This window comes from Gavia stellata, chromosome 11, assembly GCF_030936135.1.
Source record: "Gavia stellata isolate bGavSte3 chromosome 11, bGavSte3.hap2, whole genome shotgun sequence".
Taxonomy (NCBI): Eukaryota; Metazoa; Chordata; class Aves; order Gaviiformes; family Gaviidae; genus Gavia; species Gavia stellata.
The window spans coordinates 23,897,437-24,041,615 of record NC_082604.1 but is presented as its reverse complement, the minus strand read 5'-3'; the positions used below and the strand labels follow the sequence as shown (position 1 = coordinate 24,041,615).

Below are 144,179 nucleotides of genomic sequence, written 5' to 3'. Positions count from 1 at the left end.
CCTGCTAGCTCATAAGGTAGCTGGAGGTATCTTATCTTGCCTCCGGCCACCTCCCAGCAGGGCAGCTTGATCACGCTCCTGGGTGGTTCCTCGGGAGGGAAATGGGCAACATGGGAAGCCTTTAATGTCGTCTCCTTGCTTTAAAATATATATATATATTTTAGCGTGTAAATCTTTTGTGACCTTCAGGCTTTCCACAAGCTATTGGGAGGTCATTTGTAAGTGTAGTGCTGTAAGGGCATTCAGGTCTGCCTGAATCCTGTAGTGATGGTGTTCTGCCTTTTGCTCCTCTTTTATGTGAGGGAAAACTGTTACGTTCCTATCTTCTGCATGCTGTTTGTTCTCTTCTGTATCTTGGCACTCTCAGTGTGTAAGTCTAGTATTATGTTATTAATTAATGTGACCATTAAAACAGGGGGTATTTTTTTTAAATACACCTAGAATGGAACCTCATAAACGATTACATTGGAAAATCCATAAAGAAAATCAATGCCCAGCCCAAAGTATGGGCTTCTCCCAACTATACTATGAAGTTCTTCATAAGTGTGTGTTCATATACATGTTACAGAACAACAACAGTGGCATGACAGGAATCATATCGATGTCTCAGACTTTTAAAAGATAATCTGTAGGATTTAAATTTAATGGTACCCTTAACTGGAGGGTTTTTTTTTTTGGTCTCATTTTACATATCACTGTGTGGTAATCATTGTTAACAATATGGTTTGAATCTTCCAAGATTATGTTTCCCTCCACCCTCATTGCCAAAGAAGAGGTAATTGTATAACAGTTACTGGTGGTATCTTTATAACCTTCTGGACAGGTGAACCCTAAAGACTCTTTCTGGTTAAAGTTACTTTCTCCTCTTGCTAGGTCTGAAGCTATTCTGAGATAAACTAGCTGGGTGACTGGGACTTACTGCTAGGAAACTTAATTCTGTGGAGCCTGCACAACTGTGTGTGACATTAAAATTGCAACTAAGGTGGCAATTTGGATAACTGAATATGCCTAGAATTATGATAAGTTTGTAGTGTTGACTTTTTGCTCATCACTATATTAGGAACTTACCTGATGTATTATGAAGACATGAATCCTGTCCAAGAGTCTGAAACATGATGTCCTAAACTCTAGAAGATAAACTCTTTTCTATATTGCCGTTATGCCAAAACACCTGTTGGTTTTTGTCTTCTGATTTTTACTTTGCTGTGTAATTGGACAGGCATTGCACAACTTGAAAAATAGTATGTGCTATTCTCTCTGAGGGTTTTACTACCTCATGAGTCCTCTTTCAGACAATGCTTTAATGTAGTATTTGGGGGGCTACTCTTTTAAAGGGGTATTTACAGTCATGAGGAGAACAACTTCAGTTAAAGTGATACAGAAGTTTATTATACTACAGCAGTTCAGATACAGTGGCTGGTCTAGATAACTTCTGATATCACTGTACAAATATTTAAATTTGCTGAAAGATGAATCACAGGAAATGCACACTTCTTGCTTCACACACAAAAGAAAGTGTGCTGCATGTTGGGCAGCTATCTTAGAAAAAATTTTCTGGTACAAGATTGAGGTAGGTACCCATACAAAATATAAGAACAATATGAATTCTGCCTTTCCAGTATGTGACAAGTTTGTTTGGGCAGGGAGAGCACAGATGTATTCTACCTTAGAGAAGACAGAAGCCCTCTTTATCTGATGATGAATGGATACTTCTACTATATTGTAGTTAATGTAGGACAATAAACTAGATAGTACAGATAGACATATATATGCTTATTAACTTTGTACAGACTCTCATGTGTTTTGAGAAACCTAATTTTTTGTTGAGTAAATACTGCTGGTTCTGCTCCCTGGGTGGTCATTTTTATGCAACCACAGTAACTCCAGCCAGGTCACCTGAAAAATAAAATTTTAGCAAGATGCTTTTTGTACCCTAGTTCTGCTAATGTTTCACTTCAACAATGCTAACCTTGGTCTCAAATCTAGCTTGTAATAGTTTATCACTGAAGCCAACAAGTGCTTTTAGGTTGTTGGTGTTTTGTGGTGAAACTTTTTAAAATGAACACTAGAGTTAGTGCTTTGCTGCTGCTCAGAGTTGAAGTACCCTCTCCACAGCTTTCTGTGCAAATGAATTATTTCTGTGATAGGCAGCCTGCTCAGAACCATTTCTGTGATAGGTTTGCTGTCAGTCCTTTCTACCAGTTGTGTGACTCCTAATACTCTTTCAGTGTGAGTGGGATTTTAATAAGAGTCTAAATGTTTTGTTTTCAGAAGCCTGAAGCTACTTCTGATTGCCTTAGTCATAGAACTGTTATTAATGAGCTTTTTGCAATTGTAACTTAGTTTAGCACATCTATCTTCTAGCTGTTGAAGAAAGAAACAAGACATAATCATGGCTGACAACAGTACACTGGTGTCTGAAACCGGGAGGAGCCTCTTGGCTGATTCTTCTGTTCTTGATTCAAAAATTATAGAAAACTCCAAGCAGAATGTATTTTCTGGATCTGTTTTGGATGTTGAAGGTAATGGGAGAAGCTTATTTTAAGACTACTATGTTTTTATAGTGACTGATTACTTACTTTGTAGGTATTTGGTAGTTTTGAAAAACCAGAAGTGCTTTGCTGAACTACAGAATTGTATGTAGGGTAGCCAAAAGGGTGTTGGTTTGGTATCCTTTCACCAACAAAAGGACTGTCTTAATTTTTAACTCACCTTGTTATAAAAAAATTGGGGTTACAGCCATGACATCAAATGACTCTTCTGGCTGATATATAGAAAGCTGTTAGTTCCATTTGATGCCTCTTCTGTGGAATAAATCATTCCAGGTGGTATTTTGACACCAGCATTTGGAAACTATAGCTGCTCTGTTGTGTAGGGTTACGGGTCGTCCTTAGAGACATGAATAGTCTTGAGCTTGAAATTAATTTCAAGATTTGTTCTTGAATTAAAAAAAAACAATGAAAAAGGTATTTTTGTTTTTCTGCAATGCAGTAGCCAAAATCCAGTGGCGGTCTTCCGGTGCAAATGACATGGAGACAACACTTGTCCCTTCCTCCTAATAATTTGAAAGCTTATTAATACATGGATAAAAAGAACAAGATATCTAACTTCAGTTTTGGTATTCCTTGGTGGAACTGAGCAGTTACGAGGAAGTAATGAACCCTGTCAGCCAGGAACAGAGAAACATAGAAAAGATAGCAGCTGTCTTATTTACCATCAAGTCTTCATATCTAATTCTGCTAGAAGCATTAAATCAATAATTTTGTTGTTTTTCTTTCTCCCACCCCCCCTCTTGTTGACTCTTCTTCGTGTTCTTGCTTTGACTTACTGGTCATGAATTGCAGGATCTTGTTTCACCATATACTAGAAAGTTTAGGCTCTATGGTCAGTTGGGTATGCCTTAATTAAAGGACAGGCTTCTTGAGGTAACGTTTATTTTCAGGCTTGCTCCTGATAAACAAGGTATCTTGAAAGGATGAGGTCTACCTGTATTCTTCTATACGTTATTGATTTTTTTTTTTGATGTAACATGGATTTTTCTATTAAAATACAAATATTATCCTTGTTTCTCTATAAACAGAAGAAATGCCTCAGATAGAAACAAGAGTGGTTTTGGTTCAGGAAGCAGGGAAACATGAGGAGCTCCTGAAAGCCTTGGAGGTATGTGGGTCTAAGACAAAACAGTCACTGGATTAGACTTCTAGTAACCAATTTGGTTCTGTACTAAAGTTCTCCTCTTCCACAGACCATTAAGATAATGGAAGTACCAGTTATAAAGATAAAGGAAACTAGTCCTGGTGAATCAGAAGAAAAACTAATAAAAAGTATTATTCATATGGTATGTCATGCAATTAAGCACCTGTGATTGCATGCAGCATGTTGTACTTCACTGGGACTGAAATGTGCACACGCTTTAATTTATATTAATTGGGCATAATGGTCACAGTATATGCTAATGTTTCTAATGGCGTCACTTAAAGTTCGTCAAAATTGGCACTTTTTTTACAAACACTTTCTCAAATATGGAAGTAATGTCTGAGCTCTTAATTAGTGATATTTTCTAATGGGGATAGAACTATCAATGGAGACATTCAACTGCATGCTTATATTCAGTCAAAACATAAGTTTTTGCTATGAACTGACTTCATAATTGGTTAATTGACTTCTCTTTCAATTGAAAGCTACATTTAAGTTTAAACGTAAGAAGTGATTCTCCATTTCTTGATGCGAAAAACCTAGAAAATAAAATTTGGAACTAATGATTGAAATTGGAACAGACCAAATTGTTAGAGCCCTTAAAAATATCGAGCAATGAACAAAATTGACTTCTGTTCTTTGGATCTTATGCAGCAAGGAGCTTGCTGTTGCAATCTGGACACTACTTTTTAGTAGCATCCAGAAGTACCTTAAAGCTGTTCTGACAGTCTGAAATTTCATTTCTCTTTTGTGCTTAGTTTGGGGTTTTTTCCTATCTGTACGTATTTCCAATACTATATTATCAGTGTGAACTGATAAGTAAACTACTAAAGTAACTAGAATTCTTATTCTTCAGAAACAGGAATTACTTCAAGACATTTTTTTAGGTGCAGTTCATAGCTATTCTTATGCTAGAAAACAGTGCATCTCATTCAGCTTTCACAAATCCTAAGAGTCTGTCTCTGTTGAAATCTGAATCATACATTTTTCTAATGGTCCAGAACAAAAATCAGTTCAATTTTGACACCAGTGTACGTATGTTGCCTGAATGCTTTCCCCTTCATCCCCATAAATCAAGGAAATTAAAGTGCCCTACATCAAGACAGACACGATAGAAGAGCTTGGAGATTCTGATTCCCCAGAATTTGAGACTATCTTCGTTGTGTCAGACTTCCAAGATTCTATCTTTAACAACCTCTGCAAAGCAGATTGCCGTGTCATTGGACCTCCAGTAGTACTGCACTGTGCACAGAAAGGAGAGGTATGTGCTTTCTGTTGTAATCAGCTGAGTAGTTCTCTGGTGCAGTGAGTTCTAAATATTAAGTATTCAAAATAAAATCTATTTTGCTTTGCCAATCAATCATAAATGTTCTTAGCAAGAGAATTTTAAGAAAAGCAAGTTTCTAGTATCGTGTTAGAACATTGCATGTAGTGAGAAAGCACAGGCAGACAGTAGTAATGCTACAACTACTGCAGTAGTCATGGGAGTTGTTGACCAACTAGTTGGGATTGTGCCATTAGGAAAGGCAGCATACGAATGATGCTCCAGCAGTCACTTTATATTCCCAAAGGTTGTCCCATAGAAGGGGTGGATTGGGGAGTAAAAAAAGGATGGAGCACTACCTATCAAATCTGGGGATGCTTTAGTTACTATATCAGAATGCTGGCAGGTCCGGAGCTGAGGTATAACTGAATACACAGACATGGACTAGTGCGTGATGCATTTTAATACTAGGAACAATAGTACTGTATTAAAATAATGTTAAAATTTTAATGGAAGCAGTATGCTTTTGACTAATAAGCTTACTTCTTACTTTCAGCCTTTACCTTTCTCCTGTCGTCCACTGTACTGTGCAAGTATGTTGAACTTGGTACTGTGCTTTACAGGATTCAGGAAGAAAGATGAATTAGTAAGACTTTTATTTTCAAAATACTCTTTTGTTCTATCACCCATAGGGTGTAACCATGACTAGAGCTCATATTGGGGGGATGAATTGTTTGTTCTCCTGTTTAGTTGCACGTCCAGAGGTAGTGATATTTGAGGATGGGAACAAAACTGTTTCCTTCTCCAAGTCATTTTGTCATGCCAGATTTGGTCACTTTTTGTTGAATGACATTAAACAGCTCTAATTCAGTAGGGTTTAAAGATTTGTAGATTTAGGCTTCAGATGAGATGATGTTTACCCAATAGTGTCCTCTTATTTGTACAGGTGGTAGTGTGGTCAAGTAAAGCATTGTAGTCCTGTTAGAGCATTTGCAGACATGTTATCTTGCTGCCATGCTGTCTTGCTATTATGCTATCGGGACTTTAGTCTTGATTTATCTAGGTATGAAGTGGTTTGATACTCCAGCAGTTTGCTTTTCCATTTTGGTGATGCAGTTGGCAGCTAATTTTCCTATTGGACACCTGGGAATCAACAATATCGCTCCACATCTTCATCTAGGAAAAAAACAAAACAAAACCAAAGCAAAAGTCTTTGCCCAGAGTTAGGGATAGTTGGGTTTGATCTGCTAGATTCAAATTGGACAAATTGCAATCTTATGTAAATTCTGGCAATAGCCCCTTCAGGTAGAATTGATTAAATCAATGAGGATAACATACTTCAAATCTGTTGTGCGTGAAAAGGTGAAGGCATTATGTATGATGATCACGAGAGTCCTGGTGGCTTGGGTAGTCCTCCTCAAACTACACAGCAAGGCTGTATTAAATGTTAAAAAAAAGTTAATAGTTCTTCTGATGTATCAACTATATCCTGTAGATGTGAACAAGTTGTTTGAAGAACAAATCGTAGCATTTATATTCCTAGACATCTAATGTAACTTTCTGTAGCTTGCTTTGTAAACTATTTTTGTACTGCTCTCACTCTGCACCGTACTCTTCAAAAGATACACTGAAAGCTTATATAATCTTTATTTTTCAGGTTAAGCTAGTGACCTTGGTTCATCATATGGGTGGAATTATTCGAAGGGACTTCAGCTCAAAAGTTACACATCTGGTGGCTAACTCAACACATGGAGACAAATTCAGAGTATGTAAGCTTGAGTTGGTACTTCATGGAAACTTAGAATTCGGCTCTTGTAGACTAGGTCTGTAAATTATACTTCAGCTCATAAGTTGCTGGGTTTTTACAATGACTTGTAATTGTGAGTTCATCTCTGTCTGGTGTTGAGCTTTGACATGTTTTTGTCTCTGTCAGAGATCTAAATAACATAAATTGCTTAAATGCGGAGATTTTGAAACAGACTAGTAAATAACAAGAACAAAAACGTTTGTTAAGCACTTACATTATCAGCACTTAAGACATTGATTAGCATTTGTTCATCAATGAATAAGTGTTTATATATCAACATGCCTGCTTTTTTTTTCTGTCCAAACAAACTTTGAGGTAACTTGCAAAAAACTTCAGTACTCAATTTATGTGCATCTTCTTTTTAAAATTAACTTGTTACGTGTAAGCATTCAAATCTTCCTTTATGTGTAAACATATGTGGGTGTTTCTTTTTTTCCTGACAACACCAAAAGGGAATTCTTCAGGACATGTACGTCCAGCTGACAAGTAAATAAAAGTTTATGGGTGTTTTGTACCATGGAATATGACATAGCAATGCCTATGTCCCTTGACTCTCCCTTGTTTGAATTCTTAGAAGGCTGTTGCTTTTTTCCTAGTCTGTCTTTCTAATCTTCCAGTTGGAAGAGAAGACCTACTTTCTAACTCTGTTCAAACACTCCTTTCTGCCAACTCAACGGGAGAAAGTAGGAAAACTTCACAATCTCTCTTAAGCGCTTATGGAAGTTACCTTTAGAATAGTTGCTTTCTCTTTGGTAAAAGCAGGTTGGGAAGTTTGTCTTCATACACAGTATCAAAAGCAGAAGAAAGATCCCATATTCCACTGCAACAGAGACTTGGTTTTGTGTTTTTGTGAGTGATGAAGGATATCAGACTAACAAAATGGTGTGCTTTTGAGTAAGTGTCAAAATAGCTATTGATCTGGTCTCCTAGTCACTGAAGAATTAATACATTCTAACTCTTGTGAGTTACAGTTGGACATGATTCTTGAAGGAATATGTTCACTTTTTTGCAGTATCTGTCTTGAAAAGTGAGAGTATCTGTCTTGAAAAAAGTAACCAGCAAGGTTACAAACTTTTCTTGACATGGGAAAGACTTAAACGGAAATACTTACTTGGTACAACTTGTGCTTTTCCTGTTTTGTAGATTGCTGTAAGTCTCGGTACTCCTATCGTGAAAGCTGAGTGGATTTATAAGGCTTGGGAGAAAAGGAATGAAATGTAGGTGTTTATTTTCCTTCAACCTTAACCTTGCATCCTGTTCCCCTGCAGTGTTGTGATCTTCTGTTTAAATAGTGATGTAGCACTGATTTAGTGACCTTTTTGTGCATCCTTTTTTCTTTTTTTTTTTCCCAGTGATTTCTGTGCAGCTGATGATGACTTTAGAAATCAGTTCAAGGTTCCTCCCTTCCAGGATTGCATGTTAAGTTTCCTTGGATTCTCTGATGATGAGAAAGCTAACATGGAAGAAATGACAGAAATGCAAGGTTATTGTTTATGAAAGTTGACGTGTGGAAAGAATGGGGTTTATAGGTGATAAATACTTCACTGAAGCTGAAATGCTGGATTGTGAAATCCTGAAGCATTAATGAAGACTATTCAACTTGGAGAGCTATAAATTGGTTTTTCGATGTTGGTGTATGCATAAGTTCTGGTAGCTGTTGAAGACTTGAAACTTCCTAGGATGATTGAAACTAGACAATTTAAAAAGAAGTAATTATAGGATGCTTGAAGGTGTCGTGGAAAACTTGCTACCTAATATGTATATTCTGCTTCAGTTTTCGTAATCAGTTTTGTGGTATGCATCTTTACATAATTCACAGAAAGCATCTACAATGTTTACAACTTTGATATGAATCATCACCAGTAAAACACTTGATTGGAAATGTTCCATTTTTTCGGTAGTGTAGTACAGTATTAATCACATTGACAGTAATGATGTATCAGATAACTTACATGCAACTCCAGCAATACAAGGTTGGAAACTTGTCACAGAACTATAGACATGAGAATGGAGCAAGCTTGTAACAGCAAGGCTTTCTCAACAGAGATGAGAGTTGGCTGGGTTTGCCTCCCCCCCACCAACCTGTTTACCTAAAGCTGCTTGTAAGATTGTGACATGCACAGGTTCTAGCTTGTGGATGTCTTTAGAGTGAGTATTCCTGGCTTGCTCTTCCAAGAAACAAGAAAAGCTTTCCAGAAGATAATTGCATTTATTGCCACACAGGTTTAAATGCTCTCTGAACTCCATGTACTCTTGACTTTTCAACGTGTACTTTATTACTGCATCCTACATGCTACTTCCTAAAAGTTGTCCACTGCTGATAATATCTGGAGTGTTGTGTAAGCCCAACAACTGATTGGCTCACTGAAGAGTTCATCTCTCTCTGGCTCTTCCCTCACTAATGATAGGTGCCACAGAACTACCAAAAGAGATAGAAATTTCTAACAATAATATCCTTCGGTCTTGCTAATTTGCCTTTTTTTATCTAGGAGGACACTATTTGCCAGTTGGTGATGAAAGGTGTACGCATTTAGTGGTTGAAGAAAGTACAGTAAAAGATCTTCCATTTGAACCTTTAAAAAACCTTTATGTTGTCAAGCAAGAGGTTAGTGCGAACAAATTCTTGAAACAATATTGCTATATAATACTTGGTATGTGAGATTTTTTTTTTCAGACTAAGCCAGATGTTTGCATTTAGTATGCAAACTGCCTTACTATTATAGATACTATTTTAAATATTTTTAACTTTGGGTGAAGCTGGGTAATGTGTTCTTAACGTGTGTTTTCTTTTTTTCCTTTAGTGGTTCTGGGGAAGCATTCAAATGGATGCCAGAGCTGGAGAGTCCATGTATTTATTTGAGAAGGTATGTTGAACTGTCATATAATGGGCAGCATAGCATGTATTTGGTGGTAAAATTAGCATGCGCAGTAGTATGTGAGGGGCCACAGATGAAAGCAGCATTTAAGTTCCAGATAATACATTATAAATTTTATACATAGAATACTAATTTGGAAAAAACTTTTTTCTGCTTCTCAAAGGTTGAACTTATTTTTAGTCAAACAAAATACTACTGTGGTTTCCAGCTTAAAAGAAAAAAAAGGGGGGGCTTTGCCCATTTTCCCTCGGCTTCCCTAAGAAGAGTTATGTTGTGTGCTGACTTCTACAATTAACTTACCTTTGCACTGACTTGAGCTGGACACAGCAGGTAAAAACACTAAACTTTCTTTTACTACAGTCAGAGAGTCCTGGCCTCAAGAAGTCTGTGTCGCTACTTTCTCTGAATACTCCAAACAGCAATCGTAAAAGACGCCGTTTGAAAGAGACCCTTGCACAACTGACGAGAGAAACAGACATGTCGCCATTCCCTCCTCGGAAACGCCCATCAGCTGAACATTCGCTTTCTATTGGGTCCTTGTTGGATATTTCTAACACTCCAGAGTCGAGCGCTACCAATGGAGGTAGAGCTAAAAACTTTCAATCAGACACACTTGCAGTGTTTAAGAGCTTTCTGCATACAACTGGTAACAGGCGTGGCAGGGAAGTCTTACAGGTTTGCTACAGATTTGCTAATTCCAGGCTTTCTCCTTTTCGAAGCGTGTGGAAAGCAGAATTGGAGTGAAGAGTTCAGACACAGACAGGCTGTCTCTTGTCATAGCAGTAAGCATATTCATACCTGAAGGAAAACAAGGAAAAGATATGGAGTTGATAAATATGGAGTACAATACAGTGTTACTCCAAAATGCTTCAAACACTCTGCTGAAAATCTGCAGCAAATAAGCAACATAGTTAACAGTAAATCATCTAAAATCCTCTCCAGTAGGATACTTGGTGAAAGGAGGACAAATATTCTTTTCTAAAGGAATTAAAGGGAAAATTCCTGCAAAGCCCACTCCTCCTAGGTCTCTGAAAAGTTCTGTTGAGGTAACACTATTTGTGCCAGCAAACTGTCACATCTAAAACTTCACAAGAATTTAAATTGCCAACCAGTTTTGATTGGTTAATTGGCAAAGAGATTTAATGTCTCTGCATATGGTTCTTGTGGAAGAGAGGAAACTGCAAAATTGTGGATTAGTCAAGAGCTAATGTCTGAGTTTTTTAAAAAAAAAAAAAAAAAGCCCCAGTTCCATTATATAGAGGAGGTATCTGTAGTTACTACTGCTTTTAAAAAGCCCCTGTATACAAGTCAAATAAGTAATCTCAGTGAGGCACAACCTGGAAGTGATAATTTTGAAGGAATACAGGAAAGATCAGCTTACACTCAAAAGACCAGCTTTCTTAGATCATGCTATCACTTTCATAACCCCTGGTACGGAAGTTTTTCTTCTAATCCAACATCAGCAGACAGTTTCAGAAAAAGTGCTATTTTGAAAACAACACGTAAGGTACTTATGTCATAGTAACTGTGACAGTAATGAACTTTGACATCAGAATGAGTGAGTACAAGTCTCCTGAGGTCCAATACATGAGCAAATATTTAAAAATAATGGACTGTTCCAGGTCCACCTTGGCTTTAGCTTTAAGAGAAATGTGTTTCTTGTGTCTTCTTGCCCCACCCCCCCCCCCCCCCCAGGATGAAATGTAGGTGTTGCATGCAAGGACTGATTTTAATAAATGTTTTTGAGCTACGTAACTAATGCAAGGATGGTAGGCAGCTGAAAGATAATTGTTTACATGGCAAAGTGAAAGTAGAAAAGTACTTTTGTACATAGTGTATGTATAAAAAATGTTCAGCACCTAATCCTCACTTCCTACTAAATATTATAGGGTTAAGTCACTGACCTGTCTATAAATGGCTTACTAGTTTCTGACTAATTTTGAGGAATAATATATTACTGTTGTTCTATAATTAGACTGTAATAAAAAAGCCATTTTCTAGAAAGAGCTCTGATAACTATAGAATAACCTACAGAATAGCCTTTAAAAGAAAAAGCTACCTTCCCTTAAAAGTTTTAAAGGTTTTCTCCTCTCTTTGAGGGTAAGCTTTTTTTTGGGGGGACTCTATTGTATTAAAGCTCTAATTTCTTTTGGTAATATCTCTTCATCAGAAACACCAAAACCCTGTGCAAAGCCTTCCAAAAACTCAACTCCTCTTCCACTAAAGCAGTCTGCAAGATGGCAGGTTGCAAAGGAATTGTATCAGACAGAAAGTAACTATGTTGATATTCTAACAACAATCATTCAGGTAAGCTGGTTTTAAAGCAAGTACAGGTCAATTGTAATAAGACATCTAGTGTTTGCATCAATGATTATTTTCAACCTGTGATCTGCAGGCTTTTGAGGGCTTGGGTGCGTCAAAGGTTCATAAAAAGATGACAGTGTAAACAATCTCATGTAATTTTACTGACATATAAAAACATTTAGTATCTGTTAATAATCAAGGCTGGAAAATACAATTTCTAATTTGGGTTCTGCAACGGAATTGCAGTTTGTGTGGAAGTTCCAAGCTTCAGGAAAATAGGATCTTCATGACTCAGATTTTTAAGGTATTGGTGAATAGAGAGAGGTGGCAGGGGAAAAAACCTTTTTTTAATTATTCCAAGAAGAGCAGAATAGCAAACAGCTTACAGGAAGAGCTTAATTTCTAGAAAGTTTGTTTCCATTGCAGCTGATTACTTACTTAGAGAATGAGCTAAGATGTGTGTGAGTAGAAAAGTAGGTGAAAGAGGGTTATGCTGTAGCGACATATTGAACTCAAGTGTTTGTGTCTCAAAAGCACTCCTCCATAACCCACTCTTGCTAAATGGGAGTATCTCAAGGTTGTGACTGCAGGCAAGTATGATCTGGAAGGAAAACACTGTTGCTTTCATAACTATTTCTAACACAATGTGTGGTGGTTGGGAGGGCATTAACTTTTTTATCTAATTCATTAGTTATTTCAAGTTCCGTTGGAGAAGGAAGGACAACTTGGAGGACCAATCCTTGCACAGGAAGAGATTAAGACCATATTTGGCAGCATTCCAGATATTCTTGATGTGCATACTAAAATCAAGGCAAGCTGCAACTTTTCCCCTGCAGGGGAAGCTTTGATACAGACTTTGAATCTTTTCTGCATGCTTTAAGTTATATCTGCTGGATAGGTGTAAGTTCATCCTGGTGCTGTTACATACTGTTCAACCTATGGAATTATGTGCAAATCCAAAGTATGCTTTAAGACTCACTTATAAATATCTGAAGTCTGAGTATTGTGCATGTAACTAATATTGCCATTCATGAGCTGGCTTCTCCTTTTCCCATTTTAATACCTCTTCCTGTAGGAGGTTTTCTGTAACTGATACAAAACTGGTCAAAAGGGCCAATGGTATCAAATAGTAGTCTAACTCTCACAAGTCCTATGGAATTAAAAAGAAACACAAAAAAAACCCCACAAAACAAAATCCCCCCAAAATCGGTGTTTTCCTGGGCTTTAGACATGCTCATATAAAGAGACTTCTATCATTCAGTAGGGTAAAACTAATCCCTTCTTAAATGGCTTTGAACCACTTGTCAGAAACCACCGGCTCATAAAACTGGCTTTGCACTTCAGCCTCTGAAGCAGCTGACCTGGTACTGAGGCCTAATAAGAGGTGATTAGAATTCCCTGTGAGATTGTTTTCTTGAGGCTTTATTTTATATTTTCATCTGGATTGCAAGTGTTCTCTGAAGCCATCAGTGGGTCTCATAATAGACTACAATGCAAGTCTTCCTCAAATATGAAGTCATAAAATCTCCTTCAGATAATGGCATATGTCTGTTCCCATCTGCATTTCACAGTAGGCTTTTAAGAGAGGGACTTGCAGACTGCCTGTAACTCAGTGCTTTGGGATTGTTTTGGGTTTTTTTTCCAACCACTGGGATCCCGTCTAGTTAATCACAATAGGTATTGGTATGTGTCCACTGAGATGACACATGGACACACATGCTCTACTCTCAAGTAGGATTCACCTGCAGCATGCAGTGTAGACGAAGTTTCTTAGATGCAGTGGTTGTGTTTTCCTTCATCTTTGGTGTAATAAAGATAGCAGAAGTGGCAGCAACAAACCAGCATTAATGGTGAATCCTGAACCTTCAGCTGTGCCCTCCTGTCCCTGTTATTAGCTGACAGTGAATAAGCTTGATCCTTATCAAGCTGATATAGGCTTAACAGCTTGGTCTCGCTTTCCTTGACACCCTGGTGCAGCAAGTGAGGGAAATCTATGCTAGTTCTATTTCAATCCTATCTTATGGACTTAAGAGCCTATATTAGTTGTGCACTCTTAATTAGAATTGGTTCTGTCTTCTGTGTATACTGTTTTAATAGTAATTTGGGATATGTTCTGTAGTGTGTTGGACACAGCAGTGTCATCTTGTTGCAGAGCTGGCTAGTGCTGATACGCTGCTAGGCTCTGCTTCCATTGATTCAAAACTATATATTCAGTAAGCCAGAGCTCTCTTGCTTTCAGCTCTCGGTAGACTGAAGGGGCTTAATGTGAAATTGTACAGCTTTTAGGATTGCCTGTTTTGTCAGCATGGAAACACACTAATTATATGTGTTTGGCAGAACACTGATCCCGTCTTGCAGCTTTATGGATTTCATTCTTATCTTACTTTCTTCCCCCCCATCCCTGTATGTATTCTAGGAAGACCTGGAAGATCTTATGATGAATTGGACTGAAAGCAAAAGTATTGGTGATATCATTCTCAAATATGTAAGTTTCTTTTTTTTATGTATTAGGGCTATTATGAGCTATTGTCTTGCCTTACAAACAATCCATTTGCAGGAGCCAGCAAACACAAGCAAAGCACTACTGAATGAGAAAGAACACTGACTTGTTGTATTTTCTGTTTAGACTTTTCAGTTGAGTTAGATGATATACTTTATATAGGTAATCTGTGTCAGGTTTAAGTGTGTCTGTCCACTTGTATGAAAGGGTAAAACTCCAAATAGATACCACTTGAGAACTGTAATTTGCAATACTACAGACATGCATTTTACTTAAAGGTTAAAAGGGGCTCTTCCTGTAACCTTAGCTATCTGCTGCCTCTGATCAATAGTAAATAACTAGGAAAATAACTTTTCACGGAAACTTCTTGCGTTCTTCATTCAAGACTTCAAAAGTTTTCAGTCTAAGGTATTGCTTCTGGTGGCTTGGTGTCTTTTAAAGGTGATTGCAGTAACTGGAGAAAAACACCTGTCTGAAACTTCCAAAATTCTCACCAAAAGCATGTGGCTAGGAGAATCTGCCTTCTACTTAGCTGCTCAAGTAGCTTTTAAGGTTGTCACATGCATGCTTGACGTTTCTGAGAGCAGTCTGCATCTAATCAGCAGCATTGAATCTTGGGCATCTGGCACGCAAAAATGTCTTAACTTGTTCTGTGAACACGCATGGGTTTACAACACATTTTTTATTATTCTGTATTGAAATGTGCCTTTGAGCAGCTTTGTATGGCTCAGGGCATACGAACATATGTACAATGCTCCGTAATGTGTAAAGCAGAGCCATAACTTTCAGTTATGTTTCTTTCAGTCAAAAGACTTGTTGAAAACATACCCTCCTTTTGTGAATTTCTTCGAAATGAGCAAGGAGACTATTACTAGATGTGAAAAACAGAAGCCAAGGTTTCATGCCTTCCTAAAGGTAAGTGTCTGCAGAACTAAGTCTTTGAGTAGAACATGGAGACCATTACCAAGTAAATAACGTAATGCAGTAGGTGGAAGAATGTGGAATTTTGGAAGCTTGGAGGAATGTGAACATCTCTTGGCGAGACAGAAATAGGAAGGATTTGAACTTCAATCCCTCAAGCTCCTTGTAAGACGCTTTCATAAGAGGTCCAAGTTCCTCCTCTGTTACATAGCTTTGAAGGTAGTTTGATTAGATGCATTTGTACCTGGAAAAAGTGCATTCTGATTACTTCTCCCAAATAAATGTCGTCTTTTTTCTGTAAAGATAACTAGAGCTGCCGCTTTTTATTGGTCCCCCTTCCTGTGTTTAAAAGACTTGTATTTCTGAAATAGCTTTTAACTTGCTTTTGGCAGCTGTGAAGTTCCAGGGAGGTAGAATCTTTCAACATTCTTGTGACTAATGAATAGGAGCAAAACAGTGGAGATCTAACAGGAAGGTGATCTTCAAAGAGTTATCTGAAGATGAGTCTTAAGACTCTTGAGCCCTTCAGATAAAGATATATGGTTGATTAATAGTGCAGCGTAGCTTTAACTCCTCTTCTATATCCAAGAAATGTCTCTCAAATAGTGGAGTAATCAAACTGACAGATTTCAGCTCGTGTTTTCTGAGGTACCAGGAATTATAGCCAAGTATTGATATCTAAGAGATGGGGAAATGAGTAAGAGAACAGGCCGTCCCCTGTCCCACTCCACATTAGTATTAGCATCTGAAACAAGGACTGAGGGGTTGATAATATCGACAGTTTAAAACTAGACATTCTGAGAACATAAATCATGTGATAAATACTGTGCAGATTTGGATATAATGTGTTTTTTAACATGATCTGTTAATGACTGAGTATCTGCAGTAAATGATTCTCAAACTTTTACTGTAATGCTGGTTTCACGGAAGACAATTTTTCTCCTAGCTTGTGATTTTTGGGGTTTTTCGTGTGTGTGGAAAAATAAGAACTACTTCCTTTCTCCCCTTTCTTTTCCCCAGATAAACCAGGCTAAACCTGAATGTGGCCGCCAAAGCCTAGCTGAACTCCTTATCCGTCCTGTTCAAAGGCTGCCTAGTGTTGCTCTACTACTAAATGGTAATCTAGTGATGGCTTTTTTTTATTAGTTTGTCTGTGAAGGTGTTAAAACCCAAGATAATGTCTGCTTTTTGTCATAATTAGCAACAGCTCTTCTTATATAAACAAGCCTGATTCTGGGAGTTAATCATGCTTAATGGCAGTCAGCAAGACCAATTACTGAAGAAAGCATGCTTTTGGCTAAATTTCACTTGGTCATATATTTATCTGCAGGATACAGGTAGAGGAAGAGTGTGCTCTGACAACAGTTTTGTCTCTTCAAATACAAATATAATGGAGATTCAAATGCAGCTAGCATAAGCTAGAGAGCAATATGTATTGACAAGGCTTACAGCTTCATGTGTTCCACGTAGTATCAACCACTTGCTGTAATAATGATTATGTTAATAAAAATAAACAAAAAACCCCACACCACCACCCTTTTTGCTTCAGTTAGAAACAGACTTCTATGCTTGTCGCTGCACTTCAACCAAAACAGCAGGTGGTCTTGTTGATTTTTTTTTTTTAATAGTTTGAGGGTTTGCTTTTGTATTGTAGGTGGGTTTTTTCTTAATGAGATGCATGGACAATTGCTGTTCAGCCTACTTCCCCACTTAATCAAGGCTATTTGGACTCCAGGATAGCTGTGATTTCTTCAGTCATCTGACTCACAGTTCAAACCTGAATTTTTCATATTTCTTTTCAGGCACTTGTAATGTGTGAGTGTATTTATTTATTTTTTTAATTGTAGATATTAAGAAGCATACAGCAGAAGAGAACCCAGATAAAATAACTCTAGAGAGAGCTATCGAATCATTAAAGGAAGTGATGACGTAAGTGATGCTCACTATATGAAACATGCTGTTATACATTTAGATCTCTCTGTTCCTTCTAAATTGCTCTTCGTGTGTTGTTGCCATAACTTTAGTCTCCATGTAAGTATATGTAATTGTATATATTCTTCAGTCTCCCTTTGGCCACTGTTGTCACTTTGGTATTCTGTGCCAGAGCTCTTGAAGGAGTCTGTGGTGTTGTTACCCAGCACTTCTCCCTGAACCTCTGCTGACTTCCTGCCTCAGCATGAAGCTGAACCTCCTGAGTCTTCTGGTCTGTTCCAACTCATTTCTATTCACTCCAGAATGCAAGAGATGTGTTTTTGTCTTTAAATCTTACTTCTATACATATACCCACTGAAAGAACGTGCTATTGGTGGAAGATTAGTTTCTCTCCTGGTCCTGTATTAGCTATTTGTGGCACCATTCCATGAGTTAATTAGCTTAAAGCTGAAGCTGTTTAGATTGTAAGCCTCACCTCTTCTTGAAGTGTAGCGTATGTCTCCAGCAATGAGACTTCTTATATTAATTGGGTAAGCGTTTGTCCAATTTTTAACAACAACAACAACTTTTAAATTGTATTTGTTCTTGCATTTGCTTCTTGGTGAGCTGCAGTCCTGACTTGGGGGGATAAAATGCAGGCTGTAAAGAACTGCATTGGGTTAGTCTCTAGTTCAAAATCTAGTTCAAGGGCAGGTGAGGGGAATTAATATATTAACTGAATGGTGTGTCAACTACTGATAACATGACAAGAATATTGTTCTAGGTCTGAAGTTTCCTATGTGCTTAGTATATGGTATTTGGATACTTCAATGAGCAAGTGTGGTTGGCTTTTGTATTTTCCAATGCTGTTGTGTAAACTATATTCTTGGTATGTCTTAAATGCGGTGCATTCATTTACTGTTGCTTGATATTGAAGATAAATATATTGTGCTTCCCTCAGACATATTAATGAAGACAAAAGAAAAACAGAGGCACAAAGGCAGTTCTTTGACGTTGTCTATGAAGTTGATGGATGTCCAGTAAGTAATTTCTCTGAAGCTGGAGACCTGTAAAATGACTGTGCACTAGTTTGGTCCCTTTGCAAAAGTATGTGAAGTTAAAATGCAATGGTGCTGTTTTTAAACAGATTTCCAGTGTTAAGTTGTAAGTAAGCAGTAATCCAGCTCTTGAACTAAATGCTTAATGAGCTTTTTGCTTCTCTCACTTAGGCCAATCTCTTGTCCTCTCACCGAAGCTTAGTTCAGCGTTTGGAAACCGTAGCACTTGGTGATGACCTCTGTGACAGGGGAGAACAGGTCACACTCTTTCTGTTCAATGATTGCCTAGAGGTAAGATGACTATATAAGTACATCTCATGAACTGAACTATGAAAGGCTTGACACTATGTATATAAGTGCTCAACATATGCTGATGTTATTTTTCTATTAGCTATTGTATAAGCCAACACAAGTAGCTAGTCGTTTCTGGATGGTTGAGAGGTGTTAATGTAGCCTTTAATGTCTTGCAGCCAGATGAAAAATTTAAAAGCAGCTTAATATGTTAAGAAATAAATGTTTACCTGAGTAGTACCAATGGTTGAAAAAGTGCTGGAGTCCTTGGCTCAGCAGGATGTTTGTCCTTTTAAAGTTTAGTCATATTTAATGTGAGAAGTAAGTAAGTAGTGGGCCTCTGGGGTAGATTGGTCTGTGCTTAGGCTACAAAAAAATTAAAATTTTGCCTATTAAATGCCTTAGACTAACAGTATGTTAGGAAGAACTAGGAGGGAAAAGTAATCTAACTGGGTTTTGGAGACTTATGTGGAGAAACTGAGGTTGTAAAGGACACTTTACAAAAGTACTTATTACTTTCTACAGCAATAAAGAACATTGTCTTCGCAGAGGACCAACTCTAAAATAATCCAAAATTATTGCTGTCTTAAACAGCACTTAGACAAATGCCTATTGTTGTGACTAGTGATGAACTCTTCCTGGGAGTCAAGTTGACTCAGCTTCATCACTTCTTGTAAAGGAAGGAAAGGAAAATGAAAACCCTTTTAATAAAGCTTCTTGGCTTATCTTATGTACAAGATACAAGCAACTGAAGATACCTTACTTAAAAAACGTGTAAGATACCTATGTGTTAATGTAAAGTGAAAACTGACTGACCAACCTCCACTGCAAAACCCCCTTGATGGCTGCATGCGCAAGCAACAGCAAGTGATATTTCTAGGACATAACATACCACAGCCTAAGCTGGTTCATGCATATAGATGTTGTCTTTTCTGTTTAAATCTAGACTACCTTGTGGTAGATTTCAAAGGGCCCTTGCTTGTTATGCAGGGTAAAATTGAGATCTGTAATGCAAAATTACGTCCACTCTTGATATGTTTTTTTAAATTTATTTTATTTTTGATGTGAGTGTGTTGATGCTAACTAACAAGTATTGCTGGGCCACTTGAACTGTAGATAGTGAATAGTGAGATAAGTAAGTTTCTTAAAGATTTATGTGGTAAAGCAAATACAGTAAAATATTCTTTAGAGTATTTTTCTGTAGCAAGGCTTTCTGTGCCTTCCTGTATACTAGAAGGCAAAAGAATAAAAGAGAAACAAAACGATGGTGATAGACCTTCTAACTTTAACCTCTTTGTCTTCTATTAACTGCAGATTGCAAGGAAACGGCATAAAGTTATTGGTGCTTTCAAGAGTCCGCATGGCCACGCAAGGCCTCCTGCATCTCTCAAGCACGTTGTTCTCATGCCGCTGTCCCAGATCAAAAAAGTCCTAGACATCAGGGAAACAGAAGGTCTGTATGTTTTGAAGTGTTGTAATAGCTGATGAAAATTGTGGTTTAGAGTGTAAAAGATAAAGGTCTGCTGTCATGGGATAGAATGCTAAGGTATATTGGTTGTATGGTATGTTAGGTATGTGATTTTAGTACAAGCTTCTGTTTGAAGCTTTGTGTGAGCTTGAGAATTTCTTGCATTGATACCTTTTGGCTTTTCAAGAATTGCTGCAGGATGCTGAATTTGGCAGAACTACTAGATGGTATTGCATAAGCCAACCAAATGGCAGTGTGAGTTAAACAGAGCAGTACGCTTGGCAGCTCTGGATTTACAAAACAAAAAAACCAAACTTCAGTCCAGAGCATTAGACTGACCAGAGACAAGTGCTGTTGCTGTGAAACCAAATCTTCATTTAACTGGTGATAATGATGCTCAGGAGCAGCTGTGCTTAGCATCTTAAAAGAAAGGTTTAACTGACTTAATTTCTGTGGCTACTTTGCCATACTGAGACTGTAGGGGTTTCGCTGAAGTAATAACGCATTGCTACAGCAGCAGAACTCATGCTACAGTACTGTCCCAGCCTTGGTAGTGACTTCCAAAGAAGTCTAGTTAGACTAGTTTCTAGATCTATACCCTAGACAGATAAATTTGATATTTCACTGTAGTTGATGGTATGCACATCATACTTGTTCTGCTTTATGTTCTCTGAAGCACCTGAATGTAGAAACCCAACATAAAATAGAAATGACAGAAAGGGTACGTAGTAAATGTGATGCCTACCTGCATTTTTAAAAGGTACTTTAGGGTTTCTCTTCTAAGAGTTCTCTTCAAATTACTGTGCAACACTTAAGTTTACTTTGGGACTTGGGCGATGGGAGCCATTTGTTAGCATACCATTTAATATTTGCTAAGAAATCTTGGGAGAGGTCAGCTACTCTCTTATATACGCCCTCTTATAGGACTGCTTTTCCAGTGCTGCTTTTCTGAATTGGCGATGGGTTGTTTTTCTTTCTTTCTCTCTCAACTGTGTTTAGCATGCTTCAGCTGTGTCTGCTATAAAGGAGTATCAGCAATGGCTTAATTTTCTGCTATCAAGTGAGCAATCTTTTGTCAAGTTTAAATGGTAAAACTGTTGTAACTTGACTATTTTAATGTGTCATATATAGTACTGATGTCTTTGCGCTTTACAAAATAGGGTAAATGTTGTTTTCCTTGTTCTCTGATAAATAAATGATCTGTCCAACATTTCATGAGTTAGAGAATGAAATTGATATTTACTGCTATATCCAGTAAAGACTGGCTAGTCTGCAGACTATAGTATGCAGATTATTTGGTGAATAAACAACTGTTGCATGAACAGTTGATTGCAGCCTCTTGGTGAAGGATGTAGACAGAACTCAGTGCTCTTGCAAGTGATACAACAGCTACTGTGTAAATAAAGGCAAAATCCTTGTACCAAATGGTATTGTCCCTAACTCCAGCTCCTGGCAGATGGAGGGCTATCTCTTCTGAAGGTTCCCCCCTGAATTATATGAAAAATTATGGAGAGGCTCATCTTGAGGGCACTTGCAGGGCATGTGCAGGACAAGCAAGGGATTATGCCCAGCCAGCACGGGTTCATGAAAGGCAGGTCCTGCTTGACCAGCCTGATCTTCTATGACCAGGTGACCCGCCTAGTGGATGAGGGAAAAGCTGTCAATGTTGTCTACCTGGACTTTAGTAAAGCCTTCAACACTGTCTCCCACAGTATTCTCCTGGAGAAGCTGGCGGCTCGTGGCTTAGGCAGGTGCACTCTTCGCTGGGTTAAAAACTGGCTGGACGGCTGAGCCCAGAGAGTTGTGGTGAATGGAGTGAAATCCAGTTGGCGGCCGGTCACAAGTGGAATCCCCCAGGGCTCAGTTTTGGGGCCGGTCTTGTTTAATATATTTATCGATGGTCTGGATGAGGGGATTGAGTGCTGCCTCAGTAAGTTTGCAGATGACACCAAGTTGGGTAGTTGTGTTGATCTGCTCGAGGGTAGGAAGGCTCTGCAGAGGGATCTGGACAGGCTGGATCGATGGGCCGAGGCCAACTGTATGAGGTTCAACAAGGCCAAGTGCCAGGTCCTGCACTTGAGTCACAACAACCCCATGCAACGCTACAGGCTTAGGGACGAGTGGCTGGAAAACTGCCCTGCAGAAAAGGACCTGGGGGTGTTGACTGACAGCCGGCTGAATATGAGCCAGCAGTGTGCCCAGGTGGCCAAGAAGGCCAACGGCGTCCTGGCCTGTATCAGAAACAGTGTGGGCAGCAGGAGTAGGGAGGTGATCGTGCCCCTGTACTCGGTGCTGGTGAGGCCGCACCTCGAATCCTGTGTTCAGTTTTGGGCCCCTCACTAGAGGAAGGATATTGAGGTGCTGGAGCGTGTCCAGAGAAGGGCGACGAAGCTGGTGAGGGGTCTGGAGCACAAGTCTGATGAGGAGCGGCTGAGGGAACTGGGGTTGTTCAGTCTGGAGAAGAGGAGGCTGAGGGGAGACCTTGTCGCTCTCTACAGTTACCTGAAAGGGGGTTGCAGAGAGGTGGGTGCTGGTCTCTTCTCCCAAGTGACTAGCAACAGTACAAGAGGAAATGGCCTCAAGTTGCACCAGGGGAGGTTCAGGCTGGATATTAGGAAAAATGTCTTTCCTGAGAGAGTGGTGAAGCACTGGAAGAGGCTGCCCAGGGAGGTGGTGGAGTCACCATCACTGGAGGTGTTCAAGGAACGTGTGGACGAGGCATTGTGGGACATGGTTTAATGGGCATGGTGGGGTTGGGTTGATGGTTGGACTTGATGATCTTGCAGGTCTTTTTCCAACTGTAGTGATTCTGTGAAATTATTATTCTTTGTCTTAACTCCTTGTCTCTCTTTTTATAAACTGTAGATTGCCATAAAGCTTTTGCCTTAGTTGTGCGGCCACCTACAGAACTCAACAACAAGCTACTCAGTTTCCAGATGACAACTGAAGAACCTCCTAAAGAAGACTGGTTGAAGACGTTGTGTCGGCATGTGGCTAACACTATTTGTAAAGCAGATGCAGTAAGTACTCTGGAACCATGTTGCTGATTGGAAATATTTCTTTCTTTTTGGCTTGAAGCACATGAAGTTAAAGAACTTGTTAAGAGTGGACATGCTTGAGGTGAAGTAGAGCAGAAAACATTTGTGCTAGCACGTCTGTGAGTGGTTAAAAGGTGGAAAAGGAAACAGCCTGGAAGTTAGCTTCTACAGAAGCTAATAAGTACTTAAATCAAGAATCATGCCCTTCCCCCATCACAAATTATTTATTTATAATTTAAACTCTGCACTGCAGAGCTAAACAGAATTGTCTTCAGCTAGCTTCTTTCACAGCTATGTTTCAGTTTACAAACCCAGCATTAGCAATCAATGTTTTGAGTTAACTCTGTGTTAGGTTGAATTTTTTGTTCTACATCTTATCTGCATGGGCACCATAATGTAAGAGACATGAAGCATATTCCTCCTATAGACAGAAGCCTACAACCTTAAAACAAGGAAATAAAGAAAACAAGGAAATAAAGCAGGCATTGGTCTCCTCCCATTTTTAGAAGTTCAATGTGTGGGCTTTCCGCAGCCAGAAAACTACTAACTTGAAGAGTAGTTCCTCTCCAATTAGAGCAAGAGACTTTCAGCTAACATTTTAATTATGTAAGAGTGCATGCATATCAGTCATCCAATTTGCTGAAAATGTGCAGTACATCTAGCCTAAACCCAAGTTGTTTCAGCTATAAATGTTTTCTGTTCTGCATTGTACTCTTACTGTACAATATTTGGTTCTGTGATTTTTTAAGACATGCTTGTTTCAGGAGAGGTAGTTAAGTAATCAAAATAGCATCTTAGTTTTGTTTTGTTTGGCTTGTCATCTAGAGACTTAATAAGAAACTTAGCTTTGTGCTTTTCCTTGCTTTTTAGGTACTGAGTAGGAAAGTACTGATTCAGAAGTGTTAGTTTACCTTAATCTGTCTGTTGCTTATCTTCAGTCTCTTGTGTTACGTAGAACACAACGGGATGGAAAAATGTTGGGGTTTTTTAATAGAAATTAAATCTTTATGTAATAAATGTAACATTCTCTCTTGTGCCAGGACATTCAGAATCATATGCTGACAAATTGTAACCTACTACGCTGAATCCCATTAGTTATAATTTCTGTAACTACTGCTTTGTACCAATTATATAGTACCTTTTTCCTGCTGATTTAAATGTCAAATTGAGCTTCAATTTAAGCACGCTTCCCCTTTTCCCTGGTTTTCAAGAGCTCCGAGGCATTATGTGAGAATGAGTTAGTGTTGGCTGTGCCGCACGGTGGCAGTAAAGGCTTTAACTATGTTTTGTGAGGCCCTGGGAACAGCCATACAGCTTGCTGCCTACTGTCGTGACAATTTTTTTTTCAAACCTTTTTTTAGGTAAATTGTCTTTTCTCAAAATAAAAACCCAAAACAACAACAAAAAAATCCCAGCAACGTGTGGCACCCCCCCGCCCACTCCCTCCCGCAGGTTTTGTAAGTAGCTAGCCAGAGAGTGCTTTGCACATGCTAGAGTTTAAGCATGAGGCATGGAAAAAAAAACCCGAAAAAAACCAAACGAACTCGTGGCTATTCTGAAACATCTATTGGGCTTAAGCTGAAAGGTTTAGTCTTTAATGTATTACAGCTGGAGCTGTCAAGATTTCACTTCATAAGAGTGCTGATATGTCAGTAAAACAAAGGGGTGAAACTCCCTAGATACACTTCAGAACTACTGCTTTTTACCTTGGTCAGCCCTGAACTTGAAACTGAAGCAAACAAACCAAATATGAAAGTACTGATGAAATGGCTTCATAAACAGGTTGCACCAGCAGTTAATCTCCTGAAATGGCATGAAAGCAAATAGCTGCTTAACTGTATATTAAGAGTTAAATATGGCGGAATATGGAAATTAAAACCTCTAAATACGACCTAGTGAACTAGAGAATGATATTTTGACAAGTGCTGATGTTTTTTGACCATTATTAAGACTATTTTTTGTCTATAGGAAAATCTCATTTATACTGCTGATCCTGATTCAGTTGAAGTAAATACTAAAGATATGGACAGCACTTTAAGCAGAGCATCCAGGGCAATAAAGAAAACGTCAAAAAAGGTAAGGTACTACAAAGATAGTGTTTTACAGTAAACCCCACTTCAGTCAGGGAATTGTGCTCGAACCCCTGTTTCAGGTGTTTTGTAGTACTTACAGTAGTGACAGGAAAAACTTAATCTGAACTAAAACTGTTAAGTATAAGCTCCTTAAAGAAAGAAGGTGGGGAGTGTTTTAGGTTTTGACTGAGTCGTTTTGGAGTATCTGTGTATAGTCTTAAGTATTACAGTCATAGGTATTATGTAGTCATTTTTGAGTCTCTTACAGAACTTTATTCTTAGTTTAGTATTTTGAATCTTTTAAACATATTACAAAAAAACCCTCCAACCCTCAGCTGTAACTGTTTTTAGCATATTGAGTGGAGTTTTAAAGCTGCATGCAATTATCTAAATTCAAGTACCTTCAAAAGTAAGATGGGTGTGGAGTATGCATGTCCTGGTAATAAAATAGAGTTTGAAATAGCAAGGAAGTAAGTGCTGAATGCTGGTGTCTGCCTGTGTACGCTTCCCTTTGTGTATGGCTTAGCTGCTCTCAACTAATGGAGTGAGGAACTGTGCCATATCCTGCTAAGAGGGCCTGACTGGGAGGCAGGAGGAAGGCTGCCTGTCTCTGTCGTGTTGGCTGTGCACTGGGTTTGGTTCTGCTAAAGTTTGTGGCGTGTGAGAAGGGGTGACAGAGGATGATGCAGCGAGGAGGAATCTGTTCCCCATTCTTAGCAGCCTTGCGCAGGCTTACGATGTTCACGGTGATAATACTGTTTCCTAGAGAAAACTGTAGAGGCTGCTGTAGTTTGGAAGCTGCTGAAGACTAAATTGAGAGCAACTTAAAGGACGGGGGGGCCTGACTCCACAGAACCCAAGGGATGTGGGGAAGCCTAGCTGTCTTTGTATTTGGACAGAGTGAGAAGAGCAGAGGTGATGGGGAACCTTAAAAGTCAGATCACCTTGTGGGTGTGTTTGCTTGGCTAGTTTTGATACAGTCATATTAACATTTCATACATGTCATACAGATGTTCAAAATTTGAATGGTAGGCTATATTGTAGTAGTTATTACAGCCTGATTTTTGTCAGTGTATAACTGCTTGTCAAACTCCTCAGGTTACGAGAGCATTTTCTTTCTCAAAAACACCAAAGAGAGCTCTTCGAAGGGCTTTAATGTCACATAGTGCAACAGAAGGAAGAAGTCCCAGTTCAGCTAATGAGAGTTATATAGGCAGCCGACTGACTAGTACGTCGTCATTAGCGGTAAGTGATTCGACTGTGCAGGCCAAATAAGTAATATTTTAAGATCACAGTTATTTTAATGTCTGGTGCTGATCTTACTTTAACAATTTCAAGATCCACGGTGGAAAAATTTATTTTTAACTACATTCCTAGATGTGTTATTTTCTGAGCAAGAGTTGTTTAATGAGAAGGCTTATTTGCTGAAAAAGCAGAAAAATCTGCTGTATGTACTAGAAACTGGGCGTTGCCTTGTATAATTAAGTAGGAAAAACCCCACACCCTCTTTTGCCAGAGGCGGAGTATGTATCCTCGTCTGAGTGAGTGAGAAACTTCTAACACAGTCTTATGTTGGTTCATGTTTTTGATTTTTGGACAATATATAGAAATGTGGTGTACAACCCTGAGTACTATGGTGAAGGTATCAGTGAAAGTAGTGAGATGATAGACATCCTGTGAAACAAACTGGGAAGGAAAGGTAAAGAAATACAGATGCTGCAGCCTGAGAGTTCTTAAAAAAGGCAAGGGAATTATCTCCTTATACATATTTAAGAAAACTTAGTAAAACAATATATTGTTCTACATACTGCAAGTCCTCTGCTATGCCTGGCTACCTATTGCAGCTTTCTTCTGCTACATTAGGTCAAACTCAATTTCCTAGTACAGTCTAGTAAAGCAGACTAATTTGGAGGAATATTTTCATCATCTCTGCTTTTATTCTAGTGTTTGAGTAAATTTATACACTGAGTAAACATGTGCTTTAAAGTCTGTAGTTTGTAGGACAGAAGGCCAAGAACAGGATTTCCTGTGTGTCTTTCTACTACTGCCTGATATGTCAGTACCTTAATAAAGAGTTAATTCAGTATGTTTGAGTGGCCATTAAATTGTACAACGTGAAGATATTGCTCTGCTCTCAGACGTGAGATAGGCATGAAAAAATATGAATTAATAAGGGAGGAAGTATCACAGTAGACTCCCTTGCTTTAGAGGAAATAAAAAAAAAATACATCTACAAATGTGGCTATACCCCAGTTCTCTGTAGCGATTTTTCTTCCTTCCATTGTGATTGCTCCAACAATTGTTTTCTAATTCTAATATTCTCTCTTCATTTTGATACAGCACTGTATCTCATTTCTCATGAAAATGCAAGTCATGCAATTTTCTCTTTGTGTGTGTCTACCCCATACAAAAATACTTTTTTTTCACAAAATGATAAGAACTTACAGTAGTAAAAACTATTTTCTGATTTCAAATTCTTCCCAGAGTTCTTGGACCTCTGAGGTAGTAAGCTGCAGCTTGGTAGCAGATCATATGTTGTGTGTGATGCCATGTGTGGTTTTTTTTTAACCAATCCCACACACTACTGAACTTGCATAAAGCCTTTTTGGTTGAATCATAAGGTTGAGGGGAAAAGAGGTTTGGATTCCAGCCGCTCAAGTTGGAACACCAGTGCAGTTCTTGAGTATGAAACTAAAGCTGCAGGAAACCTGTCTGAGTCCACTGAGAGAGTCAAAGCTGTTACTTTAATAAAACAATATATCTGAGTAAAATCCTGGCCCGTGCTTATGTGGGGATTTTTTTGATGTAGAAAGACTATAGAGTAAAAATATCAGTAAAGCTTGGATGCTTGGGTTTTTTCTTGTTTGGACTAACTCTTGAACCCCTTCCTAATTGTAGATTGCTCGTTCATCTTCTACGTGCAGCCTAAATGGACCTGTCAAATGTGTTGTTCATGTTCATCGCTCCAATTCTGTTGATTGGAGTTCTCAAAATTCCAGGCCTAGACCTGTGCTGTGTCCTGGCTCTACGAATACTCGTCTTTCAAATGTTGTAGAAGAAAAAAACCCTTCCAACTTGGAAAGCTTAAATGGTCATGCCTTGGACAGATCATGTCCTGTCCCTATTATTACCACCAGTTGTGGTGATGCTGGAGATAATAACCAGTGTGGTGCTGAAAAATTCTGTACATCAGATCCGGACTGTTAATGCCCATCTTGCATGAAGTGAGCAAAAAATCTTGACTCCTAAACTAAGACAGCACGGTACAGCTACATAAAAACCTAGAATCCACAAAGTGTTTTAAATGGTGTTGGATTTTTCTTTGACCTGTTCTAATGCACAGGGTTGGAGTCAATACTCACATGTGGTCTAGTTCTATTTCTGGTTCTGGGTGCAAAGTTAATTCTTTCACAAATTCTTTTAACTTTAATTTTTCTGTGGTTTTTTTCTTAATTCTATTGATACACAATTGAATTACTTATTGTTTCAGTTCAGTTGTCCATGTGGCAGTGTAGTTCACTGCCCAGAGTTCTGAGGAGTTTAATAACTTGGTTGCAGGGAAGTCTTGAGCAGCTCATTTTACCTATGGTTTTAAGTTTTTGTTCCCCTATCTGTAAATAGAAAAAATATCCTGTATAAAGTACTTGAGAGTCTAATAAGAGCTGCTATATAAAGAGGAGTTTAGAATTTAATTTTCAAATATTGCCTATTGGCTGCAAATAGAAGATGTGTCATAAACAGGCATTAGACTTCATAGTGAAGTGGTATATCCTTACCTGCTCAAAATATCCCTATTTAAAAGATTCCCGAAGCATGAAGGTGTGCAGCAAGCTGCCTAAGTACCATGACCTGTTTATATGCTGAAAAGCTTGGCTGTGCTATAACGAGCAACAGAAGATTGCTTGTGAAAGTATCTTGAGGTCTAATGTAAAAAGAATATAAAAATCTCAGCTGATCCAAAGAGGTTAACTTTTAGTGCTACATATTGATATGTTGGTTTCACTGTAATTTTAAATCCCAGAAGCAGCCTTTGCTCCTAGCACCAGAAAAGTCAGCTTTTTGCCTAGTTTGTGCCCATCCAGGTGCAGCTAAAGCAAGCTTTGACAAATGATTGTGATGTCTATTGCCTTCTGTAGCCAAGAAGGCATGTGTTCAGCATCTCATTTGGGGCTCAAGCTGGTGAGAATACAGAAAGCTGTAGGATCTGAGGGAAGCTCCATTTCTCTAAGACATTGTGATAATGTTATCTTGCCTTCAATTTGGAGGGAGGTTATTACTGCAAAAAGTGTGATACAAGATGTACACTAATGCTTGGTTAACAGCTACTCTTCAAAAATACGTTCTTATATTCTGAATCTCACAAGGCTGGTAACAAGGAAAATCTTTCTTCTGCATTTTTTTTTTTTAAATATATGCATTCTACTCGTTTTGGTGCTGTTTAACTTTTCTGTTCAAAATCTAGGAATGCTGAATCATTAATTTCAAAAGCTGCCAATCTTAAATATCTTCTGTACTGTTACGTTCCTTGTACTATGTATCAAGGTTGAGAAACGACTACTGCACTACTGACATTAGCTAACAAATCATCAAATAACTTTTTTTTTCTTCCCTAACAGGGTATTCCTTCTCCTTCTTTGGTCAGTCTTCCCTCAATCTTTGAAAAAAGGAGTCATACATTAAGTCGATCAACAACCCACTTGATATGAAGCAGGTTTGAAATACAATGCTGTATTGTAGTGACTGACAAGCAGCTGGCTGTTCGGATGACCTGTTACTGACATTAATGGTACCTTAGTTATTAGCACTTAGCAATGATTAGCAAAATGTTAGATAACACTAAGTTAATCACAAGGGATTTTTGGTTGTATTGAAGCAGATCAGCTAATCAGTGGAATAAGTAACTTGGTCTTCATTTAAGACATGGTATTCCCTTGCACAAATTTACCTTCTCACCAACGTGACAGAGGCGTTTTCTTCTATGGAAATTGTCCCCTCGAGGCAATAAACTAGTTTGTCAGATTTTGAAATGAAGATGATGGTCACATAACATACCGCTAGTTTGGATGACTCTTCTGGTTGCCTAACTTCATCAATTGGCAGAGCACTCTAATGTTTGAATTGTTGATTTCTTAAATGGAGATGCATTATGAAGTACCTGACCTTTCAAGTATGGAAGTTCATCTGTTGTACAGCTGCTTATTCCAGATATTTTATAAATGTAGTTCTTTATAAAGAAATAGAATTGAGTTTCTGTGATTATGGTCTTCTGCAGCCTCGCTGTAACACAGTGGTATGTTACGTGGGTTTATTTGAATAGTAAGTTTAAAGACTATGACTAGCTTTGACCACCAAAAATGATCAATTGAATTCTTTGAAGTGGAGGTCTGAGGAAAACAATTACACGCCCTTCTGGTAGGGCTGTTAAACAAACAAACGCCCAAACCCCAACACCTTCCACATACTTGGTTATTGAATCATTATTTAATGCATGAGATTATTGGTGTGACCTCATAATTTGAGGTCCCAATTTTGGTGTGTCAAATTTCAGGTGTAGTACTCCTAAGGCTTTTACATGGCTTTCTCCTATATTTGTGTCTTCCTTCAAAAATACATGTTCACTTCTTTCATCTCTGAACAGTTAGTATGATGCAATGCTATCTCAGGAACTATCTAAATATGTATATTTCTGCATTTCATTAACGGTTTAACTGTCTGTATTAGCCAGAGTTCTCAACTTCTGGTTTCTTTTTAACTACCAGTGTCTTGTCTTATGTCTATATGTAACTAGTGATGCTTCTGAATGTGTCTGACTTAACTGTTTTTTATATCTCTTTGCCAATCTAAGCAATGTAAATAAACTGTTTAAAATAACACTGTTTATGGCTTTGCTAAACAGGCTTTTATGAGTCTACTTTGTCTTTTCACATAAAAAGGGTTGTGTTGGGCTCTAGCCTACAGATGTACTCTCATTAGCTATATAGCTATTCCTAATAAAGTGTACGACTTGGTAGGCCTGAATCTGCCAGAACCAAACCTTTTTTTCCTTAATATATTCACCATTCTCCCCTTTTCCCCTGGATATGTGTATCTGTGGGGTTTTTTTGTCCTCATTTGTTCAAAATAAATGCCTGAGCTAAATATGCACTGACACTTACATAATAAAGTGGCTCTAGGAAATAAACTATTCAATAAATACTATGGTTTTTGGTTTCTTTTTTGTTATTTTTGGAAGGGCATCTTCAACCTGGTAAACTCCATGCAAACGTATGATAATATCAGCCTTTCATTATTCCTCTGGTCATCTTAAATTAAAAAATATTTGTATTTAGCTTCTATACCAAGTTCACTTGCACTCAAAACCAATTGAACCTCTAGTGCTTATTGTAGTGCCTAAATCTTGTTATGACCACTAATGCACAGCTCTGTTGTTGCTAACTGAATGCAAAATGATTGTTTGGAGTGCTAAGTCCTACTGCTCTTCATTTGTTGCGTGTAACTTCCTAATGGAGGAACTAGTTTTGCTTGGTCTTGCTAATAACTCTTGAAGAAGGAGAAGAATGAGGGAAGACTTGGCCTGCCTCTAGCATGGCTTTACCCCCTCCTGCATTCTGGATGCATTATTATCTTAACCTGTTATGTCAAATTTCAGCATGAGATGCCCTTATTTTTATTAAAAAATAGCTGTACTGTTAAAAAAAAAGAAAACCTTGTTAGGACTAAGAGAAAAATGGCAGCTCAGTCTCCTTCTAATTAAGTGAGATGATTTAAAATGGATAATGTATTCATTACTTTGTCTACTGCTCTTTGACTACACTCCAAGGTGGCATACTCTAGCAGCAGTTAATTGAGGGCATGCTTGGTCCCAAACTGGTGAGAGGATACACTACTACTGTGTATCTTCGGATTACACTGACGCCCTTAACTGCTTTTTGGATATTGACTGTTAGAGGACCAGAAGTTTTCCGGAGAGATAGAAGTGAAAGCAGTGAGATTTTGGTTTAAAATAACAAGCTGATAGGTAATAATTAAGACTGATTTGCAGATTTGACAACTTGTTCTCAGTCTGATTATCTAGAGCAGTATAACGAGTCTTTTGGATACTGGAGAAAAAAGTAGGAATCATCTGACCCAATTTTAGGAAGGCATTGTCTTCCATGACAGTAGAAGTTTGCTAGCAGAAGGGAAACTACTAGTGAGCAAATACAAAGCTGGCAGATCTCTACCCATGGGAGAGCAAATCTTATTAGTATCCACTGTGGTCAAATTGAGTGGGGCTCCTCAGGGGTCTGGTCAGTATTTCTCTTGACTGAGTGGATAATGGAGTGGGAGAATGGGCTTACTAGTTTTACAGCTGTCACACAGCAGCAAGAAACTTGAGTACATGCCAGAACAGGATTAGAAGTGGAAGTGAGCTTTCTAAGTTGGAGAGATGCTCCAGAGTAACAGAAACAAGCAAAAATAAGAAATTTTTACAAATGAGAGGTTTGCCCCCACCTTCTCCATTTCCAATACTACATGCACGTGTTGTAGTATTAGAATAAGTATGTTATTTTGGGGGGTATTTTGGTTGGTGTTCTTTTAAATTTTAGGTGAGACTGCTTCTCAAAACCAGAATTTTAAACCATAATACTTTTACCATCTAGCCGCTGTGGGATGTGCCTTGTTGAATAACAGTAGTCACCTAGTTTTGTACAATACTTAGCTTCAATCATGATACAGACAACTCAAATCTCCTGAATATTTTTTTAAACTTCAATTCAGAGAGTTTAGTTGAATGAAGTATAATTTCTTAAGTCTTTATGCTGAGATTTTTGTATCAGTAAAACTATATGATCTGTTCTGCAGCTCTTTAAGGAACAAACTTGGGGATAAAAAGGACATTTCTTTCTAATCTAGCTCTCATTCACTTACCACTGTGCTAAAGCGTTAGCCAGTCCACATTCAGCACCCAGAAGAATTGTTTTCATTCGGAAAGACTGGAACTCTCTGAAGAGGAGGTCAAAAGATGATCTCTGTTTAAAAAACAACCTTCTCTTCTTGTAGGCTCTACAAAATCAAACAGTTCAATGAGCTTGTGCTCATTGCTACCAGAATCCTTACTCTCGACCGTCGTTCTAAATTGGTGCCTCTTAAAATTGAAGAACAGCTATCAAAGGAAGGGGTCTTCTGTTGGGTGGGTGTTAGGGGGATGTCTGATCCAAACTTTCAAGGAGAATGCGGTTTTCTAACAGCGTGCTTGCTCGCTTCCCTTGTTAGTATGCGTTTCTTGAAGTTCTGGGTAGTAGTGCTCCAAGAAGAAAATTCCTTTGGGTAGGTGTGCTGTATGTACATTGCCATGGAGTTTATTTAAGTATCCCTTTCAACATTTTGAGAAAATTATGTATTGTGTTACCAACCTGTCTTTATTACTAGCTGAAATATGGAATAGTGCTCAGAACTTTATACTATAAAGGGTGTTTAAGGGGCCGGTATAGCTATCGGGTGGTAGTTTGGAGGGAGTACGTAGCTTGTAGTAGTAAAGCTTGTACTGAGGCAGGGTGATGTATAAGGAAGCAATAGTTTGTTTGCTTGCTTAAAATAGTGAGGAAAAACCCTGCTGAGATATTAAAGAAGCCAGCAGTTGGCCAAGAGACCAGAGGAAGTCTGGGACACAGGTTGGAGTGGAACTCTTCTCCTTTTGTTGATATTTGAATCATGTGAACTTCCTCACATAGCTTAGTCTGAGCTTGAGCGTTCCAGCCATTCATGAACCTATACCCAGAATTCATAAACATCCACTCAGGGCAAGCTATTAAAGCCTTTATGGACTAAGATGATTAATCTTTTATAGGTTTTTGTTCAAAGAGAAAAGGTGGAGAAATTACAACTGCTTGAGAGCACCTGTTTGTGAATCTGTTGTAGATTCAACAGCATGGCTTGACCTGTATTTTGCAGAAAAATAGTTGCTGTTTCAAAAATAGGAACTGAAAACTCCACTGTGAGATGGATGTTTACAACTTCTGAAAGCCAGCCATCAGAGACAAAACAGGGGCTAGCTACAATGTGCTTTAAAAACACAAAAGCTGTTGAGAGCTTAAAATGTTGGCTGAGTGCTTTATGTGCTGACATTGGAAGGGTGAAGGCAAACTGGTGCCACGTTCTTTGCCTTGGGACCGGTTTTAAGCGCAGAGCCAGAAACCTGCTCCCTCCCATCAGTAACAAAAGCTAAAATGGAAATGAGAACACCATGAAAACAAACTAATTAAACATCTAGTGAAATAGATATAACACTGTCAGATGTTAAGGCAAACAAACATCATTTTTAGATAAGAACATTACCACTATTTAGGGCTGAATTTTCAGCTGGCACAGAGTATTCTGTCAGCCTCTATACAAATGCAACCATGCATTTGTATGCCTAATTTAGGCAGTTAGAAGTGCAATTACCACCCTACCTGCAAATTGTAATTAGTTTAAGCTGTCTTGGTGCCTTTATCAACTGATCCATACACTGACACTGACTTTTAAGGAGAGTCTGACTATAGTGGGAGCTACCCTTTGTTGTTGAAACAAGTTATATATATATATAAATACATGTATCTATGAAGTAGTGAAAAAAAGATACTTATAAAGAGATGTGAAACATCCTTTTATTTTTGCCCTATATAGGGAGGCCTAGTGTGGGTACTTTATATTGGTGAAATTAAGCAACTAATTTCTGATATTTATATGAATATGGGAAAAAGAGGAGAAGCTTTATACCTCTTATTCCCCCTCTCCCTCCAGCACCTCAATTTCTTCGAGGGCTGAGGAAGAAGGAAGTGGCTTTTGGCCTAATGCTGGAGAGCCCAGCTTTGCTGCTCAGCTTACCAGCAGCTAGAGGCCATCCTATTTTGAGGGAGGTAAAATCTTGCCCCTACCAAAGCCCAGAAGCAGGCTGCGTTCTGCCTCGCCAGCTCAGGTTTCCCTGGCACCTGTGAAGATCCGGTAAAGGACGACTTTTTGCACTTCTCTTCCACCACCTCCAGCGATGGAGGAAAGCGCAACAGCCTGGTAAGCACGCCATCAATTTATTAATGGATTCTTTAAAATGGGCTTGACTGGAATATAAATTGTATTACCTGAGCTCTTGGAGATTTTGTTTTGTGTTCAGTTGAAAATGGTAATGTTTATTTGTCAGTGTTTGGAGATACTAACTACCTCTCCTAAATATTCAACATCCGTCTTTACCCAAACGGTCAGTAATTCATTGGCTGTGTTGGATTGTAAGCTCCTACATGCTTTCTGCTGCTCTGTGATGGCGAAGATGATATTTCAGTAGTTTCTCCAGTGTTTCAGCCTGGAGGGAATGTAAATATAAGCATAAATGATTTTGAAAATGTGCCTTTTTTCTGTGTTTCAATGGCTCGTGCATTAGAGTTGGTATGGCTGACAAATCATCACTGATTGCTAATTAAAAAGCTGAATATATTAAGGAGTTTCACACTTCCATTTCTTCCTCAGATTGAAACTCTAGCTGTACGAGTGAGTACCAGTGGGGCTCTAATGGATACAGTCTAATTACTTGCCATTTTTGCTTTGACTTAACAGTTCATGAATTACAGTAACTCTGACTGACAGATCGCTGCTGATTACTAATTAAATGGCAGAATTCGGTTTTATGCACCTCCAGCTTTTACCCCCACAAAAAGTGACACTCCATATCTTAACGAAAAAAGCTTTCTCTCTGCTTGTTTGTTGATATGTAAAAGCTGATGGTCTCATCAGCTTTGGAAAACAAAAATTCTTAGGGCACATTTAACAATAGTGGTGGATAAATATATTTCAAAAATAAAGTTACTGCTGTGTTGCTTATAAAGGAGGCTTTGGAGAGAAACTGTTCAAGGCAGTATAACAACTCAGCATGTTTCCTGGTACTCTCATTCTCTTACGGATTGCCTCAGCCCTCATTTAGTGAGCACAAAGAGCAATAAGATTTTTAGTCCTTTATCTGCGGGAGGGGACAATTCGTTCACTGCCATAGGTACTCCCTAGGTCACCCAGACACTAGAACAATTGCAGGAATGGAGTGTCTTTCTTTTTCTTTCTCTTCATTTGCCTTTCCTATTCAACATACACAGAGTTTAATCTGGTTCTTGACAGGATTACTACTCTCCTAATCTGTGATATGTTTTGATTTGTGGTAGTCATCTGTAGAAATGAGCTGTTGAGGTTGGGAGGTTTTGTGATGATGGTGTCCCTGTAGTCCTAAATGGCAGTGGGTAGAGTTACGGAGAGCTGGTAAACATAATTTGTAAAAATCCGTCAAAGATAATGCTCAAGAGCAAGGGTCAAAAGAAATGCTATGTTACTTGAGATCCCATATATCAAAAAGCACAGCGTAAAAATCCTTGGCATATAGGTGATCTTAACAGTCTCTTCTGGACTTAAAATGTGTTACAGAGAGAAACCACAAAGTCTTTTTTATAATTTAAATCTTTATCTTTTCTTTGTTTGTAATTCTGCCTGTCTGAATATCACTGTTCACCTTAAACAAAATAGAGATTATATTATTACTGTGAGATAATAAAAAGACTCTGCGTTATTGTGGTCAATACCTGTAATAAATGTAAAATTTGGAGTTCTAATGGGTAGCGGAAAGATCCCTTTCTCTTTGCCCCTGCTTCTTCCATCTAAAGTAAGTATTTCATATAATTGCTATTAATAGCAACTCAGAGTAACACGTTGGTGCAAAGACAAGAATATGGCAGCATCTGAAAAACAAACTCTCCCAGGTCATCGTAACTGAACCACCGGAGTAATGTTTAGAAAATCTTTACGAGCGAAGAAGCTCATGTGAAGTCTTGAAAATAGGTCTTTTGACTACAAAGCTTCAGAAAACACTTTCTGATGCTTGCCTCTATAAGTCTGTCATTCATGATGGTGTGATCTTTCAAAAAGAAAAAGAAGGAAGATGTTTACAAAGATGTATGGAAACGCAGGGGAAATGGGGCAGCTGCTTTCAGCAGACACTTCTGAAACTCCACCAAGATGTACTGTGCCTCATTTTCTACATGTGCCTGAGACGTATGAGATCCGCCTGCCCTGATTGTCTTGGTGAATACCGAGATAAAGCTTTCTGCAGCTGACAGCCCACAGGATGCAAAAATTCCACCATTTCGTCTCTTTGACTAGGAGATGACTGGAATGACTCAGCTCGCGTAGTTAGCGTAGCAAGTGTGACCTTTTTAAAGAAGGCTGCCGTATGGAGCTTTTTCGCCTCTGCTTTCTCCAATTTTCCTTTGCTCAAGAATGACCAGCTTCAAAGAAAAAGTTCACCGCTCTAATTGAATATTCTCCATATTGAGAGGGGTAAAAATAAACATTCTTCTCGGTTTATTCACGCATAAACTAGAATCATCCAAGTGTGACATCTGAAAGGAGCTACATGATTATAATCTGAAAGGAGAACAAAGTTCATCTTGTGCGATTTCTTATTTTTTCCCTGCAGACTTTGAAAGAGGGAAGAGATTTCAGAATCTTAATACCCATTAAAGCTCAAGAAAGCCAGGGCTGTGTGCTCCTGTGTTAACCTTTTTAGTATTCTGCTGGCTAATTGTCTGTCCGTTCCACCTTCTCCTCCCAGGTTAATGGGGTGGTTAACAGGGGAGGACAGGAATGCTTGGCCAATCACACTACAAAGCAAACTCAAAAGGTCAAAGTAATGCGCTGTATTATTCATGGACTATGCCTTGCCGAGGTATCTCAGATCTCATGTCTTCTCGTGATGAATTGCAACAAGAACAAGAAACAGCCCAACGTGAAATTGGCTCTTGTGACAATGATTGTAGTTCAAATGGAAAAATGTAAAACCGTGGCCTGCTGTTGTCCTGGTTTTTGAGATTAAAGATGTGTGATCACATCTAGCCACTGAATAAGCAGCAGGTTACATCTGTATGACTTCTCAGCTGGGTTGTAAGTATAATACAGTGTATTTGTATATAGATTCTTCTAATTTTAGCATGGACTTTGTTTTGGAAGTACTGCGTGGTGCCTAATATCCCTCCTATGTCTTCTGTATTGATAAACTCACTATTAGTTTATAGATTTCTTGATAGGACACTTCTTTTTAAGTGGCGTTTTGTTTAGAGGTATTGGGCTAATTCCTAAGAGGCCACCTAGAGTGGGCTGCAAGACAGTCCTTGTTCTCAGGAGCTTGCAGTCTCTGTAGTCAAATTTGAAGGCAAATGATGTAACCGTTCTTTTCTCCTTCACCTTTGGTGTGAAACGGAGGTGGAGGGAGATACTGGCAGAGGCAGGGGCGTGACTGAGGTGCTCCAAATTATTTTCTAGCGCTGTCCGTCCCATTGACTACAGAGGGAGATTAGCAACAGCAGACTACTGATTTAATCCCTAGCAGTGGATGCCATTAGTGCATCTCCTCATTTAATCCCTACCACTGGATGTCATGAGTGCATCTCATCTTCTTCCTCCGGTGAAGTGTTTAATTTAATACTTTAGCTGTAGACTTATTCTCCATCACTTTGAATCACAGCCTTGTATTTTTCTAGTGTTTTTATCATACCCTTTTGACAGAAGAGACTTCACAAATAGTGAAAGTGAAAAATGTTTTTTAAGACCAAACACTGTCTGGTCCACCTTCTCTTGAGTCGTAGCTAGTGTTGTAACTCGACATTAAACATGTACCTAACACCTGACTCTGCTTGTGCTCATTGTCCCTTCCAGGGCTTAGTACAGAAGTTCTGGCATTTACAAGGAAGCAAGGTTTGCAACAGCAAGCAGAAGAGTTACGAGGCAGTCTTAGGGGAGAGGGTATTTATAACTCCCCCCCCCCCCCCCCCCCCCCCCTTTCTTTAAATTGGTAAAGTGTTCTTTGCTTTTCATTGAGTGGTTTCTACTGACATCAGTTGCCTGAGGGCAGTGAACCTAGCTGTCAACAGATAAATCATTTTTGTGACCAAAAAAAAATCTGTGATGGAGGGAAACAAACCCCCATCATTCATTTGGAAACTAGTCTTTGAAAGAGAAGTGACCTGAAAGTGGAACTCTTGGGGAGTGGTCTCAGACGTGTCCTTGCGTATGTGACTAAAATAGCCAGAGCAACCATGGGCCAGACTTTTTAATGTGCCCTTTACAAAAAGGAGGATGAGGAATGAAGTCCTACTTGTAATAATTCGTGAATGAGAGGAGCCATGGTATATATCATCACCCTATAGAAATCACCAGTTATAATACAGCCTGCAATTTCTACAAAAGAAAAGTTAATTGTTATTACGTGGTTTCATTTTTGTAGGTGATCCTAGTGAATCTCAAGCTTTAGAAACTATACTGCATGCAGCAAGCATCAGAAATCCACCCCCCTGCCTTCTTCCCAATTGTCCAGTCAAAAGGTAGTATGTTCATGGAGTAAAGCTGACTCTCAGCAAGTCCTGAATAAAATACCATGCAGATTTGGGCCTGGGAATCTGTGCAGTACAGATGGTTATTTTTGGAAAACAGCAATGCCCTTCTCCATGACAGAGGCTCCTTTCATGTTTGCTTTGTGTTGTTTCACAGCTGACTTCATCTCCTGACAACTTCTTAGTCTGTGGCTTTCTGGAGGCTAAAGGGCACTGTAGCCAGGTGTTGGCCTAGATGTTTCCGACACCTTACAGATTGATTTGGGCTATGGCCTCTCTCTCTCTCGGTGATGTATTGATCTGCAGCATAAGACAGGTTTTCCGCCCTACCTGATATCTGAAAAGTGAAATGTCACATCTTGTCTCGGATCTGGGTCTCTCACAAAGCTCTGCAGTGAGACTGGTACTTCCTTCTCAGTGCGCTCAGATCAACTTGTTCATGTTGCACAGACAACTGTTTTTCACTGGCAGTGTTGCTTTTTTGTTCCCAAAGATCACCTGTTTTCGGTGTACTTTATTCTTTTTCATCATTCTAGGCGAAAAGACCTGATTTTGCATTAAATATGGCAGAACTGTAAACCAGCTTGCGTCAAATTAAGAGTATTTGCTTAAAGGCCTCATGATTTACCAAACCGTGTGTTGACTGTGACTTGATGGTCCGTGGGGAGCAGTCTTTCTGATTTAGTATGTGTCTGCTCATCAAAGATGGATGATTGCCACTATTTGTCATAAAACTTCATCTGACAAAACCAACCCCATAGCAAAATAATGCCATCTCTGAAGGGCAATAATTCTTCGTTTCTCTGTCCCACGTGTTTAAGGAGCTCAGGCTAGCTCAGATTTTCTCAAGATTTCTTTATACTTATTCTGTTAACAATGAACAAAGGACCATCAAAGCTTTTGCCAGTTCTTTCTTAGTTTTCAAAAATCTTTTATGAGAGCCTAGGAAGATGGTCTCTAGCAGCTAAAAATCTGTAGGATTTAGACTCCTATCTGTGATAAATAGATAATGGGAATTAAGTGACCTTTGAGGTCCTGGATTTTTAATTAAATCTTAGGGCTGGGGGGTGGATTTTTCCTTTCTTTCTATCTTTTTGTTTTAAAGTCACCCTTGAATGAGAAAATGTAATGAACTGAATACTGTTTTTATAGGGTGAGGTTATTTTCTCACAAAGTAAACACAGCGAACAAAAAGGAAATGCCAGCCTTTGAAGAGGCTGCGCACATCAGCTGGGGATGCCTGTCAAACATCATCTGATAAGGTGATCTCTGTTGAAAAGTAGGTGCGGTGCTTTGCTCACCGATGACAGGTCTCAGGGGATTTGGGAACCTGTGCTCCCTCGAAGACCAAAGCGGTGTAAGATGTGCCTACACGACAGACTGCTGCCGTGGGAGTGCAAGATGCATCGCTGATCCTTAACCAAGAGATTTGCACTGGAGAAGGCGGGTGCAGTTATTCTCTTCCCTGGAGTGTTTGTGCATTTTTAAAAAGCAATTACCATCTAATGGGGAAAGAAAATCATCTTTAGGGCACAGACGAGAGTGAAGGGCTTCACATTCTTAACCGTGGGGCAACAGCTGGCTCCTTTTATTTTTTTCTTTCTCTTTTTGTAGTGTTGTGTTTCTTGCACTTGTAGTTGCCGCAGCTGTAAGGTCCAGGATGCCACTTTTCACCTATAGATTGTACCAATATCTGTGGTGTAAGGCAGTAACCTGGAAAGAAGGCAATGTGAGGCTGAATTCTTCTTAGCTGAGGACGGAGGGATCTCTGTTTTCAGTGCTTCTTGGGCGATAGTCAAGCCAGCAGGATTTTATGGAGTTTGGATGCAGAATATTCTCGGAGCAGAAAATACAGGCCCCTTTTTGTCTGGGTGTTACTATTTAAATAAACAAGACAATTTAAAATAAGACTTTCACAGACATTTATTCCAGCCAGTTAAGACTAATGAAGTGCAGGAGTGTCTCGCTAAAGACACCCCACAGTGAGGGGAAGGCTCATTAAGTGGAAAGGTGGCTTTTGTTGACCTATCTATCAAATATCTACAGTGTTAATTTTCTTGTTCGCTGTGTGGCCATGTCCTTAGGGCTGGTAAGGGACAGCTTTGTATTTCCTAGGCTCTAATGTTGCTGTGTACTTTGAGTCCTCTTCATTTTCTTTTTTTCCGTCCTAGCCATTCTCTGCCTTTTGTTCTTTAAGTAATTGTCTTCTACTTGGTATAAGTAGTCTTCAATTAGTCCAATCTGCAATTACAAAGAAGTGGTGTCAGAAACATTTCTCTTCCCCTCTACAAAAACTTCAAAAACTTTTGCAATTAGTTTGTTTCAAAACTAATTGTCATTAGAAAGAAAAATACACGAAGGCACCTCATACAATTGGCTGGAGTAGTGGTACCTGATTTCATAATTTTTTTTTTTTTTTTTTTGTCCCTTTCCATTTGGATTGAATTACTTTACTGCTGTGGAATAGCCTCTTTCAATGAAACCTCTACATTGAAAACAGGGATTTATCACAACTCTGTCTTTAAATGGCATTGAAAAACAGCCACTTGAAAAGGAAGGGATGATGAGGAAATTAATCTCAGGCAAGTTTTTCTTGATAAGGAAAGAGAACAGAGGCTTCTGGCATTTATATGCCAAAAATCAACACATGGAGAAAAATGAGTATTCCACATTGCTGTGGCAAGAACCACTTTTCTATTAAATCAAAATGAAGTTCTGAATAAATGTGTTTTCCCATGAATATAATACACTAGAGAATACAGTAAAAGAATAGATGACCTCAGTGTCCCCCCAAAATAAAAACGTAATTATTCTAATAAAGAATACATTCAGATAGACACATCTTCCTTGCAGGGTGATTTCAAAACAACCGAAAATATAGATTAATAGTACTGTGTACAGGTATTCTGTAAATACCAGGCATTCATAATATTATGGCGCTCTCTCCCCATACCTTACCTTTATTCATACCCTTTGTCAGCTTTTGCGATATGCAGCATTTCTGTAAGGTGAAGATGAGAATCATCTCCCTTCACACTGAATTATACTCAAGACCTGGACCCCATATAATGTGAGGATCTAAAGAATCAATCTTCCAATTGGATTTTAAGCTGAATGCTTTTTTTTTTTAAAAAAAAAAAAAGTCCTGATCTATCATCCTGACATGCATTCAGTGGAGCGTTGCTTCTTTAGGCACAACACAGAACAGCTGACTGTGAATTAATCTAAGCGTGGCTTCCTATTGTATTTATTCATATATTGAGCTGTTACTGAAGTGCTCCTCAGCCCTGAACTTGAAGCTGTGCTGTGCGCTCTGGCCATGGTGTGTGTGGTAGAGAGAAAACAGACAAGCAGAAAAGTTCATGGACCATTACTTCTGCCTCCCTGGGGTGCCGAGGGCACAAGGAACGTGTCTGGGAGAGGAGCTCTGCCTCCTCCTCCCCAAGAAGCTTTCGGGGTGACGTTTTCAGTGGATCGGCTTTGTGTAACACCGTGCATGATGCCATGGAAAACAGTTTTCTACCGCGATAGCGAACGTTGATGGGCACTTGCTCGTGGGCTTTTGCTCCTCTGTTGCCAAGAGATCCATTGCAACAGGAGCACGGGGAGGTTGGGGCTCTCTGAAGACAGCCTCGCGGGCTGGCTCTGCTGTGACGTGCTCACCATATAAACATGCGGAGGATTAGAGAAAGGAATCATTATGCTAGCCTCATTTTTAAGACGCTGAAATAAAAGCTTAGGAAATCATTGATCTGGCCAAAAGCACATGGGAAATCTCAGAAAGACTAATCACTTAGTGCCAAGCTCCAGTCCAGGGGCTTAGCCACATTACAAACAACCACCAAACCCCCAAGGCTCTTCTGCAACAGACCAAATTAAAATGTCTACCTAACTTTCTTCTGTGGTTAAAAGTAATCTTTTCCATTTTGGGGGTAGTGCTTGTGTTTGGGGAGCACAAAGTGTGATAAGAGGAAGAGAAATGGGTCCCGGATGATGCGTAGGGTGAGGGGTGAGGGTAAAGAGAGCAGCAAAAAAGCAACCATTTTTACAGCAGCTCCTTCAGGACTGTTCAGTGGTGCCTGCACTGCTGGTGATGCCACCAGAAAGCCCCGGTGGAATGATGTGCCTACCTCGAACCACGGCTCGGCTGCTGTTGTGTGCTTTTCATATTTATAGAGTACCTGTCAGCTCCAGCCCCCAAAATAAGTTCTAATATGGCATATCAGGGGTGGAAATAATAGTTGCATACATAATTGCAATGTTACTGACACAGCTGATGAGCTGATGATGTTATTTGCACAGCAGTGATGGCATTCAAACCCTCACCGACTTACAATTACACTGTATGCTCGGAGCCCTAGCATGATTTAAATTACCATATGAACACAATGAAAATACAGTCTCTTGACAAGATAAAGGGGGGGGGGGAATGGCTTAAAAATCTTTTTTCGGTGGCTGCAGTGTTCAGTAGTGCTTATTCATGGCTTTTTAGCTTGCACATTTCATTTTAAGAAAGTAAATTGGAAGCATTATGTTCTGCCGTTTTGCCGTGATTTAAAACCTCCCTGTGCCCGCTCTTCTGCTGTCTGTCTGTCGTGAGCCACCTTCAGGGCTCTCATCGGGAAATGCAAATTTTTTAAATCAATACCTTCACTTCTTACCCCCCCCCAACTGTTTAAATAGGAATCCGTGTGGATGGGAGCAGGTAGAAGGACACAGTTTGTAACCGACCCAAACGTGATTAGTGTTAGAGCCACAGCTGTCGTAGGAAAGCGGATTTTGGAAAAGACTTGTAACTGATTCCCAAACTGGCCACAGGCTGATGCTGAGACCACATCCCAGGGTTACATCGCTGAACCCTGCAGCCACTATATAGGCTAAAGCAGCGCTGAAGCCCAAGTGAGGAGCTCGGTAGGACTTGGTTCACAGGGGAGCGTTCATTACTGGGGTTGCCAGTGATTCACACGAGGCTCATTTTGGGTCTCATCCCAACCTGCGCAGAGGTCAACATCGCTGGGTCAGTCCTTTGCACTATTTGTACTTGGATTACGTTTCCCCACCTCTAATCCCCTGATCTGCATAGTGTCCCTGTGTACCACAGTCTGTGCTTGGGAGCTGGTCAGCAGCATCACATCGCATCCCATTTGCAGGGCCTGTGCTCAGCTCTCAGTAGCTGAACTTGCTGCTTGACATCCTTGAAGTCCCTTAAATACTCTCCTGAACACATGAAACCACACTTCTCCCATCTACCCAGGGTCTTTATGGTCTTTTGCTCAAGTGCCTGGTGACCTGAGAACTTATGAAGACAAACTAGGCTTCAACCTATTTTTAATCTTCCACTGCTATGACATCTTACTTTCAAGATGTCCTGAGTGTTTGCCTGCCCAGTTACTCCCAGCAGTGCAATGGCAGCATTTCTACTTTGGATCAAGGTCTCCAGCCCTGGCCCAGCTAGAGGCTCCTCGGTGCACAACTGCCCCTCCGTTCCAGTTCCTCCCGCTTCTTCCTCATTAGCTCCTGATTTCAGGCAGCTCCTGACCCTATTTCTTTCACTGGATTTTTCTCTCTGTCTTTAGTCTGGCCCCTGTGATCAGCTGGAGGGAGCAGGAAAAAAAAGGGGAATGGACGTAATCAAGATCAAATGGAAGGAGGGAAGAAATAGAAACAAAAGATACCTTTACATCCTTAGTCCACAGCACATCTGTGTGGTACCTATAGGTGCTTTGGGATCAGGCTAAGCAGAGAAGTGTAGGGGTCTGGGGACAGAAATTTGAAAATGAACCAGGTACTCAGTAGAGTTTATTTTGTGCTCTTTACATTAATATTGCATTTATTTTACATTTCCCCAAAATTCTCCTTCGTGCTTCACACTCTTGCATTGATAATATGTTGTGGAAGATATCAATGGTGGAAATTGTTGATTTGGGGAGGGGCGGAAGAAAAAGCAAGGGAATTAACACTGAGAAAACACCTGGGCTTCTGCAGGAGTACAGCTAGATAGTGTTGGCGTTTCAACTGCCTGCCTTCAGTTTTATACCCCTGAGACCATGAAGGTACCTGGGGAACCAAAGCAATGGGCTAATGCTGGGTCTGCATGCCTGACACTTAGGGGCATTAAGTTAGGATAGAGATATCTCTAGGCTGGTGGCTGAATGAAAATGAGAAACAGGACAAGAAAATGCAAATTTGTTTGGCCCACCTGAAGGAAATGACACTATTTTTTTAAGCCATAGGAATGACTGGGAAGGACAAAACCTCCGTGTGTGCCCTCAGACCAAGAAGCTGCTGGCCTCGATGGCACAGCCTTTGCTGTGCTGCTGAGGCACCAGCACAGAGCTGCAGCACCGACATGCCATGTCTTGAAAGAATTTCTGTTCTTTTATTCTCAGGGAAAATCAGGTGAATGGGCGAGGTTGTGTCTGCCTTTCCTCGGTGCCACACATCAAGGCATTTTTATTCTGACACGGAGTGAGAAAGTGAAAAGTATAATTAGTGCACCAGAAGTACCTGGATGGACTATAAGTCAATTAGTCTGCTCTGAATTCGTGTTCTGAGTTTGCTGGGAGAAGAAAATGATCTGTGGTCTATGCGAATACTGAGGTGATCAGCTCATTCTTAACTGAAATGGTTTTACATCATTCTCAGGTTGAGCAGAATCTGTAAATACTTATGTTTTTGGTACAATGCAGTTTATGCAATGAAAACACAGAGCTTTTTGGGTAGCAGGCAATGCAACAGGATTAGCTGGAGGGATGAACTGCAGAGGGTCTAATCAGGTGAGGCAATATATGGTGTCCCTTTGGCTTAGGATTTGATTCAGACCTACAGGAGTTTTTGAAAATGACATTATATAGATCCACACAAAGATAAGGAACAATACAGGCCTTGGTTGGAGCATATAAAAATATTTCTAATCTTGCCCTTTTGTACATGTTGTCCAGTGATGGATGGGAGAGACTCGCTGCTGTGAGTGTTCAGCCCTGCTCTCTGGATGCCATCCTGATTGATTTGCTTGTGGCGTGGAGGGATATGTAAGCAGCACTTGCTGGCTGCAGCTGAATTACAATCATCGAAAGATTTCAGTGTAAGGGACCTGTGGAGGTCATCTAGACCAACCTCCTCCTCAAAGTAGGGCTTTATGGGAAGTTCACATCTCCTTTTCTGAAAAACTTACTGCATTTCTGGTAATGCCCTATCAGTCACTTCTGAATTTGCCTGGATACATCTGGTTTTGCCCTGAAATACCACAATGCAGGTATATCCTTTGCCCTTCCTATGTACTCATCGGGATAAGACATCCCACATATGGTTCCTAATTACGTGATATGTACCAGCTACGATGAGGGAACACTGCAACACTATTCATCATTCAGCGTGGTTTTGTCCAAGTCCTGATGGGCCACAGATGTCATGACATTTGTCAACCTTTGCTGCAAGGGGGCTGTTCCAAGGAACAGATGTCCATGTTCGATGGCTTACCAATGGTCCAAAGGAAGCTTCATGGCTTATCCAAAAATGGGGGAGCTATTCTAGTCACAAGCTAACTTGAAAGAACACGTGTCTTTTAAAAGATTGGCATGAAATTGAGTACAAATACAAAATATCAGTTATAGTACCTGCTAAAGACTTTAGAATGAAATGAGAAGGAGCCAGGATCCCACAAGGACAAACTCCTATAGGAAAATAACTTCCTTTAGAAAAAAATGTAGATGGATAGCAAGCAGACTCTGTAAACTGTAAAATTGTAAAAGTATGTCTCACACGGATGCATGTGTATGCATTCTCTACAATGCCTAAACATCCAAACTTCCTAAATCCCAATATAAATCGGGGGAGTCACTCTCAAATAAGAAACAGCTGCTTTTGAAAATATATGCAGGAGCTATAAATAACATGTAATAGCAAAAATGATCTTCTGGCATACAAAATCTATTTTTATTACTTGGGAGCTATCAGTAATAGAAGGCAAATGAGCTGCCTTTAAACATAAAGCACCTCTCAACATTTTCCTTTGTCTCCCAGAGCTACTTGCTAAAGCGCTCTTTGGAGTGAATATAACCAAAGGAACAGTACTTGAAGGGCCTATGAGTACGTAGGGATGGCTGTCTAGAGTAAGGAGGAAAAGCTGAGCACACGCTTGAGAAAAGCTACTGATATTTTAATGAAAATGAAACCCTAATCTGTACCTTCCATTAAGGTCAGTTAGAACAAAGGTTGCTCAATATCTGGGATAAAAATCATGATTTTTCTGTTTGCGTGTTACGTGAAGCACATTTAAGCTGCTATGGTTGCTTTTGGAAGGGAGTGGGTTTACACCGTAGTGCATGATTTGAAGTGCCGCGGGCAGGCCAAAGTCATTTCCCTACATTTGTTTGGCGATGTAACCCAACTGACTGCATAAGTCTTGCCTTGGACCTGCTTCTAGAAATGTTGACAGCTTCAGATGCCGATGCCAAAGGTAAATATGTTGTCCCTCATGCTCCTTTTCAGTATTTTCACATGCCTCATTCGTATGCACTGCCTTTCTTTAGAGAAAGAAGTCTGACAGACAGCTCCATTGTGCATTTCCATCATAAAGAAATGAGTTCAGTGAAATACTGAAAACCAGTGTTTGCCGGTAGGTTCTTAGCACACTAGCAAAGCTCCAGTGCTACAAGCAGATGGAGGAAAGAGTGTTTGCTGATGAGGAACTGAGTAAAAATAATATTGATGCTGGTAATGAATTACATTTATTAACTACCTCACAACTCAGAGGGTGCTTTTGTACTTTATAAGCTCTCCTGAAATCACTGTCCAGTGCGGGGTGTACTATGAGCAGTCTTGACTCACGCTGTTTTTCACAGCGGTAACAATACCTGGTAGCAAGTGTTTATAGGGCTGGAGACCTTCTCTGGTAGAGGGCAGCAGGTAAGCAGACTGCTCATTTATAACTGACAGCATGATTAGCAAGGGCTGAGGAAATGTTTATCTGAATTCTTACGTGGAGATTGTTAATGCCCAGAATTGCCTGTGATTTAACTGCCAGGCAGCTACAACCAGCTACATTATTCCAATGTTTAGGACATTTACTGCTCAGTTGCTAGATTTGCTGCTATTTAAAACTATTCCAGTGACTTATCGCACCTTATAGCTTGGTGGAATAGACCAAAGCCTTTCTCATAACAAAACACTCTTTCCCAATAGCATTAGCAGTGTTTTGTTGTGGCTGTGATGGTCTAAGAATGATGGGTATAGATGATATCCATTATTAGACCAACTGATTTAGCTGGAAAAAAAACATGCTTTTATGTACAGGAACTTTCCTTCTGGTGTGGAACAGCAAACTTGAAACTTCCTGCATCTGCTTCAGACTTGAATAAAACCTTGTATGCCCGAAAGCTTACTGTTTCTTAGAGTCACAGCCTCTGTTCTTTATATTGCAACGCTGCTCTCGCTGCGATCAGGAGGTATAGCTGTTTAGTGTGTGGTCACTAAATAGCTCAGCTTTATATTAGATACTGGTGTCTGGAGGGTGGGAATTGGGGAGGATGCAATTGTTTCTTCCAGTGTAGCTGAGGGCCATGTAGGCATCTTGCTGGGCATCTCCTCTCCTCTTGTGTGCGCGACACAATGAACCAGAGACTCACAAGGGCAGGAATTGATTTTAGGGACCAGGACTATTGATAACTCTTGAAATCCCATTGTCACCTCTCTCTTACACAAAAAGCTCTGCGAATGCTGTCATGCTTTTATTGTCCCTGCAGTGGGGCTGAATTTATTAATGGGACTCTTTGGTTGCCTACATTTCTTTTGTGTCACCTCAGATTCAGTGGGGCAGATCTCATTTTCCGCTCATGCACTCTCCTAACTTCCTCCGCCTATTCTGAAAACTTCACTCAGTGCCAGGTTAAAAACCTCTGCCATAGTTTCTCCTTGTCCCTCTCAAGGCTGTTGCTGATTCTGAATTAATCCTTTCCAGAATGTCTTAATATGTTTTCTCTAATCTTAGCATGAAGCCCATCTTTGGTCAAGTCTAACAAAAATTTTTGCATTTCTACCTGGTCGCTCTGCTCTTCGTTTCCTTCACTCTCGGTCTACCTGAATCAGTGCCACTAACATTATTTTCCTTTTGCATTTGCACTTTTCCGACTTCATTACACATCAGATACTACATGTTAGACTTCCACTCCTGTTCCAGAAAATGTGCGTTTCCTATCCTTTCCCATCCTTTGCTTTCCCTCTCCCTTCACACAGTGGGCCCATGCCTTCATAAAACACGCGGCTGCATCACGAGAGAACAAACCAGGAACCACTTTCCTTCTATTAGTTCAGGAATAGCCAAGTTGACTCAAGAGAGCGCCCCAAAACGCAACAACTTTTGAAGCCTGCATGCTCTGAGAACAAGCGCAGTTCCCTGTGGCTGTGGCATGGGCTTGGATGACTTTACAAGGCGTTACAAAGTCATATACATCAAATAACCGTCTTAGAAGCCAGCATAATACTATTCAGCAACACGTCCACTTTCCGTCAATGTACTATGAATCTCCCTCCTTGCTTCTCTGGCTGACCGAAAGCACAGCAAGTCTATGGCCCTTTTCCATGGCTTGGTTTTCAATTAAGAGATAATGTCAGTGGAAGAGCACAGTTCATCAGATAGCGTTCCCCTGCTGTTGCAGAAGGCAGACGTGTAGTAAGCAGAGGTCAACTACTGAAAATCTCTGTGCCTGGCTAAAAGATTATATAATATGTTAGGCTAATTTTACTTCATTTCATATTCACATATATTAGTGCAGCTTTTGTCATATACTTATCCTTATGTAAGTTACATCTGTTCTTTTATTCACTCATCCATGTTTGCTCTGCTTTCAGATTTATGAAACAAGCATTCCACTGAGCTCAGCAAATGATGGGCATAATAACTTATCTAAATTGCAAAGTATGTGATGCCCTTGAGGTAAACTCAGATGTGAAGGTTTTATGAAGTGTCTCACATGTGGAAGTGTAGGAAAGTGTTTATTTGCCAACTCCCGTCTATCCTTTGGCTGTTCAAATGATGGTAAGAGGATCCTATGAAACTGCTATGAAAGCCTAGGGGCTAAATGGAGAAGTAGAACTACATTATTATCTTCATAGGGGAAGCAGAGCCATACTGGCACTTGCACTTACTTGGCTCTCTCTTTGGATATCAAAAGTTTCTGCTTGATAGGCTCTAAAGTATCTATTTAATGAAATGCCTCTCACTGTAACAATATTGTGAGGCTTTATTAATGAATTTATTCTTATGAGATAGGAAAGTAATCTCTTTTTATTTCTTTATTTTTTTCTCTTACAAGACTGCAGAGAAACAAAGGCTCTGTAGAGGAAAGGAGGAGCCTTCCTGCTGGTTTATGTATCTGAGATACTCTAAACCCTTCTGCCTGTCTGTAGAGTCTTGCAGTGACCATGTAGTGACCATGCAGAGACCTGGTTCCTTGAGTTACTAAGGGCCAAGCTTTACCGCTAGTCCCAGCATTCATGTTCACAGCAGACTTCACTTACATCATATGTAACTCTGTCAGCAAAGAAACTAGTCAATAATGGCCAGACCTGGCTATTACGGTAGTGCCTCCACCTGCTTAAGACCCAGTGGCTGGACTGAGTTTTGTGGGACTGAGACAAATCATCAGGTTAGAGCCCCTTAATTTCTCTTGGAAGTGTCCTGTTCATTGCTGCTGAGCCTTATGCATCAGAGGTCATTGCTCAAACTGCTGGGCTAAGTCAGTCTTGTTAAAATAACAATTTGAATTAAGAAGTGAATTTACATCTTAAAGTCCAGTAAGCAAAAATACATTTCTACCTCTGTTCGCTGGTGAAAAATTAAGCCTCTTTAAAAGAGGAGGTTTGATGCTCTTTCCCATAGCGTTTCCTACTGACTGCTTTAGGAGGGCTTCCCATTCATCAAGGTGGCATTCTCATGAAATGCTGATGGTGTGATATTTTAGTACCTTCGTGACTCAACCTATAACACAGTTTGGACAGAGCCAGTAACTAAAAAAAATTGCTAAGCCCTAGCATGTTGCCTTGAGTCCTCTGTAAGCCCAGCAGTCTGGCCACCAGCAAGTTCAGTTTGGGAATTTCTGACAAATATAAAAAGAAGGGAGGCAGTAAAAAATTTTTTAGGAGAATGTTCCTGAGGTAGACTGGGACTCAGTCCCTCTGTTAATTGCTTGAAAGGTCTTTTAGACCCAGGTGTCTGTTTCCCCAAATTACTAATACAAAGCTCAGATTTTATCCAGGGGACTGCAAGGAAAAGTGTCAGTAAAATCCTGGAGAATAGGGATTTCAGGAGACTGACCTAGCCTGTTTTTTCTGCCTCCGAGGCCTTCTTCAGGGATTTCTAGTATGTGGGTAAAGCCTCTGTAGGAGGATGTTTCTTAATCTCCCAAGGTAATCTAGGCTCTCCTGGGTCAGCTCTGCTTGTGGCTGGAGAGCCTGTAGCCTGGTAATACCGAGAAAGGCATCTTCTGTGCAGTGATGTTCTCTTTTCTCCAGCTAATTATGAGGTCATTTTTAATTTCTTTGTATTTAAAGCTTCCAAAAATAATCAGCCCATTTGACAAATTATTTCGCTTAAAAACATACATTTGTCAGTGAATTGGATGAGCAGCGCAGCACCCACAACACTTAAAGCTGCACGTATATTATTACCTTGTCAGTCCTGTAAATTCAAAATTGCCCAGATTAATTTGAAACTAACTTGATAAGCCCTCCACTGTGACAAAAGGAAAAGTGTCTGGGTGTCAGGCTTCGTGCCCTTCTATGTCAGATTTCAGCCTGAATGATTTTTTTATGGCTGACTCTAGAATATAAAACTTCGAAAACTGTGGTTTGTAATGGCAATTCTGACAGACCCTTTAACCATTTGGAAAATAGGCGCTACTATAATTCTGCTGCATTAGAGAAAAATTTTGAGTGCTTTCATTAGGTGCAACAGCTGTTTCTATTGCAAAAGCCAAACTTCATCGGTGGTAGTGTAGCTGTCAGCTTTCCAGAGTTTTGCATTTATAGCTGATTGTATAAACTCCTTTATGTTCTTTTTCACTTTCCAATATATGTAAATTAATTCAATAGCAAAAATACAAATAACTACCTTGTAACTAGATCTGTGTGACGGTTCTTTGTAGGCTCCTACAATCAGCGTCATGTGATAAGCGAACTGCGAAATACTGAACTTTTCGCAATGGTTCTAGCACAACTGACATGCAGTAATCCACACCACATCAATTTTTAATCATCACATTTAATCCTCCTTCTTAGTAATGTGTTAGAGTTCTTTAACCTAGCGTAACATTCTTAATTAGAGCTGATTTAAAAAAAACCCCACAAACCAACAAAAAATCTAACTAAAAAATCCCTAAGCTCCCTGAGTGTTTTCCTGTCTCCTCTATTTAAAGAGATTTTTTTCCTAAGAATGCGCTGAATATGCTGAAATTAAATTTTGGAAAAAAAGTAAAGTAGAAAAGAAATATTTGATGATGCTTTTCATTTCTGTGTTCTGGTATAATATAGAAAAATATTTTTGTATTATGAAACAAACAGCGAGTTCTGCTTGGAGCAAGATGCCTCAAGTCAAATAGTTATCTGAGTTGTCAAAAATGAAACGCAAAACTATATTCAGAGTGCAAACAAATTTTGAAGCACCAAATTTTAAAATGGCAGAGAGCAGATTTTCACGGATTCAGTAAATTTTGTTCCCAAATATTGAATTATGCACAGTTTCATGTGTCATAATATGGGATACCAGTCCATCTTTAAATGTTAGCTTGATTTCCATTAAGATAATACTGAAAGTAAAAGTATCCAGAGAAATATAAAGGATGTGCGTACATACATAGGAATACACCGAAAGAAAACACTTTGTTTTACTGAATTTACAGTGAAATATTAGCCAGCACCTGTTGAAATATGTGGGAATCTTTTTTGGTAGCACCAACAAGCTTTTAATGAGCCTTTAATAAATATTTAGATATTTGTGCACTTGGTCTAACTTTCAGCCGCAATCCTTTCTCAGCTGCCTCTGAACAGTGGTTGTTCAGAGGTGTGAGAATCAGGCTGGTTAGTCAAACACCCAACTGCGGATTAAAATCCTGACGTTTGGAAAACTGCCTTTGACATTTAAGTCTGTTGTCTGAAAATGGGAAGGATAAGTGCTACAGAAGTACAGGGAATAGGCTATTTGTAAATATATCATTGACTTTTTGCATTCATCTTGTTATCAATATTTATTATATATGGCAGGAAATATATATGTAATTGTATAAATATAGATAACTGCATATCATACGTGGCATTTGTGTTGCAAAAGATTCTCATACGATCTGTAGGCAGGTGTGAGAGATTTAGAGGCTATTCTGGCACAATGTAAAAGTGGTATGAATACTTATCCTTTGTTTTGCCTCATGAGCTTTTGAAAGAGATGAAACCCAGACCGTCTATAATTTTTGGCATTTAGGTTTTGGCTACTTTCTGAAAGCATTCTGTACTTGGAAAACTTTATTAAGAGCCACTGATCTGACAGCTAACCGAGACACTACACCTACTCAGACTTTCTCTCAGAGGACATGCCTTCTAAAATTTTAATTCAAATCACTTGGAAATACCTTGTCCCTCCACCCCTGTGATTTCTTTCAGACATCTCTGTCTTATTTGCTTATCCTGGTTATGCTGACTCAGTGCAGCCAGGGTTTGGGTTTTCAGTATCTTCCCTGAGATCTGTCTGTGAACCCTAAATCCCAAAGAGGGACAATTTCAAGCCCCACCAGTGCCGAAATTCAAACCCTCTGTTCTCCAGTCTCCCACCACAGCTGCAACCCAGAGTGAGCGTGCGTCCGTCTGGGATCTGACGGAGCCGTAAGACATAGGGTAAGACCAATGCTTTGAACCACAAGCAAAGTTTTCCCTTCCTGGTGATGCATCGCTCTCCTTTTCCTCAGAAGTGGCTGGATGTTGATGGTGTTGAATGCCCAAAGCTGTGATTTGCTCTGGTTTGAAAGACTTTGTAAAAATGTAAGATACCCCTATTACATCCCAGCCTGACCTATTATTCATTATGTCGGGTCAGATTCATCAGAGAACCAACACAAGACTCCATGCATTTCACAAATCCTTTAAGAATTAAATTGACCGGTTGCTGTGCAGAGACTCCAGAAAGGCATTTACATATCTTTTACCTCTCACATCACCAAAGCCTCATTTGAGCTCCACTAAGGGACCTAATTTGTTGGGCTGAATTTTGTTCCCTAACAACTCTCCCCACACCCAATTAGCACAGTACCCCATATGAAAAAGATAGAAGAGAAGTGTAATTACCAGCCAAAAATAAGCTATACAGGGTTGGGTTTTTTTGCATTAGACAACCACATGGGACTATTAACATGGACAAAGATCAACCATAGGGGCTAAAGCAAATAATAAATATGTATTTGTGGTTAGTGCCTGAGCACTAACAGAGTTCAAGGCATGCAGTCAGGTTTCAAATGGCACCTACTTTCTCTTCTATCTTTTGAACAGATACCGCTCAGGTGGACATTTACTCCCCAAGGAGCAATATACACTCCTGCCCTTTGCTGCGGGTTTTTACCTCCTGAATTTCATTCCACACACGTCTTTTATCACTTCTTCCTTCAAGGGTGTCCATGGCATCTGCCATTAGTGACTGCAGCTGTGGCACCAAGATAAAAATTATCAGTGTGGAATTCACACAGAAATAACTTCTCTAAATACACAGATTAAAACCTAATTAAAAAATCATTTGTACGCTGATGATTTTATTACTCATCTTTCACACAATGAGCACTGCCACCTCATCTTTGCTTCAGCCATTACACTGTATTATTGTGGATATAGAATACTTAACGGGAAAAAATCCTCTGGAAAATTTGTATTTAAGCCTATACGTTTTAATGCAGTAAATGTTTATACTTAGTAAAGGAAGAGTTGGGTTGTAAAGAATAAAGGCTCCATATTTCATTCTTTAGCTGTCTGGGTTATTCTGTGTCGTACATGAATGCTTTTTAGTATTTTCTCCCAAGGCTAATGTATCATAATTTAAAGCAGCGTGTAAAACCTCACAAGGGGACAACGCTAAAGCTGAGATGCTTTTACTGTAGCTGGAAGTATCTAGCTCATTTTCCCTGCTTTTACTACTCTTTTTCTTTGGCAAACCCTCCCTTCTCCCCATCATTCAGCATAACAGAGCATAAAACCAAGGCTGACAATTTCTAGAGTAAACTATAAAAAGAAGCTGTAGGAAAATACTTGTTAATCAGTCCTTAGTGTTAGAGGGAAGGCTAAAAGTCAGGTTAGTCGTAGTATTGCCTCACTCCAGTACTCTTCCAGGTTAGTCATAGCATTGCCTCACCCTGCACCCTTCCCAAACACTTGAGAATGTTTCAGTTGCTCTTCAGTAACAGAGAGCCAAGGGTTGGATCCAGGGTGTCCTCCCGTGAGCAGCCATTAGCATCAGTGTTTAGGAACGAACTGGGAGAAACTTGTATTTACCACCTGTGATATTGCTGTGCTCTATTAGATGTATTCCAAAATGTTTAATTGGTTAAAGTGAACCCAAACAATAGTTTTTGGTGTCTCTTCCCAAATTTGTTACTCATTACAAGTAATTGGACAGTATAAGCATAAGCATTCATAGAGAAATTGTCTCTTCTTTCTGTACCCAGACAGGCAGCAGTCTAATATGAGTTCATAAGGTGTTGAAACTTAAAACATCGGTGTTTAGGCTCATAGGTGCAAGATACAAAAATGCTGCCTTGGGATTCAAGGAGCAGCTCTGTATTTCCTCAAGTTTACCTTTGCATTCAGGTTTTTGAAGTTAAAATTCTTTGTGTACCAAAACTGGACAAAGGAGGCAGGAATCTTTTTTTGAATTTCTAAATGAATTTGCTACGGTCAGTTCCAGCCTGCTTTCTCTGGGCTTGTGCAGCCATTAAGTTGAATCTTATTGGTCCAAATATTTGATGTTTTAAGAAGTCATGCATTAGTATTCATGAAAAACAAAACTGCAAATTTCTGCCTCTGACTTTGATGCAAACAGAGTCAAGAACCTGTCAGAAATTTTCCATCACAATACTTTTATGACAGATAATCTCCTTCTATGAATCCCGAATGGACACAGCCCAGAGATTAAGGGTATTAAGGGCAGAATGGGCAAAGCACAGATCCTGCATCAAACCAGGCAGAGGAGGGACCCATTAGGGGAAGAGGAGGATTTCTCCATTGTTTTTCTTGGAGTGATTCTCTCTGAAGAACTGGTCAAACAGCAGCTGCCGGGGCAGGGACCAGGACATCGGTCTGTCACCCGCAAGGGACTGCTCTGACAGCCCAACTGAGCTGGGGACCTCGCTGCTTTGGGCAAGAAGTTGAAATAAGAAACCTTTCCAATTAAAGTTTCACTGATATTGATAGATGCCAGGGAAAAGTTCCCATCGTCTGCTCTGGTTTTAATTTTTATCACCCAAAGTTTTTCACCAGCTCTACTGGCAGAGAAAATGTGCGTGCAACAAGAGCGGGCAGTTGGTAAACCACAGTAATTCTCCCAAAGCTGGTCTTTTTGGAAAATCCCCTCCAAGGAAAAATGCTGCATTTTAAAAAATATCTTGTCCTCATTTGATTTTAAATTGAAATAGATTTTTGCTTTTTTAACAAGCTTTCATCTTGATTTATGATGTACAAATACGGTGACATGGAAATAATAAACCTTCAAAAGGTTTTCTTCAGGGTTTTTCCCCACTTACATTCAGCTATTCAAGCTAAGTGAAATTTTTATTTTCCCAGGGTCTATGAATAAATACTGGTCTAAAAAGGCCTCAGTTGAGATTCTCTGTGCCATAGATTAGGACTCTATTTATTTAGTTGCAGGAAGACATTTACGCAGAAGAGTTTATAATTGAAATGCCTTTGGGATCCTTGCTGTATCAGTGCAAATTGCACTATCATAAATTGAGTGTGCTTTAAACTTTATACAACTTATACTGTATGTGATAATAAACATTTGGCATCTTTAGCATTTTCTAACTTGCACAATTTAAGTGCCTTGCTTGGTCATAACGTCTTATCTCAGTTTTACCAATGTAAAGTCAGAATGACCTCAGAGGAATTACTTTACATTTTTATTAGTACAAGTGAGATTAGAATTTGGCCAGCTCAATTTTCTTCATGGAAAAATTTAGAGATCTCTTAGAAATGTTGCTGAAGAGTGAAAAGCACGTGGAGTCAGCATGCCTGCTGTGATTCTGAGCCCGTGGATGCGGGGGGGCTGCCTCTGTAGCATCCATTGAGGGCTGCTGAATCACACCAGTACAGCCCAGTCCTGCAAAATGTTTCATCCTGCCTGGACCCCAGTGAAATGAGGAGGATGACAGGTAGGCCGAGCAAATGACGATCTTGTGATCGGTCCCTGGACGGTTTGGGCAGACCCAATGATGGGCAGCAATGTTCCGTGCTTGATGCGGTTGTGATGTCGCAGGGAAACGGTCCCTACTGGCATAAGAGGGGCCTGTGCCATGCGGGCTGATGCCACCAGGAAAGATAAAGCCCATTAATCACTCCCTGGTGAAGCCACTCTGCAAGTTCTTGCTTGCAGTCTTCTGCCTTAACTCTGTGGTGCCTGAAGTTCACTAAAATATTCTGGCTGCAAAGCACCCGAGCCTCCATTTGCACACAAATATATTTTACAGCAGGATGACAGGACAAAGAGAAAAAAATGAATGCTGCATTAATACATTTTAATGCTCTGGACAGGATAGCTGCTAGAAATTTTCTGCGTTTATTCTTTATTCTTTCATTTTTACCTTGGGCTCAGTAAACAAAGTGTATGTGTTTCGTTGAAAGTTTTACACTCTGTCACTTAAATCTCCCAGCACGGACCCTTGTTCTGCCCAGTCCAACCCCTAAGAGACAGAAGACCTTTGCTTGGGTGACCTAGAGCCTCCCCCAAAAAGCTTTCCGGGGAGGTCAGGCTTATGATTACTACATGACAAGATACAGGCAACGGCGTAATAGCCTATGCCTAACGTGTGATGTACTGAAAATATTGTACCCTGGAGAAAAACCTATCACTGAAATATGTACCAATAACTCAAGACCCTTTAGTCAGCCTTGAAATGTGGGCCTGCTGAAGTTTAATACTAGAAAACTTGCATCAAAAGGAGAATGTCTTTTAATAACACAGTTTCTTCGCAATGTTGTTTCCCCTTATCTCGAGCCCAGACTTCAAAGTCTGGCATCCACCTCCTGCAGTTGCAGGCCACTGCTCGTCTTCCCTAAAGCAAGCTGCTGTGAAGCTTTAATTCTACAGAGCTTAGGAGCTTTACAGGACTGCAAACAAATGTCAAGGGACCAGCTTTGGGAAAACCAAGAGGTTTTAGTGAACCGAAGTTGGATCATCAAAATTGGACTGCATTTAAAATGCAGGGACTGTGGAGGGACTGGTGGTTTTGGTTTTGTTTTTTTTTTTTTTTCCCCTAAAATGAAATGCTTAAAATTTGCATGATTGTGAGCTCCCTCCCTCCCCCATCAGAAAACCCACCAGCCTCGTGGAGGAATAACCATACAGTACTTTTTGATTGCAGGTTATCAATATACTATCAAGCTATTAATGACTCTAGTCTTGGAACAGCCCTGCTACCATCGCTGCCCTCATTTTACCAAGGGAAAACAAAAGCATAGCGGGTAGACAGGTTTATTCAGAGACAGGGAGCAAGTTGTAGATGGAGCCAGGAAAGAAAATCTTTTCTCTCCTTCTCCCCTCTCCTCAGCTTTAACTAGATTCGTCCTGTTTTGCTGCAGGTGGCTTCTGATGTTAGCTATCTTAAAGTAGCACGATCTGAATAATTGCAATCATTTTCCCAGACTGATTTGGGGAGGTTTGGGGGAAAAGAAGAGGTTTTAAAAATATGCCTACAGATGAGTCATGCTGCTTCTATAAAAGTCATCCTTGCAGGTGATTAGCACCTCCTCTGACAAGGCACTGCAGTTGGATTTTAAAACTACTTCAGGTCTGCGCATTCGAAAAATGACTTCCAGAGCAAATTGCAGTGCAGTGCTCTGCCCCAACCCTTCCCTCCCTGCCTCTAAAGGCCAAAACAAGTATTAGAAATAAATACTTACCAGTTTGGCATCCTGCCCACCGGTGTCCTGCAGGTAGGGAACGGTTGCTAGCTCAGCCATCGCTTGATTAATCACTTGGGTCTCTTCCTCGACTCTCTGCAAATGGCCGAGGAGGCTGGCGTAATGCAACTTCTCTATCCCACGTGAACACGCACAGAGATTGTCCTGTTTTCTCAGCAAAAGCAAGTGGGTTAGAGGAGAGTCGCGGAAAACACACTTATCCTTTGAGTCCTATGCCTTGAGGCTTATCATCATATATATTTGTGCCGGTAATACTATAAGCAATATGGCATCCAGCACCTTTAAGATAATGCTGCTGACAACCTTTATAGAGGAAAAAAAAATACTTTCTCTCCACAATCTCCCTAGTAGTACTAGAAAAATAAATATGTAGACATAATATATGTGAAGGGAAGACAGAAGATAACAAACATGAATGCAATTTTCTCATTTGGAAATGGCTTTTCCATAATCCCCTCTGTTAAATATTATCTGACTTTTATGGATTGCTTTTAAAGTTTCAGTGAAGAGGTGGAGGAAACCGTGTAGTGTGTCAGCTTATGGTTTGTTTGCAGACTAGGCAAATCCATAGTTTTCAAATATATAACCTTGAGGGACTAAAACCTGCAGAGGTGGTCTCTGATCCTCCAGGCAGCTAGGCACATGGTAAATTTTAAGCATGTGAATACAGAAACTCGGCCAAGTGCTTGCATAAAATCTCAGCACCTGCTGAAGTGTTTGATGGATGGCAGCCTTACCACCATATTTTCAAAAATATTCTGATGCCAAAAATGCAAATAAGTGCCCTACTGAGATTTTCAAAAGCAATTTGGCCTAGATTCCCGACGAGACGTAGCCATTGCATATCTGAATGCTCAGCCCTTCCGAGTGAAATTTCCATTCATCTAATCAGGGTTTTGAACATATTTAAGTGCCTGAAATTCCAAGAATTGGCATCAATTTTCAAAACCACTTCCACTATTTTTAGCAGACCTTTGTTTTGGCAGTTGCACACTGATGCTGCCATTTACATACACTTTGAGGTAGGTGATTTTAAGTCCAATCGTATGTTGAACAGGGTGAATGGAAAGTTTTGAACGACATCTATTTTTCAATAAATGGTGTCCTGTTTTTAAAATTAACTTCTCTTGGCAAAGAATCTTGATCTTTTGGTTTGATCTTGATCTTGGTTTTGCAGAAATTTGCATTAGGCAAGCATCAGGTGTTATCAAAATGACTATCAACATAGTTCTTGTATCAAGTCTAAGAATTTAATAACAATGCTGTTCTTGCTTTCTATGCACCTTAGAAGAATAATAATGGAAAAAAGCTTAGTTTTCTTTTAATTCTAGAAAAATCCAAATAATCCTGGTATAGTTAATTTTACCCCTTTTAATATAATACCTAATATACTTGTAAAATAGTATGAACTAAAAGACCATGCACTGGAGACCAATGGCAGGAATGCAACTACAATCTGAAAGCAACTGAAAAAGAAAGAGCTGAGCCAATGAACTGGTATTTCCATTAGCTGAAGGAGAGAATCAGGCACTGCACAGGGAAGAGGAGCTCTGGTCAGCAGTTCTCCAGAGTATTGCAGATAGCTCCAGTCAGCTGTGTTTGGAGAGGTTAATTTAAACCCAAGCATCATGGAGCAGAGAAGCCAGCACGGTAGGAGATACCTCTTTTGAGAGAAGTGTGGTTTGATTAGTCTATTAATGAAAATGCCAAGAGCTTATTATTCTTCTCAATAAACATAATGCAGGGCTAAATGCCAAAGAGAGCAAACAACTGAAAAGGCAAGGAGAGAGATAAAAGACAATGATAACAGAAGGGCCATTGTGTATAAATAGGTACAAATAAGACTGGGGTGGCAATTAAGCTTCTTATAATTCAGGTTGAAGGTCTGCAGTGTGTTTCAGCAAGAGTAGAAGAGGCAGAAATCCTAACTAGCTCTAGGATGGGTTTTACTCAATTTATGAATAGGATATTATGTGATGCAAGGGTATATAACACCAGGTGATTTGACTTGAGGAGCCAGGAGAGGCCCTCCAGGCCTACCTTCTTATGAACTTCTGTTGACCCACCTCTAAGAAGGGAGACCAGGAGAAGCTTCTTACAAACTGTTTTTATCACTTGAAGAGTCCTTTCCTGAGGACCTGATTTAGCATTAGTAGGAGACATCAGCAAGAAAAAAAAGATTTCTGTGATCTCTGATGTGTAAAATTTTAAGTCTGACACAGTCTAGTTAGCATGGCAGTAAAGCAAGGAACAAAATGGACCCCTGTCTCCACCTGATCGTCGGTGTTTGAAAGCCAGATAGCTGTGTCCCCAGGCAGAGCTGCGTGGATTAAAATAAGGAGAAGCTCTCAGTTAATGAAAGAGAAAGAGAGCTCTTATCAACATGAAATAGTCACAACATTTTAGATGCAGCAAAAGGTTTTTCCCTGCTTTTCTTGAAATCTGCCCAAAACGTTTTTGTGTAAGCACTAAAAAATGAGTATATTGAGTCATCAGCTAAGAAAGCAGGTAAAAATCCTCTCTCATCATGCTGTGTCTGTTGGGGGCTTCTCCAATGATTAAGAAAGTAAAGGCAAAAAGAAAACAATTTTTCCTCTGCTTGACTCTCCAGAAAAATATGAGAGCATGCCACGTAGCTATGGGAAACAAATTGGGCATCTGTGCCAACATGCACTCTGTGGACATAGCAATGCTATTTAAGTTTATAGTAGGTTGGAAGTAAATAAATAAATAACCGCAGCGGGGTTTTTTTTTGAAGGGATTAGAGGAGGTTGAACATTGTCAGAGGTGGCGTTTCAGTGACAATGAAAAATGCAGAAAGAGAAAGTAAATAACCGCTGCTGGCAGGAGAAAAAATTCCACAGGGAGCTGAACCACATGATGAGAATTACATGAACTATAGCAGAATTCAAGGGGCTACTAAGCTGCAGTAAAAAATAAAGTGGCCAAGCAATCAGATGAAGATGAAACCAGCTCAGGTAGGCACAGTGAAGGTTAAATAAAGAGCAAACTTAAATGGAGACTTCAGTGGAAAAGAGTTGGCTCCTTTAACAAAGAGAAGAGATACACATTTGAGGAATCAGGTAGCAAAGGAACCAACAAATGCAGTATATGGAGTCTCAGGTGCATCCTGTTTAGAAATGCAGTAACATATTAAGACAATAAATGATTAAATTGTGATGCTGCTACTTTCTGGATGGGCCTCACCCCTATTGTCCAGTATTCCAAGGAGAATTTAAAGAAAAAAGTAAGTATGAGCAATTGATGGACATTATCTTGAGGACTTTTTATTCATAATGGGCAGTCTTGCCTGAGGCGGGGGTCCTCCCAAGAGAGAGCTTTCCCCAGAAAACTTTTTGCTGCATGAACTCCCTTTAAATTGAAAAAAAAGGTTGTTTATCCCCAGAGGCATCTTTGAAGACCTTCCTTCTAGGAGAGAAATAAGGTCCTGATGCCTGAGGATCAGCCCTGTGACATCCTCATTCCTCTGACTTTGGGATGGAAAAGCATCTACAAAAAGCAGATCAGCCTGTTCTGGATGGAGCTTACCTGCTATTGCTAAATAGCCAGCACTAACAACCAGAGCAAAGACAGGACAGGCTTTCATTGCAAAAAGGAGCTGGAGAGCGTGTGAGAGGAGTGAATCATGTGTCCTTTCATGTATTGAGAATTTTGGGATGATACCCCCACTTTTTGCTTTTCTCTATACTCAGGAAAGGAGTCATCCCTTATGCCACTTCTAATTATAAAGTTTAATTGCTGAGTGCTAAAAAAAAAGAAAAGCAAAGCGGCTGGTCAACCTGGATTTAAAGCAGGATCTGTCATATCCAGTATGTGTGGCATGTTTAGCTATCAGCTTTAAGAGCACCATTTCACAAAAGTCTGGAATGCCCCCCAGTAGTTCTCTTCTATTGTGGAGTCTTTACCACTATTTTTCAGCTCAAATCTGAATGAAGTTATGCCTTACAAGCAGCTCTGTAGTGTATTGCAATAACAAGCAGAAAAAATCCATCATAATGTTTCTTTAATGCCCTTGGTATCCTCCAGAAAACATGTATGCTGAAATCTGTGTGTAGTAAACACTTTCCCTCCACTTGAAAAATAGACAACAAAACAGTGAGATCTGTAAATGTACGCATCATGCTGTGAATCATATGGTAGGTTTTGTTCACCTTTATAATATCAGCAGTCTAATAAGCCCCTCTGGCCACTGGTTCTCCTGTTAAGTAGCATCATGTGCCGTCGACATGGGACTACAGCAGGAGAAAGGCAAACTTGGCGTGTACAAAGCAGCGGAAATTACCCCGGTGAAATCACTTGATAGAATAACCACTTGTCAGTGCTGGTAATCTTGATTGGAGTATGAGCAGCTGAAGGTCTGACTGATATATATTTTTACGGCACATACAATAACCTTTGTGTCATGGTATGTATTTCTGGGTAGATGAAGTTTATGGCATTTCCCCACCAGCAGCCGACAATGCTGCGTGGGGACCAGACTGTGACATCTCCTCTCACACACTGCTTGCTTTACAAAACACAAATGTCCCCTTGATTTAAATGTGACTGGCTGTTCTTTATGAAGAAGGGGGGCCAATAGAAAATGCTTTGCTTTTTTAACCTTTAACTTCACATCTTACCAAGAGTGGTGTGTACATAAATCATATAATTAGCTCTAGGTTGTGTAGCTCAAAACTGAGGTGGAAGAATTGACTTATATTAAGTGTTGCCATCATTTAATAAGCTCTGCTTTAGCACCAAGATATTTTTGTCAAAAAAAAATTGATTAGGACAAGCATTTTGGATAGTACGTTTGCGTCTGCAAATGAAGAAGAGGGCAAAAAGGAACGTTTGTTCTATTAAAAACAAATATATTCTTTTATCTTCTTAAAGTAGGTTGTAAAGCTGGAGTCTGTATCTGAAGGTTGTTTTCCAGAAGTTTTTGGGTTGTGTGACGGAAATATGATGGAATCATATTTCTAGCTTGAAGAATATTTTGGAATACTTTCAAGGAAGCAAAAGTGGCCAAATCTCTGCCAGGTCCATAAAGAGATTTTAATCACCAGGAGCAGAGCAGTTCTGGCTCTGTGCCTATCTGTATTATCAGGTATAATTGGCTTTGTCATTTGCTCTTTGGGTGAGAGGTTCTGTCTTGCCCAGATCATTCAAGGCTATGAAAACCGAAGGGAAAGTGAATATGGTTCCACCGATAATGGCTGTGGAATTTGCAGCTGTTTGTTCTAACTCAGTGATATTTTCTAATGTCTTGGGGCTTTCCTCCTCTCCATTAAAGCTCCCATACTGAGCCCCCGGTGGCTGGTTATAAATCTGTGGGACTATGGTTCAGACCTGTTATCCCGTTCTGGCTGCTGCTGGAGGCGGCACTTGGGTAGACCTTGCCTGAACCACGTGGATGCTATGCTGTCCTCCTTGGAAAAAAGGCGAGTTTGCTGCTGACGTCAGCAGTGCTGGGATTTCACCCTGTATTTTTGGGAGCCCTCTTCTGTTTCAGCAAAAATACTGAAAAGTGTGAGGTGAGGTCTAGAGGTGGTAGAAAATATTACTGTGTAGGAGCGGTGTAAATTCATACAGCTAGTGGGGACTGGCTTGAGCAATTCTAACACACCACTCCGCTCTCATCTTATGTGATCGGTTTGTTTTCTTTTCCGATACCCTGGACTCCAGATGCTATCCTATACCTGGATACCACTGCTTGAACCATGTGGTCCTGTTCCTCCAAATGCATTTACAGAATAGGGTGGTTATGGGGAATCCAAAAGATATCCAATTTCAAAGTTTTTTCTCTTCCTGGTACTCTTTAGAAACTGCATAAATGTAATAGAGGAATCTCACCTCTGAGAACTCTCTGTTATACCCAAAGAGAGAACTGTGGGTCTGAGAATAATTTAGAAAATTAGAGTTTTACTGAGGCTTTCAGAAAGACCAGGGGTTTATTCTGTATCCAGTACCCAACCCACTGTCTATTTATTCTGTATCCAGTACCCAACCCACTGTCTATTTATACTTCTAGCTTCTTAAATGTTTGAAGTGCAATGCACACAGCAATAAGAGACATTTCACTTTCCCAAAGATGCCACTTCTATTAGCCTGCACATCAATAACTTGGGCTTTTGGTCATCTGAAGCCAATATTACATGGCTTCAGGAAAGAACTGGAAAGAAGCAGCTGTGTGTTTCCTTGGGGATGTCTGCCCTCAGCCTGCTCCGCCTGCCTCACACCGATGCAGAAGCTTTATGAGGGCCCATTTTGACGGAGCACTAAGCACCTTTACCTCCCACTAAGCATGTGAGTTCAAGCACTTACTGTTGTTTCATCAGCTGCTCTCTGAGAGTAAAGGAGATATGGCTTCCCCAAATATCTAGCTAATGTTTCTTCCTTGCTAGGGGTTGCTAAGTAGCAGTTTTTGTCAACCTCCTATCTGGTATCAAAACCTAAGAATATAAATCCTGTGATTTGCTAAGACACCCCTGACGAGGAAACGGCTCTGATTCCTTCAACATACAGAAAACTAAAAAACTGTTATTGCTAGGGAAAAAGCGTTAACATTAGCATTTACAATCTGGGGAGGAGAGGCTTCTTCCACTTATTTTCAGGAGAATAATTTAAGAATTGCATTAAAACAGTCTAGTCTACATGCAAATTTGATTTTTGACCTTTTGTGCTAATCAAAAGCCATGGTGCTAAAAAGCTGTGTACATTATTGAAGAAAGTATGGAGTAGAATTAACTAATATACCTTCAATATGGTTGTAACAGATTTGAAGGTTATTTCACATACTTCACTACATAGGGATCAGGATCTAAATCACTAGAAATGCTTCAAGTAGCAATTATTAACTCTTGATGGAGATCCTGGTGATATGTGTAGTGTACTACGGGTATTGAACATAGTAGTTTTGGCGGTTATGTGAAGTAGGGATATAATATAATAGGCCATAAACATTTGAGAAAATTGCATGCAAAGTGATTTTTAAATAGACTGGGTACACTGTTAAATAATTAGGGCTACTTTTTAAAAGTATCTAAAACCCAGTTGAACTCTGTTCCTAATGCCATTCACTGAGCATTTCTGGACACAGGAGGAGCATGTGCAGAATGAATTACCCACCAAAAAGCACATGTCATTCACACACGCACAGGCTTCTGCTGCCACACAAACTACACGCCAGAAAGTGAATTTTATACTCACAGTTAATTTGGTGCTTCTTATAAAATCCATTACTGACACAACCTTTTTCCCAGTGTTATCCCAATATCTTTTTGTTTCTTCTTTTGTGAGAGGACTGAAGGGTGCTTTCCGGTCTAGGAAATGAAATCACAAAACCATATACTGTGTTTATTCATATACGTTTTCCACAGAGGATCTAGCAAGACGATGGGTAAACTGGAGGAGGAGAGAGGAGGATGGGGAGAGCTGTCCGGACGGCTGCTGACACAGAGAAATGGGTCCCGAGAAACCCCCCGACCCCCCTCATATAGCAAGGATCGTGGAGGTCACCCCTGAGCTATCTCAGCTATTAAGCAAGTTGGCGTACCTGAAAAGATTGGCAGTTTTCTACTTGAACACCTTTCCATGATTTTTCCAATATGTTTGTTTCTGAAACCCAGAGTCAGTAAGTACTGCTGGGGAGGCAGGGAGGGCCACTCAGCTGTCTGGGGCAAGATGTGAAGTCCATGAGGATCTGAAATAGGGACACAAAAATAATTTCCGCTGTCACATTGCTTCTCAGTTGCAAGAGAAGTTACTTTTTTGGAGGAAAAAATAGTAAGTTTAAGGAGGAGTGAAATGTAATCCAGAAAGCTTGCCAAAACAAAGGTGACCAAACCAACCCATCCAGCTATAACTGGGTTTTGAAATTCCAGACTTTGCAACCTTTCTCACCAACAGCTTAAATTTTGCTGATGCGTAAGATAAAACAAGTTCTTCCTATTTATGCACTTTTCAATGCTGATCATCCAAAGCATTAATAACTCAACACTTGAGTAACATAACATCCTGATCTTTTAACTGCAAAAAAAGCCCTTTTGTTGTTCCCTGAATTTATGAGGTTTGATTTCCTACGGATTTGTGCTTTTACCATCACCACCACCATAATCCCAGGCTTCCTGCATGTCCTTGCTGATCCACCCAGCTGGCATGTGACAGCCTGTGCTGTGGCTTGTCCGGAGTTTGTGACTGCTACTGCCAAAAAACCTGTGTGTCAGCTGAGTCGGTCTGCCCTGACCTCAGCGAGGACAGATGCTCGAGCAATTGTATAAACCACTTTTCCTTGGGGAACCAGACCAGTCCTTTCCTCCCTCCTCTTCCCCTGCAAAAAATAAACCTAGATTGAATGTCAGTGTCACTTTTCACAAAGGAGTGCTCTGTTTTCAGTGAGTTCTGCTTTTAAGATGCCAGGCTGTGCGGTCACAGTGACAAATGGAGAAACCCACTCAGAGCTCTCCGGACTTACCCCTATATAAATCAAAGCGAGTGGACCTGATATTTCCCTTGCAGCATGTTCTGCTTCTGATGGTTTCTCAATTTTGCAACAAACTGCATTGTGTACTTGGATTTAAATGTGTATCTGCTCCTTTTCCTTGGAAATAAGGAAAACTTTGAAATCAGTTCAGTCCTTACACTCTAGCAGAACGTAGACTAAAATTGGATGGATGATTGTTATGGAATAGGAAGGTTATTTAAAATATGTTCATGAGACATCTGGTATTTCACACCCACTGTTAAAATGGGGCTTAGCTCATGTGAAATACAGACTTGCAGGTCGAAGGCTCAGTGGTACCACACTGACAGGGAGCTAAACTTGTTGCTTGCGATGGTTTTTTTGGCGGGCACTGTGATTTTAGGTCAGATCTGAATAGATAAGTCGAGAAACCCCTACTAGGTTGACTTCACCTAACACTGGTGTGAGTTATCTCAGCATCGAGTCCAGGGAAAGGAGCCGCGTCCGCTCTGTCTGGGAGGGTTTCCAGGACAGAAAGGAGGGAGGCTGGGAGAGGTCCCACCTGTGTGAGACCACTCACACCACTGCACTCTCAAACCCCTGATACCCATACTGTTTTTTCTTGGCTATCTATCCCATTTAATTCCTAGAAACTTCAGTGATCCCAGAACCTGCACTCAGAGAAATTTGTGTAAGATTAAAGCAAGTCTTTTAACCAATAGATTTTTGCAAAGAAACATATCTGAGGGCAGAACTGGCTCTATTCAATCTGTTTTATGATTGACTAAAGTACTATAGGACTGGGATATTTTACATTTTTTTTCCCCCCCCTTTCTTCCTTTTCCTTATTGGGAGGAGTGAGAAAATGACTGGTGACACTTTCAGAGTCATTCAGTGATTTATGAACACAAACTGAGTTTCAGTGCAACACTTGCACACTTTTGCTGCTTATGTGCTCCTGGAAGCCTCACCCTTGCTGTAAATTGAGGGGATTATGTGGAATACGAATTTATCTTTTTTAAAATCAGATTCAGGGAGTTTTATTTTACGCTCTTTTTAATGCCAACAGTTTTGTCCCTGGAAATTCTCCACAAAGTCACATCAGCGAATAAACAGTAGACAGGGATTTTACAACCTCCATGATAGATATGTCCTCATTTTCCCTCTTCAAACAACCCCAAAGCTACTGCCAGAAACCAAATACATGGGTGATCTGCAACTTGCAAAACACGGTCTTGTTTTATACTGGTTTCCTAAAGCAAAACAAAAATGATCAAAACAAGTTTACCAGTGTTAAGTATTTGTACAGTTTTGTGGTGAACAGTTGGTTTCCTAATTCCTATTTGTGTTTTTCAAAGAGATTTTCTTTTCCTCCCCAAAGACACAGTGTGTATCCTTTTGGAAGCCTTATTTATCTGCTGAGTGCTGGGGCTCAGCAGTGCTACACGGACTAAGCCATCGTCTCTGACCTGGGTGTAACTCTTGCAGGGAGCGGGCAGCATCTCAGCCTTTCAGACCACCCCGATGGAAGCGGCAGTGAGGGATGAGCTAGACATCTACTTTGTGTGACGAAGATAGAGGCTTTCTAGAATTTGACCTGAGAAATGTACTTTTCCCTTTACATTTCTCAATCACCAACCTAAAGCCAAACGTTATCAGGGTCAACTGTGTTCCAGGTCACCAGGTTAACGATAGTAAGAAATGCCTTTTATATCCCCCTGCCTCTCCTTTGCCAAAATGTCATGCCCATTCCTTTTGAAATAAGGCTGTGGTCACCAGAATTTAAGTGTCTGTTTACTCCAGGAGATGCTATTTGAGTTCCCTCTGCCAGGAGATGACAACGGGCTCTGCAAAGCCCTTGTTCACTCTGGATCCTACTTGTCTTCAAGAGGCTAAAGGAAACCTGGCTGTCTATTCCCACCCCTGCAGCTGAGATGCTCTCAAAGGTGGCAGTCAGTCCATCAGTGCTTGCAGAAGGGAGGATATTTTTGGAAAGCGAAGGCCCTGCTGCAGGGATGACCGTCGGTGACTGACGGAAAACCACGGTGATGGGAATGATCCTGGGTCTCACTGTTACCCCAATACACTCACTGCAAATGCACCTTTGAAAAAAAGATTAGTTGCAATAATGAAATTCAACAACTGAAACATGAGGTTTTATGGATAAAAATCATCTTTATGGGGATTTGCAGTGTAAAGTCTGTGCTTTGCCTAAGTGCTGATTTGATTACCTAAATCATGTACAATCATACAGCAAATCTCAGAAGTTAATTTCCCCCGCAGAAGTGTAGAAAAGTAAAGGCTTATGCTCCAGGCTCTCTCAAACTCTTTTTGTCAGCCACACACACAAACAGTATACAGTGCTCAAGAGCACGTGAAATCTGCTGTTACCTGTATATATGTGCTCTGTGTAATCAGGGTGCTTTTTAGCAAACATGTCCTTTATCTTGTTTATTTTGTCAGCCTTGACTTCTGCAACGAATGGTGTGTACATAACTGAAAAAGATACCTCTCCAGTGATGGCTTCTTCAATCATAGCCTAAAAAAGGCAAAGAAATGATACATTTCATGTCGGTTAATGGCTAGTTAAAAAAAAAAAAAAGGAAAATAATTACTTTCAGAGATGATATTTTCCCTTTAATAATTGCACAGTCATGCAAAGATAACGTATTTTGTTCTTGAATATTAATTAGAGGGGAATTTAAATTAGTGCCAGAAAACACTGCCTATCTATACTCAGAAAATCAATTTAATGGAGAAAGAACATTTGTAAACAGTTTTCTGTGCAGCAAGTCTATGTCTTCAATGAGGAGAAAAGTATTAGCTAAATTATCTTTTAGATGACAAGAAAAAGTGATTCCATGCTCTCTGAAGGTCACATCTTTCATCTGAGGGTTTTATTCAGTCCTTGGGAGCTGGTTAAACAATACTAAGCATTCATATTACCCCTTGGGTTGGCATGAATCAGACACTGTGCCTATATGGAATATTAGTCTTAAAATATGGCATTTAAACACCATTTGCATTAAGAGTAAAATCTACTCCTGTGCAGAGGGCAACACGAAGCTTATGAACCTTGTCATCCCTTAAAAATGACTCAAATGATGCATTGTGCTGGTCTTATGCGGAGAGGTGGATTTCACACTCCGTGGACTCCAATGAACTAGTGCTGGAACTGCCAGGAGGAGCTACCAGCCTGGAAACAGCCTTGCTTGGTTCTCTTATCGATCCGTGCAAGGGAGGTTGAGCGGCATTCCTCCTGGGTTGGGTTTGCGTAAGACCATGTTCAGTGCTGCTTTGGCTGCATCTGTTGCTAACAAAGATTTTGTCTTCTTGACATGGGCAGTCCTTTCTGGAAACTGGGGGAACTGCAAGGCTTCATTAGTGTATCTTGGCAAAAGTGTAAACATGGTTAACAGTGACAATATTAACATAAGGTTAATAGAGGTGGCCAGAAAAGTACGAGAGGAAAAGATACATACTTTTTAACAGGGGGTATCAATCTTCCAGATCACCTTATACACTGAAGTGATTCACAGAAAGTATCATTATGGGACCAGCTTGGTGTTTTATTGACAAATCCTCACTTTTGTTCTCAAGTCTATCCTCCACCTATGTAAAATTATCCAAGACATAGTGTGCCTCTGTGAGTCATTTGTTTAGCTGACGACTGCTCCCATCAATGCAGAATGGAAGCCTGAGAGTGCTAATTAGTTAAGTATCTGTGTCCTTCTCTTTAATGGCTTTAGACAACAGGTCCTCTGATATGGTCTTATGTCTGTTTATTTCCATCGTGTTTATTGCTATGGGGTACGCAGAAATACCATAGAAATACTATAAATGTTTTGAGCAGATATTGGGATAGGCTGCCATACATGCAGCCTGAGTGCTGTTACACTGAGTACGCTGCCTGGATGTCGAGGGTATCACTGGGGATTTGGTTATATTTTCGATTACTATATTTAGCCATGCCATAATCCTGCATTTACTGGAATGGAAGCAGTCTGGAGTGGGCACTATTTAGCCCTGGAAAATTAACAAGCTTCAAATGTGTGTAATAGTATCATGACCACCCGGGGCAGTAATAACGTGTCGTCGTCCCCCCGCACCCCGTGAGAAGGAGTTCCAGCTTTCCACAGGCACAGCCGTGCTATCCATGGTTAATGCCACAGATCTGGAAGTATCAGACCAGAAAATAGCAAGTGTGTCCTCCTGCCAAGAGCTCGGGGGCCCATGAATGGATCCGTGCCCGTTCCTCCCTGCGGGAATACTTACCAGTCTGCACTGATTTATAGAAAAGTGATTTTAGGATTTCATATTTCTATGGACTTTAATTATCTTGTCGTTCAGGGCCCTTAGAGGATCAGTAGCAAAACAATGGTACTGATCTAGCTTTCCAAGGTACATTTTTAAAAAAGCAGAGGCCTACTTGTTCAAGTTTTACTGAATTTCATGTGTAAATATAGCCACAGAATTAGGTCAGCCTTATTTTGTGTGAGAAGTTGGGTATTCTGCTGATTTTCTAGAGCTTGGCAGCCATTTCCTCATCTGGATTTATCATAGAATCATAGAATCGTTTAGGTTGGAAAAGACCTTTAAGATCATCAAGTCCAACCGTTAACCTAACCCTGCCAAGCCCACCACTAAGCCATGTCCCAAGTGCCTCATCCACACGTTTTTTAAAAACCTCTAGGGATGGTGACTAATATGAGCAGGTGAATGTGTTTTCAGGTGTATCCATACACTTCAGATTTCAAATATATGTGGAGTGAGGCAGCAAAATGAAAATGTGAGTGGTTGGACCAGACAAGCTCTGTATTCTGCCTGCAGAGTTCACTTTTGGCTTTATCATCCTCAAGAGCAGTTCAAAGTCATGCCTATAATATCCTTGCATTGCCATGTACCCATGGTTACTCTGCACAGCGTGCAAATAGTGACTAGCTCAGAGGGCAATAACGGTAAAATGTAAGCCAACGGGGAAAAGAATAGATCCGTAGTTTCTGGTCAATACTGCTACTGAAGGTATTATTATTACCCAAGAGAATTTTTTTTCCCCAAGCTGCTGACCCTGGACTTAGATGCTATTTGGTTTATTATCCTCTTGGATTTTTATGGGGTAAAGTCTTTAAGGATATAAAACTTCAGCCTATAAAAACTTTGGAGGAGAAAACTTTATACGATGAAATCCCTAAGGATTTTTCTGCTTAAACCTTTACGCACTGAAGTTCATACCTGTGAATGAATATCTGGCAACGTGTTCAGGAAACAGGGATGCCTACAGAACATCATCTGTTGTGCTGTACACCATGCAGCTACACAAGATACAGTCACGCTGTGGAGAGGATTGCAAGGGCTCCAAGGGACTCTCAGGAGAGTCCTTGCAGAGAGGACAGGATGACTGTTTTTTCCCATTTCCATGTGTTTTGGTGTCTTTCCATCTGAAGGGTCCTTTCTGCAATGTCCTCTCAGATACATCAGGGAGGACGTTGCTGTTCTGGCCTCAGAGTGGAAGAAGTGTCAGGCTCTTGCATGAGTATGGGGGTAGCAGCCAAACTGATAAAGATGATAAAGAAATACGATTTTTTTGCATATCTTGCAAGGGAGCTCTGCAGTGATATCACATGGTGTTACACTCCAGCCTTCAATTCCAGCAGAGTTAGTTAGAAAATGTGAAGTCCTTGAGATGACCTTAACCATAAGAAAGAGCTCCTCTAGCCATGAACAATAATGTAAGGACCATGATTGACACGAGTCCACTGAATTCGGTGGTTCACCTCAGCAGTGAAAAAAATCTATTGCTTCAGCGAAGATGCAAGAACTCGCTCAAGAAGAGGCTGCAGAATAATCTGATGATAGGGAAAAGTTCTTTTTGTAGTTGTGGGACTGACTCATGCTCTGCTATGTCAGGAGGTTTATAGCCCTGTTTTGGAAGTGTGGGGAATCAGAGAAAGTCTGCAGAGAAACCATCTGGAGACAAAGTGTCTCAAAGAGTATTTATATTGTCAGCACTTCTATTAAAATACTGATTAATTCTTTCATGAAACACAAGTGTTCACAAGGTTTGAGGGATGTACATCGCTATTGTGACAATTAAAAATCCAAAAGGCATTCCTAAACAACAAACTTTGTTTTGATAAAGGGTTTAAACATATATTTGAGCCAACACCACATACTCCTCTTCTTTGAGCACCTTGGATCTGCAATATCCTTACATTTTACCATATCTAGTAATGTTACATTTCACAGACCTTATATTAAAACTTAAACTTTAGTCTAAACAATCTTATATTGTCCTTTCAACACCCACTAAAATTCTGTTAAGAGCTCATAAAATGATAGGTAGATGCACAAGAAACAAAGCTTTCCTACGCCAACTTTTGATGGCAAATGATATAACTACTTCAATATTTTCATGAAGCTCTTGCCATTTTGCCTGCTTAGAGCAGACATAGAAGAAGAAAAATGGCACTGTAGCAGCAAATTCTTCATAACAGTGACAGTAGCTTTCCCAGCTACAGTCCCTAACCTTAATCCTCTTTAACTACAGAAAGGTTTAATTTGGAAAATCCAATTATCTTGACATCTAGAATTAGCCAAAAATTTAGATATCTTTCTAATGCCTTATCTTGCAGCTGCAGTGCACACTCAGCCACTGTCTCATTTACAGTACAGCAGGAATTGATGCTTTTATTGATGATTTTTATTAATGCAATCATATCAGTCAGGGTAAAGCCATTAGCCTCTTCTATGAACTGCTTCCACTCTTAGGCTGGTAGTTAGAATTATGGGTGCGCTGCGGTGCAACCTATGTGCTTTTCTCTATATCTTTCCAACCATAAAGAAGTATCTGGCAGCCCTGCCACTAAGTCTGTTGCTGTTGTGATTTGAATATCTTCTCACCAGCATGATCTTCTTACATAATTTTTTTTTTCTATGGGAAAAATAAGTAGACAGAATGCCAGAGCATATCCTTTTCTCAATATGTTTATGGTATGAATAAATCATGTATTATACAATAGATGAGAACTTCCTGCTTATCTGCCATGTAATGCCTCCCCACTAATGTAGGTCACATCAAATATCAGCTTATTTAGGTTCTTAAGTTATTAACGTATTTAAGTCTCTGTGAGTTATTTTATATGCAGTATATTTTGAAAGCGGATTTGCAGAGCACCACAGCGATAGATCCGTCTATTCTGCTGACTTCTGAAAGGCAGAGGCAGAGGTATTGCAGATGGGTTACCTTAGGCTTCAAGATCTGTTTGATACTCTAATAAGTATCTCTTTATGTTTTGGGAGAAAAGAAATCCATGCTTTATACTCTTCTGAAGAGATTACTATTCATTAAAGAAAAACCCCGGAATATATAGAGTATGGAAAAGGCTGGAGGCTGCTCTTGAAAATCCCTGTCCGTGATGCCGGCGGGTGGGAAAGCAGGGACTGAGCAAAAATGTGGAAATGCAATTCCAGTTCAGGGAAGCTCACTGCCCACAAGCCCCTCCTCCAGTCTCACAAACTCACGTGCATGGAGAGTGCCGCAGGAGTCCTCAGCTCTTGTTTCACTTGCTACCAACTGAGGATCTTTTACCCTTTCATCTCGGCACAGGGGTAAATGTGAAGGATTCCAGTGTTTCTTTGGAGAGACTCTGAGACCAAAGAAACAGAGGCTATATTTGCTTTGCAAGGCTGATCCAGAGCATTGGCAAGGTGAGCCCCTGTTCCTGCTGGAATTATGGTTTGTTGCCATCGGTATCTACCACGTGGATCTGTACCAGGCGGGAGCTCTAGCTCCAAGCCTCCCTGCAGAGGTGGCTCCTGGCCTGGGCCACCTACCCCTGCCCCAGCCGGGGCCTCACAACTCCCTGGGATGCTGCGATGTGAGCAGAGACGGTCCAGCGGAGCGAGCTGAGCTCCCGTGGATGGTCAGCGTGACTGACGTGCCGTGCCGTGCTGGCGGCTCTCAGCCACCCAGCTAGCTGCGGTGCAGACACGCTTCCTTGGCGTGGTAACAAAGGCAGACATAACTCTGCAACGGGGCAGTCAGGTAGTGGATGCAAACATCAAAGAACTGCCCCCGTGAACAGGCCAATTATCCTCCATGTGAAGCTATTGGCCAAAAACATAGCTTTTAACCAGTTTTTTTAATATTGCCCCTTTCATAAGGATAAGAGAGTTTTCACGGTGAGAAATACCCTAATTCCAATAAGGCAATTCACTGTGACTGCTCTGAGCAGCAGGACTGCCCTTCCAATGCTGGGAGAAGCCTTTCGCCATCACAAGCCCTCGGCGGGTGTTGGGTCAGCTCCGCACGGCTCCCACTATGTCAGGAACGGGTCACAGTTTAAACAGCAGGGTTTTTATTGTGAAAGGGGATTACAAACTGTGCTCAGTTGAACTGCTTTGGTATCCTGGGCTCAGAGAGACGTCTTAACTCAGACAGGCAGAGCTAAAGGTTGAGCATTGCTGAGTGCTTTACATGAATGTAGTCAGAGCCACTGGCCAACACCTGGATGCTGCCTCCATCCGTTGATTCAGGCAAGTGCCGGGGAGACCGGGAGTGACCCTGGCTAGGAAATACTCCTGGGAGAAACGTGGGATACTTGCTGTAGGGGCTTTTCAGGGCTTTTAGCCCAAAAAGAGGAAAAAAAAAAAGAAAAGAAAAGGAAACTAAAATGCAGAAACTAACTGAAGGAGCCGTCAGTCCTTCCTAGCACTGAGCTCAACTCATTTTGAGAACTTGACTTAAATGTGAAGAGATGAATCAGACAGCCAGAGATGGTGACTGATGTGGTTAGCCTGTAAAATGGACAGCACTGTTCAAAGGGGCAGCGAAAAATCATGCCTGAGTCATTGCAATAGCAAACTACTTTATGTGGCTGAATGGCTGCTAATTTAGTAGAAGACAAGTTGACTGTATATATAGAGATGTTTCTGAAAAGTGACTTTATCTCTTTTTGTCTGATGTCCTCTGTAGTTCTTCAAGAGCAGATGTGCAGATGGAAAGCCACATAACCAGTAATGATCCTGGGAACAGCACAAACTCCTGCCTGTAGCTTCATCTCCCCAAAGAAAGGAGGTGGTATACAAAAAAAGGGAAGAGGATAATGAATGTGTAACTTCTTAAGGACCTTTGCAACTCGAGGGAACAATAAGGGCCTGAGAACAGCACAAAATGGCTGGTTTTCTATGGCAATTTCTCAGGTTTCTTTTGTAAATCTTAAAGCTCTGCTTTGCAACCCAGTAAAAGCCAGAATGAATTGAAAATTCGACTTGTGAAATATGCACATTACTTTTGAGCTGCCCTGTAAGGTTTTTTAAATGGCCTGGAGATTTGCTGGCCAGGTTGTTCCTGTTGAACATCTTTGAGACATGATTTATGGGGCTCTGTTAACAGTTAAAACCCTAATTGGGTTGGTATTTTGTTTCATATTGGGATTTCAATAGCTAACAACTATAGCAAGGTATGTGTTGCCTATTACATTCAGCTGATATTAAATAAATCCATCTTTCCTGAAATTAGAGACAATTAATCCATCTGTATTAATAATTGTGACATTTAAACTAATAACTTCTCTTATCATGTAAATATAAGTATGATTCAAACAAAAATTATTCTACCACGAATGATCTGGTACCAGAAAAATAGAAGTAAGTAGAAAATATGTGGAGGTAGATATTATTAAAGAAGAAAGAATACAAGAAAAATGTTAAATTCCTTGGTTTTGTACATGTAGAATTGTTTCTGGAATGGAAATATCAGCAATAACAGCAGCAATAAAAAGCTCCCAAATCAGTATCAACATGATAGAAGCTCTCTGTTATGTTATTTTATTTGCCTTCTCAATCCAGTTTTCAATTACTCCATATTTTTACTAGTGTACCTGAGAGCAGAATGAAGCTGACTTTTGCAGCTGGGAGTTTTGTCTTACAAATAGTGTATTCCAAAGCCAGACTGGTCTGAATCCCTGAAATGGCATACACAGGAAAAGGCCTATTCTACCCTGAAAAAATATTAATAATTTTAATTTTAACAAGTTGCTTCAGCCATGATGCAATGACATAGGAAACACAGGAAACCCATGAACTTTTCAGGAGCTGCACTGAGATCATCTGGATACCAGTGCAGTGTCTTAATGAACTGATCTTCCTGCTTATGGGCCAAAATCTTTTTGTTCTTCTAATGTGCAGAATAAGGAAAATCATTACATCCCAGTTTCCACCAGAAAATGAAAAGCTCAGTACTTCAGGGCAAGTGTTGTCCGTCAAAATGGCCATCGGTATAGAATAGAGAGGATTACCTATCGGTTTTTATGAAGAGGGATAAGAGAAATGTTATCTTTTTTCTGACATGAGAAAATTAAAAATTAATTCTTAAAGTAGCAACAAGCTCCACAGACCTCTGAGACAATATGGACTTATGCATATTAGACACTTACTTCTGTCTGCCTGTACACACAACAGTCATTGACCTCAATGGGATTTTCCTCCCGATTTGATTAAAGAAAGGACTTTTCTGCAGTGAAGTGTGGCACAGCATGATCTGCTAAAATAGCCTCAAGAATTAATGAGAAATATATTTTCTCAGTGATATGATGGCCAGGCTGCCCAGAGAGGCTGCCTGTCAGCTCCTATCAGTCATTCCATTAGGAGGATTGCAAAACATCCCTGCCGTTGCCAGCTTGGAAACCTTACGCTCCATAGCAGGACACGGGTCAAGCATGAGCACTCAGGACTGCTGACGGGCCTCGTCACAGCTGAGACTGCGGAGGAGGTTTTGGCTACCAAGAGCTTTTTCCTTTTAACTTTCTTGCCTTGGATCGTCACCCTGCAAGGTGTGAGATAAAGCTGAGCTCTAAAGGAGTTGACAGCATTCATCGCTGCACTGTAGGTGTTCAGCCACCTTGCAGGGCTGGGTTATCATTTGCTTTATTGTGTGATGTGTGTATTGCTCTGCGCTTGCAAGAGCCTAGGTTTTTGAAATGGAAACACCTGATGTTCATAACAGCAATGAGAGAGCAAAACAAATGTCTGAATACCCAAACCTCCATGTCAGCCAATGCACGTGCTACTGGAAGCTTTCTCTGTGACGCTGAGTTTAGCTGACAGAAATATTCTCAGAAACACAAGCCTGTGAGCTCCATGTGCAGCAGCCACAGAGCAGTATTTTCAATGTGCTAAGAGCAGCTCTGTGATGGCTGCAATCTTGGCCAAAACACTGGGGTTGAACTGGAACTAAAGCTAAAAATCCCAGTTTGCTGCAACACAAATTAAAGGTCTCCATTTGAGCTGTAGCAAATACACATTGGCTATGTTATGGAATTAAGGCTTCTGGTACAGATGATTATGGAAGAGTACAGATACGAACCTACAAGTCTTGAAATGCCTTCCTGGGGTTCTGTTAGTTTCTGCAACGTATGTGTAGCTGGTGCAACGGCACTTGGTGTAAGACTTTGGCTAGATGGGATTGACTTTGGATATAAGTGCATAACGGATGCTAGAGCTGAAGCTTCAGTATAAAATAGGCCACATATAAAATAGACCGTAATAAAAGCAATTAAATTTGTAGTGTGCTAATGAGTTAAGCCTGAGACGTTTATAAATTAGGTAATAAAGGCACTTTATACTAAGATGGGCCAGATATTGGTGAAATCAGGCTGTGACTTTCAAGATATTTGCAAAGTTCATGTTTGACAACATTGGGCATTTTTGACATTGTACTATGGGCGTGATATATTTTTACTCGTGGAATGAAACATCCAGAGTATATTGCACAGTTTTTAGCCAGTGGAAATAGTTTAGAAAGTTGTGAGTAAAACTGGACAGTTTGGAGAGGGACTCTTTCTATGGGATGAAATAGCTCAAGTCTATTGCTTGTTTTGCTATTACCAGCTGAGAAATTGCATTGCTGACAATAAATGCTAGGGAGCTCACCTGACTATAGGAATAAGTAGGTTTAAACTTTGTCTTGCTGCTACTACTCTGCAAATATCTACCATAATACGTTTAATAACTTTCAAATTATTATTTATTGTGATGACCTCTATTTAACTCACCTATTTTTAAACTAACAGCCAATACACAAATCACCTGGTGCATATTCTGTAGTGGGTTATGAAAAAAAGCCCATCCGTTTGATTACATCTTAACTTGGAATGTGTATTTTCAATCCATGGAATAAAATATTGGAACAGAGAAAAAGCCCCAACCTACTGAATAATATTATCCACTGCAAATTACCTTTTCACCTCTCATCAGCATTATTCCTTTATCTCAAGAGTGGAATGGAAGGTGGGTATTAATATTCAAAACCAACACAGGGCATGAGATATTACATAACACTGTACAGAATATCCAGAACTAGATGATTTACTTTAAAGGGGATAATCGAAGAGAGCTAATCAAAAAGCTAATAAAAAAGAATATTTAAAGTTGCCTTGATCATGATCCATAGGTACATAATATACAGGGAGAAGATAACAAGTACTAAAGGATCTTCAAGCTTTCAGAGGTGAATGCATAATACAAATTGCTGGAAGTTTGGACTGGACAAGTAAGATCGCAGCTTGTAAACTGGGGGAAAAATAGGAGACAACCATGTACCAAATCATCTTTTAGACGGGTTATGGGGATTGCATAACTTTCTCAAAACCAGTCTCTGCTTTCCTCTTTTGGCACCGATGCAGGAAGGTAAGGGTGCAATTCTGGGGTGTTTTTATGCAGGAAGTCAGACAATTCGTCCATATGAGCCCATCTGGCCTTAAAAATCTGACAGCACAAACCTTGCAGGGTGCCTAAGAGGAGGTACACAATCACATGGAACAGATCACTGCTGAAGAAGAAATATGTAAAAGGTAATAACGAGGAGGGGCGCGATTTGAGGATGTTTTAAGAGTTGTGAAGGTCCAGCACCCCGCTGGACCTGTTGTTTGTGAACAGAGGAGGCCTTGTGGGGGATGCGACGGTGGGAGGCCATCTTGGGCACAGTGATCAACACAGGTGGTGTTCCCCAGGGCTCAGTACTGGGGCAGGTCTTGTTTAATATCTTTTTCAGTGACCTGGACAAGAGGATCGAGTGCCCCCTCAGTAAGTTTGCAGACAACACCAAGTTGGGTGGGAGTGTTGATCTGCTCGAGGGTAGGAAGTCTCTGCAGAGGGATCTGGACAGGCTGGATCGATGGGCTGAGGCCAATTGTATGAGGTTCAACAAGGCCCAGTGCTGGGTCCTGCACTTGGGTCACAACAACCCCATGGAATGCTACAGGCTTGGGGAAGCGTGGCTGGAAAGCTGCCCTGGAAAAGGACCTGGGGGTGTGGGTTGACGGCTGGCTGAATATGAGCCAGCAGTGTGCCCAGGTGGCCAAGAAGGCCAACGGCATCCTGGCCTGTATCAGAAACGGTGTGGGCAGCAGGAGTAGGGAGGTGATTGTGCCCCTGTACTCGGCTCTGGTGAGGCCGCACCTCGAATCCTGTGTTCAGTGTTGGGCCCCTCACTACCAGAAGGACATTGAGGTGCTGGAGCGTGTCCAGAGAAGGGCGACGGAGCTGGTGAGGGGTCTGGAGCACAAGTCTGATGAGGGGCGGCTGAGGGAGCTGGGGTTGTTCAGTCTGGAGAAGAGGAGGCTGAGGGGAGACCTCCTCGCTCTCTACAACTGCCTGAAAGGGGGTTGCAGAGAGGTGGGTGTTGGTCTCTTGTCCCAAGTGACAAGTGACACGACAAGAGGAAATGGCCGCAATTTGCACCAGGGGAGGTTCAGGCTGGATATTAGGAAAAACTTCTTCACCGAAAGGGTTGTCAGGCATTGGAACAGGCTGCCCAGGGAGGTGGTTGAGTCACCATCCCTGGAGGTATTTAAAAGTGTGGATGAGGCACTTAGGGACATGGTTTAGTGGTGGACTTGGCAGTGTTAGGTTAACAGTTGGACTTGATGATCTTAAAGGTGTTTTCCAACCTAAATGATTCTATGATTCTATGACTGTATGAAGAAAGAGGACTCCTGTCAGTTGATGTCTGGGATAGAAGAAGTTCAAAGGAAAGTATAAAACCAAAATCAGGAGAAGAAAACCGAAGGAGATACAAGATGAAGACTGCTTTGAGCATAAGGAATAGATCAGGACAGAAAAAACAGTGCTTTAGAAGTAAGATAAATAATAAAGAGCTTTGCAGATGTGAATTAAGGGCCTGAATATTTTGCAGTAAATACATCAGCTGAAGGATTCGAGTGGTCTGTACAACGTTTTGAAGCTATGAAAGAAGTAGAAGACAGGCTGTGTGGAGGAAAAGCCTTTTCCAGCAGTTAAAAGAAACATGAAAAGAAGAAAAAAAAGTAGTCAATGACACACCAGAAGATTATATACATGACCCACTGATGAAAGCAAAGAGTGACATACCTAATCTAAAAACCTTTCTTCACAGAAGTAAAAACCAAACCATCCTGTTCACCACCTAATCCCTTCCTCCTCAGAAAATTTTGCTCACGGTTGTGAGCCAATGCTAGCGAGTTCTGGGGCAGAGGAGTAGTTAACAAGAAAAGCGTGCATCAATAGCTGTTGCTTTGGTTACAAAGGCACATGAACATGTATAGTCGTGACAAGTTATTTTCAGCTTTACACCATGAAATAGAGAGAATATTAATAAAAAAAGATTATATTACCTCTGCTTGGTCTCTCTGTGGTGGAAAGTCCCAGTGCAGTGTCACATGCTACATCATACTGCATAATTGTTGCTGTGTGCTCTAATGACATTGAAGTCACCCCTGATGCTGACTGCACAGAGCTCATCAGCTCAGGAACGAAAAGGTTGTTACTGGTGCTGGGGATATATCTTCAAGAACAGCATTTCTTAAGTGCTAGCTATTAACTTGAGTGGGAGTGGTACTGGGCACCCAGCTGCCTCTGCTGCGTGTGTGTCAGCATATAGATACCACTGAATCCTTAGCCTAGCCCACGCTAAGGCATACGCACAAAAGGCACAAAATTGCAGAGCAATCTCTGTCTCCCAGTGAAAATCAAGCACGGTGGGGGATCAAACAAATGGTTAGATCTCTACTGACATTTCAAAGCTTCTGCAGACAAAGATGACAGCAGCTCAGCTTCAGGCGAAAGGTAGAGAAGGAGTGGGAATGGGGCATGGTGGTACCTCTTGGTACCATGGGGGTCCAGGAAGGCCCACGCATGAACCCCCTGTCAGGAAGAGAAATGAGCTGTGAGCTCTGGAGTGAAGCAGGGATGAACCAGAGTCCTACCACTGCCAAAATCCTTTGGCCCTTGCTATCTATTTTGTACGATGATGCTAATATTGTATGATAATGCTAATGGCTGGAAGTAGCTCCACTTCTGGTGTGGTTCATTCCCACCTTAGCCCAATGACAGCTTCTGATTTAGACTCTATGAAGAGGCATCATGATGAATCTTGTCCTTCATGCCACTTTTTCGGCCCTGTTACACAGCAGGACGGTCTGAACCCCTGGGGCAGAGGACAGCTATGACCGCGCCTCCTTTAAAGGTTTATTCTTTGAAGCTTCATGTCCATGACATCAAGAAGGGAAGTCAATGGATACCAGTGTTAAGAGACAAAAAAAGACATTCCATTCGAAGAAATGACCCCTTCGTAAAACCTGTTTGTGAACTCAAGATTTTAAACGAGTCTGACCCAGTGGGGAAAAAAATCAAACTGTTCTGTACAGAAGAATTTCTCTGCTGGAAAACATATAAGAAAGTTCACAGGCACTGCAAACACTAGCCCAGTGGGTAATTCTCTGAATGAGATGCACTTTGCACTCACAGCAGTACTGAAATTCAGCAGCTCCCAGGACTGAGATTCATTCCATTTTACCAATAGGAATGCAACTAATAATAGTTTTAAAAAGGAAGAATTTACTGTGGGAGTGAAGGTAAAAGACCAGATTCTGATCTTTATTACTCCGGCTTATGTCAGACATGTTTTTCACCACTTCATATAAAGTACAGGTGTCACAGATGTTCTCACAGAATAAACCCAAAATAAATGGGATCAGAATCAGACTCTGAAATTTTATTGCAAGGGACATACATTGTTCCTAGTGTCATTAAATTCCTTCTATGGACAAGGAGGACCTGAGGGCCAGGTCCATTCTGGGAGGCAGCAGGGTCTTCCACCACCTGAGTCCCAAACACTGCAGTCCCTCTGAAATGCACTTTGGTTGCATTAAAACCTGGGCTGTGAAGGCTGGGACACCATGGGCAGTGATAAGATCCTGCAGCAATAAGCCTCTCCCAGCAAAGGATCTAGCATCCATTCATCTCCAAGTTTGTGTGAGAGCTCTCCTCAGAGCAGAAGGAGGTACCCTTAAACTTAAATTTGTGCTGATGTGGCTGAACAGCCATCTCAAATAAGTATCACTCAAGAGACAAGTCTCACTGAAGTCAATGGTCTACTCCCCACATAAGTAATCTTTGTAGACCAGGGTCTTACCCAGCCATCCTTCACAGAGCACTTTAGGTTCCTCTGAGACCATTCATTACAGTCATTTTTTCCTCCCCTTCCGGTTGAAGAGTTTGGAAGCGTGTCAGAGGATTAGTATCATGCAAATTGCGAAAGCAAACTGTCACTAAGGAAGGAAGACTTCACAAAAAATAGCTTAGGGGACTATACAGTATCCAGAATTAAATTTTATAGCAGTCCATAAAATTGAAGTATGAGCCAAGGGTTAACAACCTTGAATTTTGCCCTTAAAATTAGTCCAAGAAAATCTACTTCATTATAAATACGGTAGTACTATATAGTGTCCTGTTGATTGATGTGCCCAAGAGCTACCTTTGTCGGCAGTCTTTTAAGCAGTAATCCTTCATTTTGGTCTTAATAGTGAGATGGGCACCTCCTTCCTCATTGGGCTATCAATTTTTACCTGCCAATACAGTTTGATGAGCTTGCTTATATGCTCCTCAGTGCCTCCTGTCAGCCAGTACATATAGTCAGCAATCATGGCGCTCCTGATGACAAAAGCAGAATAAATGAGTGTACAGGGAGAGAAAGACATATATAGCAATAGTTAAAGACGGTCATATTAAAAGAGTGTAACATGAGGTTTGTATCAAAAGCTTTAAGACAAGCTTTAGTAAACATTTTTTAGCTCGAAACTATCTGCGAGCAAACAACCCTACATTTTCTTTTAATAGCTTTCCCATATTTTAATCTGAGCAAACATTTAATGACTGCTATACAATATTTTAGTCTGGCTTTTCTTTTTTTGCTTTAAAGTATTTGTGGGTAAAATATCTTATAAGTAAGTACATTTCTTCTAGGACAGCATCAACACGTATAACACCCTGTTGCTTGGCAGTCTGAGAATATCACTTGTCTATGGCAAACTCAGACATAGTTCAGCTTTGATTAAACTATATCTTAAAAAAACCACCCCAAACCAAAAGTAATCAGCTATCTTGCTACCTAATTCAGTATGCTTTAGTACTCCCACTGTCTGTGACAATCATTGCATTACTCTTTCTAGACTGAGGGATATTAAAAAACTATTGTGCAATGGATATTAATGCAGAGTCTTAACAGACTTTAGAAAATCAGTTTGCTTTTATGGCTGCCTCTCCACACTGCTCTTCGTTTCCTTTCCTCTAGAGATTCCAAATCCAATTAAATGTGACTAGATGTAATTCCAAATTGTCACTTTAGTCAATTAAACATATAATAATCTTGTGTACCTAATTACTAGCACCAAAAGTTTATTTGTTGATGTAGTGCTATCAATGTGTACTTCTGCATGTTCCCCTTATCATTGCCTATATATTAATTGTGCTTTGACATTACTGTAAATTGAATTTGAAATTTCCCCCTAGTTAAAAGTGTCTCACAAACAGTAATCCCAATCCTGTTGTAATACCCTTTCAGAACGTACTTTCCAAGGCTGTATTATGTTCTTAATGAGATATAACCAAAAATACACGGATTTAACAATAAACATTTCAAAGCAGGCCCAGTATCAGGGGGTAACATATTGTTACAAACAGGAACTAAATCTTCCCTTAGATGTTCTCATACAGCTCCCATTAATTTCACTGGGAGAAAAGCAATTCAGTAGGATCCATGGATTTCTGCATAAGGACTGGATTTAGCCATAAGCTTTATCCAATGCTCATTTAAATCGTTGGCAAAAATCCTCTTGACTGCACTAGAACAAAGAGCAGTTTCTAATTGAACATCGTTAGCCCAGCCGGCACAGGATGAACAAAGCATGAAATCCTCATTGCCTTGAAAATCATTGGCAAAACTCTCACTGACTTCACATGGTGCCAGGGTTTAATCCCAGGAATGACATATGGACCCTATGGATGAAACAGAGAAGGTGAGCAAAGCATCCAGCACTGCCTGCTTGACCCAATGCCGGCGACAGTTTTGGGGAAAGACGTTCACTGTGTCCTGAGGTGTAAAAAGGAAATACGCATGCGGCACAAAGATGGGGTAAGACAAATGCATCATGTTATTCTGTACCTCAGGTCTACTAGAGGCAGCCTACAAAGCTTCCAGCTCCCGTGACAACGGCAGTAGCTGGTACTGCAGTCCCTAGCAGCGTACACAAGCGGTGGTGGCCTCCTGCGGCCACTTCGTCAGAAAGAAGGGACTTTCAATCTAAATTTAGAGCAATTCTCAAGCACTAAAGCCTTGCCTGTTTTGGAGCCAAAGAATATTTGCAAGTGGTCATTTACAATTTGGGCTCCTATACATGCAGTGCTCCCCAACTGCTGTCATTTCAAAGACTAAAACTGGCAAATCCTTAACCCCGAGCATCACCCCGTTGCTGCCTGCCACTGCAGGAGCGCTGCCACGGGTCCAACGCAATCAGTCGGGTACACAGACGCCTGCAGTGTGCTTTGCCATCCCTACTGCAGGCCACGGACTGGCGAAGTGAGGATCCATCCCACCGGCAGCACAGCACGACATACAATTTGTGACCTCCCACTCCTCCGTGGTAGCCAACGCTTTCTTCTCCCAGCGTGGCACTGCTGTCAAAGGTGGAGATGTGCACAGAGCCCTGGACAAATCTGGACTCAATTCTCAGACAAGTTGCCTCATCTTTCTCTGTTTCTCAGCATCAGCTGTAAAATGCGGATGATCATATTTGACTGATTTACCTATTTGGTGTGAGAGTCCTCCTGGCTCAATCTTTTGCTGATTCTTTGCAGCATGCTCAGTGCGATGTCGCTCTGATAATGGCAGAGGTCTTCAGGCATCACTGCACTCCAGACAAACACTTTTCCTCTTTATTCTTCCTTCTTAATTTGTTCTTATTTAAATAATAAGAAGCACGTCGAGCGTTCGTGTTTAGTTTCTCAACATCTGCTTTTATCCCTGGTAGATTTCTCCCGTACTGCCGTGCATTACATCAGGAATGGTGAGGCACATACATAAAACCCCTCCGAGACTTTCAAGTGCCTCCATCCCAATTTTACTTCTCAGTTCCTTGGCCATCAGGGAGCACACACAGGTCAGGACTGACGCTTGCTACTGTGACCTCAGGGCTTGCGAGGGACTTAAAAAATTCTACTTGCAAAAGAAACACAAGCATTAAAGCTCTATGTGGGTGGCCTGTGTCCAACCCCAAACGTGCCCAAGAGAGTTTTCTTTGAAGGCCTCCAAGTCTCAATTCACAGAACCAAAGTGACACATGCAATAAGGAACTATGAATTTCCAGACGCAGGGACACAGGTGAAACTATGCTGTCTGAATATGGTTACAGGGCTGGGCACTGAAAAATATTTAGGCACCTAAACGCTCAGAAACCAAAGGACTAATTGAGATACTTAGGGAGGTTAAAAGCCTGGCTCCCATTGAAATACATGAAGGCCCATAAAAATCCAGGTAACAAAGACTTTCAGTGAGAAAGAGACTTATGAGCGCATGAGACACTCTGAAATGAGACTTAAGTAAAATATTATTTAAAGAAATGCTATTTATAAAATTATTATTTAAGATCCCCAGCCAGTGACCAAACTCATTAACATCTTTTTCTCTCATCATGTTAATCAACATGGCTGATATATATTACATGTACTATATATGACTTAGGATAGTATATACACAACCATATTAGCATTTCAGCAGTACGTAAGGGCCAGAGAGGTCCTTCTTCCCATCTCCTGCAATCACAGGTCCTGGGGAAATGGGAGCTTGTGAAGAGCTGGATGGAAGAGGTTTCAGTACAGGTCAATCAGGATCAGCTGTTACGTCATGTGGAGATTTTGGACAAGTGATGTTGGCCAGCGCCAGACCTTGCTCTGATTGTACTTCTACAGTGACTGCTTACTTAATAGTTCAACTTTGAACCCTCCTGAGAACAAGGAACATAGGGTACAAAAGAATGCGAAAATAGCTCCCGTTTAGACCATGTTATGCATTTTTCTGGATGAAATGCCGTGTTTTATTTTTGCAGTGTTTAAAGATACTGGGATTAAACTCTAACGGTAAAGAACAAAGATACAAGCATTCTTTCCTAATTCTGACATAATGACTTCATATGATATACAGAAATATTGGCCTCATATTTACAGAACCATCTGCCAATTTTGAGTTACTAATTCAAAATACTTAAGACATGCCTGAGTTGCAGGTGATAGCCCACCAAAGAACTCTGTTCGACATGGATACTGAAGTAGCTCTGACAATACACCTTCAGGAACACCTTAGGGGATGCCGGAGAAAATGGGACACTTCCTTCTTTCAAAACATGAGGCTTTATATTAAAATGGTTTTTTTTTCCCTAGTTGCTAGTTTGGGCTGGTATGAACTTCTGTAACACAACCAAACCCATCTGTGTTAATGTAGTAAGCCTGGATCCAAAGGTGTCTTGCAATATCTGCTCAGTCTGGCCACTTGGTGGTGCAGAACAATCAGATATATTTCGATATGTGCAAGCAAAGAGCACACCACAGATCCTAAACTGTCGCCCTCAGCCCATCTCCAGACACGCATAGGACTTGTAATAAAAGAGTCAAAGGTAGCTTTTGCCGCCTGACAGTTGCTGACACTAACAGCCAGTATACAGCCAAATCCTTCGCAGCAGCCACTTAAGTCTGTGACAAGAAAATGGATGGTACGAGTGTAAGAAATATGTGGAGTTTTCTGGAATGCTACAAAGCGTTACACTGCCAAAGAAGACAAGACGTTAGCATTGTTGCTAAATGCTTGTGTGTTCATTTACCACTGTAAACACTGGAAAAAATATGAGGGCAAGACTCCAGGTCAGCTCCTTCGGCCTTGACTGCTCCCCTTGCGCTGCACAGAAAGGAAAGAAGCCCTGAGGGGGAGAGGAGGATTTCTCTGCAGATGGCAGAGCCTTAGGAATAATCACAGCCTATGCACATTAGAGTAACTTTCACTCTTCTATGCTATTCAGCCCCAACTGCTGCTAAAATCAGGAGGCTGATTAAGTGGCAGAAAATTACTTTTGCTCCCTACTTCAAGTGATCTCACCTGGACCTGCAGTAAGTGGTACTAATAGAAGGCTTCAGCCACTGTCACGTGATGTTGGCCCTGTGCAGACCTGCTGTTTGGAAAGGGTAAGTGTATCTCTATTTTTTCAGTTTAACAGGAACTTTAATATTCCTGACACAGACATGTGGGTAATTGGGATCTCTAATACAATAGTACTGAGTCTGAGAGACAAGATGCATGATAAGCTACTGTTCTTTTCTGGATGACCTTTCTTATTTTCTGCTGAGATTAGAAAAGGAAATTTATGTTTGTAACTGGAATAAGTAGGAGGTAGTTATCTTAATGCAATTATCCTATTTGAAAAGTGAACAAAATAATAACAATTAATTTTTAAACATCTCCATATTTCCTAAATAAATGTAAGCTCATTACTTTGAGGTTATGGAGACACTTGGAAACCATTAGGTGATGAGAGAGAAACAGAACTCCAGAATATTGAGCAGGAATGAAATTACTAATCTCAGGATTTACTTACATGTAGACTAGCCCCAAAAAGGGGCAAAAAGTTATGTTATCTATGCATAATGCCTTGATGCTGCTAATTCCTGTAAAGGACTGGCTAAAACTTCGTTTTAAACATTTCACCAGTGAACCTTAAATGCACTGGGGATCTGCTATAAAACTTTTCTGTCCTGCCAAACCCTTCCAGGTTGATGATGGGGTACGCTTGCTGCCTTTGCTGAAATTTCTGGGTCATTAGCCCATTGCTAGAAAGCAGAATTCTAAGTTTCCTGCAAGGAACGTGGCACCTGTATTTAGACTGCTTTTATTATATTTACTATTATCTGTCCCATGGTTGCATGCAGGTAACAACTTTCTGCATTGTATTGAGGTCGCTATGCAGTGGTGACAAGTATTTCCCATTTAATGGCAACTGCCATGTAAGGACATAAAGAATGCTTTACAAATGTGAGCTACGTGGTGCCCAGGGAAAGGACAAGCCTTTTAAAATGACAGGGGACGCTCAAGAAAACAGGTTGCTAAAGCCCAGCAAGATCTTGGGCTCCCTGGGACCTGGTATGAAACAAGCAGCAGGCAGCATGGATGTGCTGTACAGATCCCAGGAGGTGTGGGAGGCCCCAGTGCTTGTGTTGGCTTCACAGTCGAGCTGTTTGGAGAAGAGATGGAGTAGCTGGAACGAACTGCTTACAACAGAAGTGCATGGTCCGTGCTTGTTCTGGCCTCTAGCTGGTGCTTGCTCTGCTCTCATGTATCTCTTTGTACCTCGTGCTCCCTGGGTTAGGGACGTACCTTGTACTGCCAAGGTGCGGATTTACCTCTGGCAGGGGGTGTGGGAAAACCAGTATTGAAGGCTGCCTCTTGCCTCTGTTGTGACCCTGTCTGAGCGAGCTGTTGTTTGACGCTTGGACAATCTCAAGTGATAAAGAGCAATGTGCATGGCGCAGAAATAGCGGTTGGACACAGACTAATGTCATGTGTTGGTGTCAAACTAAATCATGGCCCGTGCGGACTTTCCTTTGGGCTTTGACTGATCCCAGCACTTGTCAGAGCTGCTTTCCTAGAACCAATGGATGAGGCGCTCCTTTCACAGTGTTAGCCTGGGGAGGACGGGGTCGCAAAACCAGCAGAAGCTCTCGGATCCCTTTGCCTGCGTGGGAGAACCAGATCCCTTCTCCCTCCGAGCCCTGGGCAACGTGTCCCCCCCGTGCAATGCGCTTGCCGGCAGAGGGGGGGCCCTGCTCCCCGCCGGAGCCGCTCTCACCGCCACCGCGGAGCCGCACCGGGGCGGGGGCGGCCCCGCGGGACCGGCAGTCACGCGTGGGGCGGCCCCGGCGGCGGTGGGAGCTGTCCCGCCTCCCACCGCGGGTCACCCACCGCGGCGCCGGGTGCGGGCGGGTCGCTGCTCCGGGGCCCCGCAGGGACACTCACAGTCTTGACGGGGGGGGGGGGGGGGGGGCATTGCTATGACAACATATTTTTTTTTTTTCTTTTTATAGCATTGGATTTTTTTTGTTTATTTCAGTTTAGGAAAACTGAAACAATGAGGATAGAGAAAGGATATAACTTTCCTCTCTTTTTTTCCAAGAGGAAGCCCAGGCAGGAGGCAAAGGCGGGTAGCACAGATGCAGGTGTGTGCAAGAGGCAGCCAGCTGGTGACTCCTTGAGCTTGGATCCCCCAACCCCAATTATTTACATAGCTTTCCTTAGCACAGCTGTATGCTTTGTAAAACAAAACTGGACATGCAGACTAACCCAAATTATTCACCTAGCTTTCTCACACTACATTGTCAAGTCTGACTAAAAGGGGACACAGCCCTGAACTCATACAGAGGGCTGAGGTTTACTATCTAGTTTGCTTTTCAGTGCCTGGGATTATCTAGATTACTTTTTTAGATTACTTTTTTTTTAATGGGAAAGTCAAAAAGCTGAGTCAGCCATACCACAGCTATTAAGATCCTAAAACTTCTTCCTCCTTAAGGATTGCTTACCCCTACTCTATGCAGTCAGATGAATATGAGTTGTTTGTTCTGGCAGAGGGACAGACAGTCTGTTTTCCCCTACATGTATACAACTAATTTCAAGTCACTAGTGTTCTAGCTGGTGATAAAAGAGCTATGTTAAGCTTTTCACAGAACACAGTGACACTGTTAAATCAGCACAGCATTTTGATTAGCAGAAAGATGAGAGCTATGCAGTTTAATGAGAAAAAGGGGCGAAATCCCTTCTGTACTTAAAACTCCAGTTTCAAAGCAAATAGGTGGCCATGTTTTTCTGCAAGTTATAAATTTTCACCTTGCTACTGATTCAAGGCTATTCAGTGTCAGCAATAGCCTGCACTATTTGAGTAAAGAAGAAAAATGGCTTTCATGCCTTGTTACTCATCTGGTTAGACCTTTTCCTGCAGATGCATGACAGGCAGCTGTGGGGTCACAGCCCGTGGGCTTGGGGACTTGAAGGATGCACAGGCTCTGATACCTCTTCCTTCAGGAACTTCGAGGCTCACCCTTGGGTGCAGGTTCCCTTTCTAGCACTCTTGAAAGTAGGGGCAAGGGGTTTGGCTGCTCTGTCTTTAGGGATAGCATGGACCTCCAGGTTCTTCTGTGGCTTACACATCCCCTTGCACATCCATGTCATCCTTCCCTCGGGCAGCAGGTCTTATATTGCCAGGAAGGTTGGGTTCTCCTTGGCCTTCTCCAAGAGCATTTTCTCGGTTTTGTGACAGAAGTGAACCCAGGACCCTTTCCGGAAATTTCTGTTTTGGTTATCAAGTGATCTTTAGATCAGCTGTGACCACATGTGCTTTGGCAGGGTACTTTCAGTAGCTGCTGTTGGAGGCTGATTCTAAGCCTAAATGCCTTCTAATGCCCAAAACTTCCTGGTAACTTCCAGGCTAAATTTATGTATAATGCATTTAGGCCCATTTGTTCAAGGGCCAAGATGGTCTTTCAACTGAAATAGGTTTTCTCCCTTCTGAGGTTTAAATCTCTACTGTGTTTGTCAAGAGCAGTCTCCTAACATCAGAGATACCGATAGTGGAGAAATATATTTACTAGCTGACATCTTAGTGAAAGTGGTTGCAGCACTTTGGAATTCATCATTTGCAGGTGCTGTGACCCCATGGTGGTGTTTCTAGGATTGCTTTACAATGCCAAATGGCCTTCGGCTGCACTCTACATGGTGGCATCCTATCACAGTGCTATCCCGAAGGAATCACTATGCAGCTGACAAAATTCAGAAGTGATGCAGATATGGGCATAGCAGACCCCTTACATTAATTTAAACATCCTTGCATTTTGACTGCTTCATATGCTTATTCTCCTGATACTGCGCTGTACTAGTGAAAATTACATGCAGAGGAACTTGAGAGTCGCTTAAATTACAGTTGACCCCACTCTAACCTATAACTTTCTCTGAACGGAACAATTTGGTCTGGTACCTCCTCTGAGACAACATCTCAGGGGATCTCAGCTTGATAGGTAGGCTGAGTTAAATGTGATTATCCATGCTGCTTGTGCCAAGTAGTAATGTTCACAACCAGCCTCCTGTTCACATACACATACAGTGTTCCGGCTGTATTTAATGGACTATTCAATAACTTAAAAATCACATGAGGGGGGTGGGAAGGCACGGAATACTTAAAAGCAGGAAAAGAAATACAGTGACCTTGTGCAAAAAGCAAGCAGAAATAAATGACGGCTTATGCTAACAAAACCCAAGTTTGTATTTCCAGAAACTGCAGCTGAATATCTGTATGCCATGGCCTGTCTGTAACGAGCAGAGTACATTCTGCACCATTAGTGGGGTTCAGCTAAGACCAGTGACTTCAGTGAAATGACAGAAGTAGTGCCAAGCTTAGTTTAACACAATCTGCAGAAGCAGCTCTGCACAGTTGCTATAACACTATGTTAAACTAGGCTAAACTCTGAATACTGCTATAGTCACTGCTTTTGGAACCACTCTGGATTCAGTCTGTCAGAATGTTCCTCTCCTTTACAAAATACATAATCTCATTTAAAATCATCTAGCTTCCTGAAAGCTACTCAATGTGGGGAAAAAAGGCTGACACAGTTCCCTCTTGCCTGCTGATGTAGTAAACTTACTGATTGCTTATCTGCAGTGACACCAACCACAATTTTTTTTATTTTTGAAATCATATTTATGAATACCTTCTTGGTTCATACTGTCTTCTCAAATATGGGCATTTATATGTATTGCTGTTTAGGAAAGATCAGTTTCTGAAAGGGTATTTTTTAAAAAAATCTACTATTATTTTTAAAAGTCTTCAGTGGGATTTCTCCCACCCAGCACCCCAAATACTTCCCCTTGTATCACTTCGCCTGTTGGGATACTAGTGAATTTTTGGGTTTGAAAGTATCCTGGACAGGATTCCCCATCTGTCACAAAGCAACATACTCTCCTAACACAGCTCTAAAATATCTGGCTCATCAGTGGACCTCAGCTGTTGAGGATTCATTATTTCTCTCTGAATCAGCACCTCAACAACATTTTAGGAAGAAGAGACTGTTATCACTGAGATAAAAGGAGATCTGGGCACTATCACAACACTTCATTGTTTTTCAACAAAATGTTTCACTTTCTTTGTTTGAAACGGCTTTGTTTGAAAATGAGCTTTTTTTTTAAAAAAAAAAAAGGGAGGGGGAGGGTTTATGGTCAAGTGAAATATTCCAGGTTTATCTGAAATAATGTTTCTAAAGAAATTTGGAAAAACTGTTTCCTTGTCTTGTGGAAATTTCTTCTCCCTGTCCTGACCTGTGAAAGCTCATGGAGATTAGTTTGACACAATCTGGATGTGTCCCCTGCAGAAGGAAAAGTGCTCGTCCTGGAGTTTTTGGCTGAAGTCCAGCACAGAAAATTGAAGTTCATCTTCCCAAATCCTCTCTGCAACTCCGCTTGGGTAAAGTCTTCTTCCACTCCCTGTGCAAACTGTTTTGCTGCTATTTTAATAGCTTCAGAGCTCTACCACTAACATCCATCTTAAATGATGAGCAAAGTGACCCTTTCAGTCTCACGCCTAATTCACACTGACTGTTCTGCCATTAGTTAGCTAATGATTTGTGAAACATTTTGTGATATACCTTGTCTTCAGCTGAACAGTCCTCTGTAAGTGTCTAATGTTCGTAGTAGTGACGATCCATAGCAAGTTACCGTTGCATTTTTCCCATGCATTTCGTTCATTTAAGCATGTTAAGTGGTTAAAAACTTCTGCTGCGTATTGAAACTTCTAGTTTTTGGCAGTGTGATTGCAAGCATACAAGCAGAGCTTCCTCTTGCAGGCTTCCTCCTGCCAGCAGTTCCCGTTCACACCAGCAATCTCATCAGCTGCACGCAGGCTAAATTTTGCAGCATACCACAGTGTACCCTGAGATCTTGATTATTTTTTTCTCTTTTTCTTTTTTCTTCCCCCCCTTGTCCACTTGGAGCACACCTGAACTTCTGCCCAGGGTTATGGGGAAACCAGGGAGTGGAAGATGCTTGTGTGCATGTAGCTTTTGCCCCAGCGCAGCCCTGGGACCTGATCAGGGCTCACCCCTGTGCCCGCAAATGAGTAAATGCTCCTACCTGCATTAGCCTAACTGCAACTAGGGACATAATTGGGATTATTCATGTTACACCAACTGGGAGGATTGCACGCAAGATCATGTACACAAAGCCAATGCAAAGCTCCCACTGACTTTGGAAAAGCCTGGATATAAGATGATATCCTTACTACTGGGAGCTGGAATGAGAGAGATGTAGAGAAACCATTAGAAACCCGTGAGCGGCGGAGTACCTTGCAGCTTCAGAGTATCTCTCTAAGCACCTAAACACAGCAGCCTGGCGCAGGTGATTCCGGAAATAAGCTGGGTTCAGAATAATGCTCCTTTAAAAGATAAGAGAGATGGACGAGTTTAATGATTTAAAAAATAGAAATCTAAAAGCTACTAATAATCAAACTGTGACTAAGACACATACTGTATACACTTATTCTATACAACTCAACACTGTATGTCTCAAATGTAATATGAACTATCACTTTCTGTTGACAGCTGTGATATATGAACAAGCATTATTAAAGTTTTTATTGAGGTTATATCATAAATACAGTTTCATTAGGGTTCTGTGTATTGTTCTAGAAAAAAATTCCTGTGGTAATATTCTATATTGCCTTTACCTTGTAGATAACAAGCAAAAATGCTACAGTACAACTTCTTGTTAACCCCTAGCTCCACAAACATGTGTGGCAGTTGTCTGACCCATCTACCTGGAAAAGCTGTGCATCTAGAGTGTATTTAATGTTAACTCGGAAGATTTTGAAATACTTTCTGTACAAGTGATATGTTCTATGTGGGTGGACCTTGGCATGTTTCTTAGACCCTTAACTTTAACAGATGCAATTCCAGGTGTAACAAATTATAGGCTTTAAGTCAGTATCGGAGATAGATGAGGGGGTAAGAACAGCATAAGCTAAGCAGTTAGATTGGCAGGTGGGGTAGCCTTCTGATGTGAGCAGAGGGAGGGCAAGAGTGACAGCTCCGTCTACATCTAATTAGTTCCACTTGTGCGATCTCCAACAAGTGACTGGCTTCTCTGGTCAGCACTTCTCCCACTGTTTGGAGAAAAGGTACATATAGCATGTTCTAGGATGCAAAGTTTAATATTAATCATTACATACACTTTTTGTAAAGTATTTAATGGTAGTTTACAACGTCAACAAAGAGATTAATGCTACATTCTATTACAAAGAAAACTTGCAAACTGGCTTTTGTTTCCTCATTGAAAGTTTTGAATATCATGTTAGCTTTAAAAACTACTGCTCTTCTGATTTCAGTCTACTAATAACCACAGAACTAATCCTCTTCATAACCAAATCATTTATTAAAGTTTATTCATTGTCTTGAAACTATGATGTAAGTACATATGTGGACACATTCAGCTATAAATCCACATTTATGGAAACATTTGAGAAGACCAGTAACTGTCTCTTCTGTATGTATTCAGCACTCATGGATTGTATATCTGTGGCCTTCAGAAGAAGCTTTCAAAATAAGTTAAAACCTGAAAGTATCTCCATGATGCTGTAGACTTGTGAATTGAATTCACTCTGGAGGCACTTTCTCCAAGGCATACAGAAGAAAGCCTAAAGCTCTGAATGGTTACATCTACGTTTGCAAGTAATTAGATATATAAGGAGTGGATCAGTAGATCAGAGAAGCTAATGTTGAGGCCCCTACGTCTATATTGTAGGCAGCTGGGGCTTTTATTTCAGACTAGACTCAGTTGGTTCCTTTAAACAAAATGTCCCCATGCCTGTTGCCCAAAGCTGTCTTGAAGGTCAGCTGTTGGTTTGGATTCCTGTGCTTCATTAGGTGCTACTTGTATTTTGTGCACAGCTTATGCAGAATGTGCAGGTAGTTTTCTCTGAAATTAATCTAGTTTGTGAGTGCCAAAATTGGTCTGTGAATAATCTAGTGTGCAGAAAATGGAGAAAACTGGGTAAAGTGCATCACAGTCCTACTATTGTGCCAAACCAAAATGCTAATATAGATGTAACTGGTGACATTTCTGTTCCGGCAGAGTAAAGCTTTACTCTGTATGAGTAGAGCTGCTCTGTGCTCTGGAGATGCATCTCTGCTGAAGACCATCCTAAGGTGGTATAGGAACTAGGAAGCACCTCAGAACTATGCTTTTCCAGTCCAACATTTGAAAAAATGTTCAGAAAACTGTATTGAGAGAAACTATTACCCTGCACGAACTCCCTCTCTGGGAAGAAGGTGTGGGGGGAAAACCAGTGACAAATGATATTGTATAACTTAAGGCATTATTGGAGGAAGTGCAGACCTTTGTGACTGGGGACACATCTAAATACTGAACTAAAATACAATGCTTGAAACAGCATGGGATGTTAAAAATTAGTTGCTTTTAATGAGGGGAATGAATCACTCTTATCAGTAATGAAAAGATAATGCCAACAGCAAACACTGCAGCTCTCAGCCAAACATGGTTCAGATCTGAAGTTTAGACAATACTGATGGTCACCAAATCTTAATTTAACCAAAACAAAAATCATCAAAAGATCAAATACTATCAGCATTAATGATTTGACCAAAACAGTAATACCTTATTTAGATGACAACTGGTACTTCTGCAAGCTATTTTAAAGGAGATTATTGCAGCTGTAAACTGTAGTCAACAGTTGATAATAGTAATATTGATTTTTTAGCTTTTTTTTTCCCCTCTCCAAGTTATCAGTCCTACCACAGCCAAGCAATAGTGCTATGAGGGGAAAAAATTAAAAAATCAATAATACCCTGGTAGTTAGCAACACATTTTCTGTAAGTCTTTGAGCAGGATGTGCTGTGATAGGCTTATAATAAATACAGAACTGTGGCAGATTTTCATTGAATTAGATATCAGCTCTCCATTTTCCATCTTGATTTTTTTTTTTTTTTTTTGCTAGTCTCAAAAAGATCAACTGCTTCTCTCGATCTATAAATTCTATACTGGAAAATATTATAGCATGCCCTAATAGCTTGAGCAAACATCAGAAAGCTAACTTTGACTCCTGGCAGTTTGGTTTGATGTTGCTAGGCTCGCTGTAGCCTATACACTGGAAATAATTTCTGCTGCATTAGTACTCTACCCAAAAGTAGCCCTTTGCTGTACTGATGCAGCTCTGTTTTAGTAGCCTTTATGCAGAGCAGTGCTAATTTAATGCCAGGCGTGCGCTGAAACTGTGCAGAGCTATCCCTTTGGCTTTTAAAACTGATGCTGATGTGTTTCAGGTAATTTTGGTGAAAAGGAAAAAAAAAAACCTGAATGAAAATAGGAAGCAAAGGAATCATACAAACAAAGGTTAAGCGGAAACCCCTAATTTCAGGAAGTTCTCCTTCAAATAAGAGCAGATGGGGGACCCATCTGGCCAGGCAGAAATGCGCCAGGCTGTGCATACTGAGAACAAGTCAATGCTCCAAGATCCACCTCCAGCCATCAGCAGTCTTGAGACTAGGCTGGTTAATCCAGTAATTAATTAGAAGGGATGTGTTTCAAGAGGGAGGCTTGAAGGAAGAATTAGGAAGGGATGAAGGTGGTGGACACGCTGGCTGCAATGCAGTCGGGACAATCTCTGTGTGTGGTGATTGGTGCCATGAGCAGAACCATTGGTCCTCTGGTCTTTTTACTCATGTGCCTCTCGTAGGAGCTTCAGGTAGAAAAAGTAGTTTCGACAGGAAACGTCTGAAAATGGATAGCTCTTATTTTGCACAGAGAAAACTTCTAATCCGCAAAACTGCAAATAAAGTCACTACATCTGAAGATTAAAACTGGTGTTCTTGCCAGGTTTTGCCCCCATCTGTCAAATGACTAGGCTAAAGTAAACTTGAAATAGATTTTCATTTATTTTTCATCTTCAGTGTAATCCAAAGACTGCCCTGTTAAAAGCCTTTCGTAAATCATTTGGTCAGTTTTTCTCAACAAAACAGTCCTTAAGTAATGCCGTATATCAGCCTCTTTTTTTGACATTTTCATTTTTTCATCTTGACATCTTCTCTTAAAAATAATACAGTGTTTGTCCCATTATCTTTTTTCAAACTGTGAGGAGGGGGCAAGAAGGCATCAACACTCTCCCTATCATAGCAACTGGAGTATGTGAATTAAAGATGCACGCGTTAGTCTGGGGCTTTCTCTCCAAGTTTTTCTTTCAATCTTACTGCCCGGTGTTAAGAAAACAGGTATGGCAAGAAACTCGGATTGCTACATCAAAACTGGCTGCTAGAAATCACGTTGCCTTTTCTCTAGGGTGCGCATTCTCTATTAAATTCCTTCCCAAATGCAACAGGGATTTAACTCTAATCTGACTGACATGAAAAAGTGCCGCTGCTACTATCCACCACATCATTCGTGTTTGGCCTTTATAGGCCAAGAAAAAGTCAATGAGATGATTCTATAGATGAAACAAGTGGAAAAAATACACTTCACTACTAAAGCAGATAAACCACTTTTTCTTGCTAGTACTGTGAGTAAAAGCTAGCTTGTTCGTAGAGATGCGTGCAGTTATTTCTTTAGAGTGGCAGAAGCTTTTGCTTTTTCTTAGTTGTCCATGCCTTCCTATGACACAGTGTGGTCTTCTGTACAAACGCATTTTAATAGTCTATTATAGTTGATTATTAGAGAGGAATTAGGTGATTTATCAGAAGTAACAATTCAGCACTAAAGCAATGTGTGCATCTATGCAGAGAGATGTAAAGCTAGCACAGGTCGGTAGGGCAGTGCACTGTGCTGGCACGTCCACGTGTTGCTGGTACAGGGTGACTGTACAACTGTAATCGCTGAGGCGTTCTTCACCACAACATTAAATACGATGTCAATGCAAGCAATGTGTCAACTAGTATTCAGCAGAACCATGTATTCAGTTGCTGTAGACTGATAGAATGCTTTTATCTTCAGTGAATACTGTCGATCAGTACAGCTGGTTATCCAGCCTCAATATACTTACAGATGAACCTGACAAATCCTGTACAATTACATTGAACTTCAACTTTCTTCTTTTTCCTTGTTTCATCTTTATGGCAGGTAGCTTATTATCTGCAGTGTAGTACCAGTCTTACATCTGTTTGAGTCTGCCATGCTCCGTTTTGTGATCCCAAGGGCTGGTTTAAGAGTTCAGCTCTACTTGAGGCAGTCAAATTCCTGAGCCCTATGGTAGCCAGGAATCAATGTCATCATATTTTCCTGCAATTTGCATGTGCAGCTATGTTATTTAAGTTTTATTTGGAGACTTCATGGTGGTATGTTTGCTCGCAGACAACTTTGTATTCTAAACCACTTCTCCTCCCGGTGCTGTTGTAGGGAACTGAGAGGGATGTGTCTTGGATACACAAAAGCTTGTGGGCTTCCTTGCACTGTGTGAGAGTTTACCAAAGCTGACACCCCGAAGAGGAGAAAAACCTCCCTGTTGCAACAAGTTGGTGGAAATACTTGGTAGGCTTGTGAAAGCAGGCACACAGAAGCGCTTCCTCCCAGAGGATGAGAGTGTGGTGGTTTTAGTGCTAGTGGGCATAAATAATTCAGGAGAGAAGAAGGGTGTCTGTGGTGAGGAGACCCATGTGAACGGATTTGTGAGGGAGGTAGGGCCTTCCTCCTGAACTTGGTTTCGGTCTCTTGGTGGTTGGACAGGTTCAGACCTGTTGGTCCGTGGGGAAGTTTTCTTTGTGTCACCAGCAAATGCCTGGCTGTGACTGTGCCCACCCTGCCCTGTGCTCGGGGACCTTCTTCGCCTGCGTGAGTGCTCTGGTCCCTGAAGGAAGGAGCACCCTTCCCTCCCTGCCCTGGCCACTCTTTTTAAGGAAGTGACGTGCAAAATTAGATAACATCTGTGTTATAGAGAAAAAAGCTGAAGGACAAAGAGGCCGGGAGCACTTGGTAGATGTACCTATAAGAGTAGCCGTACTGAATACTGCTTATCAAGGTAAATCTGGCAGAGTCCAGCATGGGTCGTCTTTGGTGGTAATCTGATAAATCATTAGGAATCCCTTCTAATATAGTCATCACCACTGAACCAAACCAACAGCTGCAAAGACAGAAAAGCTTCTACCAAACTTAGGTGGATCAAGGAACAGGACCAAATATCCTTACACTGAAGGAAGACACCTGACTTGTCTTTGTGCAGTTGGACTTTTATGTGCAAGCATTCAGAAATAAATGCCGTTATGGCATCACAGGCAAGGACCTTCAGCACAGAGAAGAAACCATCTCATGAAGTTTTCATATCTAAACAGACAGGAAGCGTGGGTTCCCAAAAAAGGTTTCACACAACGCCTTTTCTCTGTCAGTAAAGTGAAATATAACTGCCATGCTAAAAGGTTTTGCAGCAGCAGTTTGCTCTGAATTGCAAGCATAAGATAAATGTGCTATACAGGGCTCGATTCCTCAGCTGTGAAGGTGGTAAAAAGGAGAATGTTCTCTGGTCCAGAACAAAAAGATATTTGAAAAGATCTTATTTCAAAGGTCCCAAAACATCTTAACACAAGTGGAGAATAATCTGCATTCCCTGTCTTGTTTGCATAATGTACTACCCACTCACTTTCCAGCTGCACAAGTACCACTTTCTTGACCACCAAATTTTCTGATGCCATTAGGAGTGCTGTCATGTATCTCAACTCTTATAAAACAGTTCAATGTTGCTAGGCTTTTCCTTCTACGAGGAACTGTATTTCTTCCAGGGCATTTTTTTTTTCCCAAATATGCCTTTCCTAAATAGGATCCCACCACACGTTGTATAGATAAAAGTTTTTGCAATATAACATCATCAAAGTCAAGGGGAGTATAGCTTTTGACCGCAATAGAGGAAGTCTCAGCCCATAAAATAGGAACTATATCACTCATATAACAACCTGGAAATAACATATGATTCAGAGTTGAGAACCAGAATCCAGAGAAAACATTTCTCACTTAAAAAGTAGTAAAAAGTTGAAGTACATCAAAATATTTGAAATGTTGCATGAGAAGGAATTATTTTTTAAGAGTACTTCTGGTTTATATTATCCAGAGCATCTCAGTGGAATAGCTTAGTATTAATACAATCTCATCTATTATGTATATTGCAATATGCCTAACACAATTGCTGAAGTAATTAGGTGCTGCTAATTCTTCTCTTTCTTTTTCTTCCCTTTTCTGAGGAGGTAAAGAGATTAGGAGAGTAGTTTAAAGCAAAGTACACATTACACTACAGAATTCCCACAGATTAGCAGCATCAGCCATTATGTTTCTTGTTTTTTCTACTTCGACCTAATAATCTATGTCCTTCTTGAGTTCTTCTATTCTGTCTCCATTTTAATCCCCATTCACCTACTGTACCATAGCATCATTGCATTATTTATTTTTATTATTTAATATTTAACTAGAATGTCATTCTTCAACTTACTTTAATATAGTCCTATTTAAAAGGTGCAAAATAAAGAAGCTAGGGAATGAAGAAGTAGCTGAATATTGAATCTTTAATCTGAAAGTTCTGAATTAATCTGGATTAAAGAATCCTGATTTATCCTGTCTATAATACACTGACCAAGTTTTGAGATGCCTTTTTTTCCTGACAGATATTGCATAAAGCTTGATTATTAGCAATTATTTTAAACCTTTTGTAAGTGTTTGAAAAGTCACTGGGAAAAATGCAGAGGATTTAGAATTAAAGCTGTGAGGCTTCAGCTGTTTTAGATTATTTTTTCCCCCCCAACTGTGCCTCCATAAGAGATTCCCTCTGTTAAGTCTTCGCTAAAGCAATCGTGTACTACTTAACAGAGGTGCTATTTTCGACTTCATGTGTCTCCCTATGAATTGTGCAGGAGGCATTAGGGAGCCCTGCCTTCCACCAACACATAAAAAGGCATAGCAGAAAACGCTTTACAGATTTATTACATTCTCAATGCATAGCCTTTCTGGGAGGGAGGGAGGGAGAAAATTGGCAACGGGTCATGCTGCGGAGCAGAGTCTGCAAGGACACAGGAAAATCTTTGCTAACCCCCAAAGATTTTGAATAGCTCTGTACAGCAGTCCTCATTATCATGAACACATTTTTTCAGGCATTACTTAGAGATAATGTTAAAGAAACATGCCACAATGTCTGATTCCTCTTCCTCCGCTCAGCCCTTATGTCCACGATTTCCAGATCGAGGGAAGGAGGGCAGGGAGCGAAGCCCAGGGGTGCTGTGGGAGGAGGCAGGGAGCAAACATCCTTCCAGATGGCACTTCCCAGTGAACCTCCCACCACCAGCCGTGGGCTTCCTATGGCATGATGGCAATCCCATGGGGAAGAGGTGTGACTTTTCACCTATGGCAGGCAGCCTTGTTCCCCTGCTGAGGAGCTTATTTCCAGAGGAATCCTATGGCACCAGCAGCCCCACTGCAGCTGGGCAGGGAGTAAGCAAAAGTAGGCAGAAATGAAACAAAAAGCTTTTTCTCACTTGCTGCCAGGTAGGTGATATTAACCTCTTCCACATTTTCTAGTGCTTGATCCACGTACAGGATCTCTGCAAACAGCAGCCTACGTTTAGGCAACTGGATCAAGCCATGTGTCTGTCATTCTTCAAATCTTGTGTGCTGTGAGGACCGTAGCAGCTGAGGAAGCGTAAGCGCTGTGGCAAACAGCGTATTTCCAACAGAAACGTTCTGTGTTACTTTCCCATGTGCAAACAGCAAGTCACATGGTGTCAATGTAGACTAATTTTAGCTTGCTTGGAGGAAAAAAGCAAAATAAACCAAGAAACTATAAGGGGATATAAAGTCTCATTGAGAAAGTCGTGTATATCATGTTTTGAAGGATCCTCCATCTTCAATTGTCATGGAGTTCAGCATCGCTCTCTCCAATTTCAAACAAAATTGAATCTTAACAGTTGCTGAGCTGAGTACGTGATGCACTGTGGGTTGTTTTTCCCCATGCGACTGTGGCTTTATGGATTTCTCTGTTGGGTCTGGCCCTCTGAAAAGCAGGCGTAATTGGGGGACTGCTCTGCTGAAATGCTGTGCTCTGCTTCAAGATTGTTTTCATTTGGGGCAAAAATTCAACCGCTGACATTAGACTGAGCAACATAAGGCCTAAGTACTAATCTGAGGTTTCTTAGTCAGTTCTTGACTTCTCAGACCTTCACTGTTTTGCCATCTGCTATAATTGAAAATTGCCTTCTGCAACCAAAGGGAAAATCTAATTTCTCAGCAAGCCATATGGGGTTATTAAGATCATTAAACCCTGGTATGCCATAATGCTTGGGCCAAAAGGACCACAGGGCATGTAAATAGTGTGTGATTCATTTTATAGCTACCGACTGCAAGTTAGGAATTATTTTGATGGCTATCTTATGATGAAAAGTGGTGGTCAAGTAGGTTACTGCAGATGTTGCTTGGTGAGGTCAATCCATGGCACGTTTGTTCAGAGCTGTGACGGATGAGAAGTGGTTTTAATAGTGTTTGATTGCAAAGGGTAAATCTCTTGTATCAGCCTGACAAATGATCAGAACCCAGCCAGTGTCCTCAGCTGTGCCAGTGGTGCTAAAGGCAGCCTTAAATTTTGATATTAAGAAATGAGAGAATACAATTTCCACTTTTCAGGAGGACCCAGACTTGGCTTCTCATACAGGATCTAAAGGTGATGATATAAATTGTAGTCCCTTCCCTTTCTAAAGAATGGGAAAGCTATTCCCCTGCAGATGCCTTTTCTTGAACACTTTTAAAACCGAGCTGCTGGAATTTTTCTCTATTTTCTCTATTTATCTAGTTGTGATATTTTGTAAGATTTTTTCCTAGCAAAACCCACTTCTATATATTCGATACAACTATGTGTGAGAAGATTAAAGTTGATTTTTGGTTAATAAGGCTTCAGAAATGAATGCAGAGGCTGTGAAATTTACATGAAATTAAAGAAAGAATAGTTCAGTAAATGCAAATAAATGCAGAAATGAATATTTTAATTTGGATTCATGATTAATACCAAAGGATTACCAGCAAACCATTACAATATGATGATGACATAAAAACTCAATGGGAACAAAAATTCTATATGCACTAGTTAACTGATGGCAGTAAGCTATTTTTAGTAGGAGAGCTCGGAGTAATTTATTTGTTCTTTTTGAAAAATATACCTATTGATTATATTTCAAGTTTTGTCTTTTATGTTAATTATACCTCAGAGTATTTTTTTTACTGGTGTACTATTGTATCAGTTCCTGCATTTTACAATGTGACAACCATGGTCAGTAGATTTATTCCCATTCTGCAGGTTATTAAATGTATTAAATTGAAAATAGGCATTACTAATTGCCACTTTTCTTTGTGCTATGTAGCTAAAGGAGTTAAGAACAAATTGTTATAATTATATATAAGAAAGAAGAGTGAAGATTTTTTTCCCTACTTCAGTTTTCCAGTGATCTCAATCTGACTGCATTTTTTTTATCTTTAGGTCACAGGTTTCTGTAGGTCATGGTTTCTGCTTTAAGACAATTGAAACCAAAGCACGCCTGAAGAGGCTTTAGTTTCTGTAGCACTGGAGTCAATATATCTTACTATTTTGAAATCAAGATAATTTAAAGGAGGTAAAGAAAAGTATTTCCTGTTCTAGTTATATTTATACTGTCCAAATAGCTTCCTTATTTTAGTGTTCTTGGAAATCACAGTTAGAATAAGAGAGCGATCATTACAATTTTTGTAAAAGTTGGGAGTCTGGTCAAACTTTATTTTTATTTTTTTCCCCTCTTCTAACATGGTCTTTGAGAAGCCATGAAAAAATGTGGTTAGTCCTTAGTTTGCATGAGGAGTGCATTTTTTTGTTGGCTGGTTTATTTATTTATTTTTGTTTTTAATGGGAATCTCACAGTCTTCCCCACTTCCTGCGCTCTGGCTCGACTAACAGAATACTCCACCTGAAAGGAATACAGTTTGCGTGCCTGCTAGATGTGCCCTGGGAGAGCCCCTCCTGTTCTCTAACCACTCATGAGCATTCAGGCCCCCAACCCAGACAGTGCTTGGAACTAGTCTGAAGGATGCACACCCACAATGTGGATAGGCCCTAGGTAGGCATAGCTTTACAGACAAAAAGTGCTTGGGAAAAGGGTGGGGAAGAGCGGGGATGGGAGACGAAGACCTCCTCGTTAAGCCAGGATTCTCAGACTTCCCATGACTTTGCATGTAGCTAAATGAACCTGCTGCCGTGATGGCATTGCGTATCTATACCAACACATTATTCTTCACCACTGTCTCCTGTACACTAGGCATGAGCATGTGCCTCCTCTTTTATTGTAACTACTCTTTTGTAGTTAGGTTCATTTGAGATGATTGTATGAAAAAATCCTCACCCTGCACTAATTGCAGTGTCCATCCTAATACATCTCAAACAAGGGAAAAAATGAACAAGAGACCTCAGTAATGAAGTGCTGCTGGCAGGACATGCATGCGCTTAACAGAAACTATCGTTATGCCTGAATGCTAATTAAAGGCAGCACAAACCCAGCAAAATCCTAACTCATCTAAAACTAATGGGAATTTCATCTCTACCATGTGAAAGTTTTGTTTCTGGCTTCTTTATGCATTGCTGGTGGTGCTGGTCTTTGATGTGGATCACAAGTGAGCCTGTGAAGGAATCATGTAATGAAAATAATTTGAAGTCATCCCTGAGTTAATCTGGCTTGAAAAAGATCAAGAGCTCATAATATCATTACTGTCATATAAGGCTGAGCAAGTTTATATTTGTCTAGCTTCAATCTTAAGGGTGCCCTGAATTATGTATGTGACTCACCTGCAATATCCTTACCTACTGCATTATCAAAGCAATAAATGTATACATGGCTATTGCAACTTAATGTCTCAAATCTTGAGAATTAGTCCGATCCAAACATCAGTGCCATGTGTAAGTTGTGTTTTACTGATTCCTCTTCTCTCATTTTTAGATTGATTCTTCCTACACTGGATTTATTCATAGTCTTTATTTAATTTTTGATTCCAGTCTTAGCTGCGTATCTAATCAATATTTATTTTTACCTGTGCGAATGATTCAGAGCATCATCAGGCTTCTTCAGTTTTAAGTAGCAGGTTACAAGCTTTGTCTCAATAAAACTGGCGATACTGGAAATATCTTCTGGAGATGGCTCAGAAGTATTCTCTATAGCAGCACCTTTACTGCAAATCTTTACAAGAAACACAAATGTTATTTACTAATGTTATAACACACCTTTTTGTTAGGTAGAAATACTTTTCATAACTGATAAATGGAGAAAACTGACTTCTAGGTAAAATATATGTTGACTTCAACTAGAGTTAGCACTACAAAAATCAGTACAAATACATGCAAACATAATATAAAATGCAGTGTCGTCTTCCCAGAAGGGAGAGTCGAGAGCAGATAATAAGCTAAGAACTAAAAAGCACTGTTAGGAAAGAAACTATATTTTTCCCCATTTTCAAAAATAAAGGCTAAACTTCAGGCTCCCGAAATCCATGGCTGTCTTGAGATGGAGGTTGAAGGAGGAGTCTCAGACAGCTCTTTATTTATTTCTGTAAGCCAGTGGTGAACTCTGCCTTAGGCTCTGCTGCCTTTGTCCCATGAGTAGGACAGCAGAGAGTGATACAAGGCAAGGAAACCAGCAACTCTTCCCCTTATTTAATGGGAGGACTTGTCCTTCCAGAAAACTGCTATTGAGGGTAGACAGGATGAGATCAATCATCTTTCCCATCTTCTTGAGCTGTTTAGAATTTAGCAGAGAGAAACATCATATTTTCTGTTTAAAAAATACTCTTTTCCTGATAGATAAAACGCCTGCTGTTCATCACAGCCAGTGACTTTCTCATTAAATAATGTTCTATTTCATAATGCACATTATTAGAATTAGATAACACACAACTCCTTAAAGTTTTGGAGAGTCCTCAGCACTGGCAGAGCTTCAAAACTGGGCAGGACTGCCTTTGGTCCTCAAACCTTTGTTTTAATAATCTACAGGCAACCTGATTTTGTAGTGTCAAAGAGTGGTAAAAATTAGCTTTTAGTTCTTAAGAAAATTCAACTGTAAGCAATTAGATACAACTGTAAACAAATAGATTAAGTCTAAGAGCCTAGTCTTTCAGGACAATAACCATATAGTGCTACTAATGAAAATGCAATTGAATGTCCTTTGCTTGGATAAACATCCTTAACAGGATTGTTTAGTGTGCAATGATTTCATCTGACTAAGCGACTTCACTATGAATCAGCTTTAAAAGTAGATGTCTAATAAAGATTAACAAATTAATATTTATCTAGGCTGTGTGCTTAAACTCTCTAATCACACAGAGACCAGTGCTGAGGACCCTTATGGCTCCGATATGCAACTACAGCCTAATGTGGGTGAATGCGGCCTCTGCTTTAAATGGGGTATAAGCAAGGGACTCTCACGTGAGTCCAGTTTTGCCGGTCACCAAAGCTTTAAAATGGAAGGAGGAAGATCTGGCCTGTTTGTCTAGCTCCTCATCACTAATGAGTTTAGTTATAATGATTAGTTTCTTGTGCCTACATAGTTAAAATCCAGTGGTTGATCTTTAGGAGGTGCAATGTCAACTCAGCAGTTTGAGATCTCTTTAGAAGATTAAATCTGTCAAGAAAAAAAGCTCTTCTATATATGCATCTTTTTTCCTGCGTGTGATCCTTAAAAGCGGGAAGGATTATAGACCCACAGCCATACTTAGCACCTACAAAGCTACCCCTATCTTTAAGATTTTTTTGTGCATTGGTTAGAGATCAGCTCAATTCTTTACAGGCAACAAGGTTCATTCAAGGAAGTGTTCCCCTAGTTCAACTGTGATAAATATTTTTTCTTTCACATCCCTTCTCTGCTGAGCAAAGTTACACAGTGTGTGTAATAACACCCATACATTTAAGATTTTCTATCATCTTGTTATCAGTCAAAGTTATAAATCAGAGAATTCATCACCTTTAACTTTGCTTATGGTACCGTATATATCTGCTGAAGTGTCTCTATGGATAAGACATGCTATATGTAGCTAAAAGACCCAGAGAATTATGTTCACATCAGTGAACATAAAAGTATCATCAAGTTTTTCTGTAATAACACTTTTCAGCTGAATTGGCCATGCTGTGACCTCTGTTAAATTTATGGGAATGAGAGATTTGAAGCTACTCCCTGGACTTTCGAGTTCTTGAATGATTGTGAGAAGAAAGGAATCATTTAGGGATCCCTTCAGTATAAAGTGTTCAATTCAAGTTTCTTCGAGTCTTACTGCTGATATGAAGAGTTATGTTTAGACCTGCGAAACCCCTCAGTTATCTTTGACAAAAACCAAGACATGAGTCTCTGAAAACCATATCTGAACAGATAAGGATTCAGAAAATATGTTTAAACACAGTGAAGATTGGGTTCTGCCAGGTCTTCTCTAAGACATCTCAGAGTAAGAGTTCAAAGAAAAGAATAATAACTCAGTCTTTAATCTCACAAAATCAGAGTAATATTTTAAAGGGATGTGCCTGTGCTTGGGACCATCTAGGTTGTATACTTTTTATGTCCCAAACTCTCTCCTGATTTTTGTGTAGCGTTTCTGCAGTGGATCAATGCATTTGTGATAGACCCCTCCATACTAGTTCCATACAAACAACAGCAACATGCACAAAAAGTAAGATTCAACTTAATTTTACAGAAATGGCTCCTTCTGTGTGAAGCAGAAAAATTATGAATATACAAAATAGCCCTGGTGTCTGGTATTAGTGAGATGCACAGCTAAATGTACTCACTGGTGTAAGGGACTTTTTTGGTGGCAATATAGACACCACTGGAAAAGGTTTGTGTTGGGCAAACCATCTCAGCGCAGCCTGAAAAACACGTCATCGTTTTCCAAGCTCTGATGGAGATGATACCTTTTGTGTGCATTTCATCACCCTCTACTGTGTTTTGCTGGCCTTGCTGATAAAAGGACTTGGCTGTGCAGCAGCAGAAGGGCTGTTTCCTTGCGTTGTCTTCTCTCCCACTGAATATTGAGTCTGACTGAGCGTTTTTGGGAGGTGAGGCAAAGGCAGTGCCAGAAAGTGCCTGAGAAAGCTCACTGGGGAAGTTCCCAGAGGAGGAGTTAGGCAGCAAGGAGACAGCGAGCTGGGATTTTGCAGCACAAGTGGGGATGTGGAGAAGAGTTGTAGAAAGACTCGCATCTGAGTTTCAAAGGGGAAGAGAAAAAGGAAAATTTCCTAGGGATCCAAAGGAGCCTCTGTAGCTACAGATTGTTGTAACTTTGGGAAACGCTGCTGGACTGAGAGCAAGGGAAGAAGAAAGGCTGCGCCATGCAGACATAATGAGCAGGGAGGAGATTTGTTTGCAATTTTCATGTTTCACCCAGCAGAAGCGAGTTTTCTTTATCCTGCTGTAGTCTGCAGTCCAATAACATTACCTTTGAAGATCAAAAAGGGCTATTGGTGTTTTTTTGGAGTGCTTTAAGTAAAAGGTAAAAGCAGCTCCATCTCACTCCTCTGAATACCTTAAGGTCTTGCCACAAGGACATTCAAATATAGATGGGAGCTTGGAGAGGCAGTTACATTTTGTACCACTGAGGGTTTCTTTTCCCAGAAACAGAATGTTACAGAATTTTATTTTAATTCCAAACTGGGAAATTTGGGGGTACATCTTTACTAAGAGTTTGGTGAGCTTTTGTCTGCAGAAATCTTGCCAATATCTTAAAGGTTATAGAGGCTATGAGATTGAAGAAAACAACTTCAACATTTGAAGCTTTACAGCCAATCTGGGGTTAAAAAACCTACAATGTACCATTTCATGTCCTTTACCATAGCTAGCAAATCTAACAGTATTTTTTACTTTCAGACTTAGTCTACCTGAGAGTACCCCATCAGTAGATTGGAATATTTTTCCAGAAATAATATTTAATTTTAAAAATCCTGCCAAAGGATATTTGTGCTTTCATAGGGGCTCTTGTTACAAGTGGAGGCTGTCGTGCAGGTTTTGTGTACGTGTAGTATGCATCCTTCAGAAGACTGAGTTATCCCATTCGAAGAGTTACCAAGGATATATTTGAAATTTAAGGAATGAAAGCGTTACCTGCAATTTTTGTGTTAGTGGTGAACTGACACTAATTATGTTATTCTTTCACTGATAAAGGAGGTTTCTCTTACAATGCGTAGGACCCTATAAATATATTGCCGAAACCACAGTCGTATAAGTGCTTGTGATAAAGTACTTTGCCAAAGGTCACAGAACAAGTCTGTGACACCGTGAACTTAGCATAGATCTTGTTGTGGTAGTAAGGCTTTAATTTTGGCAGTAGCAAGCAAGGAAATTTTATGAATAAAGACCTCCCAGGCATTAGCTAGTAAGAAAGAGAGGAAAAGATCCCCCCCAAACCCACCATGGCTCTGGTAAAAGACCAGTGGAAATGCTGATCATCAAGGTAGCTTCCTAGTTAGCATGTGTGTAATTTGGAAGAATAAAATTAGAGCTCTGGTGATCTGTACATTGGAACTGTTTTCACTGAAAACAAGGTGAAAGGTTCAGGTGTAATAAACTGGCAACGGTAACAGTTTACTAATCACTGCTGTATGTTTGGGGTATGTTAAATTCAGGAATATGGTTTGCCTTAAAGACGGAGATGCCCAATAGATATCCAGCTACATGTGTGGCTGTAGATACATATTTGATAGCAAATTTAGCTTGGGAAACCAAGTAAATTTGGTCAAATGATGTGTGGCAATGAGATTCTTTGGCAACTTCTATGAGACCACTCATGCTTTCCTCTGCCAGACTGAAAGGGTTAAGAGTTAGTCTGAATACAGCAATAACCTGCTAGCCTTGCTGGAGCTGATTGCTTTGCTTTTTTCTTTTTTTCTTTTTCTATTTTTTTTTTGTGTTAGCAGAGGAATGTTTAATCATGCCTCTCTGTTTTAAACATAACTTTGTGGTTTTCCCTGAAGTGATTTTTAGAGTGGCTAATCAGAGGGACAAACCTGAAAAGGCAAGAAATATTTAATTAGTGCCTTTTCTTCTGACTAGCCAACAGTCCTAACCAGATGCCTTCACTTCAGAGCCATCCAAGTAATCAGCCTGGTAACGTCACTGCATTGCACATCAGGCACCTGGCAAGTTGAACACTAACCGCATCCCAGAAAATGTCTGCTAAGGAAGGCTACTTCTGCAAATAACTTTCAAAACCTGATAGCAAGCCTCACACAGGGCTGAAAACAAACTACTTTTTGTATATTACACTGTAATCCAGTCCTTACAACTATTAGGCACTATCAAAAATACTGCAGGAAGCCAGCTAACAAAGAACCAGTTAATGGTGGTTTTCTCTCAGTGGAGAGGGAAAAAAAAAGTCAATATGGAGAATAAAAAGAGAGAGGATTTTCTCTCAATGACATGATTTCATGCAGCATAACTTTCCAGCTTCTATTCAAAGTCATACTGGCATCTTGGTATGCAATTTCAGTCAGCAGAGCAGGACTTATATACAAAACCCCTGTCTTGTTAATGAGATTTGTGTAAATAACTTGCTAGAAAACATATTGGAAATATATCATTCACTACTAAATATGAATGCAGATGTCAGGTAAGAACAACTAAATTTACTAGGCTTCCTGCAACGTGCTCTGCAATGGATAATTCAAATAATATGTACATATGTTATTTTTGGCATATTAGCTGCTCTATGCAGAGTTAACAGTGGATTCTGTAATAGTGTGTGTGCAGGACACATTTGCTATCTTGGGCATATTATTGGTTACACAGCACTGGCTGAGAGCCAAATATTCCTCAGATATGCTAAGTTATGAGAAATAATCCCTATTTCTATTCAGGAAACCGCTGTTTGCTAGAAAAGCATGGATCTGGTGAGTGTTGACTTTACCAGATGAACTTAACAGGCTGCTTGCTCTCACCATGGGCTCTGGTGGGGTTCAACCTGTTCTCCCCACATTTCCACTGGGTTTACCTTAAGCCCTGTCTAGGTCTAGGCTTAAATTCCTTCTTTGGCTACAACGAGCCTTTTCGCAGGAACCAGAGGTACATGGAAGGGATTTGGTGACCAGGTGGGGCAGAATGTTAGCCAAGTTCAGACATAAATTTTGTGCTCCCCAAAGTCTGACAGGTTTTGCATGTCTGTGACTGTTTTGGCCTTTTTTGGAGACAAGAGCTCTCTGCAAAAATGAGTTTTCAAGTGCCAACCAAATTCAGACGATATAGCATTTTAGTTTGTGCTCATTTCTAGGTGGATGCTGCTTTATAAAAATAAACTTGACGTGAACCTTTCCCTCCCACAGAAGCTAGCGATGTTCCCTGCAGCACTCCTAAGCCTAAGGCATTCCTGTTTATTAGCCCAAATTCACATGAAGTCTTTACCTCCCTCCAGTGCAAACACAGGGGTCTTTCTCATATTGTAAATAATTTGCTTTGGAAGCATTAAATCAGGAACAAAGGTTTTAGCAAAATATCATCCGTTTGACTTCAGCTTAATCTGTGTGCTGCGCTATAAATCTGTGCCTCTCATTACCAATCCCTATTTTATGGAGTGTTCATGTTATCAGTACTGCCAGGGTGAGAGGAGTAGTCACAGAAGCAAAAAAAAAAAAAAATCAACCAACCCCAAAGCTCTCTAATGGAACATATATTGTGGAATCAATATACTACAATAGTTTCCAAGGAACTTTATATTCTGTACAACATACTGAAATCTTCTTTATAGATTGCCTTTGTAATACAAAATTTGTCAGTCCTCCACTGTGAGTCCATCCAAAATCAAACCAAACCGAGGATGGTGTAAATATTCCATGTGAAAACCAAAAAATCAGACAAAAGTCAAAACTGATACCAGTACCTCCTCTTGATAGGATTCTAGTTCAGAATGCCTATTGGGCTTTGAAGCAGGAGCATCAGTCTGTTGATAGTGTCCACAGGAGGAGCTGGCCAAAATAAATGTTGTTTTGGAGGCAACTGTCAGCTGGTGTGATGTGACTATATTGTAGCAAGATTTCAAGAGCTGTCATGATTGCTTGGAAAAAGCAATATAATTTCAGGCCAACTAATTTAATCCCTTTGATGCCAATAGATTTGCTGCTGCTAAGTCCAAACACAGAGATATCTCACCAGCACTTTTATTAAGGCAAACTATATGAAAGGTGCACTCCACTTTGATGGACAGGATTATTAGGGAAAAACAATGATTTGCTGAAGCCTTATTTTCATGCCATTTCTGGATATGACATTAAAGTTAGCTGCAAGGCCAGCTCTCCCCTCCTTCCCCACCTCAGGATGGTGTGGATTTGGTAAACTCCACCCAGAATCCACTCAACAGTATTGTCAGTGTTAGAAACATGGCACATATCCATGCCTCAGGAATAAACAGAAATAAAGCTCTTCCCTAAAGTAACCTAACCAGAATTCATTCCCCCTTACTTTTTATTGTTTGGTTCACCTCTGTAAAGCTTTCCAGCATTTATATTCATTTTACACTGTCAAAAGCTGAACAGGAGTAAGATAACAAATGGTTCTGGTAGCAGCTGTCACCACCTACCGTCTGTGTATGCCTGTGTGAATCTCTAAATGGAAATAAAGTACTTTAATAACACATTTTCTCTAAACTGTCCTCATGGATAAAGTTACTCTCAAATCAGTCCATGAATGCTTTCCAATTCGGTGCCCACTTCAGCCTGCATCTCTGTCTCTCCTCTGCAGAGTCTATGTAGGTATGCAGCAGTATGATTTAAAGACATTTCAGATGGAAAATTCTTTAACAGCACACCTTCCGTGACCGCTGCCTTTGCTATTTGAACGGTCTCCTAACTTGCCTAATTTTCTCCCTATAAATTAAGGTGATTGTCATTGCTTTTTTGTGCGGCATTGGCTCTAGCCAGGAAGCACCTAGAGCCACGAATTAAACACGAATTGCTCTGCCCTCCCTGTTCCTGTAAGATACCTTCCAGGAGCAGCTGGCAGCTGGGAGGATAAATACCTTCAATTTCTGAGGGCCCTGAACATAAAAGAAACTCCACTTTGAGACTGGCTCTAAGGCATTGCTTTACATTGAGAGATGTGAGGTAGCATCACACATTTGGGTTTCTCTGCTATTGGGTATCACGATGCCTGTGATACGTGTGGGGAGCTGTGGCGTTCAGGCACCTGAAGATTTTTAGCTGCCCAGCTTTCAGAAAGACCCTTTACGGATCCAGCCAGCAGCCCTGAGCCATGCACGATGTCGACTGTTGAGCAGAAGTCTTTCAAGATGGGCTAGTGCCTCATCCAAGGCTGTCCCAAGTATTTTTTTTTTTCTCTTTTTTTTTTCCTTGTGTTACCTACTGAGGAATCTACTACATGGACCTTGTCTCTGTTTCTCAGTGTTTGTGAAACATGTGGTTTGCATGTGTTCACGTCAATGAGGCTTTTGATTGTAAGTGACAAGTGGTGGGCGATTATTATTTTTAATCAAATATACTGCTTAACATTTACAAAGTATGGAGAAAATATTTGGTGCTTTTGAGCACCTGTCACCTCCAGGTAAATAATTTAATAGCATATGAGGAAGCCAATTAAAGTTAATTAAAAATTGACTGATCTGCTTTGGCACCAGAATGATTGGAAAATATGATCTGTCCTTTCTGGAATAGGGATTTTGCTCTTGTACACATGCATGGGTGAGGAAATATATTGTTTTATGGTCAACGTGTAGTAGTCCTTTGAGGAAAAAAGCACTTTATAAGCCAGATATGTAACAGCAGTTCAGGCAAGAAGAATGGGGGCACGAATCCTTATAGACAAATAGCCGTGCACTTCCTCAGCTTTATTTCATGGTGATGGGCATGCTGGAAGTGTCTAGAAGATTAATAGATTCAAATTCAGTGATCAAAAAATGGGAGCATGTCCAAATGGATCATTATAACAGATTCCCACTCTATCCCACAAGCCAGATTTGAGCCATCTGTAAGCTTCATATTCCTGGTCTAAAATCTTCTGTAGCTATAAAAGACAATAAGTATCAGTAGAAAAGAAAAATCAATTTTGTGGCTTTGCAGCCTGAAAATATAGTGATAGGACTATAGGGAGAGCAAAACTGCTGATTATCAGGGCTTTTTTTTTTTTTTTTTTAAAGCAAGTTAAATGAGTAGGCCGTATTTAGGAAACTGCTTTGTTATTAGAGGTTAAAAGCATATTTCTAGAGAGTAAAGTCAGCATCTCGCACTCAGGCTTTGGGGTTCAGCGACTGCCATCTTTGATGTTCTCTGTCCAAGACCTAGTGTACTCCCAGGGAGTTTCTAGAGGACCTGTGCTGATGATAAGTGTAGATAATTTATGAGTCTGATTTTTTTTTTTTTTGGCTCCAGAAAGTTGATGCTAAAAATAAATATTTAGCCTTTCCACATGCTCTCCCTTGAGGATTCTCATGGTGTTAAACTGTGTCTAGTCCTTGCACAACTTTCCTTGGTCAGAGGGGATAGAGAAAACTATATAAAGTCCCATTTTTCTAGCCCTAAATACATCAAGGGATTACATGCTTATACATTGACAGCTTATTGGACCTCAAGACCCACTTGGGGGAGGAAGGGCGGGCAGAGGTGTAGCTGTGCTGTAGTCTTTCTGCGGCAGCTAGCGCTGACCCCAACAGGGAGCACTTCCAAAGATCTTAGCTGTATGGTGTTCCCAGGACTGCCCTTGCAGCAGTGCCTCTAAGAAAGCCACCTGTGCTTTTCTAATGTGCTCTACCAGTGGATAGACTACTTAAGGTGAACCTCTCTTCACATAGGTATTTATATAGGAAATACCCATTTTTCTGCTTCTCATATTATGAAATTGATGGAAGGCTTGGTTGAACCATGCGGCCTGACTCTATATTGGTATGTAACTATGTCCACAAGGCACTGGTGCCACAGCCGCTTTCACGATATTTGCTTTTTGCAGATATTGCTGCCTGGAAGAGGGAGCGTGGTCTTGACAAAGCCTTCTCTGCAAGCGGTGAATCACAAAGCAATGAGCCCCAGGAAAGGTTAATCTAAAAACTCAAGGTGTGCAAAAATATGGCACTAACGTTTATCTCCCTGCCATAGAAACGGTGCCCATAATAGCCATCTGTGGAAAATGGAGATATTCCAGCTTGTGGAAGGCACCACAATGGCACTCTGGTGAATTAATCACACACTGTCTGAGGCCTTCACCTGACACGTGGGATGCATTTCGTGTCTCTGAGATACTCTACGCCGAAAGCTGTGTGCCGAGATACTGTGGACTTCTTTCTGCGCACAGCAGTCACAACCCCTTCTCATTTATTTTTTAATCACAGGGGAGGATTATTTTCAGAACAACAGGGTCTGAAATTTAAATTTGTGCAGGTTTTAAACAGGCTGGTGTTTCTGAAGTCTTTTACGCTCTCTGATATTAGGGGATTAGTTTGAGGCAAGATCTTTCGATCCTTATAAAGGTTTAATGTTATTTTGTAGCTAAGCTGTTAATAATTGGCTAGAGATTTTATAGATATGTGTATATGGTTTCCACTGAGGTTTTAAGCGAAAGAGTGATTTCTCATACCCTTCATATCCCAGTCCAGATGTTCAAGTCCTATTTCCCTATGTTCCAACAGATGGATGCCAAAAATTTAGGGAAATTTACAGTGTTTCTCAATATAGTTTGTATAATATACTGTATTATTGAGCTAGGAGGTAGAAGAGCAAAGACTATTGCCCCAATTTCTTCAGCTATTTTCCTCACTAGCAACAGAAAGTACTTAATTCTTAAGCTCTAATGGTGAGAGTTCTCCAAGGGAGCATTATTTTTTCCTCTCCCAGGCCAACTGTAATGCAGCTGACTAACACTAAGTCCCTCCTGATTAATTTAATGGTAGCTAAATAGTGCAGAAATAGTGAGAAGCCACCAATTCTTCTCTTGATGACACTGCCTTCTCACTGTCTGTGGTAATCAGCAGCGTGCTGTCCAACATATAAGTGTCTAAATTAAACAAGCGTTTCAGTTTTCCTTTCTGACTAATAATTTTCCTCTTTTTTTTTTCCAAATCCAATAATTTCATGATCTAAAGAATGATAGTAAGACTTGAATATATAGATGGATCTAGAAAAGATATTTTGGCTTAAGGAAGAGCCAAGAAAGGTATGATATTTGCAACAATTTGAGGTAACACTAACTTTAGTGATACTATTCAAAATTAACGCTAAGCACGTGCTTTTCTGGATTAGAGTGTCTAACTGAAAATGTCGTAATGATGTCAGACTAAAGCTTTAATTTCCTTGTATCTGAAAAATGTCCGCAAACATTTTGCACCAGAAACCATAACTTTGAACTTCCTGACCTTCGAGCTTGTTACATATCACACTACTCTTCACCCACGTGAAATGCAGAGGAATTTTTGTTTATTTCTTCAAAAAGCGATGGGCAGAACAACCACAGTTCCAATCTCAGTAGTTAAAGATTTCTGGTTTTCCCTGCATCATCTCCAGTTTGTCTATATCTGAACAGATAGACAAATTGGAGGTGATGCAGAGCAAAGCAACAAAAATGATGCAGAGCTTTACAAAACATGACCTGGGAGCAAATACTAAGAGGACTGGACTTATTTAATTTAGAGAAGACTGAAAAGAGATATGCTAAGAGGTTGCAAGTACAGAGAGAATAGGGTGGTTAATTGCCCTTCATGTCAAATAAGGATACAAAAAACATTATGGGCTATTTTGCACCATGGAAGATTGGGAAAAACTTTCTACCAGCTTGCTGATATAGATGAGACATCAGTTTCACTGGAGATTTTTAGAAACAGAGTACAGAAGTGTCTTTCAGGGATATTCTGGTTTTTGCTTCTGAGGACAGCTGGATTAAGAGACTGCTGAGAAGCCCCAGCCCTACAATTCTGTGATTTCCCAATCACTCTGTCCACAATCCCAGGAAGGAATTCTTTGATCTCTACTTATTCTTTCACCGGGATGTCTATTAGCTAGCCTTTCCATTTCCTCTTAAGAGGAGACAAGTACTCCTTTTTTTCTCCAGACAAGTGTTTTTGTCACCATCACAGCTCATTTCTGAATGTAGGGGGAAAAAAAAAAAGCCTAAAATGGATGGTACTTTCTAATTTTACTCACTCACTGCTATAATATTTATTGTTTTAAAATAAAATGCCTTCAATATTGTAGAAAAAAATCAATGTTGTAGAAAAAAATAGGAATAGGATATTTGCTTGTCAGCTGCAAACCTCTAATGTTTTACAAATGCTTTTGGATTAAGTTTAGCAGTGCAGCACTGAAACAAGTATAGATGGACCCTTTTTCAGGATGTCAAGTGCTTAGCTGAAGTGATTGGGGTCAGAGTGAAGAGAAAACATTAGGGAGAGTCCAGAGAGTCCAGCTTGCAGGTCCTCTATTCTAATCACCAACCATATTCCTGTAAAGTGGAAAGTGTCTCTCCTTTTTTTTTAAATTTTATTTGAGAAGCAGACACTGGCCTTTAAAATCCTTACAGCGACTAAGAGTGGTTTTTTGCATCATGTATCATGGAAAAAGTCAAACCCTCATCTGCACAGTAAATGTTAGCAGCTGGGTTAATTGTGAGGATATAGGGCATCTTTCAAGGTTTATAAGACAGCTATGCTCTTGGAGATACTATTTTCAAAATGCTCTAATGCTACCTCTTTGAAAGCAGCCTTTGGCTGCAGACTGCTACTATTTAACAGGTTTAACATTACTAAAAATTGAGAGGCTGATGCCATTATTAAATTTCATTCTGCACAAAAGCAAACAGTTTATCATAGTCTGTTCCCAGCAATTGTAATCCAATTTTTGTTATCTTACATTGGTTAAAAGAGAGAGAGAGAGAGAAAGATACTGTACATCAATCTGATAAAAATGTTTAAATAACTAGTGCTTTTTTGTGATTATGTCGGTTTTAAAGCAGTATTAGGGAAACACGACAGGGTAACTAAAATCTGATTACGTCTAAGTCCTTGCCCATTATGTGATTATTATGAACCATGACTTCTACTGGCACATTATGAATTACATGGTCATAATACAAGGGATTTCCAATATAATTAACTGAGATTAGCAGCACTGGAGAAATCTGGGAATAATGATACAACTTTGAACAATCAGTTTTACTGTAAATGCTGCTAGCTCTGGCTTCCAGGAAACAGGAGGCTGGTGGATGTAGCCCTGACTCACCTGCTGGGGTTTCCCACACCTCCTTTCTCTTCCCTCCCCCCGTGAAATTAATTGCAACCTTGCCAGAGTGTTAGGAACTCCCTCTTTTACTCTTTTCTTCCCATATTATACTGATAAAACTCAAGGCTGGCTAAGACTGTCAAAAATGTCAAAGGTCTTCTAGATACCTCCTTTTGGAGGGGCTCAGCCTGAAACTGGAAAGGGCTCTGCTTTAGAAACATAGAAATATCTACTTATTGAAGAACAGATCTGTTTAAGACAGCTGAAGTTTGAGCACTTAAAGGCAGAAAGTCATGAAAATCACAGATTAGTCTCAAAGTTCATAGCCAAGGTCACATTATTTCTTTAGTTATCTCAGGCAGGCAAGAAGCCTTTCTTTCCACAAAAAAATAGCTTTTGGACTCTTAGTTGCTGAAGAGACAGCCAACTGTGTCCAGATGGGCTTGCTCACTACTGGACCTGTCCTTTCTCATGCAGAAAGAAAAGGATTCCTACACTGATCCAGTGGCCATCTTCTGGCTCTAAAGAAAAAAGGGAAACAGAGTGCATGATGGAAATGTGGTAGGGAAAAATAGAGATTGGAACAGACCTTTTGTTTAACCAAAGGGTTAAACATTTCACCCAGCAGTGCATGGATGGCTGGGGTAGAGTGGGAACTCCCCTGATTATTGAGATATCATCTGTCCCTGATAGAGCTGGGATTAAAAAGAGGAGCTTTTTTTTTTTCCCCCACACTATGGGACTTGAATTTCCTCCATACCTAAATGCAGTTGAAGACTTAGAGAAAAACACAAAATCACCTGAGATTTTTTTGGTTCAGTCCAGTGTCCCCCTCCTTCCACAGTTTATTTATAGCTCTTAATTTTCAGATTTCACATGAAATTGCATCTCAGGGTTTTTATTAAACCATACACGTCCCAGGTTTGTGCTCCTTGTTCACTTTGATATTATTACACCCAGTCAGTACAATGACAGCCTTTCATTTACTTTGCTATTACTTTAACCCCATACCTCCAGTGCTGCTGAGAACTGCTCCGCTGCTGCTGCGTAGTTGTTCTCCCTGTAGCAAGCGCTGGCTTCCTGGAGGGCCACCTGAAGCTCTCTGTCAATCTGGGGCAAAGCGCTGCCATTCGGTGTGCTCAGAGCCTCTGCTTTTGCAGAATCACGACACGCTGACTGTGTGCTTGTAGACACCACAGGCTCAGCAAACTCGAAGGAAATGTCCTCCTCATCAGTGTAGACCAACTCCATTTCTATGTCCATTAGGCTTTTCAGAGGAATATGAGACAGAGGTGTTGGGTTTAACTGATTGCCGGTCTCTAACGTTGTTTCTTCTTTTGTCCCAGCTGGTTTTTCATTGCTCTCTGATCTTCGTTTGCGGCTTGCTCTGTCTACATCATTACTTTGTTTTTTCTTCTTTTTCTCTGCTGTTTTTATTCTCTCCGTTATATTTTCTGCTGCTCCATCTCCAAGGTGGTTTTGGACCTCTGGCAGTGCTTCTGGAATATCATTCAATTTGTTTGCTGCTACATTTGACTTCTTACTGCTATGTATTTGCTGAGAGGTTTCATTCTTTCTATCCATGCTTATGAGATTTTTTTGGAAGTCAGTGTTGCTTTCTGATGACATAACTTGAGCAAAGAAAGGGTCCTAGGAGAAAAAGTTGAAAAGTTAAGAATACTCAAATGTTGTGAAGCCAAAAAAACCATGCAAATGCTTTCTCCACTAGGCATATTGTAGGCACCGTTATTAGAGAAAACTCTTCAATTGTTAGTACATAGAATATCAGACTCACTGTAATTACTTTCTCTTTCCTGTGTAAAGGTTTAAGGCATCTTAAATATTTTTGATAGCTCTTGATAACGGATATTTGTTTCTGTAAAGTAATGCCAGTGTATCAGTTTGTTGTATCTGCAACAAGGAGGGAAAATTCTGGCTTTTAATCAAAAGGAGAACGACCAAAACCCTGTGACTGATTGACTCGCGTTGTATGTTGTTACGGGGTGCAAAAAATCACTGTGGCCTGATTTTTGAGAGCTGGTAAGCACAGTGACCGAGCTCAGAGAAGGGTGTTCAAAAATCAGGCAGAGTGGATGTATTCCAGAGGGGCCCAAGCTGTAAGTGGGGTCCCAGCTTCAGCTGTGTTTGAACAATCTTCAGGTCCGGATTTGGGTTTCAAAGCCATTTCTTAATGAACCATCTGCAAAGGACACAAGTGTTGGTACTAAGAAGCAGCCCTGCCCCAGTAGTTAACAGCCTAATTCTCGGTTCAGAGAACCGGTAGCGGATTCAAACTGGTACAAGGTGCAGAATCAAGTTCATAAGCCTCCTCTCAACACCAAGTCCTGTACTGTAGGAAAGGTGACTTGATCTGCATTGTAAACTCGTAATTGTGCTCCGATTCAAAGGAAATGTTGATTTTCATCTGTCCCTGCTGACTTTAGCGTGAAAAGGTGGAAGGCACAGGTAATTTTCTTCTCAGTTTTTCCATCAATTATGAAAAGTTTAATTGTAAATAGCTTTAATGACAACCATCTTTCAGAACGGTTTGTTAAGCATAAGCACTCAGCCTTTAACCTTGTGTTATGGTTTAACAGGCTTCCACATGTTTAGCCCCAGTTTAATGTACTTAACTACAGGTACAGATTGTACAAAGGAAAGATGCACAATAAATGCATTTCTGTTCGGCCAGAAACAGATTTTAAACGATAAGCAACTTGTTGAGTTTTCTTGAGGGCCCTACAGTACGCTTTACTGCACTCGCAAAAGCTGCTGGAGTGTGTCCTGGATGCTGTGGTACGGTGAACCTTTACTATTTTGGGCAATGGGCAGAAATTTATAGAAAGGAGTGAAAGGAAGAGGTGAAGGCATTTTAGGCCATATGAGAAGCTGATACTGAATTTTAATGTAAATAGGGTTTCAAACCTTTGTCATGTTTCCCCCCCTCCCCTGGCTAAGCCAGATTGCAGCCAGGACTGTCACCAGCCCTGAAGTGGGGAACTTGTTGATTTTGACATCTGAAAACTTTACTGTAGCAGAACTGCCTGTGGAGAAACTTACTCCTCCTTCCACGACTGCAGGAGAAGGAGCGAGAGGTGAGGGGATAATTGTGTGATTTAAGGTAATTTCAGCAGACTTTTTTCAGCAATGTGCTGAGCAATCACAACTCCAACTGAGTTCAATGGGGATGGAAAACCACTGGCCCTTCCCAGATAGTGCTCCGCACTTGTCAGAATAGAGCTCAAAGGAATCATATTTATAGCAAGCTATTCTGAATGGCAGCAGTAAAGCAGCTGGAAAAGGCTAATGTACTTGCATCTGGCAGCAATTTTACCTGTTTGTAAGACATTCAATCCCTTTTTAAAACAAACCATAGCATAGCCTAAAGATTGGAACTCGTGTTTTTCAGTGCTGGCTTCAGCACTAGGTAATTTAGGTAATTATGATTTATCTTCACTGTGCAGCGGAGCAGAGATACTCCAGCCAGGCCCAGCACCAGCTGAGGGGATGAGCCTGATAATCTTGTTGCCATGTCATGCCAACATAACTGTCACATACAGGACCTGTGATGGACCTCCAGGTGGGCCCACAGTATATGGCTATCCCAGCTTCTGGAGGGAGAACACAGGACTTTCACAGCCTCTTGGGTGGGCTGTTCGCTGAAGGTCCTATAGAAGTTTAGAAAATGAGATCTAAGTGTCTACATCCGATACAAGTTTGCAGGAATTTTCCTCTGAGCAGCCGTATCATACTGAGGAGCCCTCAAGGAAAATTTAAGGACTCTTGTCCTCACCAGAAAGCTCACAAAGGCAAAGCCCTATATCCGATGGGGGGTTGATGTCAGCATGAATAGGAAATTGGCTGGCCAAACTGTTTGCCGTGAGACTGTCTTAAGAAATTTAAAATAATTTACCGTGGAATAAAAAAAGCAGAGCACAAACTATGAAATACAGACTGATAATTCTTTAATCACAGACATTTTTCTGGTGGACCAGCACCTGAAATGAACTTTGCTGTATTTATACTGCTCCTATTGTATTTTTAGGTATTCAAGCTGATTAACATGACTTTGGGTTGTGCAATGCAAGCACATTATAACTCAGGCAGGCTCACTTTAATCACTGCCTCAATAAAAAAAACACTTCCAGGGAAAAGCTTTTAGAAAATCATTATCTTTGTCAGTTAAGTATTTTCCTGAGACTTTGGTTAAAATGTCTGTTTTTTATTTTGGAAGCGTTTACTGTAAAATGCTTCTAATGAATCACTATGCAGGGGAATAGAGATAGACAATTTAGCGCTATAGTCAGAAGGAGACTACTCTAAATGTGTAAGCTCTCAGGAATGATCTTCCTGATCAGTCATAAGCAAGTTCAGCTTTCTGTATATTTGAGGGATAATCTTCACCAAGAGACCTCTGTCCATGGCACTGCCAGCCACTGAAGCTAAGTATTTTGTTGGGTCTATTGGTAAGGAAACCACATCCCTTCAAATGGAGAGGCTTACATGAAGAAAATATAAATGCAAAAGGAACATTTATCGTTAAAATCTTCTGGGGTTGTGTGTTGATTTCCCAGTATATCTAAGAAAACCTTCTTGGGGAGAGTGGCCTTCCTGCTAGATAATGTAAACTTCCTTATGTGCACGACTTATGAACCCCATTACTTAGGCTTTTTGTTCTGTATCTAGTTTGATTCTGCTTTCAACACCTTCTCCTATTACCTCACATTAGATTAGAGAAGACCCTGCTGATAAATCACACTGGCACTTCAGCTGGCACCTAGTTGTTAAATTCGTTGCCAGTTCTTTGATGAGCCCTTTTTTCTTCAGAATTTAAACTTTGATTTCAACCAAAAAAGCTTTTGCCCTTACAGTTGTGAAGTAAAACCTTTCTAAACACCAAAGAGTGCCGTGCTATCTTTCTGAATCTGCATATAGCAAGGCAGAACCAGTGGGCTACATTCAGCGTTGATTTAAGTGGAGGGACAGGAGAGAGGAATTTCTTCTAATAGTTCTCAGAGAGTATTAAGCTGCCTTGAAACTGAACCATTACGTTGCTCTTACCACCTCTTTGGGACACGAATTCTGTGGAGCTGCGCTTCAGAAAAAGGTCTGTTTCCCAGTTTCAGTAAAATCTTTCAGTAGGCAGCACAAGTCACTGTTTCTGAGGATCACGGTTGCCTTTTTATGGCAGAGGCTGTGGAGAAAGAAGCAAATTCAAGGAGAGATTCCCCAGTGTTGGCCTGCTGGATCATACCCTTGCATGGTTTGGAGGTCTAGGGGCACGGTACCGCAGCTGGGAAGCAGAAAGGGGACTCGATGGTTATGTTTCTTACTCTGAACCAGGTTCCTTACACTGACCATTCAACAGCAGTCCAAGTGGACCCATGCTCTGACATTGAATGTGCCCCATGAATGCCTTGCTACAACTCAAAGAGAAATTAGGCATCAGCTCTGGAGACAGCAATAATTCTCCCTCCCCCCACCCTGATCAGAACTGGCAGAGATTTCTGTTGTCACTGTTTTGTTTTATTTTCACTTCCTCTGCAGCATAAGGTACAAGCTGCCTCGTTCAGGATGGTCTGGCTGTACCTCATCTGCTGTCCCAGAAGCTCTAGTCATTAGTGGTCCATCTGTATTTTGTGCTCTCTGCTGTGAATGTTCAATGCTGCACAATTTCTAGAGGATAACATCACATTTTTCAGCCAGAGCATGACTGTGTCGGCAACACACGCGCATTTTGTGCACAGATACCCCATCTGTCTTACAGCGAGCTCACTGGTGTACCAGCCACCATATAGGTGTGTGAGGCTGATACCCCGCCCAGGCTAACTCACCCTGCTAGAAGATACATATAACGACAACTGCCGTATTAATATACTACTTAGACAGTGATGGGACTTTTCCAGAAAGTTATAGGAACCGAACTCTTTCATCTGTAATAGTCTTTTTCTCCCAGAAGGCCATTTGAAATCACAGGGCATCATCTGCTACAGTTCATTTCAGTGCAAATGTTGGAACAGACGAAACTGCATCCAAAACTATGGAGCAAGTATAAGAAAATTATACCACTGGTACTTGTACAAGTGTTATCCCACTTCTTCAATGTCCTCTAGTACAGACAGAGAAATATAGTACTATGAAAAAACACATCCAAATCCCCACAACAGATAGGTCATTAGCTGCCCTCCTCTATAATAATTTCACTTATATTGAATTCCAGATATCCTGATCCATCTCTAAGGTGAGGATGCTCCAGTTTTATCACTTAAAAATGAAGCAAGATTTATCTATATTAGATTTACAGACAGACTTTCTGAATGAGCGTGTGCACTGACAACAGCTATGCTGAGATCTGAACTGGAGATTTTTCCAGTCCATCTTTCAGCGGGATGACTTTTTAAGCACTTCCTTTACTGCTGAATACCACAAAGGCTCAGACAATCTATTGATGACGAAGGTCAGCACCTTCTTAGCAGCCCATAAAGTGAGTCTCACAATCAGGTTTCAGACTTTTTAAGATTCTAGCCATTTCTTTAGGCAATGAAGCAACCTAGTTCTTTCATCTTGCTATTTTTATTGTTTGAAAGCCTGAGTCACATCTGATCTTTTTTATTTTTAGTTTTCTTTGGGGGAAAAAAAAAACCCCTTAATGTATCTTTTTTTGTTCGGTACTCTTATTTCTTTGTGACAGACATAAGTAATGGCTCATTCAGTGCAAAATCAGAACTCCTTACATTTTTCTTGCTGTGATAAGGGCACACTTGACATTATTACAGCTGCATTGTCCACATTGCTGCAGTAAAGGTTTTGTCAGCACTTCCACTCTAAACATTATTTTCACTCACTGTATTTAACCTGTTTATAAAAATAATAATAATAAATTGGGCTCTGGGCTAAAATTTGGCAAGGTTAATGGTCGTTTTTTCATAGTAGTTTTTAGGGATTTAACCGAATTATCCTAATTGCTCTTTGAGGCTGAAACTCACATGTTAATTGTTTATGTGGTGCTGAGTACAATAAAGCACTAATCTCAACAGACTATAGATGTAAGAGATATATTAAACTGTAGTAATAGTTACTGTTCACAGCTATCAGATAGCTAGTTCGCTAGGCACTCTTATGCAAAGACAGCAAGCTTAGGCTTGCTGTTGTTCAAAGTAACACACTCCAATTCTTTCTATTACTCACAATAGCTTATGAAAGTTAACTAAAGTTGAAGGTGAATATGACAGAAACAGAATGTAAGAAACAAATCCTGGTTAAAATACTTAACGTGTCTTTAAGGATAATGTGCAAAAAAGAAATAGGAAATACAATTAAAATAATCAAGAGAAGTTTTCATAAGGTATGTTAATAATGTGGTTGTCATTGCTTTCTTGAACAGTGCTCAAATGCAGAAGGGAAAGGATGGCATGAAGATCCCTGTCATGTGTCCAGGAATACAGGGGTCTTCTATGAAATAGTTGGGCATTGATTGGGCAAAAAAGGAAAATAGATAAGTCCCTATTCCCACCAACTTGTCTTGAATAGTAATGGGATGTACTTTCTCTCCCTCATGAATCTTTTCCCTTCTTCACTCTATGTTTTGTCTGTCTTATCTTTCGTGCTTGCCTTTCTTGAAGTAAGGATATAGACAGCCATGGTCCTGTAGAGCTGGCTTCAGTGATTTAAGAGGCTGCTTCTCCCAGCTGGTCAATACTACCCTTCTCTTTTACTGCTGCAACTCCTAGTGCATTTGTGTGCAAATTAAAACAGCTTAGGGTAAACAGATTCACAGAAGTACCTGGGATCTGAGCTAATCCATTTCATTAGTCACCGAAGCAGGCTGGAATATATACCATGAGCTAGGAATGCCCAATGTGTCAGCCATAGGAGAGGGGAGAAAGAGAGGGGGATAGGCAAAACTGGGAAATTTCTGCTCTGTCTTCTCCAGTGAAAACCCATCATATGTATTTATTTGGTTTGTTGGCTTAGCCAAGACTGCACGCACGCTTTGGTACATGGCCATCAATCTATAACCAACATTAAGGCAATTTTTTTAAGCTTTAAGGCAGCATCTTAAAAGGTTATAGTACTCATTGAAATGGGTGAGCCAATTTCCCAAGAGAGCTAAACCAAAGATTTTAATATTTTTCCATTTCTTTGGGGCTTCTTCCCCTCCATGTATTCTTTGAAGTATTATTTTAAAAATTTATATTATTAAGTATTACAGCAAAAGTTAACTGCCAACAATTTAACACAAAATTAGGCACCTCAATTAACTATTTATTGCTGTAGAGATGAACAAGGATCTTGTTAACAAGTTGTTTGCATAAAATTAGAGCTGTAAAAGTACAGTAGGCTAACAACTACAATTATAATTCAAGATCAAGAAGGAACCAGAATATCCCCAGCAGCATATCTCAGGACAGTGAGGCAAAGCAAATACGGAAAAGAAACATCAGTGATCACAATCTGGAAGAAGGAAAAGGAAGATTCAGTACATAGTGAGGGCTCAGGATGTGTGGTTGGTAACTAGTGTGACTAAGGAAAAATGAAGAGAGAAATGGAGGATGTTTTCTGCATATGTTTTTTAGGCACTGTGTAACTGTCTTCCTTACACTCCCTCCTAGTGAAATACTTCCTCTAAAAGTGTGGGAGAAAAATACTGAGAGACAAAAGAGACAGCAGGGAAGGCATTTCAGCTCTGCGTAATGATGTCATCCTATTAGCACAAAGCCCTGCATTGTCAATTAGGAAAAAAAGGTCAACGCTGTGTCTGATGGGGATGTGAAACCTGGCCAGCCTTCCTCAATTGGATTCAGCAGCTCAGCCCTGCGGGAGCAGAGCAGTTCATTTTCATAGCTAAAGGGCCACTGAGAGGAAAGACGGAGAGAAAACGGAAATTTTAAAATGGTAAAGGTTTCTACAGCAGGCTCCTGAAAAGTGGAGTTGTGAGAACAAATAATTCTTCTGTGTGAGGAACAAGGATGTATGTGTGTGCCTAAGGTATAAACAGACCAGTGAGCTTAGGGTAATCCCTAAATGAAAAGGAATGGAAAGATTGGTCCTACAACTGAGACGTTGTGCTGAAAACCTTGAGGTTTGGGTTGTGGTTTTTTTTTTTTTGGTACTGCAATATTTCCTAATTCTGTTGGGAAGACAAGAAAGCAATTTTTGAAGAGATTACAAAGCAAACGTCCAAGTGTCCTACTTGCTCTCATTCTGAAGGAGATGAAGAACTATTGATTTTCTGAAAAGATTGCTTTGAAATGGTGGGAGCTGAATACTTCTAAAGAACGAGTGCAGAGGGGCAAAGTTTGGTTTAGGAGGGTTGCTGCAGACTGTACTGTGGGTTTGATTAGATCTGCCAACATGCTATTAAGAGGTCTGCATCTCAGAACTGCTCTGGGCAGCCCTGCCTCCAGGATGAGGCAGGAATCCAATGAGAGATCACAGTACCGAGAGAGTTATCTTTCAATTCACAATATAATCACATTCCTGGGGGACCAGGCCCTAGGAAAGCCCAAGCCTAAAGGAGACGTTAGCAGACCTATAGTGACTTCCATTACCTATTGTGCGGTACACAAAACAAATCAGCCGTCAGATCCACAGCAAAGAAGGTGCCTGACACCTTGCACAGCACTTAGATCAAATGGATAGCAAGAGAGATGTGTCTGAGGATACAGATCCTTTTCTTGCTCTAGCTATACCAGGCAAACATGTTACCGTGATGGCACCCAACCCTAGTTACTGGTCACTACCCCAGGATGGGTGTCCCCGTACTGTCCCCTCAGTTCTGCTCCTTAACTGATATTAGTTCAAAAGAGCTGCATTAAATGAGAGCTAACACCTTAGCTGTTGGTGTTCCTGTTCACCAAATGCAAAACTCCACCTCTACTTCTTGTGATGTTTTATATGGTAAAACGTTAGCTGCAACATCCAGGCTTCTAACTAGGAGCATCTCATTTGAACAAAGCCAACTTTGGTAGCAATCCTTACTTTTGGTTGCACTATGTGACTAGAATGAAGCTGGGCTGGACAGAAACTTGGCAAATCACTGCTAGAGCTTCATATGTCACTAATTTTATTGGACACTTAGTAAGAAAACTAATATCTTTCTTTGTGTGCCTACTTCTTTGCTCTAGTAATAACACAAAACACCTCCCCAAACCCAAGTCAACCAGCAGGACCAACACGGAGAAAAGGCAGGCATGAGAATGGAAAGAAGAAAAGGAAGTCAGCAAGTAGGTCTCTGAGAAACTAAGAAAAGAGGTTTAGAAAGGCCATCATATCAAGATGCAAAGTGAATTTTAGTGGAATATGGGGCTATCTTCCTTCTGAATGTCCTTCCATATTGCTCCACTTCCCCATAGGGAGAATCTCCCTAGATAGATGTCATTAACTGGAATTCCTTTTTCTTGTCTTTTATTGTTGTGGTTTTATTTCTTTGGTGCTGTTGTTCTTTATGACTGTTGTATCTGATTTCCAATATAAGAGCAATAAATGGAAGAAAAAGTGTAAAAACAGTAGAGTACAATGCAGGGTGAGGGAACAAGGGAGCAGGCAGGAGTGCTGACAAGTCCCTCCCGCTCTTCTCATTATAAGGGTGCTCTTGCATCAGGGGTCCATGGAGACCACAGCCTAAATGAGAAATGGGAAATCTTAAAGCCCTAGTCCAGATCTTCCACTGGTACAAATTAACACTGATCTCTCCCAAAGATTTTAGTAAGTCTGGAAAGATGGAAGCTGATGAACCTTTTGACTACCAACAGGTTCCTATGATCAGAAATTCATCTTTGCAGGGAAGACCATGCAAATGGTATACCTTTATACCTCAGCAAACAAAACTAAGTTCTCTTTTGCCAAGTTAGCTACCGAATTTCTATGACCCCAGCAGTACAATTTGTCTTGAAGCTTCTGCTCAAGTGACCCTTAAAGGCAGTATTGAAATTCTTCTGCTTGGGTTATAGAGGCTAATGAAGACTCTGATAACTGGTGGGAGGGCACCGAAGCATTAATGCGTATGAAACCACATACACATCTATAACCTGAGACTTTTCTGATGCCATGAAAAGAAATGCAGAACTACTGGTGCTTAATTCTCTCAAACTTTCAGAGCTGTTTCTAGATTCAGGTATCCCTGCAGGGAGTGATGGTTAAACGGGACGTTTATAAAAATCCCAAACCAAACAAGGTGGAGAGGTTAGTTTCCAAACCAACAAGGCTTTTTGTTCACCTTCAACAAGCTGTCTTAACAGTTACTGTTCACTGAAGGTGAGGGCTAACCTGAAACCTGGAGCTGGCTTTATTGAGTGGATTATATACACAGCAGTGAAAACTGTAGGGTGCACAGGAGCAAAAAGAGGGAGAAACTTTTCTGGTGGCAATAAGACCTGTTGAAAGAGCCAAAGCATCATCATCAGGGACTAATCTGGCTTGGAGACTGCTTGATTAAAAATAAGAGACAATAATTTTCTTATGGCTCCATAATTCAATTGAATAATTTGGTTTGTTATCTAATACTACTTTTTCATACGGAATGATCTGTATGTTGAAAGCCCTGTTCAGGCATAAACTAATTAATTTTCATGGCAGGACCAGTCCTGTGAAGTGCTGTGCTTCTACAATGTAAGAGAAATCGAGGAAGCGCAATAACTCACAGGGTGAGGCTGAATTTCCCATTAGATATGTAATTAAATAACATGAGTCCCACTGGGATGCAGAGATGTTAAGCAGAGATATTAAATGAGTTAGACATAGCTGAGCATCGGTCCCTCTTTGGCTTCTGATTCAGGGCATGATGGTGGCAGCTACCATTGACCCACCCTCTAGACTCCTCTTCTTCATGCCACCACTACAGTTGCCTTATATTAATGGTATACCTCCAAGGGATTTCATCTTAGATATAGTATTTCTGCACTAATGCTAGACAGAATGAGGCAAAATTCAGGGTCAGAATATACGATAAAGCATTTGGATAGTTTATCTATCCAACTCCTTATTTCGCTAGCTGCTTTAGCAAATATTCAAGTTATGCTTATTCCATTTCTCACAGTGTGGAATAATGAATAAATGTTCCTAGGCAAAAAAAAACCTGGGAGGAAAGGAAAAAGAGAAAGGTGGAAAGATAAAAAACTTATGTGACACCAGGTGAAGCGCATGCCAGTAATTTGGGGATTATATTCATTAAAAAGGTATTTTAATACTTTCCGAAGTCATGATTACAAACCTAGAAAATTTAGATTTAGGGTTTCTGGAGGTTTTATAACTTGCATATTACAACTATGCATTTCACCCTAATTGCTTTGTAATTTGACATGCAATGGTTTAATAGTGGCAGCTGAAGCAAATCCACTAACAACTGAGAGCTAAAGCATGCACAGATGAGAGCTCCTGACAGGCAGAGCTTCAATTCAGCAACTTTGTACAGGCAATAGAGCTGTAACATAAAAGTTAGCAGGAAAGAAAAGGTTGTGAAAAAGGACTGGCTGAAATAGCTCAGATTAACATTCAAGGCAGTTCTTTTACTTTGACAGCTTTTAGTTTCCTAGTATGGCTTCTGGTTTTAATTTCTTCTTTTAGCTTGGTGTTTTCATTTTCCAGTAAAGAAATTGCCTTTTGTGTGATTATTTTAATCTCTGTGAGTGTTTATTACCTCTGCTGCATTATTTTTGTCAATATGAAATTTTAACCTTGAAGTGCTACAAGAACAGAAGGGAAATTTTTCTTCCTTCCCTTGATGAATAGAAAGGTACACGGCACAAGTTCTATAGGTACTAATTTCCCATTCAGGATGGGCAAGTGAACCTGGTCTTTGACATGCTTATATGCAGCAACACAAATTTGTAAGAGCAGTGACAGCCAAGGGAAATCCAGTGGCGGTTGTGAGCCACTGAAAAAAACAACAAAAAAATCTGATCCAGCAGCTGGTTCTAACATGGTTTTGTTCATTTTATTAAATGAGTGGTCGGTTCTTGTCTTTATTTTCTGTAAACTACACCGGGACTGGAGCCAATGCTGTCATAGACTAATGCTGATTCTGTAGCCCATGCTTTTGTAACCTTTAAGTTATACTACTCTAATGTTTTATTTTATGACCTTCCTGAGAAAATTCTGCAAAGCTCCAATGGACGCCAGATATTGCAACCTGAATATTAACTGGTAATAAGGTGACCGAACGTGTTACATCAGTTGAAAGAGAACCATATCAGTTCCTTCTATCTGGTTGATTTTGCCAGGACTAATGTGTACTGTTTGGCATGGCTGCACCTGGGATGCAAACATCCTGTTACAAACTTTGCCATCAGTAGAGGTCTTCCAAGGTGTTCTCTTAGTTCTGAAATTTAGATATAAGGAGGAGCAGGGGTTTAGAATTGCTTTTGTGTCCTGAGTGCAGGTCACTTTTGGCCAGTAACCAGTATCTTTCCTCCTTTTTGATGCTGTGTTTTCTTCTTGACTGTTACTGTCTTAATGTTGACCAACCCTGAACTGTTCATTTTGAAAAAACAGCATTTGCTGCTGTCAGAGTGGCTCTGGTTTGCAGAAGACAGTAAATTCCAGGTTTTTCATTTGTGAGGCTAAGTAAAGCTGTTAAAACTTTAACTCTCAGTTATTCCCAGCAAGGCATCGTTTCAGAGGATGCTGGAATTAAGCTAATAAATAAGTAGGGGAAAAAAATCCCCACAACAGAAAGCTAAAGCCAGGGACTTTGAGCAGGGCCTGCTTTGCATCCTGGCTTCTGTGAATTCTTGCTGCAGCTGCTCTTGCAGCTGCATTATTTTCATCATCAATCTGAGTGATGCTATGTAATAGCCTCGTTACAGAGGGACTAAAGAGCTAACAGAATCCTAAAATCTTCAGACTTTTTACAAAATTTACATTCTGAAATACCATATTTAAGCTATTTTTCAATGTTTGAATTTAAATGGGCACAATTAGAGTTGATTTTTATTTTGTTTTTCAACTGGTAGTTATTACATTGAGCAAGTATTCCTTGCAGTCACGGTCCTGCAAACACACACATGCAGCATCTTAATTTTATAGGACTGAGTAGTCTCGCAGTCACGTAACATTAGACATGTAAACAAGCAGTTACAGAGCTGGAGCTTATATTTATAATGAAGAAGTGTGGAATGTAACAAAACATTTTACATTGAATTTTCTGCATATTGCTTCAAAACAGCAATGATATGTGGAGTTTCCTCATTGTTGGCCTTACTTACCATTTCAATCAGCTGGTAAAAGCTCCAATGACTTTGTCAGAGCAAAGATAAACCAATGCAGAACACTTTAAAGGACTCACTTTTGCATGTGTCCAGAGGATGCCCATAGAAATTTGTCAGTTTGAATACTATTACCACAGTATTTCATCTATATTTCCTAAATAATAGTTTTGCAAGCCTAGGTAGGGATATCCTGGCAATACCACCAATTTACACAGATATAACTAATGACCTTTTAAGCAGTAGGCACCATAAAGGGAACATATCTAATAAAATAATTCATTGATTCTAATGTAATGCTTTTCAGTATTATCATTCCTTAAAACAGTGCAAGTGCAGAATGAGCAGGAGGGCCACCTTGAAATAAGACAGACCTCATCTTATTTAGCAGGCTGCTTACAACTTCAGCTTCTAGAAGGTATGCAATTAGATGACAATCTCAATGTTATTTTAAAATAATTTCTCTAGCCCTCATGGCTGCAGGAAAAAGCTTGGAAATATAACTCAAGTATCATGTGAAGGCTCAGAAAATAAAAGGAAAGCAATGAAAGAATGTATTTATATAAAAAAAAGCAAACCGTTTTTATCTAGTTAGATGTTCCTGGTTGCCTGCCTGAGGATATTTAATATTTAAGGTTAGCAATATTGAATGACAGAGGGAGGTTTTTATTGGTTGGGTACTGTAGGAAGAGCAACTTTTTTTTTAAATTCTAATTATACATTACATGCTTCTTTCTGGTAAGTGTGGGCAGATCATGTGATTTCTGTGCCTCATGGAGCTAATAAGACCACTTCTTTTCAGTGCATAGATCAACTTACTAATATTTGTGAAACACAAAGGAATTAGAATGATGAACATCCTATAAATAAATAAATGTATCTCCATTCATTAGCGCAGGAAAGCTCTGTTTTGTTTCAAGAAGTGATTACTGAAAACGCTTTACCATGTATTTTATCAGCAAACAAGATGACATTAAGTGGCAATATGTTAAAATTAGTTGCTTTCCATTCTTTCAACTTTACTGGAAAAAAGTTACATTTTCTTTTCAGATTGTATTTCCCCAAGTATAAACCAGATGCATTTGGATAAATAGATTTGGAACATATTATTAAATTAAATGAAGAAAAGGAAACATAATGAAATAAAATCCAAGTATTTGAAAAAAAAAAATCTTTTCACAGGCCTGGAGTGGAAATCTAATGTTCCTTCTCTACTTTACCCCTGTAGGAGGATGACAGGTATTCTATCATCTTCCAAAGTACCATCTGAGATGCCACTTCTGATCTGAACAAGAATGGGTGTCCATTCATGGAGAACCAATTTCAAAATCCAGTGAAATGTATTAACTCTATTTCTACATTGAGCACATTGTTTGTGCTTAGTACATTTATTACTATTATAACAATATAATTAAATGGTTCCATCTGAGATCAGGTTCCTATTATACTTCTACATATTCGTTGTAGAAGATGTTTTTAAATAGACTGAGCAGAGGAAAGAAGTATTCTTTGGGGTAAAATGGGGTACAGAAATGGGGCACAGAGAAATGAATCCTGCTCAGAGATATAGAGGAGAGACCCAGGGCAGATCAGCTTCTCACTTTCAGGGTTCCTGCAGTTGCCTTCCCTAAGTCCAATTTAAAAAAGGTACCGTGCCAGCTCAGCACAACTGTACTCGCCCCGGGCGCTCTTGAGGGATATCCCCGTTGGGAAAGTGCTGGGGAAGGGAAGCACTGGCTCAGGCCAAGCTCTTGAGCTCGCTGGAGCGCACGAGTACGAGCGCACTAGGGGACTGCATGGCTGTCCCTGATGCAGTCGGTCCTAAATGCTTTACAGCAGGCCTCAGCTTAATAATTCCAGCTCAGCTCTTCCTCCCCTCCCTGTGAATAGTTTCTGTCCAATATTTTGAAAATGGAAGAAATTAAACCTGCTGGAAGGTGTCTTGCTTATATATAATGGGAAATCCATGTCCCCACAACCTGACTTCTACCACTTGCATCTCAGACCATCGAGTGTAAGCAGAGGTTTCTTCCCACCTTGGACCACTGGAGGAGGAATATTCATGCTCACCAGGAACTGAGCTCCACTGATGTACGTGATAAAAAAAAAGTTCTAAAATAGGTTTAGAAAAGGGTTTTAAGTAAGGTCCTTATTCATTTGTCAAGAGACTAAATTGCTGAACACACTTAAATCAGAGCAACTTGTTAGCCTTACTTTCTAAAGAAATTCTGCAAATGCATTTAAAAAATGCAGTAAAATATGAAATCTCTGCTGCTTCTAACCCAGACATATAAACGTTGTAACTGCAGGCCACAAAACAGAGCTGATGGAGGAAGACACCCTGGAGTTATGTTCACAACTTGGAACACTGCAAGGGTTCAACAAGCATTTCAGAATAGAGTAGAAAATGGCATAAACCTCACAGACAACAGTCCCATCCCAGGGCTGAGCTATCCTCTTAGGTGCTGAGGACTAAAGAATCCCATGACCAGAGGGAGACAAGTGAATAAGAAACACAAAGCAAAATCAGCACGATTAATCAAGTAACTAAGATACAAAATCTCAAAACAGAACAAATGTGCCATATTGCTAAAAATGTTGTTTTGCAGACAAATGAATAAATCTACTTTTAAGCCAGGCTTTTTTTTTTTTTTTTCCAGTAGCTTCAGCCCTATTGCTTCCTCTGCACATTTGCTTCCCCAGGTGCAACTTAGATATGGCATCTAAATTTCCCTACTTGTGCTATGCAGTTGAGGTGAAACCTGGATGAATGAATCTTTTAATCTTATCCACACTTGCTGATCTGCTGGCTCAAAAGTGCAGAGCAGAGCAAAACAATTATGGGGAAAAGTGCAGCAGGGCTAAAGCAACAAAAGGGGGAAAGAAATAAAATGGAAATGCCTAGGGATTCGGTAAGAGGGGAGAAGCATTGAAGAGAAGGGAGTAGAGAAATGAGGGAAGATGATAGGAGTGTGAAACATGTAGTTGGGTGATGAGTTGAACTAATGAAACCAAGTTTCCTGGGCCTTTGTAGCTGGGCTCTCTGGTGTCTAACAGCATACAAGCTCTGATCGAATCTTTCCCTGCGGTTGGACTATTCACAGTGTCTCTCTCTCTCGTGTGAATTTTCCTAGTGTTTATTTAGGGGGTTGTTAATGATCTGGTAATTTGGAGATAGGATCCAGGGAGATCCAGATAAACAATAATTGAGCCTTTTTCCTAAAAAACAAAAAAGCTGTAGTCGGAATGAAATGGGACTGGAAGGAAGATGCAAAATGGAAACAAAATTGAAATAAAAAAGGAGAAGGCCTTTCTCCACCTAAACCTTCAAGGCTGATTTTTTTAAAACTTCAATGATTAATGGGAGAGGAAAAAAACTCTGGATGGAGAGAGACTGGAGAGCGATTGAGAACTGTGCTTAAAAAGATCCGTATTGCCAGACAAGATCCCTGAGTGGGGGTGACTGAGATCTAAAGAGGTTGATTTTAGGTGATGGAAAGAAACGAGGGGTTTTGGGTAGGAGGGAGAGAAGGTGATTGGAAGAAACCCATTGTGGTCTCTAGAAAGTGCTGAGGCTGGACTGTGAATTTAGGTGAGGTGAAGAAAATGAAAAGCTGCTCCCTTGTTAGTCCCCACCCCATTAAGCGTGAAGGTAATAGAGGAGGAGATGTGTGTTTCCTCTGTGATGGCCAGGAGCCCTCCGTTCCCTCACAGGACCATCCCCATTGCAAGCACCAAAGCTACAGCCAGCTCAGGAAAAGCAGACTATTAATATCCTCTTATTCCTCAAAGGAAAACATTCCACAAGTGATAACCCAGGCCCCACCTAGACCCCTTCTGTGCCTGGCATAGAGACAGACAGCTTTCTTACTTACCAGCCAGGTCCCCGTCTGCTGTTGGCAGCTGCAGTGCCAGGCGGAATGTGTCGGGGTTCCAAAGACAACATTCCAGGTGTCCTTGGAGACCCCACTGCCTGGTGTTCTGCACCTACCCATGTCCTAACTGCCTGCTGACCCTGGCATTCCTGCATCTTCACCACCCCCTGTTCCCCTGCATCCCTGGTGTTCCCCAGGTCTTTACCACCCCACGTCCCCACCATCTCTGTGTCCCCACCAGGCTGTGCCCCGCCACCTGGTGTCCCCTACATCCCCGGCACTCCCCCTGTTTCCACCACCCAGTGTCCCCCATGTCCCCAGCATCTCCACACGCTCACCACCCCTCATCCCTGGTGTGCTGGTTTTGGCTGGGATAGAGTTAATTTTCTTTATAGTAGCTAGTATAGGGCTGTGTTTTGGATTTGTAGTAAAAACAGTATTGATACACAGGGATGTTTTAGTTACTGCTGAGCAGTGCTTACACAGAGTCAAGGCCTTTTCTGTTAGTTACTGCTGAGCAGTGCTTACACAGAGTCAAGGCCTTTTCTGCTTCTCACACCGCCCCGCCAGCGAGTAGGCTGGGGGTGCACAAGGAGTTGGGAGGGGACACAGCCGGGACAGCTGACCCCAACTGACCAAAGGGATATTCCATAGCATATGATGTCATGCTCAGTGTATAAACTAGGGGAAAGCTGGCCGGGGGACCGCTGCTTGGGCTGGACATCGGTCAGAGGGTGGTGAGCAATTGTTTTCATTTGCATCACTTGCCTTTCTTGTTTGTTGTTGTTTTCATTACAATTTTTATTATCATTATTATTATTATTTTACGTCATTTCATTTATTAAACTGTTTTTATCTCAACCCACGAGTTTTCTCGCTTTTACTTTTCCTATTCTCTCCCCCATCCCACTGGGGCAGGGGGGGAGTGAGCGAGCGGCTGTGTGGTGCTTAGTTGCCAGCTGGGCTTAAACCACGACACCTGGCCACCACACTGCCTGTCACCACCCCTCCACCTGCATGGCAAGCCCCCAGGCTTGGCCGTGACTCAGTAGCTAAAAACAAAGGTGGCAAATCTGTGCAGTAAATGAGTCCTCCCAGGCGAAGTGGCAAGTCCAGCCCACCCAACTTGCCTTATTTATGATGGGTGATGGCTTTATATGGGCTAACAAATTTGAAGCTCATTATAAACTTGGTTGAGGTTACTACTCTAAACTTCCTAGCTGGCAATCAAGATCTGATCAATTTTTTAAAACATTTTAACAACGTGCCTCTTAGTGTAACGGAAAAGTGAAACAAAAAGAGAAGCAAGAATTACAAAAGGTGAAGTAATCAGCAGGCTTATTATAGACACTGTCAGGTTGCTCATGTCCCCTGATTTAAGTTAAAAAAAGAAAAAAAAATTACTAATGCAGGTGGATTGCTCATAAGATGTATTCAAAGTTGCTAGTCCAAACAGCATAATTTTTAAGGCTAAGCATTCCCTATACAGCAATGCTTGAACCAAATGCTTTTTATGGATGTGATTAGTTCATATAGTTGTGTGATTATGCACATGGGATCTGATTCATAGGATTGCTTCTTTCTTCCTTGACAAAGGATAAATGTAAGAAAAAGCCTAAAAAAGTTTGTGCTGGTTAAAAATATTAATGAAAAGTAAAACTTCATGTTTAGAAAAGCCACATAAGGAGAAAAAATGGAGTTTCTAGATTTTTTGAAATTTCTACTGTACAAAGAGTTGTAGTGTTTAAGGCTCATAAAATAGATTAAGAGTCCGGTGACGTACAAGAGTGCATTTTTTTCTATGCTCTCTATTTGGCTATATATCAGTAGGTCTTCTAGGCAGAAGAAAAGTCTTGCTGACTACATCAAAGATTCCTTACTAGGAACAGACCTGAGAAAATAAAAAGTAGGCCTACTTGAAAAATGTTTGTCAGGTATTTTTTAGTGGAGATTTTGTTTCTTCACTAAAAATATGCACCCCCCCAAAATACCTTTTTTGGCTGAAAAATAAACAAGAAAATGAAGTAGTTGTGTTTGATTAAAATGTGACTGATCTGAGAAGCATGTTGTATTGGTGTCTGCGATACATAGCCTAAGCAGGGAGTGCAAATTAAATACAAGGACGTGAAGCGCTGAGGCCACACTTTTCAGGAGACATGGAAACAAATTTCTCAAATCAAAATGCTTTTCTTTTCATCTGCAAAATGGCTTGTCTTACATACTTCCACGAAAAATTGCAGGTAGCCAAAAGCAGGCAGGGGAGGGCTTTGGAGAGTGGCCGAGACAAATGGCGAGGCATTGACTTCCAGCATGGGCAGCCTTTGGATGGGAGCAGTCACGCCCTTGGTGAGATGACCCAGTCACATTGCTGCTACATCCCTCTGAGAGCAGTAGAGAAAATAAGCATTGGTATCACATACTCTTGCAGATCTTCTCTGGTCAAAAGCTGGGCTGCTACATTATTTATTGAATGTATGTCTTTTATAGTTCTAGGCTGACTGCATGGCTCTTCCACCTTTGAAGAGACACGACGCAACTTTCATGTGTTCAAAGGTAAATGTGCACACGGCCATTGTTCATTTTGGGAGGTTCTGGAAATAAATCGTAAAGGACCACAGGAGAAGTCAGTGCCTTGAGAACTGGAGAGAAGATGTGCTGGGCAGGGAGGGTCACAGATGTTTCCTACCAATCTGTCTGTTCGCTTTTCATCTATAACTCACAATTTCCCATAGCTAACTGGGTTAACTGTTGCTAGGCTATTTCCATGCAGGTGCTTGTTGGCTACAGATCATACACTACCGGCAACTTTTGTTTGGATTAGGAGCTATCTGAAAAGCTGCTGTAGGAGGCCTAGTGTTAGGATATTTACTGGAGGTAAATCCCCTCTCTTATCAAGATTAATGAACATGAGCAGAGGTTCATACTCAAAACACCATGGAGCTACACAGCTACTGTTAAATCCTTGGGGAGGTGGTTACCTCTCTGGTAGCTGTGCCCTTCATAAAGCATAGGCTCTTGCATTATTGCTAGTTTTGCATGTTCCCATATCCAATAACTCTGAGTAAGTGGTGTGTTTAGAGCATCTATCACAGCATTAAGAACAGGCTTCTGCCATGCTGTGTTGATGGAGAACATTTTGTGACAGCCTGGAATTGAATCCCCCTATTCTGAACATACCCTCTGGCTTTGGATACCCTCACGCTTACTTCCTGCAAAACACATTCAGTTTGGAGGCCTATTTGTTTTAATACTTTTAACTGCCTACGTCATTCCTGAGAAAGGATGAAACAACGTTGGCCCATTGGTCTAAAAATCAGGATAACGCAGGACTGAGGTGAAAATGAGGAGTATCACTAACACTTGGGCCAGTGCTGGGGAAGGAGAAGCTCAAGGCAAAACAGCAACTTCTGTCTCTAAGGCTGTTTAAAAGATAATGGTAAAAAGGATGAACAGAAAGTTGGAGGAATTTAGCCCTTAATGCAGCCGGGCTCCTGCTCCTCCCCTCCCTGCTATTTTTAAACAAATTACTTTTAATATTACCTAGACATTAATGTTTTAGATTGGGTACTATTCATGCTCCATAACTGCTTTTCATAAATGTTTTAATGGGTCCAGGCCCAATTCCACTGAGGTCAATTAGAAGATTCCAAATAAATCCTTCCTTCCCCTCCTCGCATTAGTATGCAGCTTGTGAGAGGGCTGACATTGGTCTGTGTTTTTCGCTTAAAATAATCCAAAAGATGATTTTCCTATGGGAAGAACTATCACTGTATAATTTGTGGGTGGTACTTAAAGGGATGTTACCCAGGTAAAAACACTTATCTTTAATTTAGGGCCCAATTTTTAGACATGCTGAACACAGTTCTACCTGAAATTAAATATAGGTTTTGGTGGTCAATATCTCTGAAAACCAGAACCATAATTTTTAACATGTCTCATTTTGTCTCAGGCCTATATTGTCCAGAATTAGGTTTAAAGTGGTTTGGAAGTGAATTTCAATGTGTTCTTTCTGCAAATATTGCAGCAAAATGAAGTGGTATATTACGATAAAATATGTTCTGTTTTATTTATGTCTTAACTTCATGCCTGTGAGTATCTGACTTTAATGAAATACTTTTCTAAATGGACCTCAAACTTTAAATAACTAAAAGCCTCTTTCTTCACAACAAGAATATAGTAGGTCTTTGGTCTGATATGCTATAAAAAAATGGAGGATGAGCTGTAAAATACCTTGGGAAATATTGATTTTTTTGTTTGTTCATATTATGGGTGGCTAACTGGATAAATTCTACTGTGGTTTGCTGCAGAAACCCGAGTTCAAATTTCTGTTGCATGTCTGAACTTGCAGTATGGTCTGGGGCAAATAGTTTACCGAATAAGGCCCTAAGCCTTTGTGCTATACCTACCTAAGTCTCTGAACTCCAAAGGTCTAGCTTTAGTCATAACTACTTGGAGAATACTCCTTTAATGCTCTTTAAATGCAATTTTTATAAGTACTTTTTGGCATACTTTAACTGCAGAGTTTTACATTTGTCTAGGACGTTTTAAGAAATCAGAAATGATTTCTGGTATTTGAAACCAAGCTTGAAATTGTGCTGAAAACACAGTTCTTGCAGAGACTTTTCAGCTGAATTAATTACAATGCAATCAAGCTGTGGCATGTGGGACAAGAAACATCTGGTGATAACCTTGGCTGATCTTACTGTAGATTGCATTCATGAGTCTGAATAGTTTTCTGGACATATTGATATAGCCATTACGTCCTTTTTCAATTTATGTACTTGTGATGGCTTTGGCCATCTTGACAAAAAAAATCCCATGCTTAGGTCAAGGACTCTGGAACCGTTAGCTTTCAGTGAGAAATTACTTGCAGACTCATTATATGTTTATTGTCTAAGGCTCCTCATAATAGGAAATCTGTTTTGTGCATTAGCAATGTACATCATTAGCTTTGTCTATTCCAACTGGAACTATTAGAAACACATCTTCCTCCAAGAAGAGAACTTGAAATAATTCAATGAAAGAAATAAGAAATCAAGCTGTGTTATTCTTTTCATTGTCTTCTAGTTATATTATCTGTGTATGCATATATGTACTGAGGAAATCTAATGGCTAAATAGCTTCAAGATAATTCTAGCTTTTTAAAAGCAAATAGAAAATCATCACTCTGTGAAGCTGAACCAACCATACACCACTGGGAAAAAATCCACATATGCCCAATACATAGCTATATTGCCTTTTTTATTGTCAGCTGCTCTGTGCGTAAGCAAAATGTCACCCCTGCAGTCTGGTAG

At 40.4% G+C, this 144,179-nt stretch overlaps 2 protein-coding genes across 6 annotated transcripts; one reads left to right on the top strand and one right to left on the bottom strand.

Annotated features, from left to right (window-relative positions):
• The first annotated feature begins 2,392 nt into the window (after positions 1-2,392).
• Positions 2,393-30,090, top strand: ECT2 (epithelial cell transforming 2). 5 transcript variants are annotated; one of them, XM_059822955.1, is made up of 24 exons: positions 2,393-2,522; positions 3,581-3,660; positions 3,746-3,838; positions 4,775-4,957; positions 5,517-5,606; positions 6,618-6,725; positions 7,911-7,984; positions 8,120-8,250; positions 9,257-9,372; positions 9,569-9,631; positions 10,004-10,226; positions 11,814-11,950; positions 12,639-12,758; positions 14,364-14,432; positions 15,252-15,362; positions 16,389-16,485; positions 17,216-17,297; positions 18,241-18,319; positions 18,509-18,628; positions 19,943-20,081; positions 22,962-23,116; positions 25,103-25,210; positions 26,305-26,451; positions 29,823-30,090. In XM_059822955.1, exons 1-24 carry the CDS (start codon positions 2,393-2,395, stop codon positions 29,910-29,912), a joined length of 2,745 nt encoding a protein of 914 aa, XP_059678938.1. In that variant the 3' UTR covers positions 29,913-30,090. The 5 variants fall into 5 exon arrangements, with proteins under 5 accessions (XP_059678938.1, XP_059678937.1, XP_059678941.1 ...); XM_059822954.1 differs by lacking the exon at positions 29,823-30,090 and adding an exon at positions 28,105-28,413; XM_059822958.1 differs by lacking the exon at positions 3,746-3,838 and having other exon boundaries at positions 3,584-3,660.
• Positions 30,091-41,702: 11,612 nt separating this feature from the next.
• SPATA16 (spermatogenesis associated 16) lies at positions 41,703-140,251 on the bottom strand. The gene is given in 14 exon segments (XM_059822873.1): positions 41,703-41,825; positions 55,183-55,263; positions 59,724-59,888; positions 66,954-67,066; positions 67,300-67,446; positions 70,597-70,744; positions 85,089-85,173; positions 95,937-96,026; positions 107,663-107,808; positions 121,818-122,456; positions 124,433-124,436; positions 138,890-138,965; positions 138,968-139,151; positions 140,201-140,251. Coding segments are annotated over 14 exon segments (2,052 nt in total).
• Positions 140,252-144,179: the final 3,928 nt, after the last annotated feature.

Bases quoted from the DNA above. Each gene is read 5' to 3' on its own strand.
- ECT2 (XM_059822954.1), top strand. From the start codon at position 2,393: ATGGCTGACAACAGTACACTGGTGTCTGAAACCGGGAGGAGCCTCTTG. The intron at 11,951-12,638 runs GTAAGCTGGTTT...CTAATTCATTAG, and splicing joins TTCTAACAACAATCATTCAG to TTATTTCAAGTTCCGTTGGA. The intron at 18,320-18,508 runs GTAAGTAATTTC...TCTCTCACTTAG, and splicing joins ATGAAGTTGATGGATGTCCA to GCCAATCTCTTGTCCTCTCA.